The 114,789-nt window shown below is 41.2% G+C and overlaps 3 protein-coding genes across 8 annotated transcripts; all 3 read right to left on the bottom strand.

Annotated features, from left to right (window-relative positions):
- Positions 1 to 5,985: 5,985 nt before the first annotated feature.
- On the bottom strand, positions 5,986 to 36,980 carry LOC310939424 (liprin-alpha-3-like; the record flags this gene model as incomplete). The annotated part of the gene is made up of 30 exons (XM_083904177.1): positions 5,986 to 6,038; positions 7,831 to 7,993; positions 9,229 to 9,297; positions 9,456 to 9,631; positions 9,734 to 9,831; positions 9,929 to 10,104; positions 10,835 to 10,861; positions 11,583 to 11,645; positions 12,081 to 12,281; positions 13,061 to 13,142; positions 13,738 to 13,834; positions 13,927 to 14,075; positions 15,157 to 15,296; positions 15,387 to 15,630; positions 17,452 to 17,645; positions 17,743 to 17,887; positions 18,839 to 18,918; positions 19,418 to 19,480; positions 19,556 to 19,687; positions 20,198 to 20,281; positions 20,710 to 20,844; positions 21,003 to 21,096; positions 25,097 to 25,149; positions 25,434 to 25,526; positions 28,362 to 28,490; positions 28,715 to 28,774; positions 28,884 to 28,958; positions 31,410 to 31,574; positions 31,929 to 32,030; positions 36,648 to 36,980. The coding sequence occupies 30 exons, from the start codon at positions 36,978 to 36,980 to the stop codon at positions 5,986 to 5,988; spliced, it is 3,675 nt and encodes a 1,224-aa protein (XP_083760303.1).
- A 12,781-nt stretch (positions 36,981 to 49,761) lies between these two features.
- Positions 49,762 to 72,940, bottom strand: plekha4 (pleckstrin homology domain containing A4). Of its 6 annotated transcripts, XM_083903585.1 has the most exons (25): positions 72,804 to 72,940; positions 67,555 to 67,624; positions 67,349 to 67,447; positions 67,145 to 67,217; positions 66,946 to 67,046; positions 66,707 to 66,825; positions 66,426 to 66,629; positions 66,041 to 66,341; positions 62,811 to 62,867; positions 61,681 to 61,827; positions 59,974 to 60,033; positions 59,783 to 59,863; positions 59,541 to 59,693; positions 59,318 to 59,416; positions 58,390 to 58,498; positions 57,872 to 57,945; positions 57,134 to 57,229; positions 56,961 to 57,051; positions 56,679 to 56,722; positions 56,140 to 56,265; positions 55,923 to 56,058; positions 55,693 to 55,847; positions 54,800 to 54,921; positions 54,489 to 54,598; positions 49,762 to 53,609 (listed from the first exon to the last, which is right to left on the bottom strand). In XM_083903585.1, the coding sequence occupies exons 1-25, from the start codon at positions 72,842 to 72,844 to the stop codon at positions 52,405 to 52,407; spliced, it is 3,873 nt and encodes a 1,290-aa protein (XP_083759711.1). In that variant the 5' UTR covers positions 72,845 to 72,940; the 3' UTR covers positions 49,762 to 52,404. The 6 variants fall into 6 exon arrangements, with proteins under 6 accessions (XP_083759711.1, XP_083759708.1, XP_083759710.1 ...); XM_083903582.1 differs by having other exon boundaries at positions 55,693 to 56,058; XM_083903584.1 differs by lacking the exon at positions 72,804 to 72,940 and adding an exon at positions 72,179 to 72,290 and having other exon boundaries at positions 55,693 to 56,058.
- Positions 72,941 to 102,140: 29,200 nt separating this feature from the next.
- LOC310939271 (stonustoxin subunit beta-like) lies at positions 102,141 to 108,324 on the bottom strand. Its single transcript, XM_083903978.1, has 5 exons — positions 108,186 to 108,324; positions 105,708 to 105,740; positions 105,550 to 105,612; positions 104,214 to 104,356; positions 102,141 to 102,700 (listed from the first exon to the last, which is right to left on the bottom strand). Exons 1-5 carry the CDS (start codon positions 108,217 to 108,219, stop codon positions 102,239 to 102,241), a joined length of 735 nt encoding a protein of 244 aa, XP_083760104.1. The 5' UTR covers positions 108,220 to 108,324; the 3' UTR covers positions 102,141 to 102,238.
- Positions 108,325 to 114,789: the final 6,465 nt, after the last annotated feature.

Below are 114,789 nucleotides of genomic sequence, written 5' to 3'. Positions count from 1 at the left end.
TGTTCTGGGATCACAGCTCTCTGTTTTGAGCTCCGGTCATCACATGCGAAGAGCCACTGTATGAGTGTGATTGGTGGTCAAAGTCTCCCATGGTGGGCTCTGTTTCCAGCAAAAGGCTGGAGGTGAGGAGAGTGTTGTTCTTTTTTCTCAGATCACTTGTTTGACATTACACTAAAACGTTTTCTGTGGAGTTATTGATCAACGACTCCTCCAAAGCCAAAACACTACATCCGCACTTTTTTGGGAACATATTAAAGGTAAAAACAACATCACTTCACTCTTACAAAACACTTATCCCCATGTTGCTCCAGGTGTGTTACGTTGTATGAATCTGCATGTGAATGGGTGCAAAGGTGGAAAGTAACGGAATACATTTACTCAAGTAACTGTATTGAATACTTTTTTTGGTGTATTTTGTATTTTGTAAGTACAATTTAAAATCAGTATTTTGTATTTTACTTGAGTACGTATTGACTCAAGTATTGTACTTAGTTACTTTATAAATCCTATCCATTACTGAGTAAAAATAACAATTCAGCACAATGAACCAGACGAATGATGATGTGGTTAGCACCATCACTGGTGCATGAACATAGAGGGCGTGCGCCAAAGGAGATGTAATATCCTGTGTTGCGCCCGGGTGCGTGAGCTCCAAATAAGTTTCAGATGACTACTTTTACTTCTACTTGAGTAATATTTCATCAAAGTATTGGTACTTTTTCCACCTCTGAATGGGTGAATGGCAAAACTGTAGTGTAAAGCAGCTTTGAGTGTTCATCAAGACTAGAAAAGCACTAAATAAATACAAACCATTCACCTCAACGTTCAACAACCCAGTTGCCAGAAGACTTGTGGTGAGAGATGTTGTGGTCAAACTGGACACAGAACAAATTTTTCCCGTGGCTATGCCACATTTGCTCGAGCTGGAAAATGTGCCTCATACAATAAAGGCAAACCAACCACTATTGAGATTCTTGGAATGAAGTCACCTGATGTCACAGCCAGACTCAGTCGGGTCAGGACAGGAGAGTGATGTGCTGTGTGAGAGTGAGTACTTGAAAATGACCGCACTGCCACACACACACGTTTGTGTCTCTTTTTAAGATGGCCTTGATTTAGTTTTGCATTCCCAATATAGTCACATAAGTAATTGAAGCTATTTTAATGCTGAGAGTATGAACATAATAACTCTATCATATATTTAAAAGGAAAATTCACCTGTGAGTGTCAGTGTGAGGGTAAACTGTAAAACAACACCTTCGGCAGCATTTTACAGGTATGTTTTTTTTTAGTTTTTTTTTTAATTACAGCTTTTACAATCATTATCATTATTATCATATCATATTCAATTATCATCACTACTCTCCATTAATATGAATTCAAATCACAATTTGTCTTGTTTTTCCTCGAAATATACACATACAAGTATCATATCTTAAATGTCCATAAATTAAAACATTTTTTTTCTCTGTCAAACAGAAATAAAATCATTGTAAACCTTCATAAAACTAAGTATGAAATGAACGTACAGTTTAATACACACACACACACACACACACACACACACACACACACACACACACACACACACACACACACACGCATACATACATACTGTACATACATACAATAGCATTTATCATACAAAAAAAATGATCAAAATAAAACACACACATTTTACAAACTCCTGACCCGAGCTGTTCACATCAGTAGGTGATCGATATCATGATGTTCACTCTAGAATGGATTTTGGCATGCATAATAAAACAAATGCTTCAATCTTTTTTCCCACCACTTTGAACAGGATTTTGTCGTAAAGCACTTTGCTAACTGTCTCATCGTCCGACCTATTCACATTTGTGCATCTCATGTCTGTTATGGCTTGGGAACATACAATAAATTTATCCTTTATACACTTACATCCTCTCCTATGAAAGCTGACTCTCCCTCTTCACAGAATCGTACCGTCACTAGAGTATGTTCTCTTCTCAGTACAAACACCTGTAAGGATGTGTGAGGGTAGAATTCTTTTCTTGATCTGAGCAGGAATGCATTTCCCAGTGTAAAAAACAAACAAACAAACAAAACCCATAAAATTCTCTTGTGTCAATATTGCCATGTCACACTCAGAATCAGAAGATGAATTCACAACAGGCAATGGTCACTTTCTACAGAATCAAACAGCATCATGCCACAACTATGGATCAAAATGGAGAGAGAGAGAGACATGAATTAACAAACATTCACTCATTATCTTATCATCTTTTCACCACTCATTCACTCAAGTGTCTTTGATTCTTCGAGGCTTGAACGTTGTAGTGTCCACTTTTGATTTTGATCCTCACTTTTTTCCCTCTTCCTTCCCCGTGCTTTAAGATAGAGGTGTGGGTCTGGAAAACAATGGAAAACACACATCCTGCACTTTAGGATTACAAAAAGTAAAAAAGTTTTTTTTTTACGAAATCTGGAAACCTTCTTTGTATTTAATAGATAACTTTGACTGAACTAAATTGTGTGGAACCCTTCTGGTGACAAAAATGATTATTGTGTGGGTAACGCTTGGAAGGAGTTACTATGTTGTGGCCGCGCGGTGAGAATGTGTTAAATATGTCGTGACTGTACGTTACTAAGGCGTGAGAATGAGTTATGTCGTGGCTGTGCGTTACTAAGGCGTGAGAATGAGTTATGTCGTGGCCATGCGTTACTAAGGCGTGAGAATGAGTTATGTCGTGGCCATGAGTTACTAAGGCGTGAGAATGAGTTATGTCGTGGCCATGCGTTACTAAGGCGTGAGAATGAGTTATGTTGTGGCCATGCGTTACTAAGGCATGAGAAAAAGTTATGTCGTGGCCAGGCGTTACTAAGGCGTGAGAATGAGTTATGTCGTGGCTGTGCGTTACTAAGGCATGAGAACGAGTTATGTCGTGTCTGTGCGTTACTAAGGCATGAGAACGAGTTATGTCGTGGCTGTGCGTTACTAAGGCGTGAGAATGAGTTATGTCGTGGCCATGCGTTACTAAGGCGTGAGAATGAGTTATGTCATGGCTGCGCCTTACTAAGGCGTGAGAAAGAGTTATCTCGTGGCCATGCGTTACTAAGGCGTGAGAACGAGTTATGTCGTGGCCATGCGTTACTAAGGCGTGAGAACGAGTTATGTTGTAGCCAGGCGTTACTAAGGCGTGAGAACGAATTATGTCGTGGCTGTACTTTACTAAGGCGTGAGAATGAGTTATGTCGTGGCCGTGCGTTACTAAGGCGTGAGAATGAGTTATGTCGTGGCCATGCGTTACTAAGGCGTGAGAATGAGTTATGTCGTGGCCATGAGTTACTAAGGCGTGAGAATGAGTTATGTCGTGGCCATGCGTTACTAAGGCGTGAGAATGAGTTATGTTGTGGCCATGCGTTACTAAGGCGTGAGAACGAGTTATGTCGTGGCCGTGCGTTACTAAGGCGTGAGAATGAGTTATGTCGTGGCCATGCGTTACTAAGGCGTGAGAATGAGTTATGTCGTGGCCATGAGTTACTAAGGCGTGAGAATGAGTTATGTCGTGGCCATGCGTTACTAAGGCGTGAGAATGAGTTATGTTGTGGCCATGCGTTACTAAGGCGTGAGAACGAGTTATGTCGTGGCCATGCGTTACTAAGGCATGAGAAAAAGTTATGTCGTGGCCAGGCGTTACTAAGGCGTGAGAATGAGTTATGTCGTGGCTGTGCGTTACTAAGGCATGAGAACGAGTTATGTCGTGTCTGTGCGTTACTAAGGCATGAGAACGAGTTATGTCGTGGCTGTGCGTTACTAAGGCGTGAGAATGAGTTATGTCGTGGCCATGCGTTACTAAGGCGTGAGAATGAGTTATGTCATGGCTGCGCCTTACTAAGGCGTGAGAAAGAGTTATCTCGTGGCCATGCGTTACTAAGGCGTGAGAACGAGTTATGTCGTGGCCATGCGTTACTAAGGCGTGAGAACGAGTTATGTTGTAGCCAGGCGTTACTAAGGCGTGAGAACGAATTATGTCGTGGCTGTACTTTACTAAGGCGTGAGAATGAGTTAGGTTGTGGCCATGCGTTACTAAGGCGTGAGAATGAGTTATGTCGTGGCCAATGCGTTACTAAGGCGTGAGAATTAGTTATGACGTGGCTGTGCGTTACTAAGGCGTGAGAATGAGTTATGTCGTGGCTGTGCGTTACTAAGGCGTGAGAACGAGTTATGTTGTGGCCATGCGTTACTAAAGCGTGAGAACGAGTTATGTCGTGGCTGCGCGTTACTAAAGCGTGAGAACGAGTTATGTCGTGGCCATGCGTTACTAAGGCGTGAGAACGAGTTATGTCGTGGCTGCGCGTTACTAAGGCGTGAGAACGAGTTATGTCGTGGCTGCGCGTTACTAAAGCGTGAGAACGAGTTATGTCGTGGCCATGCGTTACTAAGGCGTGAGAACGAGTTATGTTGTGGCCATGCGTTACTAAGGCGTGAGAACGAGTTATGTCGTGGCTGCGCGTTACTAAAGCGTGAGAACGAGTTATGTCGTGGCCGCGCCTTACTAAGGCGTGAAAACGAGTTATGTCATGGCCACGCGTTACTAAGGCGTGAGAACGAGTTATGTTGTGGCCCCGCGTAACTAAGGCGTGAGAACGAGTTATGTCGTGGCTGCGCGTTACTAAGGCGTGAGAACGAGTTATGTTGTAGCCGTGCGCAGGGTTCGATTTGTCAAAAAAAATAAATGACGTTATGTTGTCAGTGTCTTCCCCCACAAGGAAAATACAGAATGGACATTCGCAAATGGCGGAAAAAGCCAGAAACTTCACCGTTAGCGTCCCTGGAGCCTGGCAGCAGCAGCAAGAGTACCGGTCCGGAGAGGCAAATTCAAGAAGCAGACAAGTTTTCTTATACTATGCCTCACGTCATCGCCCCTCCCCCCCCCCCTCGGTTTTCAGCCGTCCCCCTTCTGTACTGAGCTGGCGCAGGGACTGCTGCTCAGAAACGTTCAGAAACATATGCGCTGTCTGTCAGTATTGAACAGCCTACTCCAATTGACCCTGTTTGAAGATCGTTAGATTCCAAGTGTTTATGTACCATCAGTTAAGTTGCATGCATTGCTATCAAGGGGGGGGGGGGGGTCCTTGTCCCCAGCAAAGATAACATTAATTTAGCAGAGATTGGATAGGAAAACCAGAGGGGGGGGGATCTCCCCCATCCCCCCCTACAAATCGCACCCTGGTCATGCGTTACTAAGGCGTGAGAACGAGTTACTTATGTATTGTTCTATTTTTATTTCATGTATCCCTTTTTTTTCAATTTAATCCTCATGTGCTTTGCCCTGATCAATCTTTATTTATTAAATAGATTGGCTCTTTTGTGCTACTTATTTCAAATGTGTACATGCAGTAAAGTCAAGTTGCATGCTAACGATGTTATGATGATCTTCATGGATAGTCTAGCTAACAAAGTGAACAGATCCCTGGGACCTAACAAGGTTTAATGTGGCAACTAACAAGACTCCGAATTATGAGAAGTGAGCTATTCATTGTGGTGAAGTGTCAGAGACGGTGGGATAGACGCTCAGATGTAGGTAGTCACAGGCCAGACAAGTCACCTTACTACCAGCTTAAGCAGCCTTAGAATTTTTATTGTGGTAAGATCCCTTAAAGCTATAGGCTCTATCTCTTTAAATGGAGAGTTGGTCCTGGTCAGGGCACATGCAAAGGTGTGTAACCTGGGATTCAATAGTACATATATATATATATATTTGTTTACATTATGTTTTGTACCTTTTTTTGCTGAGACTGTTGAGGGGTGTTTCAGTGTGTTTTCATAGTAATCGATAAATAAAGTGTTGGAAAAAACGGAAAGGAAAACACACGTGACAAACCCCCAATAGCCCTTGCTGAGGTGCATCCTTTACATGTGCTGTTCACACAAGCTATTTTTATCAACAGCTACAGTCAGTCTCGTGTGAAGGAGCTTTTCTCACCTGGTGTGCTTATCTTTTAGCAGGAATATGTTCTCACAGAGCCCGACTCTCCCCTCTGACCAGAGTTCACTGAAAGAGAGAAAATGCGTTAGTAGGTGTGATCTACGAATTTGAAATATTCTGGTAATATCAACTCTATTTCACAACGGTTTCACAGACACACAAAAATGTTTCCCCCTCCATTATGGACTGAGTCTGGCTGCTGGCAAGTAGGTGACATCATGTCATCATTGCATCATTGCGACAGGATCTTAAGCTTGAGATTAAGTGTTTTAAGTGTTTTTTCCTTTACCACAGGCAGCCCATGGCCAAGTGGAAGGGAATAGGTCCGCACCATTGTTGATTTAAATTCTGGAACAGGTCAAAGGCTGGAGTACCCCTGAGCAAGGTACCCAACACCCGTCACTCCCCAGGTGGAGGTAAGTGCTGCTCACCGCTCCTGTGCATTGGTTTGTTCACTACTGGTGTCAAATAGATGACCACTAATTGTAGGTGCAAATAAAACAAACTCTAAAATTGTAAAAATGAAGTTACAAAACATAACTTTTAGCCAAACTGACATTGGTTACAGTGCCATCATGGTTCAATTTAGGACATTAAATTATTATTATTAAGTTATTATCAGAGCTGAAATTATGCACATTTATTATAAGCAGTTAAGGCCTGTACATATGTACATACACTGTACATACTACATTAACCACACCCACTTCAAATTTCTGGTCAATCACACAATAGTTGTCAGACACCATGCAAGAAAAACTGTGGTACTGTCAACATCCCCTTCTCCTGGGAGAGAGAACACATTTCCCTGTTCGGTAACATTTTAGATTAGGGAACACATATTCACCATTAACTGGGTGCTTACTAACATGCATACAAGTAGCATACTAGCCCTTTATTATTACGTATTAACACCTTATGTAGGAAAAATCTTAATTCATGTCGTAATAGAGGTAGAATAAGGTTATGTAGAATAAGCTGTTAATACATGCTTAATGATTACTAATAAAGGGCTAGTATGCTACTTATGTTAGTAAGCACCTAGTTAATGGTGAACATGTGTTCCCTAATCTAAAGTGTTACCCTCTGTTCTTGCAGAGTATATGCACAGGCCATTAGAAAGTGGGAAATATAGTTTAAGAGCATTTTTTTTGACATGTTATTATCCACATCTTACACACATTATGTCTTTAAAGATTGTTTAACAAGTTGGTGATTGAGGACAACGTCCACATTATCACCAAGTATTTTTTGTTAACTTGACTTTATTTCTGACTGACGTGGTTTTAAGACACAAGTCTGCATCAGTCTGTGGTAAATTGAAGTTCTTTTTAAGATTTGATTTTACGACCTGTGTTTGACACGAACACACACACACACACACACACACACTGGGTGAGTGTTATTTTATTCTGAATGACTCATTGAATTTGGCTCGAAACACAACCTGTGTTGCCGGAAGCACCACTTCAAAAAGTTTTTCTGTGAATTTCCTCAGCCTTCTCAACAAATACACTATTACACATAATGGAAAGGTGTATGGGAATGACCAGGCTGTGAGTGAGTCATTAGATACTGCTAAATGCTTAAATACGACAGATACAGCAGATAAAAATGACAGTTGCATGACTCTAAACTCACTGTTTCCTGTTCACGCCATCCAGAATGTTGTTATTCTTCTCTGACTCTTATTTTGCACCACATACATTGTGAGTACATGGCGGAGATATGTGGCGCTTGAGAATCCCCAGAACAATACACACAGTGAAATTTCAACTCAATAACTCAAACACAAAATGTTAAAGGGCTATTTCAGCCATGTGCTGTCATTGTGCTGCGGTGAACTGCATCTCCTCACCTTCACTCTGGACTTTTCTCAGGGTGACAGAGGGAGTCGAGATGGCGGAGGCACGGAAGTTGGCAGGTAATGTTTCTGAGGAGTCAGAGGTCACGCCCCGGAGGTCCTTCTCCCTGAACATCTTCCTCCAGGATGGAGATCGAGTAAATGTTTTTGTGCCATCCTGTGGAGACGTCATTGTTTAAAATGAATGATCTCAATGGGGTGCTTTAATGGGGTTTGATGACATATTTTCTGTGTAAGGTATACAATAAGCACTGGTGTAAACACAGCTGAACCACTTTGGCAGAATAACAATCCACCAAGAAACTTCTATCTACTGCAATATTTTTATATTGGAAAGCACTGCTGATACTGATACTTGAATTGAAAGATTTTTGAAGTGTGGTTATATGAGGTACTGACACATTGTCAGTACTGACAGTGCACACGTCCTGCACTGAGAGCGTGCACAGACACTTGGAACCTCTGTCGACCTCTGTGGTATACACACAGAGAGAGTGAGCGACAGAATTTCTTTATATATTATTTTATTTTATTGCCTTCTGTACCTATATATATTTATATCTTTTTGCATATCTCGTTTTATTTTGTCACTACACGATTTTGTTTAGATTTTTTACACTTGCTTTTGGCAATATAAATGTATGTTTCCCATGCTAATCAAACCCTTTGAAAATGAAAGAAAACAGAGCCATCCACGGTGCTTCGGTAAGTTATGTGTTGTTTAGTTGTCTGGAATCAAGGAAATTCAATATGATACCATCAAGGTAGATTTTTAGCAGTATAATAAAATTCTGAAACTCTTTATGGGAACATCTTGGAGTTTTCAGCCACAGAGATCAAGGCAATGATAAGCTAAACGTGTGTTTGTGATATAAGTACCACTTTGAAATTCCTGCTGAATGTTCAGGTTATTCTTATTTTTACATTACATACATTTTCCATTGGTGTTTCTTGGTGTTTTCACTTTATTCGCACTATGCACCTCTTCCACCTCACCTGCTCAGCTGTGACATACAAAGCACAAACTTTTCCAGTCAAAAATGGTTGTCTAATAGTAAGTTATAACAAATATATTCTTTACTTGTTGTAGATTTAAGCTGATGTAGATTTTTTTTTGGTGAGCCTTTTGTTAAATGGCTAAAAGTGTTTCCCAAGGGCAAGCATCCACATCACAAGCTGGTTCTCATTGCAGGGAGCATGTAGAGTGTAATCATCCCTGACTGTGTCTGTACCTCGTACAACCAGATATCAAAAACCTGAGCTATCCATTTAACAGGTTTGGATCAAAGCCTTTATAGTTAACTTAAATAGTCTTAGCTGGGGTGATTACAAATGACACTCCTTCCTCCTGCAAGAGTAACAGATTTCGACTGATGGTCTGGTTTGTCGTACCTCATCTGGTCTTCGCTCTGTTCCCATGGAGATGAGGGAGTTGTACTCCTTCTCTAGGACCTGCCTTGCCTGTAGTGGACAGATCAGCAGAGATTAAAGAGCAAAATTAAGGTGATTTAAGAAGTAAAGACTCTTTCTGACCACAGCTGAGAGATAAAGGCTCAACAGTGATATTTTTATATTTATTATTCAGCAGGTGACAGTGAAGGTGGTGTACTTTGGAGTACCTGTGTGTTCTGATTGGGTATTTGAAGGAGAAGGGCCAAGTCGGTGTAGTCGAAGGTGTCATCTAGTGCCAGAAGGGCCCCGTGCACCCCACTTTCTAAAAGGTTGTCCGCATACTCTTTCAGACCAATCGACTGAACCCAACACATCACTCGCTCATTGGACCATACCATGACATCTATGCGGGAGGAGACAGAAAGACAGTAACCTACAATTCAATATAGTTGCAGAAATATGCAGAAATGTTGCGCAGGCTAAGGTGATATTACGTCTGACTCACCTTGATTTTGATGCTGACTTTCATCCCTCCTCCTCTCCAGCTCCTTCCTGTCATAGTTCAAGCGTTTTAAGCACATGATACCGTAGTGAAGACTGACCCTGTAAGTGACAGTGACACATCAAGCATCAAATATTTGTTATAAAATATAATATAATTGGATGAATGTCAAGAGTTAACCATGACTCTCTTCCAAACCTGTGGAAACTGTCCACCATTTTCAGTTGACCCCTCAGTTCTTTCTTGGTGAGGTGATCGAGCATGCGGGCGTCCACCAGTGACTCCATGAAGTAGGAGCGGTACTGGGGTAGACCGAGGCTGGGCAGCCACTCATTTCCAACCCACTCGTGGTTCATGTCCCCATAGGCCAGGATCTGTAGGATTGGAGGCAGCATAAAGCTACACTTAGGCTTGGGTCCTCAGAGGTCCATTATGGTACATATGATGTCATCATTTAGCCATTTACTTTCTGTCCAGTAGTCTTTCAAAAATGTTTAGGCATGTCTAAAAATGTGGCTTTATAAGGCACAGGAGCCATGGTTAGCTCAACTCATCCTCAGAGTGTTTCCTACTTTGTGGAACCAAGTTAACGCAGAACGCTAAAAGTAGCCAACAAGTTTAACGAGCCATGTAGACAACACATGAAGATAGCTATTCCAGGTGCGGAAGGATTCATGAGTCTGGAATTGCATGTCGGGCATTCGGAAAATGCTGCCGTAGATGCAACAAAACAGGTCATTTTGAAATAATGTGCAACACTAAAGCTGTGAGGACAGTGGGAATTTCATGATACTGATAGTGATGAGGGCAGTGCATGGTCTGTGGCTGTTACTGAAGACAGAGATCTGGATGAGAACAAATTGTTCAGATCTGCAAATGAATGGTGTCCACTATATATATATACAAATAATAAACAAATTCAGGGAACACATACGTAATCACATCTGTTCCCTGACATCTTGCAAAGCTGAATGTTACATATTGCACCTTTACAACGTGCCCTGTACAAAATCCTCTTAACCTGACACCAGACTGGTCAGGCTTTTCTGTAATATCAGTGATCAGTGGCACTCAGTGTTGACCGACATACTAACAGACACTCACCTGGTCCCAGCTGAACTCCTTCTGCTCCTTGCAGAGAAAAAGTGAAAGAGAGAGGAGGCAGAAAGATGCGGGGGTGGGAGGGAAGTGTGTTTGTGAGTGTGTGTGTTACAGTGAATCAGTGACAGGACAGAATAAGAAGAAATGGACAGGACAGAAGCAGGGACAGTTTTGTTAGTGAATGAGAAGTAGTCGGGGGGAAAAAAACACTACATCAAATCAGACTTTGAGGGAACAGTGAGGGAAAAGTGCCTAATTAGAGACAAAGAAAAAGAAGAAAAAAAAACTCATCAGTGTATGAACTCTGGTAATATTGTCAAGTTAAAAGTGTAACTAAACCCCTAATCCACTTTTTTCAGTGCGTAGTGATATTTATCAATGTTAGTTATTCACTGATGCAGATGAAAATCTCCATTGTTTAGTGTAGAGTACTGAAATTACACATCTTGTGATAATAATTGGCGCATCTACTGCATTCAACGTTTGCCAGTACTGTGAGTGATTGAAAGGCTCAAGTCACTCACACAGCTGCAACACGGAGTCAAATTTCAATTTTATTGAATACTACTACTACTACTACTAATAATAATAATAATATGAAGGATAATAATTGGTTCCTCACACAAATTTGTGCCAGTGTCCATTCCGGCCCCTGCCATTCATGGTTCGGGCTCTAATAAATATCGTCAAATGCCCCCTCAAAAAAATAAAACATAAAAAATCAATGCAACGCGATCATATTTAGTCTTACTGGTTTAGTGGCAGCAGCGAGAGACTCCATCTCAGCATGCGTCATCCAAATGTTACTGGTTGACTGTAATGACAAAAAGCATTGTATACATTAATATGTCTGTCTTCATGCCAGTGTAGAGCTCCAGATGTCAAGTGACTCAGTTTGCTCACAGCGTTACCATGGCAGTTACCACATTGTTTTACAACAATTACACAGTGATTTACATGACGTCACTTGACTGTATTGCAATGATGCTACAGTACAGTACCAAACAAAGTTCATGGATGCAAGGGCATAGGATTGCATATGGATGGTGGGGACATGTCCCCACTAACATTTAGAACATTTCAGAGAGGACATTATTCCAGAGCTGCAGAGGTGAACAGTTTTGTTGCCTGTCAGAGGGCATCACCTCGGTTGCATGACGTCAGCAACAGGACTTGTAAATAAAGTTGTTTGTACATGTATTTTGCATGCTGCATTAGCAACAGCATTGTATTTTATCAAGAGCCTTACAGAGCGAGTGCTTGCTGGTGCTGACGGACTGGTGAGGGAGACCATTTCCTGGATGGCCAGGCGGAGTTTGAGCCTATGCAGAGGGTTGCTGATGCCAATCTCCCTCTGGATCTCTGTGTCCGAGAGGTTAGCCATGATGGCGCCACTCTTCACGTTGGCACGACATGCTGCCACGTACCATGCCGGCATCCCAACCCATAGCTGTGGAAAATAGAAGGAAGATGTTGCAAATATATACCATAATTTACCAGATTTACAAGTAACAATTGTATTTAGGGTACACTGAATGATGACATAAAAAAATAAAAATAAAACAATGTTTAAATGCCCCTTTTGTGTTTGTGGAGCCTTAACCCAGATCTGACTCTGTTCCTAAAATAATTATTATATACTGTTTTTCAAATTTGTGTGTGAAAAAAAGAAATTCAGTTTTTTCGCTGCTTCTGTAACACATACGATAACATTTTAAATGTTATGCATGTTATTTAAAAACACATAAATCATAAAGTAAAAAGTTTGAAAAATTAAGATATCGACTGGAGGGGCTGGCTTTCAAACCTTTACACCCTCTGGTTATAAGACCTCCCTCTCTCTCTATGAATCAACACATTATCATCAAAACTAATAATTTGGTGTTTCTGTAGTTTTTGACTTTAACATGGTTTTTACTTATGTCATAGTTACTTCCACTTAAGCTTTTGCACTTTTACTCTGTTTAACTGCCTGTCAGTGGACTGAGCCATGCATTCTCCAACTAAATTAGATTTTAACCTGCATCCTTTCATGCCGTATCCGGCATTTGTGTCCTACTGACTTATCTTTTTAAATGAAATACATAGTACAGTTCTTTGGACATGCTTAAGGAACATATATAAGAAAACAATGATAGTATTGAAGAATGAGGGCCAGAAATATCATCATTTTGAACTGACTTGATCTTTTGATCTTCCCATTCCACAGCAGTGTGTGTCATGACATACCTCAAGCCATGTAACAACAGTGGGTCCATCCCAGGAGGCAAAGGGCAGACCCTGACGACAGGCCTCCTCTAACAGGTCGTGCCTGGCAAGGAGAGAGGAAATTTGACATTTGACTTAGATTATTTCTTCATATCTCACCTGATCACTGCATCTATTGTTTAATCATCAATTACTATTTAACACATTCATTGCTTTATCAACTTCAACATAGATGTCTCAGGTCTCAGTCGATACTAACACTTATGTGTAATAGCCAGCTTTTTGTGAACTGATATCAGCGCTATAATGAACATTGTCATGTACACAATGTGGAGTTTATGTATAGCCTTTAACTCAGGAGTTCAGGAGTTTAACACTGCGTAAACCCAAGGAATTATTTTGTTTTATTATCTGCAATAATGTTACCATATAAACCTACAGATGTAACTCTTTCCAATTACCAACTTTGTTAATCATCATGACCGCCTAACCTGCACTCAACCCTTCCCAGTACTACTGTCTCTATCTGAACTGTCTGAAGGGTTGATTGACAAGCTTCAAATTTGGTGGGCGACTTACTACAGAAATGTAAGAGAACAGGCACTGCACTCGTCCTCTTATAAACTTTGTATCTTGCACCACCACAATGTCTGACGTATATGCTCTTTAAAAATAAGAAGAGTGTGAGATGATCTCACTTCTTTTTGCAACGGCGGTCCTTTTCCACTGTTCCAGTCCCAAGTTTGGCCAGCCCCAGAGGATCAGCGGAACCCAGGTCATCAGAAGGTGTGGAGGCTGTACAAAAGGTCAGAGGTTGATAACTTTTAACATATGCATCTATCAGCTGAACAACAACAATGGTTTTAGTTTGAAAGTCATTTACTAACCCAGTGAGGTGGACTCGCGCCCTGATGCACCAATTCTTCCCTTTTCCTTTTTGCCAAAGAGACGACCAATTGATGACTTGATGCTCTTCTTTTTGCTGGCTTTGTGGAGGGAATCCTGACTCGCAGTTATGGCACCATCAGCAGACAGACTAGACACACAGTGAGAAGAAAAACAGGATGAACACAACAAAGATGCTCAGACTTTTGTCAGAGAGGCAAAATCCATTTGTAATTTGACCACTTGTCCTGAGTGACAGCGGGTAGTGGTTAAAGACACTTCATCACATAAGCAGATGTGACACGTTTTTGCCAGAGATTCAACATGCCACAGTCAAAAAGAAACAATCCCCCCAAAAGTGCCACCATCAGCTGTTATTACATCGCATGTATGGGCTCTAGGTAGCCTGGGCGAACCCAGCTGAATCTGCCAGTGGTGCAGTTTTTGCAATGTCGTTATTTTGGCCAACTACAGAATCTCTGAATAAAGGGAACCAATTGCCAACAGGGTTTTCCCCCCAGCATGCTGGAAGTGGGATTAACCTGATGACAACAGAGAAATGACATCTAGCAGTTTTTAAATACATCCAACATGCAGGCCACCGAAGAGCAGCTGTCTTTCAATTTGGCTGTTGCTTCCATTTTAAGCAAATTGAGCCACTCTGGGCAAAAGTCGTTAGACGCCATTACTGGATAGATATTGCTGCTAGAAAAACTACAATATGCTACTCACAACATGGTTTGTAGGTCTTCCGAATGCAAACTGAGGCATTTTTATCTACGTTTGTTGGTCACGCCTATTGGAATTTGGAGGTGACTGCACCCTTTCCAGACTAAAACTCAATATTGAGCATGATGCAGTCTGGCGTTAACCAGACTAGGCTCGAGGATTATCTGCAGCTAAGTGGATACATGTTAGAAAATGACTTTAATGCCTAGGAATAGTGGTGGACCAGTAAAAGGGACTGCAAACAAGCAGCGTTAGCAAATCTACACAACATGCTAACAAATGTTAGCTTTATGATGGTAACCTTAGTTTCCTTGGGTTTGGTTAGTCAAGGAAATATCTCATAACCCTACGAGTGAAGTTGACAAATCTGTTTTTGCAGGATCAGTTAGCTGGTATACTTCATCACACTCCCTCCAACTCAAAAATAATTGATGCACAGTACACTTACATGGAGGGAGGAGCTAAGTGGTATGGGTAAGGAGCCAAAATGTCTCTTAGAGTACCTGCGAAATTCTCGGTGGTCATCCAGGCCCGCCCCAGGGTGAGTGTGTGTCATCCGGTCCAATCGTAGAGCTCGAGGAACAGCGGGAGGCGTGGAGTCAACCAGGGCGAGTGCTCTGCACTCTTCGCCATCTTTGCTATTCTGCAGGGTGTAAAACATTCAGTACATTCACGCTGTTTGTGAAACGAACAAACTCATCTCACAGCTTTGACACCTGTGATGACTGCGTACCTGTCTGTCAGTCTCTCTGGCTGGGGAGTGTGGCAGACGTGGGGTGGAATGTCCTGAACTGGGAGGTGAAGGAGATGCCAAAGTGGAGGAGGTGATGGAGGGAGTCATGTAGCCCCGACTAATGCTGTCTCGTCCTCCCAGTGAGGAGGGGGGAAGAGACGGGGCGTCGAGGGCCACGCTGCTGACCCGACTCTCAATCTCCTCTGCCCTCAGCTCTGTGCTCTCCTTTTCCTCTTGAATGAGCCTGAGAGATGAGGAAAAGAAAGTGCTTGCTCAGTGTGTCCCTTTTGGGTTCCTCGATAATAATTGTACGGTCTTTACCTTACCATGAAAAGTGCCTTGAGATAATGTATGTCATGAATTGGCACCAACCAAATAAAATTTAATTAAAAAAACTTTATTGACAAAAAATCAAAAGAAAAAAAAAACGTTTCATGATTTTAATATCTCAGGCTCCTGAGTCTTTTCCACAATTTCCAACAATTTCCAAGACCAACAGTTCCTTAAGTTCTGTGGTTGACAATAGCTTGGTTCGTTTTGACCAGCTCTGCCATGATACACATCTAAAGTAACACTATTGCTGCCATGATCTTATAGCCAATACCTGGCTGGGTGTGCATCTGTGTGATGCTGTGAAATATTTTAAGACCCTATAGATTTCAGAAGACCTCCTGATTCTGAAGACTTTGGGTTAGCCCTGATCTTGCAAGTCTGTTTATTTGCTAACAGACAGTAAGAGGAGTGGAGACAGCCCCCAAACTCCCTCCAACAAGACATTTAACCATTATAGTGACTCCAAAATTGTTATATTGGGGTAATAATCCTGCATAGTTCTGCTTTAAAAAATCATTCACCTGCTTTGGTCTCCACTGTCCTCCACTGAAGCCATTATGTACACATGCACTTTTGTCTGTCAATCGTTTTGATTGTGACATTTTTGCTGTGAGTCCGCTCTTCTTTCTGTTCTTCTACTGTTCTTCATACCCTCAAGCATTTTAAATGACGTGGCAGAGATTTCCTTGGTGGTTTGCATTGAGGAGTCAAATACATCTCAGCTAGCGAGTAATCTAAAGGCAAGTGCAGTAACTTGTGGAGAAGTTAACTATGGCTCCACATTTTTAGATATAGGGTTAGACTAAGAAAATCCTGAACAGAACATAGGAAAGAAATTGCTTGAAGTACATATAATAATGTGGGAAGAGGAGAAGCTGTGCTTTACACTGCCTTCAAAGTGAATTGTACATTTTAACCATTGCAATTTTATGTTTTCCATCCACTGTGATTTTGGAAGTTAGTTCACTGACATAAGCAGGAGCCTAGGTCACCACACAATAATTAGAAGATGCAACTTGATGATGTAAATAGAGGGCTGGGTTGATACACACATACCTCATCTCACCAGCCATTTCCACCATTTCTGCTATTTATCCAAGCACTCAAATATTCACTGAATCTGCTTCCACTGAACTTATTTGCATTTAGTTTTCCACCTCTGTCAGCATTTAAACTTCTGACATTTTTTGACATTTCTTTGTGTTTCTACTGTTTTTTTAAATGCACAAATGAAAAAATTAGAAAAATCTTCAATTGACTAATCTTGCTGACTAAGAAAATCCTTAGACGGGAAAGGCAGCCCTATAGAATAATATAGACAGAATATAATATAACAATATATTCTTAAATAATAAGACATGTGGTTGTATTTATTGCATATATGTATGTATGATCTTCATTGGTGTTTTAATGATAGTTAGCCACGTTATTATTTACTGATTTTTAGATTCATTTATCTGATTTATTTTGCATCATTTATATGTTTTTATTGTGACGTATACATCATTCCAAATCAAAACTAACACTTTTACTTTGAAATTCTGTGAAATATCATCATGAATATCCTTATTGCAATATCATGATGGAATATTGTATTGTACTATTTAGCTCATATTTTTCACCCACTACAGAACACACATTTTTCTCTAGACCGGCCCCCTCTTGATCAGACTATAGACTTGTTTGCCTCCAAGTCATTTGAGTTTGAAACCCTTGCTGTAACAGCACTCACTTGATCTCCTTATTAATGGCCTCCAGTTGTTCCTGTAGCATGATGGCCAAAGTCTGTACGTCTGTCTGTCCGCTGGGAGAGAGAAGCTCCGATCCGAACAGAGTCTCCCTGTCCTCCTCATCATCCGAGCAGCCTCCCTCTACACCGCCATCATACCCGGGAACAATCATAGTCCCACTGTCCCACTCTCCATACTGAAATGAGGGGAAGAGGGCAAAGGGTAAAGGCATGAATACATCCTAAACACAGTTTCATCAACAGTCCAACATTATTTCAGCTTGCGCTCAGCACCTTGTTATTATCATCTCTAGCAGGCCCCCATCGGCCACGGTGTGCCCGCCTGACCACCACCCCACTAGTGGAGCTGCTGTAGCCGGACGGGAGCGAGCCTCCGCCCTGGGGGTACCGCAGCTCTGATGAGCTCCCTGGAAGAGATCTTCGGAAGAGGGTGGAGGGAAGCGAACTCACGCTGCCAGCCCTATGGTTAGATCCAGAATTAATTTGTTAATTCAAGTGCACCACACTTGAACATGATGCAGTCATTTCTCTGGAAAAAAAAATACAAGACTCACGTCCATTTTAGATATACTATTAGTGGAACTCTCTATGTGATTTGGATCAGCTATCTATTGTCTATGTTTCTTGATGCATCACAATTTCCTTTTAAAATATGTGTTCAATGATCCTTAATTGAAAAACCTTATGTATTTACTTCCATTTTGCTGTACTAATACAAATGGAACAACATTTCTGGAAGACAAAGAAAGGAAAGTTTATCAGCAGAGCTTAATATGTGATTAATTCAGTCTGGTAGTTGTAGGGGTGAACACACATGGAACTACACCACCCTGGTGTATTTTTTTTTGTTACAATTTAAGTTTTATTTATTTAAAATAAAATATTTGCTGATATACGTGACTATCCGTGCTGTTCAACTAAAAAATAATATAGACAGAGTGTGAGACCTGCTGCAGCGATCTGCTGATTCCTTTTTCCTCCAGCTGAATAAGATGAAAAAGCATCTATCATCACCACATTGCTAGTTGTGTCCTCAATTGACATGTATTAAACTCTGAGACCATTCCATGGCATTGACACAAACAAGAATAAGTCAGATTTTCACTTATTGATATTGTTTGTATTCAGGCATAATCGCTCAAGACACAATAACAGTGCATCTAAAAATCACATTTGTAGATGCACACAGCAATACATCAGTGGTTATATGATAAGATTTAATTAAGTGTATAAAGACTGAATGGGAAACAGCAAACAAAATGCAGGTAGAAGGAGCAGTGTACTTGTTGTATCCCTTGAGAGATTTAATTTTTATTTTGACATACTTTCCTGCATAAATACATCTTCTTAAATGTTAATTGTGGCTAACCTGGAGTAACCTGTGCCAGTCCTGCCTCTTAGCTGATCCAGCTCCATTTGTATTCGCTCCAACTCAGCAAGCAACTGCTCCTAAGGGATTAGGAAGAAAGGTGATGAAGGAAATGTGCGAGAAGACTTTGAAAATGTTGCAACCCTTCAGATGTGACAAAGACACTTTGGCATGCAGACTTGGGGAGCTGGGGATCAAACCACCTGGTCTTCTAGTCAGAAGACCATCTACTCCCAGCTAGCATGTCCATGAGAGCCCCACAAGGGTAATATTCAGGCTGATAATAATGGGTCCTAAGCAGGTTTTTCTCTGGTTTTTATGGTGTGTGTTTGTCCACTTAGTAACCCTTCTAGTCTGCCTGGGTACTGAGCGGGAACTAAGTGGACCTGGGCTTGAAGTGGGCAAATTATGCAGGTCCTATATGGTTCCAGTAACATAGAAAGCCCATGAGGGGCCTAAGTGGATATGCTGGCTGTGACGCTTGACCAAATGTGTTTCCTGTATTTTTACAGACTTTTACGAATGTCCTTGACTCTTCATACAGAAATACCGAGATTAAATTGTAGAAAGGATGAATACCTTATTGGCACAGAGATCATCTTGGATTTTCTTCATATTGGACAACTCCTCTGAAAGAGCATTCTAACAAAGCAAGAAGAAAACAAATTAGTTTCTGTCCTAAAATAAACTGCTCTAGTGATGAGACCATGTCCTTACCTTCTCCTCTAGTGCTGCCATCCTTTCTTTGAGGTGGAGCTGCAGTCGCTCGTTGGACTCAGACAGAAGCTTGTCCACCGTGTCCGAGAGACGTTTGTTGTGTTCATCATTCATCTTCTCTCTCTGCCTCGCCTAAAAGGGAGCAGGGTCACATGAAAAGTACTCGTGGTTATTAATAATACGAAGATTTAGCAGAGTAGAGCATGGTTTGAATACCTCTTATCTTGTACCAACAAGGTTCGAATTATGGGGGAGTTATGGGGAATTACGGTGGAGCAAAGGGGAACTTTGCTCCCCTGAAAGCCTACTTTGAGACACTGAGCAGGAGCTCAGTCTGAAGACTTTGGTTTTCTCTACAATGAAGTTCATTTGCTAAATTCCTGAACATTTGTCAATGTCGCCACTAATAAACAAAATTCTCTTCCTGCTGTTACCACCCATGCATGGTGGCAACATGACTCAAATTACTTACATTTTAATTTGTAATATCAAAATGTATGTTCCCTCTTGTCATGGTAGTAAGACGATTGGGAAAAGACAAGACAGTGAGTTGACTCAGCACATGAGCGCGCTGCCTCACACTTACATGTTGTGTCACAGTGTAATTCAAACACTGGAGTAGAGCAAGATAAATAGTGATACCCTCTGCAGTTCTTGGTTCTTCTCCTCGAGCTGAGCTTCCATTTGTCGTAGTCTCTCCTCAAAGTTTCCGTGGCGTTCTTCTGCCTGCATTACAAAGAACACAACGATATTTGATACACATTAATTATAAAATATTAATTAATTAAGCATTTATTACCCATTGTTAACCTTTATTAATGCTCCTTCTGACCCTCAACTATTCAATCTTGTACAAAAATGGCAAATTTAAGAGATCTGTCACGGGACACTAGTTGCTGACTTCTATGTCACATCATAGGCTTACCCTGCTCGAGCACTCTTTCCATGCACCCACCCTTTTTTTAATAATCAAACTAAAATACTGAAAATACTACGATGGGACAAACTACAACCAACGTTTGCTCTGTGATGGACTGGTGACCCCTCCCCTATGTCAGCTTTTGTCAGACCCTCATGTGTAGGATTAAATAGTTAATGACCGAAGACTGGCCATAATGTTTTCAATAGCATTCCACACCCTTCACTCAGTGTACCTTGTTGAGAGCAGCAACTCTTTGAGCGAGCTGGGCCTCGATTTCAGGCAGCGTCTCTGCCCTCTGCAGTGTCTGCTGGAGCTTCTGCTTGGCTTCATCCAGACGCTCCTGCAGCTGTCTGTTTTTTTCTTCACTCTGAACACACACATGCGGAAGGACTCAGCACATCAAAATATTTATATATATATAAATATATACATATATATATTTTTTTTCAAATTATACCATTACAGCATCATGCATGTCAAAATCTTGACTGCAGCTGAAAGTTAATTATGTCAGGCATTACTTACCTGTCTGTGCAGGGACTCCTTACTAGCCAACTCATTTTCTAGCTTGTCTTTGATATCATGGAGAGAAGTCGCTTCCCTCTGGGCACTGAGGTACCTGCACAAAACACAAAGCCACCATCAGTTGTCTTCAAATATTCCATCCATCCATTATCTACCGCTTTATCCTCCACAGTAGGGTCGTGGGGGGTGCTGTGCCTATCTCAGCTGACATAGGGTGATAGGCGGGGTACACCCTGGACAGTTCGTCAGTGTCTTCAAATATTATAAATATTAAATAAATAAATAAATAAGGGCTACAGTCTGAGGCAAACTGGAAGAGAAGGGAAATAACATCCAATCTAGTCCAATTCATTTATAACATAGTAATAAGTAGTAAAGATAATTACTTTATAACACAGTAATAAAGCAAACATTTTAAAAACATCAAACAAGAACAGAGCACAACAGATATAACAGGTGAGAGCCAAAAACACTCACAGCACAAACTCTGAGTCGAATGCCAAAGTGAAGAGATGAGTTTTTAAGCAAGACTTAAAGGGACACTGTGTAGTATTTATGGGTTTATATGACCCAAAATCCACTTTTTTATACATATTATGTGCTCCTGCATTGTCTAGTCGCTGTATAATAGTTTTTGTTTCATTTTCGTAGTGTTTCAAAAAGTCATGTAAAATAACATGGTCGCGGGCCGCGGTTGCATAGCCACTGTTAGCAGCGAGACGCCATGTTTCTACTGGAGCCTGTAAGGACAAACGCGAGAGAACAAATCAAGCGTCTCTTTAATTGTAGCGGAAGTCCCGCCTCCGCTCTCTCCGCTTGGTCTGCTACGGCCGCGGTAGCTCACCCTCTCCCTCTTCAGACAACGAGGACGTCATTTGACCAGCTGCGGATACCGTATCGCTCAGGGAAGGGAGGGGGTGAGCAGAGGAGTAGATCTTTGTTGTAAATTTCAGCCTCTCCTCTAGATGGCACTATAAATTACTTACTTCACCTTTAAATGGGAATTGGCAAACCATTCCATAATTTGGGAGCTGCTACGAAGGCCCATTCACCCCTGAGCTTCAGCCTTGTTTGTGGGGACGACCAAGAGCAACTGATCTGATCTTAGGGACCATGAAAGAGTGTAAAGCTGAAGTGGGTCAGTGAGGTAAGGTGGAGCAAGTCCATTAAGACACTTGTACACAAACATTAAAAACTCAAAATGTATCCTGTGGCGTACTGGGAGCCAGTGGATCAAAGCCAAATTTGGACAGGTATGTTGTCTGTGAGTTCTTGTAAAAAGGTGAGCAGCAGTATTGTGACCAAGTTGATGGTGAGTAATGGAAGTCTGGCTAACGCCAACATAAAGAGCGCTACAATAATCCAGTCGCGTAGTTATGAAGGCATGTTTACGTTTTTCGGCAGAATTTATTTAACCTTGCCTCAATTGAAATAACCTTTTTTTTATACCACAGCTAATCTGCTTAAAAAAATAAAAATCAGAGTCCAATATTACCCCCAGGTTTTTAACCATGGGATTGTTGTTGAGGCAAATCGGCAGAGGTTTGACCGAAAAAGGCTTTGTTACCCTTCAGGGGAACATACATTTGATAATTGTCTGCATAAGAATGGAACAGCATTTTCCCCAAAATAGAGCCCAGGGGAAGCAGATACAATGAGAACAGGAGGGCCCCGAGGATTGAACCCTGAGGCACTCCACAGGGGAGGCACCATAGAAGACTTGGAGTCACCAATCTTAACACAACAGTCTTCTATCAGCCAAATAAGAAAGAAACCATTCCAAGGTGGACCCTTTAATGCCCACCCATTGCCCCAGACGAGAGAGGAGGATACTATGATCCACTGCATCGAAAGCAGCGGATGTGGACAGGAACTCTGGCTCAAACTGATCATAGACAGCAGAGCAGGAGACAGATATTGTGGAGGGGGGTGATGAGAGCCCTGGTTGATGCCACATTGTCAACAAAAAAAGCAGAGAGACTGGGGAACACGAAGAAGAGTAATGATTGTGCCAAAAAGGACATCGGGCAAATGACAGTTTGAAGCCAGGTGTAGGTGTGGTTGAGGTGTAGATTTGTGGCCTTGTTCTCAATCGAGCTACGACATTGAGGGTTAATTTGCAGCTGGAATGAAAGTACAAAATCAGTTCCTTTGGCATTTAGCAAAGCAAGTTTATGAGGATTCTCAGTCATCCAGGTCATAGTAATCCATGGACTGTTGTAGGCGAATGGACTTATTTAAACTTAGGGCGCTTTCACACCACTAGTTCGATTATTTGAACCCGCACCAGGCAATACAAATGGTATTTTGTAACATATGACTCCGGTGTGGTCCGCTTTCACACCAGCAAACGAACCAAAATTGGCCCGATTGACGTTTCATCAATGTGTATATATCTTTCCGGTAGAAAAGCGCCAATTTTGACTCACTATGGAGCAACACGTTCGCACATTGCTACTTGCTCTGATCTTTGTTTATTACATTCTCTGTATTGGCCATTTTTGGCAAAATATCCAATTTGAGAATGAGTCGCGGCTGTGTCTGGAGAACAATCTGCTGATGCACTGGAGTCGGCGAAGACGTATAGCGAGTCATTTCAGGCAGAGGAGACGCGCTATTTTCATGAATGTGGTCGTGCTAACTATGAGACGAAGATTGCTCCAAAGACCTACAAGGTAGGCTATGTCCATGGCATTTACTGCAGAATATGATTTGGACCCGAGTTCGCGTTCTCAACAGAGGGACCGCACCAGAGTCTGACATTTGGTGCAGAGACAAGCGGACCAAAAACTCTAGTTAGTTTCGTTGGTGTGAAAGCATCACACTCGGGTCCAAATCAAGCAGACCGAGACCGCCAAAAAGAGGTGGTCTCGGTCTGCTTGATTTGGTGCGGACCCGAGTGTGATGCTTTCACACCAACGAAACGAACTAGAGTTTTTGGTTCGAATGGATCGCTTGGTGCGCATCAACTGCTGTTGGTGTGAAAGTGCCCTAAGTATATTTCACTCTCATCCAAGAGGCTTCTTCAGTTCTGACTAACTGGTGGAAAAACAGGCAAACAATGAAACAAAAGTTTCAGGTTGTTGGTTTCATACCTGAGTCAAGGTGTGAAAGAGGATTGTTACGGTCACCTGAGAGGACAGAGTATGCTATTGTGTGGGTGTTGGACTTCACTATCGTTGTTCTGGGTTTGACTGTTGATCTTTTTAGGAAGAGAAAATGATCAACATTAAGAGCTTGCATTACATCTTTCATCTGAGGCCCTGGAAACAGCAAACAATTTTGTGGAGAGGGCACAGACATTACAACACACCAAAGGAAAGGAAAGAAAGAGACAGACATTTCCAAAATTAAAGTCAAGATGGAACAATCCTCTTACACCAAAGTTCTAACCTGTAGGAAAATGAATAACAACGCAACACAGGCAGAGATGCAGGGAATGGGTGAAGAATTTTGTCGTTCTTTTTATGGCTTGGACCCAAAACCAGAACTTACAGAGAGCCTATGCAGGTGATGCAGACCTGCTCAGGCTTTGACAGAGGTGACATTCACCATGTTATGAGTTGAAGTAGCATCAAAATAATGTTGGAGACATTATGTGAAGGTTTTTTAAAGACTCTTTCTTTCAACCTGCATTGGAAACACGCTGCTTGACAATAGCTAAAACGCAAGACGGAACATTTATAGATGTTACATGTTTTGGTATTGTATGTACTAAATTGGTATTACAGATACTGTATAGTTTGATTCAAACCCCTGTCTTGATTTATGAAAGAAAACACTTAATCAAATAACAGAATTAATGCCAATAGAGGAACAGGCATTGTTTTCCTGTCTTGAGGATTTACTAAGTGATGATTAGTGGGAGATTTTTGATTAAGAGATTGTTATGGGCCTTCATGATTTTTAATGCTTGCTGTTAGTTTTTTTATGTTAATATTACATTTTTATGTATGTATAATGAACTCAGAGCGTGCATATGATTTGTATACATGAATTAAAGACAAGGAAAAAAAGAAACACTCATTCTGATATGTTCCTGGGACTCATGGATTTCGGTATATAAAGATTCCTTAAAAATACTTAAAAAATACCTGCGTTCTAATGTTGTAATCCTTTCCTCCATGTCCTCCCTTTGGCAAAGAGCCTAAAGGAAATGGAACAATATAATATTCAGTTAAATATTTAATTGAATACATGATGCAACTGTACTATGTACATTTTAGATAAGAGAAAAAAACGATGACCTGCATTTATTTAATATTTTCATGCTAAATGTTTTACAATTATACTTCCACATCTTCAACAGCAATACAGAAAATAATATTACAATAATAATACATGTATTTCTACAACATATGCTCATTGGTTTCACATATACACTGCAGCACAGGATCTTGGCAAATAAACACCAGATTGGCACAGACTGACCTCTTTCACTTCCCTTTGGAGCTTTTGATTGGCCTCCTCTGACTTCGTCACCTCCCTCCTGGCGGCCGCAAGCTGTTCCTCTATTTCTCCAACCTGATGTGAAACCATGGAGGAAACAAGATGACAACGATGTAACCTATTTGAGTGTGAATAGTCAAGGGAATAATGGATCACAAGGGACTCAAAAAGAGGTTCAATATCTGTGCCACAAGTGTGTTTGCATAAGTTTAATAATTACTCCAAAAATTATGGCAATCTATCATGATCAAAATCACAATTTAATTTGTGACAAGAGCAAATCTGTGCCTTATAGCGACCACTTTAGAGTAGGTGTCTAAATTAAGAACGTAAGATACTCAGGCAGAGTAAGGGTCATCCTGACATGGGGAGGGAGCTCTTGCAGAGAAAGCTCATGAGTATTTATGCATGTACTGGGTTCAACTGAGAGTTGATGATCCTTGAGGGAACATAATATGGTTCTAAAAGCTCAGTTATGTAGGCTGGTGCTAATCCATTAAAATATTTAAAAACAAAGAATAGAATCTTAAAATGAATCCTAAAACATGCAGGGAGCCAGTGGAGGGGGCCCAGGACAGAGGATATGTGTTCTTTTTAAAAGACGAGCAGCAGCATTTTGAACTAACCACAAAAGATTTGATCCTCGATTAAAGTCACAAATGATAAAAACTAGATTTTTGGGAACACGCAGCAGAGTGGCGGCTAGCAATGCTGTTTGGGACATGTTTGGGAAAAGGAGTGAGTGGAGGAGTCCTTTATTGAAATCTGAAGTCTCATCATTAGTATTAGTAATTCTTACACACTGGAGCCTTACAAAGCTCCACTGAAATGAGTAAAAATATTGACACAGCCAGCACTAAGATCTTGTCTCTTTCATTTCATTGCACAATGCCACATATGCGTCTTATTTGCAGTATACATAATCATGGCTTTTCAAGCAGCTGTAATACTGTGACTGGCCATCAGAGGGAGACAAGTCGACATACTGCTCATTGTCCCCCTCCTTCTTGGAAAACACTGTTGGAAATGCTCCAGGAATAAGTTGGCACTGATCAGTGCATGTAAAATGTGACAGCCAATATTTTATTATAGAAAATAGATTAGAAAACAAAATACACAGATAAAGTACAAATACGCAGCAGTATACTAATGTGGACTTAAACATAATGTAAACAGCTCTATAACCTAAAAGTGACAATTCAGTTTTTTTAGGTGCGCTTTCATAAGACACTGACACATTCAGTGACCACAAAACATAGATGCACACCATTCGTGCCATGGGATCACTTCTGTGCACTTTTTGCGCATTTGCATCAATCGCAAAAGTATACAAATTCCTGTAGCCGTATATATTGGCTTTAAGAGGAGACAGGAAGAGTGTGTTTTTCTTTTCACCACCGACATGGCTCTGTAGATACCTTTTTGTCATACAGCTCCGGGTGTGAACACAGAGAGATGATAAGCTGAATCAAGAGTCTGGCTGGCTGCTGGATACGGACGTGATGCCAGCTAACACATCAGTCAGAGAATCTCAACACTGATCAGTTTTCATGTCACTGACCATGTTTGCATGCACACAAAACCCTGTATACCAGTCAGAGTATGGATGTATTCCAGTAACGCTGAGACTCATGTAAACACATTATCCCTGTTAGCATTACCCGAATATGCCTTTATTCCGGTAATGTGAAACCCAAGTTAGATAGCTAGGTTATGCCAGTATTATCTGATGGGGAATTGGCCAAAGTAATGTCCAAGGGAAGTGGACATTGTCTTCCAGCACATAGGACAATTGTTTGCCATAGCATTTGTTGTTTTAAAATGGCACACACAGAGGATAAAAAGAGCTGCTTCTTCACCTGAAAATAGCAAGGCAAAGCATGCATGAGTAGTTTGGCTGTCATCTATACAGGAATATGATCTGGTATTGCTGATTTACCCCAGTCTGATCATAACCTGGATAGGCTCAACTGTGGGGTATTGTGTGCATGTAAATATGGTCAGGGTATGAGACAAAGTTTAGACCAAACTCGACAAAAATGCAAATGCAGCGCAAAATGTGAGTTGTATTTCTGTGCATTGTCTGTACATTGACATCCATTCAAGCTGACAATATGCATCCCAAGTGGGATTTGGCCACGGTTTCCATGGTGACCCCACTCATATTTGCCCAATATACTGAAGCCACTTAAAGGTGAAGTAAGTAGTTTATAGTGACATCTAGAGGAGAGGCTGAAATTTACAACAACAAACTGCTCCTCTGCTCACCCCCATCCCTTCCCTGAGCGCTACGGTATCCTCAGCCAGTCAAATGTTGTCCTCGTCGTCTTTCTCTGTGGTGCGGGCGTACGGTCAGGTACTGGTGTTCTTATATCCGCTGTAAAATACGTGTGGTCCTCCATTTTAGACGCATAAAAAGATCCGCTCTCAGCCTCGTCTCGGCGCTTGATTTGTTCTCTCAGGTTTTTCTATACAGGCTCCCGTAGAAACATGGCGTCGTGGCAATGCAACAGCGGCCCGTGACTATGTTATTTTACATGACTTTTTGAAACACTACGAAAATGAAACAAAAACTACTATACAGCGACTAGACAATGCAGGAGAACATAATATTTATACAAAAGTGGATTTTGGGTCATATAATCCCATAAATATTCCCTTTAATTTGCCCACTTCAAGCCCATGCCCACTTAGTACCCAGGTAGCCCTGGAAAGGGCAATCAGTGCATGGGCTTGATGGACGCATACACCAGTGGGACCACAATGGAAACCAGACAACCCCACTTGGGACCCCAATTGTCAGCCCAAATGTAACCCCATGGAGCCCACAAGGAAATACTGGCTGGGTCGCATTTAAAAAAAAATTGCTGTCACTCAGAACTTTAAGACCCAATACTGGTATTTACTCACCTGTCGGCACATGAGGGCCAGCCTCTCCCTCAGCTGGGAGAGTTCTGATCTCTGTCGCTCTATCTCGCCCTCTCTCTGTCTGTCTAGCTCACCGTCCTCCAGGCCAGTGGAGGGACCATTGGGTAGTCGCTGGAATGATGGCAACATAGAGAAAAACGAGAGTGACGAAGAAACATAATCATTTAGAATTAGAATCACTCGAGTTTTCTGCTTTACACAAATGAGCTGCAGATGAGATGAAATCACACTGACACATAATGAAAACCCATACATCTAATTTCTACAGACTTTTTGAACGCTAACACAAACACAAAAAAACAACTGGAAACAACATGCACAAAGCCCTCCCTTACATCTTTCCCGCCGTCCACCCCTTGTTGACGTCTTTTAATTTGGTCTTTTAAAGAGATTACCTGGAAAGAGTGAGACAAAATGGGCAATTAGATGATAAAATATATTTTTTTCTTAACTTCTTGATGTTCTTCACACCAAGCTTGAGGCAGAGGCACTGAGAATCATTACCTCTTGAGAAGACGTTGCCAGTTGATCCTCTAACATGGACACCCTCTCAAGGGCCACGCGGAGCCTCTCTCGCACCTGTGTGAGGAAACGGGAGGGAAGATTACTCACCATCACATAATTTGAAAGTAAAAAATAAAGTGTCAGGACTCATTTGCTCCCCACTTCCTGTTCCTGGTCTTTTGCTTCATTTTCCCACCATGTACCTGACCACACCCACTTCCTGTGTGTGTGTTTACCTTTTTTGTTCTTTGACCAAGTTTTGTATATTTTGTTTCCGGTTATTCGCCTTGCCTTTGCCTGATTTGGACTGCTTCGCTGATGATTTTGCTTGCCAATTGGATTGAAGTGTTTGGATTTTGGACTGGACGTTTGTTTTTTTGTCCTGTATATTAAAGCATATGTTAAAATTACTTGACTTTATTTATGTAACCAAGGGCCAATTCCAATTCCTATCTTAACCCTCAATCTTAACCCTCAAGCTCAACCCTTATCTTAACTGGCCCTCAAAACCAAGTGTTGATGGTTATTTTGTCACTTAGAAATGGGACACCCCTTAAATGCAGATACGTCTTCAAACTGCGGGGGGGCAGAATAACGCGAAAGCTGCGTCCAGTCTGTCAACTCCAAAAAAGAAGAAGAACACATTTACGTCACAATTATTTATTTGTTATTTTATTTCAGTCAAGTTATTAGGTTGTCAGTTAGTTATAAGATGATACTCATACAAATACCACAACCACGGACATATTCAGCTGACAGTTATTGAAAAGTAAACGATAGCAAACGATCGCGTGTGCGCACCGGCCGGCTGTTGACAAAAGATCATAAAATAAAAATAAATGTTACGCAACAATGACTTAAGTAATCCATAATATGGGGCTAAATTAAGATAATACAATGGTTTTCATAATTTTTATATCTCTATTAACAAAGAAAAGACTTAATTTGTATCGCACTCGCTTCGCTGCTTTCGACGCCATCTTTCTTATGTGAAAACACGCAATGCATTCTGGGTAGCCCTTGCTCCCAAGGGTGGTCTCAGAAAATCTCAATATTGAGGGCGATACAGCCCTTAAACTTGCCCCTCAACTTAATTTTTCTGAGAATCGGGACAGCACTTGCACTAGCGGGAGTGCGCATTTTTGAGATTGAGGGTTAAGCAAGGAATTGGAATTCACCCTAAATCTCCAGACTTTCCCAATAAGCTTTTTTTGAGTCATGCAGCTCAGCGAAGGCAAGAATTCTTACATCATGGTAGAATTTCTTCACAACAGAAGGCATTTCTGTGCAATGCAGTGACATTCGCTTATTCTGATTTTTTTTTTTCTATCAAAATTCAACAAATGTGATGACCCAAATGTTATTAAACCTCTACAAAGAACTGGGATAGGAATGCTGGATAAAATGGTGAAATGATTTACCCAATACATGTGTTAGATGAGTGTTTCCCAAATATTCTATGCAGGAACCCTCTTTTTGATAATGGCAAATTATCCTGACCCAAATCACAGTGTAAATGAACACTGATCGTCAGAATTTGAATTTGGTAAACAAATCACTTGCATGAAATCTCCTGTCCAGTTGGAGCCCCTTTTGTGCATGTTGTGAATGTTATTTATTTTGTTTACTGTCCCAAAAAATTATTCAGAAATTAAAAGTTTTTAAAAATTAAAGCTCCCATAGAGTGGTCCTGTTGCACACATATGTTAGTTATGGAGGTCTACTTACATACATTAACTTGCTTTTATGGTCAAAAACCTCCTAGTTGCTGTAAACGAGCCGATAGAAATCTGTCTTTTCTGACGCTGTGCTGAGCCTCGATATTTCAGACATAAATCTCACACCCAGAAGAAAGACTGTGTTGTGATTGGCGAGCCAGCGTAGAGTCTTCCCAACTGTCTTGTGATTGGCCAATACCCGGAAGTGACATAATCAGCACACCCGCTCTCAGAAGCGCAGCTCCCCCCTCTGGAACGGTGGATGCACTGCTCCTCATTATCAAAACATTGTTTTAACAGTGTTTAAAAATAGCTTCTTCACGACTCCCCGCCGCAGTCCCTTTTATGACTTTGACCCGGAGTCAGATCCAGAGTCAGAAGACACTGTTGCTTGTGAAACACCTCCACAACGGACGTTATTCTTCTTCTGCGGTTCAATGTACGCAACCGGATGTGCCCGGACTAGTGCCTGGAGCAGGAGGATCTACTGTTCAGGAGAACCGCTGTATACGTAACCGGACCGGGTTTTTTCAGAGATCTCGCTGAGCCCGAGATTACAATAAAACACAGCGTTCTCAGCAGTGGCTGAATTGTTTGTTTCGAAACTTCAGGGCTTTGTAAACAATGACACAGATACACACTAAAAAACAGCGTTAATTGGAACTTCCGGTCTAGGTCCGCTTTAAAAACTCTGAAGCACACTTTTCTTGGTGGAGTTAGCTTCAGAGGAGGGGGTTTAGTTACCCTTTAAGTTTGGTCTCTTTGAGCAGATGTACATGTATATATACTCAGACACTGTTTGACCCACCTTCTCATCCAGGGCCTTGTGGTGCTCAAACAGAGACTTGAGGGCCTTAAGGACCTCCACCTCACTGGAGACTCCTGCTGGGGACTGAGCCTGTCTTTTCACAACTGTCATCCTCAGACTGCGCTCGTGACGAGACACCAGACACTCCAAGTGTTCCAGCAGCAACTACAGGAGGCAGCCAGCAGAAGGAGGAGGTGACAGGTGAATGCAAAGGGATTAAGATAGAGAAACAGAGAAAAGGAAGGGGACAGGTGGAAGATAGAGAGCCAAAATAGGAATGAAGGATTTTCTCAATAAGAAGACATTGTTTGGTTAAAAAAACAATGCTGGGAGAAGGGGTGAGTTGGTGAGATAAGGAAAGGTGATAAGGACAAAAAGTGAGTCACAAAGAGGAAAAGTTGTCGAGAAAAGGGACAAGAAAATGAAAAAGTGTCAAACCCACACAACCACAATGGGTGAGGAAGACAACACAGTGAGTGTTACAGTGTTAATAAGGGAAATGGCCGCTGAACAACTTACGCGTGTGTTGTTTCTCTCTGCCTTGAGCTCGGCAATCTCCTCCTCTCTCTCCAGGAGCTGCTCACGGCAAACATTCAGCTCTTTAGTCAGCACAGCAAACTCCTGTGCACAACACAAGCTGCATTTAGGGGCAAAGGAAACCAACCATCTCACTGTTATAAAAAAAAAAATCCTGGTGGGCCAGGCTGGATTAAGGGCCGCAAGGTCCGGGTTTAAGGCTCTTGTAGACTTCTATGCAGCTGTGCGCTCGCAATATGCATGAGCCCGAGGCATATTTGTGACAAACATACAGTGACAAATAGCTCATGCTGTTCTCTCTCTCGCTCTCGTTCTGTGTGACCTTATCGTCGTCCGAGTGGAAATGCAATGGTTCGGTAATTGAGTTTGCTCCAGGTATGCACTGTGACAACAGTTGGTTAAATGATAAAAGTCAATCTGTAATGTTGCCCAAAGTGTATTGGAAATATCAACAAGCACTAAGATACACTGCCATGAAGCCCCTCAGCAGCAGCAGCGGCCTCTCACCCTGTTTGCTGCTGACAGGGAGAGTGAAGAGGATGATGAGCATCACCACAAAGCACAAGCTATGGGCCCCTAACTCTAGGGTGGACAGGTAGGATTTGAATTAAGCTTTAAAGGTAAAGTTAATAGGAATAAAACTTGACTTGATTAAAATATGATTGGGAAAAAAGCAGTTAAGAACTGTAAGACCTTCCCTTGATAATAATTAAATCCCATGGCAAGTCAAAATTTTGAGATGGTTATAATGAGAAAGTAAATCATGATTATATGACTGATTTAAATTTTATCTAATATTCTTCTAAAAATCAAGTGTGTTTTATAAGGAGTGGAAATGGGCTTTCATACATCTTAGTAACTAATTATAACAATTTTAAAATTGGACAGTGCCAGGTCCATAGTGAGCTCAGTGTATCTGTTGCTGGTGAATACACACATGGCACAGGTGAGCTGTTTACTTGCAACATGCCCAGTATTTCTATACCCACATGCCACAAGTAACCTAGTATGCTTTAAAAACCAGTATCAGCACAGTAGTATTATAATAAAGATTCTACATCCATAATTAAAAGGTCATATGAGGACAAAGATACACAGTATATGCTATAATATAATATAATCTGTATTTTATTTATATATCCTAATTGTTTCAAACGTGTTGAATAGCACATTTGAATTTTGATAAAATACAGCATAATGTTGTCGAGCAGGGGTTTTAAACACACAGCCCCCCCAATCAGTTTCATGTGGCCCATCACCCAATCCAAGTTTAAATGTCTGTTTTGATATTTATAGATTATTTTTATAGAAGATATTTATTTTGAAATTCTGCAAAAAATAGTGTTGTTGCTATATCATGATGGGATATTGTGAAATGATTAAAAGCTAATATAGCCTGCCCTTTCAGAACAGGTTTGTTTTTTATTTCTCACACAATTGGACTTCTTGTATACTTAAAACAACTATAAAAATAAAAACTTAATACTATAAAACTTGAAAAAAAATATTGTGATTGTAGATGAATTGATTTTAAAGAAAGTTAAATTTGCGTTTTTTTAATTTTTTGTCTCAAATGAAAAAGAATTGTGGCAAGAAAAATGAACACATTTTAAGAGATAAAAAAATCATAACTTTCTCTTAATAAGATATTATGTCTTACTTTAAGTATTAATTATCAGTAATTACTCCTTCAGTTTCAAGAGGTTTCTTGCAAAGTCATGCTCGAACCCTAACAAGCTAAAACCATGATTTGAAGAAATCCCAACTGCTCCTGGTTTGTGTGTTTGCTGGTGTGTATTAAATAAACTAATGTTAAATTATCTATCATGGATTGATGTGTGTGCAAATGTTGCTAATGCTAAAACTATTCTAAAGTATCAATTCTCAAAGTCAGCTGAATCAATAATTTCTGAAAATGACAGAAAATATTTGCTTATGATTTAACTTTTTTTCTCTACTTCTTGGCCTTGTTTTGAGGCTGAATGTGGCTGTAGATAGGTTTAATTATTCTAGCCAAGCACATTTTTGCTTACCCCATCAGCCGATTATTTTTCTTAAAACAAGAACATTTTTATAAATTTAGGAATATTTGGCTTATATATATTTATATACATATACATTTAAAAAAAATTGCACTTATCACAAGCAAATAAATTATTTCAGGTAAGAATAATGAATGAATAGAATAATGAGTCTTTCTTTACTTGACTATGAAGATATATATTCTGTTTTCACACATCCTTAATACACACCAGGAATGAACACAAACCAGGAGCTGTTAAAAATAGACAAATGATAGATAGAGAGAGAGATGCAGATGGTGACACAGTGGGTCCATTGGCTCCTGCATGGCCTTATGGGATTGTTTCTTGGTTGGATCAGGGTCAGCTTCTCAATCGTGTCCACTTGTCATTTCTTTTCTATCCCATCTCTATTAGTGATGGTCTCCTTTAGGTTAAACACATTTTCTGAAACTAATCAATAATGTGCTGACTTACACAAATGCCTTTGCCTTCAATTTTATGTCTTTTGATTTCTTTTTACCTGATATGAAAATAGTTTGTGTTGCACTGCTGACTTAATACGTTCCATGCTAAAATTATCCTTTCATTTTTGTGTTCTCTACCACCTACAAAGGTGCAATGTGTCACATGGTTTATTTCATTATTTAAAAACATTAGGTGGGCATTATTCATGAACATATGCACTGTGGCCTGTTGCATGAATCTTAGATAGCGGATTAAGCCGGGCTATGTCAGTTATCCTGGCTGAATTAAGCCTGAAGTCGCTGGCACGACCTGTCTGTCACAGCGGTGTTCCTGTTTTTGGACGGTGTTTTTGATGATGATGAAACCTTCAGACGGGACACTGAGTGTTTCAGACAGTCAGGAAGACTAGTTTTTTTTCCTGATTTTCAAATGAAAATATCTAAAATTCGATGATCTGGCTGGGACATTTTTTTTATTTTCAAAGCTTGATTCCACAAAAAATATTACTTTGTTGAAGTACTTAACGTTTTCAAGATTCAGTTCACCTACATATTACTTTGTCTAAAAACTTCCTTTATTAGGCACGTCATAAAAGACACTGATCACTTTCAACACAGTGATGTACCAGCTAAATACAACATTGGCACCAAGAAGCAAGCACGATCAAAAGTTCACTGCAAAATTGTATAGTTTGCTTATTTGTGTATGGGTTTTGTTGTTGTGTTTTCCTACTTGTGTATCCACAACAGTAACTGCTGTACAATCAGCTGAGTTACGACTGGTTGACACGAGTGTCCATCACAAACAAGAGCCTCATTGTTTTACTTGGCTGTTCCTTAGGCTTGAGCACCAAGTGGTTCAAAGACCCTCTTGTTATTATTGTAGTTTTTCTTCATCTTCCTCTTCTTCCAAATGAATCAAGCTTTCTGGGATTGAACACAAACTAACACAACTTTAGTACATGAAACTATACTTTCAAGCCCTATTGTTCATTCCTTTGCACTATTTTTCATAAATTTTAGTTATATTCATATATTTTTTCATCTATTTATAAATAATAAATAAATTAAAAGATGCAACTGTTTTCTCTGTGAATGTGGTAACCATCCAGCACAATTTTGTCTGTTTCAGTGTGACATATTGGAGTCAAATATTGCATTTTTTAAATCTTTAACCATCTCAAAATGAAGCAAACTACAGGCTGGGCTGTATATTTCTCATTCTCCACCTTGTTTGATTCAGAATGAAGGCCAAAGTGAACTAAGTGGCTGCTTGGGTCCATAATCACCAGGGTGAAAAAAGTAAAACATTTGAACAAATTAAAGAAATGTAGATATATTTAGATACTTTGATAGATCTAAATAGTGTTGATCATAAGTTAATCGATTTTGCACAACCGTTCCTGGTCATTATCTCACCTCTATCTTCTTCTCTCCTTGCCATTCTTTTCGCTCACATGTCCTTCACTAAACACCTTCCCTTCCCCCTCCCCTCTCTCCTGTCTCCTACCCCAACTGGTTGAGACAGAGAATATAGATTTTTTTTAACCCTAACCTGTTTATTACAGATTACAAACAGTAGATATTTTATTTTAACACACATATTTATAGTGTATTGTCTCTCTCCTGTGAGAAACTCTAACATCTCAAAAGAAATATTAACTTATATTGTGAAACACAGTGCTTAACACATTCATTAGACCACCTGTCATAAAAACAAGAAACATGAACATTATTGTTATAACAGTTATAACAAAATGTTACTTTGATTTATTTGGCAAATAACAAACTGTATTCACCTTTTTATAACCAAATGTGTCAGAATCAATCCCGACATTCAACCATTAAAACGTTGTAAATTACTATAATTTGACTTCTTAATCAAGAAACAATAATGTGCTTTACCATTTTTTTCTGTTTTTGTAAAACAGTACATTTGAAAATTCATGGTAACAATAATAATTATATTTTAGCTTTAAAAATATAATTTTGGTTGATCTTGTTAATTACGGCTTTGTCTGGTGGTCTAATACATGCGTTAAACAATGTATAACCATATCGAACAATACCAAAAAAGCATATTGATAATATAATATATTCATATTTTACATCTCACATGTAATCAGAATAAATGGAGACTGGCTCACACAATTTGACACCATGAATATGCAGATGCACAGATTGTAATAACACACATACAAACAGAGCTGTACCTGTGGCAAGGCAATAGACAGCTGCCTCTGAAGTGACTCCTTCTCATGGCCAAGTTCACGGAGGCGGAGATGAGCAGTGCCCAAGCTGTCCTGTGTCTCCCTCAGGTTCTCCAGCAGCCTCTCCCTCTCGGTCAGCATGTTGACCATCAGAGACTCCAGGTTTCCCGTGCTGCCTCCCTCATCTCCACTTCTGATCTCCCTCCCGCTGAAGCTTCCTCCTCCCATCGCACCTCCGGGGCCCCCGACTCCTGTCCCAGCAGGAGAGGCGGGGCCCCCGCCAGTTCCACTTCGCCCATCCTCAGAAATGGTGGGCATCACCTCGCACATCATCATCAGACCGCGGTGTGTTTGTCAAGTTAACAAAAGGAAATTAATTGTGTGTGCAAAATATCGGTCTATGTGATTTTTTTAACGAGTTCCTACCAAAGGTTTGATGAACAAAATATTGAATCTTTACCTCTTCAGGTTTCCATAAATATGTTTTTGGCCATGTCTACACACCTTCCTGTTTTTATGCTACTGATCCATGTCATTGATAACAATCAGACTGCCTCTCTGGTCCTCTGTTATGCAGGAAATATGTACATGGGCGCCTTTGAGTGGATGGCTAGGATTGTCTGGAGGTGAGGAAGGGAAGGGGTGATGGGGCAGGAAGGGCTGAAGGAGGGTTGACGCTCCAACACTGAGTTCACGAGGCAGAGCTCCTCACAACACCGCGGGGAAGAGCTGAAAAAGAAAGCAGGCACTGCATGAGACCCCCCAATGAGCTCCACTGAGATTATAGCAAATGAGAAAATACACTACAAGCAGGAGTTTGAGACAACCCAGACTAATTTTTATAGAAATGTGACAGCAATGCTGATGGATGAGTTGCAATTTGCATTTTTTTTTGGTGCATACAAATGTGAAGCATCATATTTACTAATGCTTCTGGATTTTAACTTACAGTGTGAATGACAAAGTGAATGCTGCATGTAAAAGCTGAACTAGATGGAATTAACTTTTGCGCACAAACTTCAGGACATTACAGCTGATTGTGCATTATAATGCTGACACCATTATGACGACACCATTTTTGTCCAATTAGTCAGAAGTGAAGAAGCGCCTTGGATGAGAGGTGAAACGTCTTAACTTAATTTAGCAAGTCCAGCCTCCTACAGCTAACTAAAGAAGATAAACTGAAAAACACATACTATCATAACATAGGTCCATCCATCCATTATCTACCGCTTTATCCTCCACCAGAGGGTCGCGGGGGTGCTGTGCCTATCTCAGCTGACATTGGGCGATAGGTGGGGTACACCCTGGACAGTATGCCAGTCCATCACAGGGTCACATATAGAGACAAAAAGCCATTCACTCACACCTACGGTCAATTTAGAGTGACCAATTCACCTAATCCCCATATCACATTTTTTTGGACTGTGGGAGAAAGCCAGAGAACCCGGAGAAGACCCACGCACATACGGGGAGAACATGCAAACTCCTTGCAGAAAGACCCTTATTCGGAAGTTGTTCCAAACGGGCCTCGAACCCAGGAACCCGGGTCTTCTTGCTGCAAAGGCAAGAGTGCTAACCACAACACCAACTGTGGGCGTAACAAAGGTGCTGCTCATAAAGTGGATGAGGAGAGAATTGAAAAGAGGAAAAGAGAGAAAAGAGGAATTGTGGTGAAAAATTGGAGGAGGAGCAAAACTTGGGGCACACTTCTATTTGAGGGTGTTTTCTAGGCAAATTAACTTGCTGCACACGCCGAAAATAGACCAGACACTGGGACGGAACCCAGGGGATCACAAGTCGTTGCTCCACGATGTGAAGCTTCAGTGTGGTGCCTGTGGACAGCACGATTGATTAACATGAGCACAGGATGGAAGCAGGCTGTGCTCCTTGGTGCTTTGTGGGCCCAAAACTGTGTAAAAGTAAAAAAGATAGTGGAAAAGTGATGTATACTGAGTGTATGTGTATGGGCAGTGCTCCTTGCTTTAATGTTTCGGAAACATTGGCAAGCGCGCTCCACTATGTTTTCAATTGGGAACGCAGTCACTGATTTAAACGCAAAGGTTGCTGGTGTACATTTTTTACATATACATCATACAAATATTGATAACTAGTACTTTCGATGGAATTATTAAACCTGCTGCTGACCATACCATTATGTGGGATGTGAAAACATCAAACCAACATAGTGAGAAATTGAGAATTCTGCCAATTTTTATAAGTACCTGTCCTGTTACTGCACACCACAATAGAAAACATCTTGACAGTTCAAATAAACGACTAAGACAAAACTTAGCAGTAAAATATTGAAAGACCAGGAAACTGTTCGAAGTCCTACAGTGGAAAGGGAAAGGGGGTACAATGACATCAAAAGATAACATAAAACAAAATTTGAAAACTAGACCTGTGATTATCAACCAGAGCACTCTGCTGAATTGATCATATCTGACAGAGCTACGAGGACGTCAATGGGGCAAGTTAAAGTGGAAATAAACAAAAATAAAAAGACAATTCTCACATCTGTATTTCTATGGAATCAAGGAAGCTAATGGTAAAGTAGAAACTGGATTCATGACAGACATAGAGGTGGAACTGGACCCACACAAAGACATGTTACCTGAACAACAACAAAAAGCTGACCTTACAAAGACTGCAAACAATTGTAAGCTGAAAATATTTTAGATTAAACACTGGGAGTCATAAAATGTCATGCTGCTGCTCAAACCACTGTAAAAGTGTTAAATCACCTGCAATGGCTGGTAAAAAACAGTAACTGAGGGTTAGGGTTATGATCAGTGGTCACTATTGATCCCACCAGATGACCAACAGATGATCCATTCTAGACAAAAGGCCACAACATCATTTCTCTGCGTCTCTTAGCAGAGCTGTTGAAACCCCCCTTCTCTTAACACGTTCATTGGCAACGCAGCGATGGAAAACATATGGGGAAGTACTTCTGAAGCTGGTTGAGCCAACCAGTCGAGGAACTGTGAAAACAATTCACCTGCAGCACAGTCTTGATGACAAATTATTAAGCTCATGATTTATAACAGCAATAAATCAATCAAATGCCACTGAAAAAGTGGCGGAGTTTAAGAAAATTCCAGCTGTCAGAAGTCATCAGTGGAATAGATTAAAACTTTGAAAAAGGCACTCCAAGATTGACATTGAATACACAGGTTTGACAGTGTTAATAGAGAGCAAACCTCCACAAACTCTAACAAAGAAGTGGCTATAGTCTATGCCAGTGACGGTGAAGGAATTCTGTGGCACCAAATATTTCCCAGATATTTCAAACATTACCCAGAGGCAGAGAGAGCATATGAGCAACTCAATCAACTGAAAGATGAGGAACCAAACAGAAAAGAAACCAGGATTGACACCAGATTTATCAGAACATTCATATAGGGTGTAGTCGGAGTAGTCACTTCCGAGTTCTGAAGCTAACAGAGGCTGCAATGTGAAATAATTGGGCTACCTTTGTTAAAATCAACATTGCAAAGAGGAGCATTTGCCTGACCACCTGTATCATCTGTGTCCCAATGCTGAGTTTAAAAAAAGCAGTGTGGGTCAGAAAAAGATCAGATTTGGTCAAGAGAAAGACAAAGAAGAAGAGATACACTGTACACAGCTGAATTCAATTCAAAAGGTGGATTTTGTCGAGTCCTTGGTGCCATTCAATTGGAAAGTTACAGCTACAAGCTGTGGGCACACGGTTGGTGTAGTGGTCAGCACTCTTGCCTTTTGAGCAAGAAGACCCTGGTTCAAGTCCTGGTTGGAACAAGGGCGGTGCACACTGCATGGTGTTTGCATGTTCTCCCCGTGTGTGGGTTTTCTCTGGGTTCTCCAGCTTCCACCCTAAGTCCGAAAAACATACAATATGATTAGGTAAATTTAAATTGGACACTCTGTGCCTTGACCGTGAGAATGAATGGTTGCTTGTCTCTATAGCTGGCCCTGTGATGGACTGGCAAACTGTCCAGGGTGTACCCCGCCGATCGCCCTATATCAGCTGAAATTGGCACAGCAACCCCCCACAGATAAAGTGGTAGAATGGAGGGATGGATATTGAAACTGCACACAAATTGCCAAGATGTGTTGTGTGTTCTTTGTACACAAAACTTTGTTAATGCAATCATTCAGGGAAATATAAAATACATTGAGAACATGAACCTTGACCCTTTGAGACAGGAGTTGTCATCCTGTTCAGGCTTTGGGATTAGATGGACCATGACTATCTTTTTTTGGATTGAGCTGTGGCAAGAATCTTCTTATGGAGCCCCCCTTGGGTCAGGGTGAGACATTAAACATCTGTGCAGATGTTTGGTATGGATTCAGACAATCAACATTATTATAGTATCATGTGCTTCTCTCTTCTTCCTCCAACAGCACTAAAGGGACTGCATTGGCCTTTATATTTTTAAGTGGTTTGGACTAATTTAGTGCCCAATACAGGCTTCATTGCATTAATGAGGCTAGGCAACCTCAGCAACAGCGAAAAAAGTCTCTGCCAGTGGTCTTATAATTATTATAAGGACATTACTGGAGAGTGGAGACCAGATGCAGCTCTGCATTAGCTCTTCATGCTGGTGAGCAGGCCAGAGCACTTGGCATCCACACTGTTTTCTGACAAAAAACAACATACTTCCTGCTCTGCTGATGGATAATCACTGTCATCAACTACATTTACTTTAAGTACAGTTAGCATTTTCTTCTTCTGCATCATACAGATCAGAGTAGTAATATATTTGAATAAGGCTGTATGCAAAATGGGATATCTGAAATTAAATGAGGTGACAGCCTGATATCATAGAGGCAAGAAGGTCAAACAGTCAAATTAAAGACACATGAATAGGGTCATCTAAAGGTCTGCACAATACAAACGCGGCTTCTGGCTTCTGATTGGAAGTGTTGTGAGACACTGGAAAGGGTTATCCCACAGACACTTTCAGTTTCAGTTTCAGTGAGCAAACAGTTTAGATCAGATAGAGCTGTTAGAATTCAAGAAATGCTAAGAATATTTTGATAATTTAACCTTGGTCCACTGGTATCCAAGGTTTGTGTTGCTTTGATAACTACTGACTATGTGCAAAACAAACTTGACCAATCTTAACCAAGTAGATCTGATGGGTTCTTGTATAGTCCAGAGAATTCAAACTAAACTTGTGACTTTGTTGGACCTAGAATAACGCTATTACCAGCAGCTCTTCATTAGTACAGCAGGCATTTCAAAGGCTGTCTAACAGTGAGACCAAGTAGCATTCATATTCTTATGATGTCATGGACTAAAGAAGTTGTAGATTTGAGGTTTTGTTAAATGGTCAAAATAAAATTTCTGAAGCCAGTCCTTAGCTCAGGTGGCACACGGTACAATTAGCTATAGCCCCTTTTCCACTAGAGTGGCACGACTCACCTCCCCTCGACGTGATACAGTTATTTTGGGTTTCCATTAGCAATAGTACCTGGAACCTGGTACTTTTTTTTAGTACCTGCTCTGGCGAGGTTGCAAGTGAGCTGAGGCGAGACTATGCATGCTGTCCACAGACTGCCGATCACTGATTGGTCAGAGGGCCGTCACAGGAAGTCATGAGTGTGACGTTCGACATACGAATCAAGCCGAACAATGCCGAACTATAGATCGGTTAAAAGGACTTAAGAATCCTAAAAACATTGGTTTATCTCCAACAATTACCAAGAAAATGTCTAAAATCTCACAATTTCACAGAGGAGACTGGTGTATTTAGCGACAACACTGCTGAAAGCAGCAATAGTGACTGGTGAACCGCATCACAACCCCTGCCGCTTTCGGTCCAGTGACTGTTACAGACGGCGTCTGTGTTAAGGTCATGGAGGAAATACCGAACAACTCTATTTAATGAACTAATTCTAATGATTCAGTTACACTGAAAACAACTACTTTACAAGTTACCAGTCACAAGTCTGTGTGTGTCCCGTGTAAAACAAAGTCAGGCAGTTTCATGCAGCCGTGCAGTGATGACTCTACCCACATTGAGGAGGTACTATTTTGTTATGGAAACCCAACCAAACCGCATAGAGTCGAGCTGTGCCAAGGCAAGGCAAATCAAGGCGAGCTGGGACCATGCAGTGGAGACACGGCATATGACAACAGTGTATTATTTTATTATATTCAAGCTATGAATATGTGTCACAACCTTAAACGACCACATTTCAACTATGACTTCACAAACTGCAAGAACACTATTTGCATGCAAACATTTTGTATTGATGATATTCTCAGTTTTTATCTCCATCCCTTTCTATCCATATGGGAACATTGGAGCTGAGCAAACATCATGTCAGAGATGTCATATTTGTGGCCCATGACCTCCTCTACCTTGTAAACACAGCACAAGTGACCAAGGCAGCAGACTGACAGCTGACAAATAGAATATAGACATAGAATATAACATTTAGTATGCTTGTTGGCTATTGTCATATAAACTGAGCAATACTTTCCATTAAAGTAATACATTAGCGTATACGAATCACAATTTTAAATTAAAATAATGTTTTAATTGATTAAAAAAATAATGTAAATTGTTTTTGTGTTTTAATTTCAGTTGCCCATATATTAGTTACTTATTTTGTTATTCCATTTCATTTTCCGTTATGAATACTAGTGAAGTGCCCGTGCAAAACCTGTTTTTGTCTGTGCGATGGCAAGATGCTAGTCTGTCTTCCACTTGTTGTCTGTAGCTGGTTGTGCTTTGCATGTGTGGGATTCTGAAACGTCCTTAAATTCGGGACCATTATAGCTCGTTTAAATTTGAGACTTCAGAATTCAGAATTGTCATTTTCTTCAAAGTCTCAAGACTGTCCAAAGTAGGCTGGGCTATTCGAAGTGTCCGTTTATTGCACCTCATGTTTTACATAGTGAATAGCCACTGCATACCTGTGTTTGTTGGCATGTTGCAAAATCCAATGAGTCATTGTAATGCAAGCAAACCGCATTTAGCAAAATGACTGACTAATTTTACACCACACCGCATTCAGGGAGTCTTTATTGTTGAGGTCAGACATAACAATCACCCACACATTTTGTACTTGATTAACTTTTTACCCGCGGATTCAATTCTGCAAAAAGGCACGCTTATCCTCTCAGGTAGTCCATGGTGCTGTGTGAGTTAGAGGGGGAGTAGTAGAGCGGCAAAAGCCAATATGTGCTTCTTTTACCGATATACTTAACAATATCTTTTGCATTACTTATCCAAACAACATCAAACTTGGCACTGCACTCGTGACTGTAGCAAGACACCAAGTTTGAATCGATCTCCGACCATCAGTTCGAGATAATATGAAGATATTTATATATATATATATATTATGTATATATATATATATATATATATACATACATATATACAGTGGTATGCAAAAGTTTGGGCATCCCTGTACATTTTCATGATTTTCCTTTATAAATCATTGGTTGTTTGGATAAGAAATTTCAGCTAAATAAATCATATAGGAGATAAACACAGTGATATTTGAGAATTAAAAGTTTATATGATTTACGGAAAGTGTGCATTGACCACAATCACAAGACAATCGCAAGACTGTTATGAAAGGTCTCGTTGGCTGGCCAATCACAACACAGTCCGTCTTCAGTCATGTATTTAAGTAGACCGCCATATAACTCACATATATGTGCAAAAGGACCACTCTATGTGAGCTTTAAACAAAATTAGGCATGTGCATAAGTTTAGGCACCACAAAAGAGAAAAATTGTGCATCCTCCTTGAAATAACAGCCTCTAAACGCTTCCTTTAGCTTCAAATTAGAGTCTGGATTCTGGCGGTAGGTATTTTGGATCATTCTTCTTTACAACACATCTCCAGTTCAGTCAGGTTTGATGGTTTCCGAGCATGGACAGCCCACTTTATATCACACCACACATTTTCAATAATATTCAGGTCTGGGGACTGAGATGGTCATTCCAGAACGTTGTATTTGTTCCACTGCATGAATGCTAATTTTGTTTAAATAATTCTTGCACACTTTCTGTAATGCTCAAACTTTTGCATACCACTGTATATGAATAGCACACACACACACACACACACACACACACACACAGACAGATAGATGTTCCTGCAATTTATGCTTTTTTACTGTTGTTCTATGTCAGGGGTGTCAAACTCAAATACAGAGTGGGCCAAAATTTTAAACTGAACAAAGCCGCGGGCCAAGGTTGAACAAATTAACCTTTTAATAGGGACCCAAACAAGTTTTGCATTGAATATTGAACAAGCAAGGCTTATATAACTTTATAGTGACATGCAAAATCGAGTTTCAAATAATAATAATAATAATTAAAAAATATCAATGGCATATCAAATAAAATTTAAATAAAAATTGAATGCACCTTAAATACAGGATAAGCGGTAGATAATGGATGGATAAAAATGTAATGCCTCTTTTCTATTTGCAGCCTTCTGAGGTAAATATCAAAATAAACTTTTTCCACAGGCTAATAATAAATTTGAAAATAAAATAACAATAATGAATGAATCAAACATTCAAGCCTTGAAGTAGCAAGAGAAAGTGCATGAATAAAACGTTAATTATTGCTCAGTTTGCTACACTGATTTGCTTTAACACTGAATATGGAACAAGCAACGCTTATATAACTTAATAGTGCAAAATCAACTTTCAAAAAACAAACGAAAAAACATCAATGGCATATTAAATAAAATTTTAATAAAACATTGAATGCCTCTTTTCTATTTACAGCCTTCTGAGGTAAATATCAACATTAACTTTTTCCACAAGCTAATACAATTGAAAATAAAATAACAATGAATACAAAACAACAGCAGAGCATTATGGGATTTGTAGTATTAGTGGTGAATGCGGTGTTACAGCGGCGGTGATGCTGTATAATACCGGCCGGCCAGCTCTAATGTTAATTTGATATTGCCTCAAGGGCCAAATGAAATTCCACGGCGGGCCAAATTTGGCCCGCGGGCCAGAGTTTGACACCCATGTTCTATGTCATCAATAAGAAACTTTTTTTTTTTTTAAACTAATTTACTAATTCTAGTTTTGTGGAATATATTGTTATTGCATTATCATGATGTGATATGCAACACTAAACAGTTGTTTTTATTTATTTAAAAACAGTGACACTTTTTTTTGGACATAATCGACCTCCTCATGAGCAAACTGGACGCTCATTGGCCCTGGGTCATTTGAGTTTGAGACAGTGGCAATATGTCATTTTCTGACCACTTCTAACTAAGGCTGAATTATTTTGAATAACTATCAAATTGTGATTATTTTGACGGGAATTGCGATTGCATTATGATTCGGGATATGCGAGGGAATTATGTTTTTTTTTTTACTCATTTTCATTTGAAAACATATTTAAAAGGATTTCTGTCTGCTATTTGTGCAGATCTGTCAGAAACAAACATGTTATCTTCAGTCTGTAGAGTAAGATTTGTATAGATCAATATGTTAGGTCCAGTTTCCATTTGTCACTTTACATCCTCCCCCTGGACCATTTTTAAAAAACATATTTTTATTTTAAACAGTCATTCACTTTACTGTGTTATTTTCCTTCCCAAGCTGTTCTTACTCCAACTTACTCCTACAAACATGTATGTACACATAGCTGGATAGAGCGATGGAGTCAGTGTTAGAATTATACTGTGACATTTAGGGGAGCCCTATTTTCAAATGGTAACGCTATACTAAACATGTTATATGCACACAAACACACACACGGAAGTGTGTGGCACTATGGTCAGAGTACTACAAAAAAGTGTGTGTGGGTAAGGGTAAGGGTTAGGGTAAGGGTAAGGGGTAGGGTCCTATGTTCCCCGGGTCCTTTTGGGTGAAAGCGGGGAACATAGGACCCTTTTTTAGAGAAAGGGTCCTATGTTCCCCCGCTTTGTATGTGACCGGGGAACATACGACCCGGGAAACATAGGACCCGAGGAACATAGATACGGTCCCATTTGAGTGCAGCACCATCACTCATGGGTGGAAACAGCAGGAATAGCATTAAGTTTGTTTGCGGAGACATTGACAAACATTCAGAAATTGGTACAGACATATGTTGATATCTTTTACTATCATTCTGTAATTTATTTCAGGAACCTCATAGAACAGAAAATCAAATTCTGTCACCTGAGCCACAACAATCGAGCTCCCCTAATGCATGCTTTCAGGGGAGCTTGTTTCACCATGATTCTAACAATGGATATAGTTGTTGTTGTTATTCCTTTTTTTTTTTTTTTTTTTTTTTAAACTGTCTCTTTGTTTGCCTCACTTAAACAGTGAGATATCTGTGGCTCCTCACATCAACATCACAGACAGCAATCTGCTTTAAATTGTGTTCAAAATGGTTGATTTTTGCTCAGACTGCAACAGTCTTTTCGATGCATTGAATGAAATACAATACTGTGCATGCAATAGTTGCAAATGTTGCAAAGTATACATGGGTTTGGTGGAGGATCCTGGTATTTAACAAAGTTAAAAACATGGGTCTGCCAAGAGTGAACTTCTACTGTTAATAAAATGGGCAAATAAAGAATATTGTGTGTGAGAGAGAGAGAGAGAGAGAGAGAGAGAGAGAGAGAGAGAGAGAGAGAGAGGCTGGGTTTCGCAGGTTCCCACATTGTGAACACAAAAGTCTGTGGCGTCAATTTTTTTTATTAAGCTACCCGCGATATCACGGTCTCAACGAAACACAGCGGGCACGCGGACTGCCTTCACGCCATCTGAATAAAAATCATAGCATACAGCGACGAATCATGAGCGCCCCTTCTTGTACTGCCCCCCCCCCTTGGGAAAGAAACACATCATTGGAATCGATCGGCTGCGGCTGGTTAGAACCGAAGCCTCCTCACACTGCATGTACCGAGAAAACGCTGAGGGGATACGAGTCGACTGGTGGTCTGCACGGGCTCGCTCACCACCTCCATTTCTGCTGCAAGCGCGGAGGAAAAGATCAACCCATGCCAGTGCCAGACGCGCGCGTGCGCACGCGCATATCTACATTCTTATAGTAACAAAAAAAAACTGGGATAGTAGTGGTGTATTGGGATGATCTCTGTAATGAGTGACCAATGGAGAGAAAAACAAGAGGGAGGGCATATCATTATGCTCCCCCGTCCTGACACTGTGGAGCGAGCATCAAGTCAGGAGGATGCGTACCACTTAAATAAACAAATAGAAAAATAAATAATCCACATTCTCAGTAACGGGGGCCTCCCTCCCTCCAGACGGCTCTAATAAGTCCACCACTACAGGCCCGGAAGCAGCAGAACCCTGGAGAGCAGGAGGTTTGACAACAGCTCCCTGCGGCAAAATAAAAGAGGGGACTCACAGCTTCAGCCATGACTGAATACAGAGGCAACGCTACAGAACAGGCTAATGCACACTTACATCTTATCACACACACACACACACACACACACACACACACACACACACACACACACACACACACACACACGCCCGCCGCGCGCGCACTCTCTCGTAAATCATATATCATATCTGTGGGCTTTCGCAAACGCGGGAGCGAGCGAGCGAGCGAGCAAGCGCCCTAGATAAATCGTGCTGTGTGCGCTGCTGCTGCTGCCAACACACCTGTCAGTGCACGAGAACACACACACACACACGCCCTCGTTATCACACGCGTACATGCACGTGCGTGTGCAATTAGCCTGTATTTACACCAGTGCATGCACGTAATGCATGTAACCCCCCCCTCCCCAGACACACACACACACACACACACACACACACATACACACACCCCGCAACAATACACATCCGTTCACACAGTTTCCTGTGTAAAACAAAAACATCAACAACAGCAACAACAACGAACAAAACACTGGGTTGCGATGGGCGGCGTGTGTTGATGCTCACCACAGTCATCGCAGCCGCGAGCCCCGGAGTGTCCGTGTTCAGATGTGAAATATTCCTCTCTGCTCCATCATCTCTGCGCCTCTTGCATCCGCGTCCATGGTTTCCTCATCCGAAAGCAAATTGAAGCCCAGTGTGTGTGTGTGCGTGTGCGCACGCGCGCGCGTGCTGGATTCCTCTCTTCTTTTTTGCACATGTAAACTGTGATGAGGAGGAGGAGGAGGAGAAGGAGGAGAAGAGAGAGACGCTACGCAACCTTACCACCACCACCACCACTGACTCCCCCCCTCTGTCGGATTGGAAGGTAATGAGTCTTAAAGAAACATTCTCTCGGCATTCTCCGCATCTCTGTGATCCTTCATACACACTCACCCAATGGCTCGTCAAACACCTGATGTATATCTAGATATATCAGATGATATCAGAGTGCAAACCGAGTGACACTGCACATACACGCACACCCATATACACATATATATATATATATATGTATATATATATATATATATATAGGGAAAAAGGGATCATGCTCTGCAGGCCCAACTACTTCACACAATCACAAGACATGGGAGTCAATGGTATTCTGTTGCTGTTTTCAACGTTTAATTGTTACATTAAAGAAGCATAAAGTACACCCATACACATGTGATGATCACCTTCCGTCTCCCACACCCATTAAATATGTCTGACTTCAAAAGGAACCCCTGCTCTAATTTAAAGTAAAACATAAAGAAATAGCAGTTTATAATAACTATTTGTGCTATTCTTACATAAACTGTCACATAGTTATTTTAATACTAACTTTCCCTATGTCGATGAAAATGACCACATGCACAGATGCATACAATGTTAATTCAACAGTCCATTCGCAGAATACAACGTTATGGAGGCTGTTATCATATTTTAACATGGCATTGTAAACAGATCAAGTGTGTGTGTGTGTGTGCGTGCGTGTGTGTAGCTTAGCAAACATAAGGTGGTGCTGTCTTTAAGAGAGAGGAAGAGAGAGAGCGCATAGAAAGGGGTGATGTAATGTGTTCTCAGACAATGATGTCATCGACTGAAGGATTTAAAGTGACAAAGGCATTTTCAGTGGCTCCATGGAATTCTGCATCAGGTCGACTCAGAGAGCAGCATCCGAGCCTGTGTGTGTTGGGGGTTCATTGAGTAAAAACAGGGATGTATGAAATGAAATGAGAGGACAATGTCGCACACAAAATGCTCATGATCGTTTATTTGAAATAAAAAAAACACATGTTAAGTTACACGGACAGTAGCAGGGTTATGTTGTTGTCAGTGGCGTGCACAGGGGGACGGGGACGGGAGGGGCAATCGCCCTAATGGACAAAAACGCTGCGCGCTAAAGTGCCCTCTTGAGCGACAAGATGCATGGAAAAGTACCTCTTAGAGTGGTAACAACACATGAGGAAATGCCCTCCTGGATGCCATTCGTATGTGGCCTCTAAAGCAAAATATACATAAAAAAAAAAGGAGTGCCTTACTAGTGGAGAAAAGTGATAGTGTCCAATAAGATGCCCTGCAACAACCCAGGTTGCACCTTGGACATACTGTACCCTTTAAAGTGCCCTTTAAATTGTTCACACCCTGTCCTTCCAAATGTCTGTGCATGTCACTGACAAGCAGCCAGATCGTTTCTGTGTTGCATTCGAGTATTAATTCAGAGATGATATACAAAGTTTGATTTCATCAATGTGTATATATCTTCCGGTAGAAAAGCGCCAATTTTGACTCACTATGGAGCAACACGTTCGCACATTGCTACTTGCTCTGATCTTCGTTTATTACATTCTCTGTATTGGCCATTTTTGGCAAAATATCCAATTTGAGTCTGGAGAACAATCTGCTGATGCACTGAATTCGGCGAAGACGTATAGCACGTCATTTCAGGCAGAGGAGACGCGCTATTTTCATGAATGTGGTCGTGCTAACGATGAGACGAAGATTGCTCCAAAGACCTACAAGGTAGGCTATGTCCATGGCATTTACTGCAGAATCTAATCTGTTGGGCCAATAGGCTACAGGGTAATTTCCCACTGATAGCAAATGAGTCTATGTAAAATAACTGAATTAATAGTCTAGCCTGTTTGGACCCGAGTTCGCGTTCTCACCAGAGGGACCGCACCAGAGACTGACATTTGGTGCGGAGTCAAGCGGACCGAGACCACCTCTTTTTAGCGGTCTTGGTCCGCTTGATTTGGTGCGGACCCGAGTGCGATTGATGCTTTCACACCAACGAAAACGAAACGAACTAGAGTTTTTGGTTCGAATGGATCGTTTGGTGCGCACCAACTGCTGTTGGTGTGGAAGCGCCCTTAAGTTGTTTTTTAACTGATCTACATTTCGGCATTGTTCGGCTTGATTCTTATGTTGGATGGCAGTCTGGCGATGTCACACTGTATCGCCTCAGCCAGAGTAGCTGCCAAAAAAGTACCTGGTACCAGGTACTATGCTAGTGGAAACGACATAAAACCCGTGGCGAGGCGAGTCACAGAAGCTTGCTGCCACTGAAGAGGAAACAAGGAAACATTAAGCTACTTAAAAAAGGGTCACCTAATAAATGTTAAAATAAAATCATAAGAACATGTCTGACTGCTCACTCTCCTGCACCAAACTCCATATAGAACCTATTATTTTGATTTTATGAACGATTCTGCACATTCAGCTCTCAACCCAGTCTCTGAGAATGACTTCAGATGATTTAGCATAATATGCTCCAGACTCAAATATTATGTTATATAATATTCTATAAAGGTATATTACGTTTCCCAACAAGGGGCCCCTATAAACTCCACAGGGAGTTGTGAAGCCTACTTGATTTTAAGGGTATCATGTTTGTATTAAAAACATGGATGACCGAGAATTGTATTTATCTTTGTGAGAGAAAGCAACTATACCATGCTGGAAATTGCATTAGATTTGAGATGATAATATCATAATATTACATCCAAAATAAAAACATATTGCCATACCATTAAAATGTTGTGATTCTAATGTTAAGTGTGAAATTGAGATTTTAAGTAAATAATAAAATAAATGTTTCTTTTCTGATAGAGAATGTAATCTGTTCTAAACTCTATTCAAAATGATGACTTTTAGCTGCAGGTGAGAAAAAGTACAAAGTTGAAATAAATAAAATACTGTACAAGCAAAATAAAGCACACATGGCTATAATGCCTTTTGTGACTGCTCACTTTAGTAGCTGCTGTGCTGGTCTACTGCTGATTCATTTGGTAAGTGTGTGTCACTGGTAAATCTGACGATTTCAAAATCCGATTTTCTTGATAGAGTTTGGTGCTGGAGAGTGAGCGAATCAAAAAGTGACACAAAAGGCTATCAGGGGGATAAAGTGGGTTCATTTCCTCAACATGCCATACATTAAACCAGTGTCCCTAAATGCTGTGTCCTTGCTGGAGGCCATGTTTTCAAAGAGAGCAACCATCCACTTCTCAAGCTGGCTTTCGGCTCAGGGGCACAGTGCAATAAGCTACATCATTTAATCATTTTTCATTTCATTTTATTCAAGCGATGGCTATGTGTCAAAACCTTATACAACCACATTCAAGAAGTGCAAGAACACTGTTTGCATATCAACGTTTTGTATTGACGATATTCTCTGTTTTATCTACATCCATTTCTAACCATCTGGAAATGTTTAAGTTTAGCAAGCATTATGTCATTTTCTGACACTCTTTGTTCCCGTTTGACCGCTTCTACCTCTAGGTTAGGTCTAGTTTCACCTCAGTCACTTCACGTCCTCCCATTGAGCATTTTTCTTGACAATTAATCACCTCACTATGTTCTTGTCTCTCCTAAGCTTGTCAAACAGTTCCTGTTCATACTCCTACAAACTTGTCCTTATGACTGTTACTCGAGCCTTCCCAAAAGAAGCACTGCGGATTATACCTTTGCCTTTGTACACAGAGCTGGATGGAGTGATGCAGCTGTTGTTGTTGCCTTGTTCTTGAACCGTCTCTTTGTTCTCCTCACTTAAACAAAGGGATTTTTTTTGCTCCTCACACCTCTCTTGGTCCATCTTCACATCTTCTGACTCCTTATCGAAACCCTGTTCTTTTCCCTTGACATAGTCATCTGGGGTCTGCTCAGAATCAACATCAGCTAAAGCGCCGACATCACTCTGTTCAACTTGAGTCAAGTGGCTCTCTTGCCTCATGGCATCTTCACATTCTTTCTTTTGGATCTTTCCAAGGACACGTGTCTCTTTTGCTGGACTGCTGTTGAATGCTGCTTTGCTCTGGATTTCCACTGTTGAACTCTGGAATTTGTCATCTGTTGAGAGACTGCTTTCATCAACATCTGATGGCAAACACAAGCTGCTCTCATGGTCAGGCAGTATCTCCGCATCAGATTCAGTTATCAACAGTTCTTCCTCCTCTGGCCCACATGGCAACTGGACATTGGTATTCCCATCATTCTTTGTTATATCTGTATCTGAGATACTGATGTCACATGCGATCTTATAGAAGAGGGAATGGTTCTCTTTCATTTTTTCTAAACTTTCACACACTGTGGATGACATTTCACCGGAATCAGTCGCATCATCAGAGCATGCTGGCTGTTGTTCCCTGTCAGTCATCGCTTCACTGCACAGGGAATCTATGCCATGTATCTGTAAAGGTACGAAGCCCTGCCAATGATTGGTGGAGAGGAACCACTTGGCCCTCAGATCAGAAGATGTGGAATGAGCTTCACTATCATCAGTAGAAGGTTCTTCAAGGTTTTTCTCCTCATCAACCTTGCAACTTACAAATCCTTTGCCTCCATCTTTCTGGTAGACAGTCATAGATGAGATATGATAGGGTGACAATGGACGTTTGACTCTATCTTTGGCAAAACCTGTTTTTCCACTGCAATCCTTCTGGTGTTTTGTTTTGTCCCCAAACTTGCACTGACTCTGATATTTTTTCACAGGTCCATCTCTGTCATCTTCATCCTGAGATGTTCCACTAGAAAGCTGAAGCGGTGCAGGCCCTCTTGTGTTGTCCTCACAGTTTTCATAGCCACCAATAGATGGTTGCTTCTTAGGATCTGAAACATGAGCAGAACCTTCCTGAGCAATAAGGAACTGCAAAAATAACAACTTCCTCTTAAAATCAAAAGTTGTCTCATTGGCCCCATGCAGACCTGTTATTAACATCAGTTCTCAGTGATCTGTGCGGGGAGAGTAAAGTACAGCTGTTTACACACTAGAATGAAAATGTGTTCTACATGCGACATCTGGCTTCAACCACTTTCTATTCACTCACAGACATCATGTCTGTTCAGGAGAGAGATTTAAAAACTTAGAAAAAAATAAATCATGTGTTGATCGGTGATTGTACTGGCTACAAATTCACTGAGGGCCTTTCTGTGTGCGTTTTGCATGTTCTTCCCTTCTGCTTGGTCCTCCGGTTTTCTCCCACAGTCCAAAAACAAGCATAGGTTAATTTTGACACTCTAAATGGTGTTCGAGTATCAACTCTGTGTGTTTGCCCCGTGATGGATTTGTGATCTGTACAGAATGCAAGTTGCATTTGTCAGTTGGGATCTTCTCCAGTGTCCAGTGCTTCATCCTACCATCATATGGTAGGATGAAGCAGTAGAAAATGAATGAGTGGCAGTTGCAAATAAATCAAAGCATAAGTGGAATATCACAGTGAAACTGCAGTGGGTTGTACTGTATATATGTCAGCTGAGGAGACGGTCTCTGGTGTACCCTGTGGTCAAATTGCGTTCATGCAATTCAGGAAAGTGGACAAACGTGTCCTCAAACCACTTCTAAATGCTTCTGTGATTGGATCTGAGGACATATTCAGGAGGGATTGGGAGCATTCAGACCTTTACTTAGATTATGGATTACTCAGGACAGATGTTAACACCAGGTCTGAACAGAGTCCTTGATTGTGGGTTGGGAAATATCACACTTACCTGATTTTATCCTTTGTTTTCTTACTTTGTCAGGGGGCTTCTGGTGAACTTCCTGCCCCTCCTCCCCTGTTGCCACTTGACTGCATGTAGTTACACTCTCTCTGACTGCACTGATAGATAGATAGATAGATAGATAGATAGATAGATAGATAGATAGATAGATAGATAGATAGATAGATAGATAGATAGATAGATAGATAGATAGATAGATAGATAGAACTATTTTGTGAGAGTATACATACTTTATGGTAAATATAGTAAATAATAAAGTGGGTGGACACTTTACATATTAAATGAAATAAATATCCCACCTTTGTATGACCCTCTCTCTTATTCGTTTCACACGTCGGAGTTTGGCATCTCTCTGCTCTGGGGTCAGACAGAGGTCCAGGTCCATGTCAGATGTCAGTGGGGCAGAGGGTTGTTCCGCCGCCTATTTAAGCAGTTTCACATGAGAATACTCACTACCCCATGAGAAACAATGCCATTTTTAATTTCAAATAAATGAACCAACCATGGGTGGCAACAGCATTAGGTTTTATTGGTGGAAACATTGACAAATATTCGGAAAGTGGTATGTAAGTGAATCAACATGTATTGATATGTTTTACTATGATTAGGTCTTAATTGTCCAGAAAATAAAGTCTGTGACACAACATCTAATGATATTTCAGAGCTCCCCGTAATTCCAACCATGGGTAAAACTATGCATGTATACTTTACCACACTGGTTCTCAAAGTGCAGCCCGGGGGCCAATGGCGGCCCGCAGAAACATTTCTGGCGGCCTACAATGAATTACAGTTTAATCCAGGAACCCTACTAATCTTGTTAAATGTTTATTGGACATTACTGGATACAGACCAATAAGTGTAAACTGTAGAACTGCAATCTGGTCATTAAAATTATTTTAGCTTTTTTCCCCCTTTGGTGGCCCTCAGTCCAACATTGGGTTCCTAAATTGGCCCTCAGGTATCAAAACTTTGAGAACCCCTGCTTTACCAGGATTCAACCTCATGTTTATTCCCTTAAAAAAATAAAAAAGTGGTTATGATAACGTACACATTGAAACTGTGGTTCAGGTCTGGATTTCACTATTGTATCTGCAAAGATGTAGATTGAAAGCAAGAAGTTTCACCTTTCATTGTTTGGTACTGTACTTTCACTGTGTTTTGTACTAACAATATAATTTTACTTTATGCTTACCATAACGTCTCTGCTTATTCTTCCATTCTCTATACGTGCATATCTTGGGGACTCCACTCTCCTCACGTCTGGCCTTGACTTCTTCTTGGGAGACCTCAGTGCTGCCGGATACTGCTGTCTGCTCGTCTTTTTAAACGGCTGATCCTGGTGCGTTTCTGCAGCAGAGGACTGGCTATTATCAGGACGCTCCAGCAGTAGACGCCGAGGCAGCGTATTTAAAATTGTTTTACTCTGCTCTGGTGGGATCTGCTCAGGCAGGGAATTATCAAGCTCAGCCGGAGGATCCTCAACAGAAACACGCCGGGCCACAAGAGAGGATGGCAGCACTGCTGTTACAACACGAGTCACCCTTAAAGGAAAGGGAGTCTAGGGAAGATAGAGGAGTAATTAAGTATGTACAATAAGTGCATTACATATGATATAGTGCAGTGATTAATGATGACAAACCTCTCGTGGTTCTAAATCTTGACTCTGAGCACTGACAGTAGGTATGGGAGGTTTCTTGTGATGACTCAACCGCTCTTGATTTCTCCTCATCCTTTCAATCTGCTCTTCTTCACTCATCCTTATGTTCTAGAATCAATAGGTTGATTAGAATATGAATCATTATGAGCTGTGGATGTAAAAGAAACAGCTAAAAACAAAGAGGTCGTGATTAGGACTGTGTGTTTGTACGGTGTCTATCTGAGCAGAGATGTATGTGTGCATGAGCCTGTGCTGACATCATTATGTTAGTATGCATGTGTGCAGTGGAAAAGGGGGGTTGGTGTGGCAGAAGTGAGATAGACTGAGCTATTGCAAGGAGAAATAAGCATCTGCCGCCCCCACTTGCCTAGTAAAGGTACTGCAACATGGCCCAATTGCATGACAAAATTGACAATCAAAGAACTGAAATTTGGCTGTGATTGAAATGAGGAAAACCCTGCTTTGACTGCTTCTATATTTGGAGATCTAATTATAGTTAACTACATTTCGAGGACTCAAACCTTGGTTGTGTCTGGTTGGTTCCAGTTGGTGTCAGGCTGAGATTCTAAAATGACATGAAAATAAAGGTAAGAGGAGGATTGAGGATGGGTGGGAGGAGATGGTGACAGGGAGAAAAGAAATAGGAAAAAATGAGCAGAGAAGGCAAAGCCACTGGAGAATGACAGCATGATCGAGCAGTTAAAGTAAAAAAAATATTAGATAAGTAAGATAATATGAATCAACTGGCCATTGCAATTATATGACTGCTATCATGTATCCTACTGTAATTAGTATGTACCAACCGGATGCATCTCTCTGTGCTTTCAAAATCAGGATGTCAGCCTGGCTTCTCCCTCTTCTTTGTGCAGCCTCAACAGAGGGGCTGTAGAATCCCTACATTACAAGCATTGAAAAAAGTACATATAAATATGTTCAAACTTAATAATGTCTGACATGAATATTGAAAATGTTCTACCTCATATGGTGACTCAGTATAGCCATGGCCTTGGTCCTGGCTCTGCAGTAGTTCACGGGGTAATGCTGGACGAACTGGTGGCTCCTGTTCCACATCCTGTTGGGATCACAGGCACAAGGAATGTTAGAAACCTGTGAAGCCACAATGGGAGATCCAATAACATCGAACCAGACTGATATGCGGGCCCACGGTTGGTATAGTGGTTAGCACTTTTGCCTTTGCAGCAAGAAGACCCAGGTTCCTGGGTTTGAACCCCGTTTGGAACAACTTCGGAACAAGGGCCTGTGAGAGTGTGAGTGAATGGTTGTTTGTCTCTATATGTGGCCCTGTGATGGACTGGCAAACTGTCTAGGGTGTACCCCGCCTATCGCCCAATGCCACCCTCCGGTGGAGGATAAAGCGGTAGATAATGGATGTACAGACTGATATGATACCGCAGGTCTCATGTTTGAAATAAATAATAATGAATTTAAACAAAAGTAATATCTTTTAGAAACCGGCAAGAATGATACCATCAGTAAACCTAAAGACCACACACCAATAAGCCAATCATCTTGGAGAGATCAATGACCCAGATTTTTTACAGTCATATGTATCAATGCAGCAAAACATGTCTGCACACAACACAATACTGGTCACATGTTTTTTCAGTAAATTATTTTATATCTATCATAAGTGAATTGGATTTTATTTGAACAGTCATCAGATGGTCACTGACAAAGGGACATTGGACAGTACCATTGTCAGGTCACTGTGTTGCCTCTCTGCGGGAGAGCCAGGAGATGCAGAATGTGGCACTGTTGACTGGAACACTGGGTGAGAGAAAAAGGTCACACAGTGTTGACAATGTTCATCTATTGTCAGGTTTTAGGTGCATGATCACAGAGTAAACAATTGTGCACATTAGTGGCAGCAGTGAACAATTACATAAGACTGGTATACTGTACATTATTCACTGTGACAGAGGGAAACACAATTCATTTATTATTACGTGGACGAGATGAAGCGCACAGTAATTGATTTAGCCAGCCGTGAAATTATAATTTTCTCTTGTTTTGCAATTTGCAGCTGTAAGGCTATAAAAAAGAACCTTATTTAAAAGTTATTATACACTTATAACTATTGGTAGTATGTTTCTGATTGATTTCTGCCAATAAACCCTGATAAATATTACACCTCCTGGCGTGGCAATAAATTACATGATGACAACACTGTGGACAGTATGAAACATGATGACAGGAGCAGCAGATTCTTACTGTTGTGTCTCTGTAGTCCCAGCAAAAATCGGAAATGATCCCTGTTGACCTTCAGTCCAGCCAAGATGTCCTCCATCATCCACAGTTCTCTCTGAGACTGAGATTGCTCCTGAAATGAAGAAAGCATTCCACTCATGAAATGTTAAAACTTTCAGGGTAAATGGTGAAACACACACAGACGGAGATGCCCTTTGTTGGTTGCCCTCAAAGAAAGTCTCATATACTTTAAACACAAGCATTTACAAAGCACCAAGGCAGCCAAATTTCACATGTGGGGGATCCACTTTTTAAAGCTTTTGTAAAATATTTGCATTCCCTCACAATAACTTTTACATTCTCTTGCAATATGTTTGAGTTCCCTCGCAATAACGTTTGTGTTCTTGCTCCGTGAGCCTCAGGTGCCCCTGCCCGGCCGTGCATGACATGTGCTGCCCAAAAGACTTTCACGAGAGCTCCACAGTCTCTTGACCTGCTCCACAATCCTACCTCAGCTGGAGCTCTGTGGCTCCAATAAATGGAGCAAAAAATAAGCGACTTCAATATACAGAGCCCAAGCTATTACATTGTGAGGGAACTGGGCTCTTTATATTGTAGCTGTGCATGGAACAAGTTCCAATACAAAGTTATAATGAAGGAATGCAAATGTTTGGTCTAAAAAATGTAAGATGGCCAACTGTGATGACCCAAATCACAATATAATCAAGTAAAAAAATTGTGCACAATGTATCGGCTAATTTACTGTCATATAACACCTAATATTTAGATTTTGGTCAATTAATAATTTCCAAGGAAATTGATTATAACTTTCCCGTGTTCATGTTAATTATAATATATACATATAACTCTTAAATTAAAGATTTTGGAATTTGGACCCACCCACTGATGGGTCGTGGGTGGAAAACATTTATTTATTTGATGTAGATATTACCTGAGGCATTCCAAAGTTACATATATGCTGAAGGTGTGAGCGTATAACAGAAAGCTCACTCTCCATTCTCTCATATTGACTCCACACTCTCTCCATTTCCTGAATACAATACAAAATACAGGGACACACGTAAACAATAAATAACCAGTTATCAAAAAAAAATGTTTGAGAGATTGAATGGAATCGTTTCATCTCAGTTGCCACCCAGTTTTTTTACACACACCAAAGACACGTCACACATTCTGGCTCGGATTGTGACCAGGTCTTCCTGGAGCAAAGCCTTGTGGGTCAGAGCTTCATCCAGGGCCTGTGGCCCCTGGCTCTGCCACTCGTCCAGCTGCAGTCTGGACACCTCTAACGCACACTGAACACTATCCTGTAAAAGAAATGTTGTGTTAAAAATAATTATAATAATAACAATGTTGAGTATTAACTGGGTGCACCTGTAAGCATTCAGTTGCTGACCTTATCCATCTGTAACTGGGCCAGTTCCACAGACAGTGACTGTAGCAGCTTGTCACACCCACATAACCTTGTCAACACGGTCTGAAAAGGGAAAATCTGAATATAACTGACCTCTCAATAGAAATAGACATATAATATAAATGATAAATGACAGCATATAATAATGACTGGAAAGACCCATTAATGCTCACATCTGCATCACTTTCAAGAGGTCTGATTGGTGGTGTTTCCCTTGAGTCAGGCTTTGGGGCCTGAAAAAAACATGTACATCATCATTTTGTGAAATAGTCTTGAAGGAAAACGTGTACATATATGTAGAAAGGGTGCAAATTGTAGGGGGGATGGGGGGATTTCCCCCCCTCTTGTTTTCCTATCCCTATCTCTACTAAATTCATTTTATCTCTGGTTAAGACAAGGACTTACCCCCTTGATAGCGATGGATGCAACTTAACTGATGGTACATAAACTCTTAGAATCTAACGATCTTCAAACAGGGTCAATGAGAGTAGACTATTCAATACTGACAGGCAGTGGCCAGCGCACGCCTGTCGTCTGCTTAGAGTCCATCCAAGATCAGTTTGGAACACCAATAAAACGGTTACAACAAGATGTGAGTACACGGAACAGCACCTATTAAATGCTGGAAAGTCTCTTTGCATAAAAGCGAAACTTGGCTGCATACAGCTTTACTTGAAGAGGAAGTCCCACCTCCACTGACGGAGCAGATGCGATATACAAAAGAACCACTTCATGTACATCTGAATAAACATTAGAACCTCATCTGCTGACACGGAGAAAGACGACGAGGACGACATTTGACCAGCTGAGGATACCGTAGCGCTCAGGGAAAGGAGGGGGTGAGCAGAGGAGCAGTTCGTTGTTGTAAATTTCAGCCTCTCCTCTAGATGTCACTATAAACTACTTACTTCACCTTTAACACCAGTCATTCACCACACTAAGATCTAATCGGATCCTCTGCACTTCATGACTGTACTCGATCCTCCTCATAAAGATCATTATTTAGATGTGGGGATAAAGCCAGAGAAATGATCCAGGCTGCGTTGGATACAGAGAGCCTGCTTGGAGATGGAGGAGCACAGAGCACACAGTGAACGGCGCAGGGGCAGTTGCAGGAAAAAAAGGCCCGTCTGTCTGCACCAGATGAGGGTGTGCACCTTCTAAAAAAAATCCTAGCTAAAAGCCTGGTACAGAGGGGTGGGGGAGCGGGGATGACGTGAGGCATAGTATAAGAAAACTTGTGCAGTGGCAACCACTGTACTTCTGCTGCTGCCGCTGCCAGGCTTCAGGGACACTAACTGCGTAGTTTCTGGCTTTTTCAGCCATTTGCAAATGCCCATTCTGAATGAAAATATAGCTGGCAGTTTGCGCTTGAAAATCTGTGTGCTTTTTTCCCTTGCGCCGGGAAGACGCACTTACAACATAACGTAATTGTTAAAATCATTTTGCATCACAGGTTGGGCCATAGGACCTGCATTACTTGCCCACTTCAAGCCCATGTCCACTTAGTATCCACTTTGTGCCCAGTTATCCAGGACTGACCTCACACAACCAGATTTTTAAAAAACTTAAAAATTTTGCATGTCCATGTGGGCCACATAAGGGTTATGAAACCATATGGACTCGTATCTTTGCGCACTTCAAGCCCATGCCCTCTTAGTACCGAGGAACTAATGACCACAGACAAACCCACTTGGGAACCAAATTGGCAGCCCAAATATAACCCATATGGGGCCCACAAGGACATGAGGGCTAGGACATTAGTGACAAAGGCAACAGAACACCGATATTAAAACAACAACATTAAGACACTGACAGCTTGGAAGCCGCTCCACACAAGATGCCATTAGAACACAACTGCACTGCAGAACGGGCTGTACCATTGCAGGCGGTAGCACACAGACAGATACATGGCTGCGGTGATGGTGATGGTGGTGGTGGTGGTGTGGTGGGTGTGGAGCATGCGCAGCCCTCGATAAGGGAGGCAAAGGGGGCAGTAAGTCTGCTTGTGCTCCTGCAGAGCAGCGCTAAAAATTTGAGAGATTGAGAGAAGCGATGAGAACATGGCATTAAAAATACAGGAGTCCATGTCCAACTCACTTCAATCATGTGGTAAGAGCACATGAATTGACATTGTTTTAACTTATATTTATTAATGCTATACAAATTAACAAAATATCATATATGTTTGAGGGTTCATAAAGCTCACATCAGTAATGATAAAGCTCTTAAGCTCTCTTAATATTTACAAGGTTTCTGTGTTGGTAAAGATAAAAAAAAAAAAATCCTTAAAGTGACACTTCGTTTATGTATAATAGCAGTAAATAATCATTACTTAGCTATAATTAATCATCACTTGTTGTCACATGTTCCTTGTGACATGTAAAACATGCATCCCTTAAGTATGACTTGATAAATGTGGCTTACAGAGAAAGGATAATGTATTTATAATTCAGCATTTATTAACCATCATTACTATTTATTAATGTTTCTTGTGGGAGTGGGAACCATAATGGAGCATTAATAAAGATTAACATTATATTAAACCATAATGTTAATCTTAATTAATAAACCTCACATGAGCATGGTAAACCATGCTCATGTGAGGTTTATTTATGTATTTGTGAAGTATCTGTTGAGCGATACATTACCCACTTCACAATAAAGGTCACAAGAAGCATTAATAATGGAAAACAATGGTTAATAAATGCTTAATTATACTTCAGTGATGTTTATTCAGTACACCCACAGACAGTTACTTCTGTGTTCACTGATGTTACCAGTAGTTTTTTTTTTTTAAACCCTTGAATGATGAATTAAATAATATCTTCAATATCATCATAAGAATGCTTATTACAGCCTCTACTCATATTTATTAATGTACCCTTGTTGTAAAGTTACCTGTTAAGCTTTTGTCTTTAATCAGTTGTGCACACTCAAAATTATTTTTTTCTGTTAGTGTATTGTTCATCAAACATTCACTTTACACAGTCTTGTACTGTATCGTCACCTTTGCTAGTCTTCTTCCACTGGGGGGATGATGAACTGAACCATATGTGGGTGTGGCCTAAAACGACAATGAAAAGAGTGACAGATGAATACATGAAAGGGTCAACTCCAGTACTGAAATACAGCTTTACAATATTACAGACTGATAAATAAAAAAAAAAAATTAAAAACAGAAACAAAAGGCTGAAGATTTCCTGTTTTTATAGGGTCAAAACATTCGATCTCATACTACACAGCATGTCCTTGGTGGTCCTGTGAGATATATTTGGGCTGCCAATTTGGGTCCCAAGCAGGTTTGTCTGTGGTTTCCTTGGTGGCCCATTTGGCATTTGCCTACTGGGCTTGAAGTGGGCAAATCAGGCAGATCCCATAAGATTTCAGTAAAATGGGACGCCCATGTTGTCAGCCTGAATATATCCATTATGGGGTCCAGATGGACTGGCTGGGATATTTCCATCATTTGATTTTCAAGGTCCACTGTGTAACATTGTTTACATAGTTTATTAGCAAAAATTACTCATAAATGTTCTGTATATTTGTATTAAGGCTGTTACCATGTTCTTAAATATATAATTTGTAATAGATAAGTCACCTCACTGGTAAATATACACAGACTTTTGCCATGTAGGTTCTGATATATTACTATGTAATACTTGGTAATTTACTCAGTAAGTAAAGTAAAACTGTACTTAGATAGCTTTGCTTGTTTCCATGCTATTACTATGTTCTTACTAAATATGTTATAATAGATTATACCCTTTTCCATGCAACGAAAACACACTTGAAACTTAAAAGTTTAATAACATTACTAAGTAAAACATGTCAAATTACCCAATGAGTAAGATGCAACTGTACCACCCAAAAATTAATGTTTAATACCAAGATATAAGTAGATACCAAAGTTACCATGAACATTATTCAGTAATACTTATTTCTGTATATGTGTGGTTGAAAGAGGGTAACCCTTTGGCTACCTTAAAGGGATATTTCACTGTTGAAAAGATGAATGTCAAAATTAAAACTAGGTCATCTATGTAATAGAATTGTGCAATAATATTTGAAGCAAGTGCCTTCTTAAAAAAAAAAATTCCGCTCACGAACGACAACAACAAGAGTCTTGCTGTCCCCATTGTCACTCCTTACCTAGTAAAGCAGACACATCCAAGGCAAAAGCCTGTCGTAACTGTTAGCAAAGATGGCGGACACCATTTACACAGTTTCCATTCTGGGAATGAACTCTCGTCCCTGTATGGGTTACTCTAAAAAGTGCAGAACTTGTGTTGTAGTTCAAATCTTGAATTAATGTTTGGCCACCGATGATGTCAAATGATGCAAAACACTACCATTTGACATCAGCGGTAGCAAACGCGAATAATATTTTTTTGGAATTCAGAGACATAGTTACTCCTGCCATTTACCCGCACTTCATGGAATTTCTTCACTTTGACATTCAGAGCACTGTGAAGAAATTTCATCGTATCAACACCCGCCACGGGCCTTCGCAATGCTTTGTTTTAATTAAACATTCGGGTTCCCCTGGTCTGCTCCAGTTCTAAGTCAGCTGCTAAGCGCTCCCCCAGCCACGGCTCAAGGCGAGCCCAGCCCTGTTCGGGTTGTTCACCTTGGAGACCTGCTGCATATGGGTATGGCCTGTACACCCTCTCCCCCGAATTTTCAAGGACCAGCGTGAGCTCACTGGATGCCGCCATAGCGCAAGGTTTTCCAGGGCGCCGGTGCCTCTCTCTTTTTTTTCTCAAATCCCTATAGAGCACAGCCTTTTTTTTTTTTTTTTGCTAAAACTACAGTTTTTCTCCGAGTCTGTCTTTGCCTACTTTACAGTCTGCTTGTGTATGGCAGCATACTTTATTTCAGATTTTAAACATTTTGAAGAGTTCTGTATTTGTTTAAGTGTTGTCTTTGAACCCCACATCTGCAGTAATAAGTATTACGTAATAATGTTCATGGTAACTTTGGTGCATTTTGTTACTTTCCACTGTGCCTTTGTTATATCTTAGTATTAAACATTCATTTTTGTGTGGTACAGTTGTGTCTTACTCACTGGGTAATTTGACATGTTTTACTTAGTAATGTTGTGGAACTTTTAAGGTTCAAGTTTGTGTTCTTTGCACGGAAAAGGGCATAATCTATTAGAAAGGATTTAGTAAGAACATAGTAATAGCATGGAAACAAACAATGCTTTGTTTTACAGTACAGTTTTACTTTACTTACTGAGTAAATTACCATGAGAGTAAGAGTAATATATCTGAACCTACATGGTACAAGTTTGTGCTTATTCAATGGCAAACGGGAGGTATCTACATCTGAATTTACCATAGCAGAGAAATTCTTACCTGCTTATTGGTAATTTTCCAATAACACAATTATATTATTGTATTATTTTATTATTATATAATTTACCAGATGAATAGTATTTCCGCTGTAGATTTGCTGTATTTACTCATTTATCACCAGTAGTTATTACCAATAATGCTTTATTGAGTAATTACTCAGTATTTTGGCCATGGTTTCATTGTTCTTACCTTCTTATTACCAGCAGTAATTACCCAATAACACACGATAATATACAATAGCTACCAGGTCAATGCCCAGTATTTTGGCCATAGTTTCATTATATTTACTTTCTTATTACCATTGGTAATTACCTAGTAACACTTTTTTGTTACCATGAATTTACCAGGTAAATACCTGGTAATTAGGGGACTGTAAAAGAAAGGGTAACTATACGTATATGTATATATATATATATATATATATATATATATATATTTATACACATATATATTGCTTGCAACTATATTTCCCCCTACTCTGGAACATAATTGACAGAATTGATGTGTTCTATTGAAGAAGACCTAAAACTAGTGACTGAGACCAATTACTACTAAATAATGTTGATACTGATACTGATATCAGAAAACAATCTTGGAGGAATATACAAATTTTCTTTTCTGTATATATATATATATATATATTTGTATGTCCTGTTTGGCTCCAGAAGGGACCTGGATCCAGTACAGACTATATGTCAATGTTTTATTTCTCTCATGGTCCATGGTGCTTCCATGTTTCTACAGGAGGCCAAACAAACATGCATCTTGGAGGTGAACACACACAATGAAAAACTGCTCAGTAATAGCAATAGTAAGTAAGTAGTAGTAGGTATTAAGTCGAAATGAATTAAGATATGAAAAATAAACCAAACTTGCTGACCTTTGGGTTTTGCCACCTTTCTGAGACTGGAGTAGTAGGGGTGGATTTGAACTCCAGCTTAGGTGAGGAGGGTGTGTAGTACAGAGTCTGTGGCATCAAGACCAGGTCATCGTGAGGTCGAATGTCAACCCTTCCCACTGGTGTATGAGGTCGTGACCCCAGATGACCTCGGGAGGTAAGTGAACCCATTCCCATCATGTCCATATGTGTGGGTGGTATGTCAGGGAGACAATCCTCATCTAGATTTGGACCATAAGCTCTTCTGCTAAATTCAGGAGGACTGGGTGTTCTGTCTGAAGGGCTATGAAGAGAAAACAACAGTAAGTAATAGTAAACTAATGGAGTTTCAATATGACCCACTCATACACTGAGGTGAGTTGACAACCTGCTGTTCCTCTGACACGCTCTCCGCCTTCCCCTTTGCGACTCCCCCATCCTTCCACCAGAGAGCTGACTGGGTTCACTCAGAATCCTGCTGACGTGCCTGTGTTTCTGGGTGGAACCCTCTCCATCAGAGGGAGCTTTGGGGAAGTCCACTGATTCACTGCTGCCACCTATTTGTGTGAAATCCTGATAACTGATGCAGCGCCTGAAAGGAGCAATGGCATCTGTCAGTGCCAAACTTTGCCTAACAAGTCACACCATCGGGGAATAGCAGTGTTGTACCTGTTCATGGAGCTGTCTGCGTCCATTGCAGCAGACTGGCAAAGGGCTCGGACCCAACCCAGCATATCCTCCTGAGTGTCAGCACTGAAGAAATAGGAGCGCATTCCCTGGTGTACCACCTATATTTTTTCAGAGGTAATTCACTATAGGGGTCAATAGCAGTTTTAACAGGATTGGTCAGATGGTACCGATATAACAGTTATTATCTTTGTTATATAAAATAATATTAAAAAAGATACCTTGAAGGTAAACTTTCTGTTCTTGCATTCTCGTGGTGAGCAGAGCAGGATTTTGTAGCTTGGGAGTGGAATGCTGCCGAGCACAGACTCCTCTCTGCTGTCTGATGGAGGAGGAGAAGAAGTGAGAAGAGAAGATTATGCCTTGTGGTTCACAGATAGCATGAAAGAAAGTGCAAGATAAACAATGTGTGATCCTTACCTTTATAGTAAAACAGACAATAGTTGGAGAGGACAAACCACCTTCTCTTCCAAAGCTTTAAACCAGAACTATCCTGCAGTAAGAGCATTCATTCAGCACAACTCTTGAATAAACTCCGTCACCTAGTTCTCTACATGCAGTCATTACATATAGAATATATAGAATATTATATAGAATGTACCAGTAGAAGTTTAAAAAAGATACCTTTTTGTTTAGCCATCCTCTGATGACTACAGGGCAGTTTGGGTCTCTCTTGACAGCATGGCATCTTTTTCCAAATGCTTGCACCTTTCCAATACTGTCCTATCACATTTAGAGGAAAACAGTCCATTGATGCACATCCACAGTGTCACGTGTGCCTCCACGTGTGCAAATCACAACACTACAGTCATGTGGACTGGAAAACTCACCTTCCTGACTGGAAAGTAGGAAATTGTGGCCACACTGGAAGCTTGGCTCACTCTCTCCGGATCCTCCATTCTGCAGAGCAAAAGAGAACTAATGTACTAATGGCTGGGAAATGATTGAAAGGGTTAATTGTGCACAGGGGGTATTATTTTCTGGCACATGGAGCATGTTGAATATCCACGATATATCTTTTCATATTCATTTTCTTTGATAAATTGCATAAACTTAAATGGACTTCAATGGACTTTATGCACGTGACACAGTTCAGGGCCAACTGAGTGGCTTTATAGTGGTGCTAGTTAATAATGAGAAGAGGGTGAGCGTGAGAAGATGATGTATTGAAGGAAAATAAAATTATAAAGTCCCAAACATAGATGTCACAGCTGGATGACAATGTCATGCAGAGACATTCATATTAATATTGATCAACAGCTCTACTGTGAACTTAGTTCACTGTAGTGGTAAATTGAAGAAATTTCACATTGAAACAAATATTAAACACAAAAAGAGGAAGATGATGATGAAGAAAATAGGCAACAGCAAATGCAAGCGCAAGAGAGAGGTGGGATTATGACATTGTCATTTTGTCAAAGTAGTGTGTTGGTTGTCTTCATGAAAACACAATGGTTTCTAGTCTTGATGACCACTCAAAGCTGCTTAACACTAGTTTTGCCATTCTCCCTTTCACTCAGACATTCATACAATGCATCTATGCTCATCATTTTTCATACCCATTCACACACTGCCACACAGCTGTCAGGAGCTATGTGGGGTTAAGCATCTTGCCCAAGGACACATCAGCATGTAGATTAGCAGAGCCGGGAATCAAACCCACAACCTTCCATTCGAAAGATGACTTGCTCTACCATTGAGCCTTTGTTGCACAGGTTATCCCATTGAGACATGGGGTCTCATTTTCAAGACCTTTCGAGACCCGTTGAGGACAATCACAGGGTTGCAGACGGAACATAACAATAAAGGAAATGTGCAAAATGTCAAGTGAATAAACAGATTAAAACTTAAAACTTGGAGGTGGAGCAAGTTTCCAAAGAGGTCCTCTCAAGTCACTCGAAAATAATTATCAAATCTGCTAAGGGAACCAAGCTCGACAGCTCAATCTTTTTCAAGGTTTGGGGTGCAAAGTAAAGGAAAATGTATTTTTGCCAAGCTCTGTGTGGACAGAGGGGACAGAAAAAGTGATGAAGTCCTGGGAACGTAAGCTATATGACTGACCTGAGTAGCATGTAGGTGGATAAATGTTGGCAACAGGCCGAGGATAGATTTATAAATGAAATTATTCCAATGCAAGAGTCTGCACACAGACAACAATGACCAGCTGACCAGAGAGTAAGGTGCACTGGTGTGTGAGGGGCCCACAGCCTGTAATGAATCTTAGCGCCCCATGACGGCATCCAACAAGAGGAGAGATCGAGCAGAGGCATTCATATAAGCGATATCTCCATAACCAGGAGGGGCAAGAAGGTGGCAGCAACACGCTGTTTTCAATAGCATTAAAAGATAAACAGGATACATAGCACACAAGGCCTTACCAGTTCAAAATGATCCAGAGTCTCCTCCTTTTAAAAACGGCCAGTCACTCCCATGAGCGGCACCCAGAAATCCTAGGTGCGCACATATGCTACATTCACGACTGTTGAGAATTTACTTCACCCCAGTCAACTATAGTCATTCCCTTTGAGACCTGGAATTGATTGCGTTCTCTCCCACTCCCAGGAAAACACCCCCACTATTCTATTCTCAGCCATAACAGGCCAGTGCATCCCTACCATGAAATTGACAGGTGACAGCTGCATCACCGTGGTAGCAGGGAGGGGCAAGGGATAGTGTGAAAACCAATCTGGCAGCAGGGACTGGCTGCTATGAAATTTGGAACGTGTCCCAAGCTGCAGAAGTGTATTGAGGACTGACGAAGACTGAAACTAAAATAAAAGTGTATGGTTTTGGGGAAAGTTAGAAACAAAGGCTTACTTGTATCTTAAAACCTAAGAAAACGTCGTAATTAAATGCCAAAAATGCTCTCAACTGACTATATTTCTCCATTACTAACTCAATAATAATGTGCATAATTACAATTTCATCTTTTTTGAGCCTATAAAGTCGCACTGCCAACATCCTGGCTTTTTTATCATTGTGTGCTCGAGGTTTGCATTATGTGGAGAGAGAAATTTGCAAAACATTGCAAACTGGCAGAAGAAAATGTCATTGTAAAGCACCATGAGACAAAGCATTACACCTTCAAAGAAAAGCTGATTTTTAGAATCATCTGCCGGGCAAGATATTAATGCTGGTTGGCCACTTTTGGCCACTATGGAATCCACAGATGGACAAATTTATCAGTCCAAATATAAACCTTGTGAGAACCTGCTGACTGGGCTAACAACCATTTATTGTTTTATTTTTCAAATGTCAATTGTAATGTGATTTTTTTTTTCTTGTCCTCACTGGTTACAGAACGAAATCTGTTACACTGTTATAATTGTTTTGTTGTCTTTTTCTGCAAAAAAAATGAATAAAGAAATTAAGAATGAACTCAAGTCAAGAAAGTCAAGTGATCGGTGATTAGATCAGGACTTCTCTGATGTGCATTTTTTTAATAGCTTTGCCTTTTACTAATTTGAAATACGTGCATTAAAATCACATAATATTAACGACAAGGTTTTTACAACCTCTATCGGTCAATCAATGGTCGCTTACCTTTTTATTATTATTATTATTATTATTATTATTATTATTATTATTATTATTAATATTTTTCTTGTTGTTGTTTTTTTTTTTTTTATCTATTTCTGCACCATATAATAATAATTATAAAAAATAATAATGATTATAGCTAATTAAATTTTATCTGTCTTAGTTTTAATATTAGTGCTGTAAATCTACTACTTATGAAGTCTTTATTTAATGGTTTACAATGGAATTCTTCTAGAAAAATATGATCTTACCTTAAAATGTCTATTTTATTCCTAATATATTGTCTTAACTACACTTGCAAGGGTTTATGAATTATGTTTCACAATACAATTTTTGCATTTAGAAAAGTCACCCGTACTCCTGGAACAGCTCTTTCATCTTATGTTCCGTTCACCTGCTATAGTTTCCTCGTCAAAGCTTCATTTCATTGCTGATGTGAATGTATTTAAAACCAAGTTCAAACATTTCTTCTCTCATATGTTTACGACTGAGCTCATTTAAAGCACTCTACATTTGAATCTGTTGCTGCATGTACACTGCATTTGTTCAATAATTCTAAAGTGATTGTTTTATGCTGCACCCGTATTTTATTCTATGCTCCTTCTTTGTCTCCGTCTTTTCTTTTATTACATTTTTGACATCATAATTACAGATTAGAAAGTTTCCCACTTTCATCTATGTTTCATCTACGTTATCTATCTATCTAAACCAGGGGTGTCAAACTCATTTTCACTGAGGGCCACATCAGCATAATGATTAACCTCAAAGGACCAGAAAACTGTCATACAGAATAAATGTAACCAAATATAATGTAAACTAAAGGTAACTACTCGGTAACATATTTCTAAATAATCTGTATTTATTACTTGTTCAAGTTACAAATATGATGCATTATAGATGTAACCTGGTCCGTGATGGTGGTTCTTAACAAACGAACAGTTTTAAAAGTCTGTATTTGGTCTGGGCAGACCTGCTCACACACCTTCAGCATGCACTGCTTCAAAAACACACCCTCAGAAAAAGACTTTGAAGCACGGGTGATTTCTTCAGCCCCATAGCGAGCTTTCACTGCCTCATCGTATTTGGTGGCATTTCTGAACACATTCTGCTGCAATCACAGTCTCAATCTCAATCTCAATCTCACTCTTCGCGCGATATACATATACAATGATACACTGCGATCTAGTCAATGCCGTCACTTTGCAGGTAACGCAATCGCCGTGCATTATGGGAAATGTAGTTTATGGTCAATGCACGCCTTTAAGCAGCATAGACCTATTTTAACACAGATTTTTAAGACCAATTAATCACTCATGGACCACATAAAATGGCGTGGCGGGCCACATCTGGCCCCCGGACCTTGAGTTTGACACATGTGATCTAAACTGTTCAATAGCGAAGAAGAGCTTGGAGATAAAAAAAAAAAGAAAAAAAAAACATTCTGGAAAACCATCTCACATGGGGTCTCCAAAAACAGTTGTGGGTGTTCCATCCAGACAGAGTTCAGCATTCACACTCAGCATCATCTTCTGATGAAGACACTGAGAGTAAGTTCAAGTAAACAATGCAGTCTTTGTGAACGAGGAGAACAGAGACTAACAGGCGCACAGCCACAGAGGTTCAGTGGGTGTCGTGAAATATTTGTGAAATCTCCTCCATCAGTGTGGGTCACTTGCTCTGGGAGGAGAAGACTTAAAATTCTAAGGAGGGATGGAGAGGAGGACAATCGGTGGGTTTGTGCAGCACAGAGTCTGCTTTGTAACTCCCAAAGAGTGCTCATGTGAAGCTGGGAACAGATCAACAGTGGACGCGTCGTCCGTGCTCCATCAACAAAAACATTTGCATACCTCCTACATTGTCTTTTAATATTAACAACATGGTGAAACAATATGACAAGTGACATTTGTTACAAACCAGCCTCTGTCTCGTCTGGCAGAGATTTCATTATGGAGACACAAGGTCAACTTGGTTTGGTTGGTTGTTCTATGCCCAGGAGATTGATGCAGCCAGTGGTCATCGTTTAGCTTGTTTGCTATTTCCCCCCTCATCTGATAAAACACAATACTTTATTTTTAATGTATTAACTATTAAAGTAATGTATGCCATGGCATCAAATAAACTAATAAAGCAGTTATTGAACAACACTTACAGTCTGTCTCTTAAATCTACATTTTGTATGTACAGACTAAACCAACAATTTGTCATCACAAACAAAATGTTTAATCTTTAATAACATTTGGATTAATGCTTTAACAGACTGAGCTTTATTATGTTTAATGGCAGGTACATTTCCTGAGACGAAAAATGTGGAAATAAGATTAATTAAAGGCTATGCTGTTATTATTATTATTATTATTATTATTATTATCACGTCAGCCAGAGCAATAAACAGTACTATTAACCAATAAAGGTAGTTTGTAGTGTATAATTAATATAATAATGCTGAAATACACTTCACTGAAACTAAAATGTGTTATTTGTGATTTCCAATAGTCACTCGTGAAAAATCCTAACAAATATGCCATATTGCCTCACTCACCTGAATAACTGCGCCTGCCTGCTGGTCACTTCGAGCTCCATTACTTGGCATGTGTCCTCACAGCGTTATCTCAGGCTCAGCTGCTCTCTTCTTGGCCCCACAGGCTCCTGTTGCTCAAAACAGTTGCAACACTCTTTACCACGCTTTACTGGGTGTCTCTCCTTTTTACATGTGAATCTTCGTCTCTCTTTCTCACCATGTCTCTGGGCTGGTGGTGAAGCAGTGGCGTTATTCAGGCAGTCTACCTACGCTGACTGTTAACACTCAGTGTGCTCCTCTGTCCTCTAACAGTGTAGCCTCTGTCAGTCCCTCTCCCCCTCCCATCTTCTTCTTCTGCTTCTACTCTTTCTTACACATTGATTTACACTTTGTGTTCAGGTTTGTGACTTAGGGATTTAAACTAATGAAAGGAAAAACAAACAGCTGTTCATTCATCATTATTTATCTTCTACAAATGTAATTAATTAACCCTCTTTGTGGAGGATATACATAAGGATGACATCATAACAAAGCTCAATTCATTGTGCAAATAACTGTTTGTGGAAGTATTTATTTTAAGGGTTGAATGTTTGGATTAAAGTGGCAATGCATAACTTTATACATTGGCAACCTGGTAGCATAATTATATAGCTTTATCTAACATGTGGTTAGTCTCCCAATGGGACATTACATTGTCTGTCCATTACAGTTTTTCTCGATTGTTTACACACATTTTTTGAAAGCATGCCTCATGCTCTCAGAACTCTACACACAAAATCCAAAAACACACACGCAATGGGCAAAACCCCACAATTCTCCTGCAAAATGAAACTTTACATTCAAAACAATGTTATTTTATTCTCAAAATGGTATTTTGTTTTCAAATGACACACACAAACCATCATATGAATAAACATTTATAAGAACCAGTTGAACACTGATGTGCTCAATGTAAAACACTATGATGAATGGAAAACACTTCTCCATTGATCATAATGACTTAGGCCTTTTTTAGTGTTTAGTGTTACACTTACACAGACAGTACATACATAAGTGTGTAAAATATTTTAGAATATTGTTTTTATAGGCCCTGTGATGGACTGGTGAACTGTCCAGGGTGTGACCGCGCCACTCGCCCTATGTCACCCCGCGACAGGGTGTGTGACAGGTGTTTTCCCATGTGATTAGTCAGTTTGCATAGTAGGGAAATTAACTTTAGAATTTTGAATGACAGTGTGTTCCTTGTGAAAACAAGAGATTTTCTTCATGAAAATTGTGCCAAATGCAGAGAATTGTGTGTAGTGTTTTGAAAAATGTGTGTTTTAGAACTGCAATTTGAGTGTAAAGCAGGAATTGTGCTTGTAGTTTAGCAGAGTTGGTTCAGGGGGTTGGTGCATGAGTTACCTGTTGTGGTCATTGTGTCTCAAGTACCAGTATTTGTGTGTAAACAATTGAGAAAAACTGTAATAAACGTGTCACAGTATTTACATTGTGCATGATGTCCACACGAGGTGTACGACAGTTCTCCATCCCCTTCCTGTCTATCTGCATGAAGATGCCACTAGATTTTTCAAAACATGTATGGTGTGAACTAGTGAGAAATAAAACAGACCAATTTTGTCGTAACCTAGGCATCTGTTAATGTGCTGGTGTTGGCTTCAGTAAGTAAAGGTCAGTTTTCAGATATGATGTAACCATGTATCACCAGTAGGTTTTGTGGCGAGTGTAAGGAGGGAACCAAACAAAGTAACGTAATATTGCTAAAGCTAAAGTTATTAGGACTAACAAGGTCCTGTTCGTAGCCTACTAGAGACTGACAACGCCACCTTGGGACTTTCACCCAAAGATTTACCCCAATAAAGGACACGCAAGTAAATTCTACTCAGGATGCAAGAGACGTGGCTCAGAAATGTAAGAAAAATACAATTTATTGTTTAAATCCTCTTTTTTAAAAAACACAATTTAACCATTCACACCAGAAAAAGGAACATGTTCTAAACTGAGGCTTGGGGTGAAATGGGGCTAGTGAGGGGAGGAGTCCAAATTAAATTTAACTCAATCACCCAGATATATGACAGACACACATGCACACACACACACAGTGAATACCCAAATCCCAAGGGACCACAGCACACAGGGAAAACGAACACCGCCACCCAGGTCACCAGCACCACCACCATCGGCCTCGGCAACTAAAACAAGATAAAGAAATTAATCACACAGAAAACAAACTCAAGATTCTCACAAAGACTGGGCAAATTATACAAAATATAAATTGCACAGAAATAAGAACAAATCAAACAAATAACTCAAGCGATATAAAGAAAATTAATAAACAAATTAAACAAAATAATTACAATAACGACTGGGCAAATTATACCAACTTAACTACATAAGATTGCCCAAATTAATTAAACAATAATTAAAGAAAAGAAATAACCAATATAATACCTAAATCTTAAACATATGACCTAAACAAATATCTGTAACAAAAAAATAAGAAATAAATCAGATCAATCCAACCAAAATAAATATTGGGAATCAAAACAAAAGGACAAGTGAACAAACAAAACCAAGTTAACAAAATAAAGAAATAAACCTAAACTAAGGCATCAAACTAAAACAAGCCGACACACGACAGTCCCATGCAGTACATGGAAACGGCAGTGAACGAAAATAGGGAGCAGGAGTCACGCTGAGACGCGGAAGAATTTCATGGAGAGACAAAACAGCAGCGGACAGCTGATCAACAGCTGATTGTGACGTCATCCAGATCCATCCATCCATCCATCCATTTTCCACCGCTTATCCGGGGCCGGGTCGCGGGGGCAGCAGTCTGAGAAGGGACGCCCAGACCTCCCTCTCGCAGGACACTTCCTCCAGCTCTTCCGGGGGGACCCCAAGGCGTTCCCAGGCCAGCCGGGTGACGTAGTCACTCCAGCGTGTCCTGGGTCTTCCTCTGGGTCTCCTCCCGGTGGGACATGCCCGGAACACCTCCCGAGGGAGGCGTCCAGGGGGCATCCGATACAGATGCCCGAGCCACCTCAGCTGGCTCCTCTCGATGTGGAGGAGCAGCGGCTCTACTCCGAGCTCCTCCCGGGTGACAGAGCTCCTCACCCTATCTCTAAGGGAGCGCTCCGCCACCCTGCGGAGAAAACTCATTTCAGCCGCTTGTATCCGGGAACTTGTTCTTTCGGTCATAACCCAAAGCTCATGACCATAGGTGAGGGTGGGAACGTAGATTGACCAGTAAATCGAGAGCTTTGCCTTTCGGCTCAGCTCCTTCTTCACCACAACGGACCGATACAACGACCGCATTACTGCGGCCGCAGCACCGATCCGCCTGTCAATCTCATGCTCCATCCTTCCCTCACTCGTGAACAAGACCCCAAGATACTTAAACTCCTCCACCTGGGGCAGGATCTCTCCACTGACCCGGAGGGAGCAAGCCACCTTTTTCTGGTCGAGAACCATGGCCTCGGACTTAGAGGTGCTAATTCTCATCCCCGCCGCTTCACACTCGGCTGCAAACCGCCCCAGCGCATTCTGGAGTTCCTGGTTCGTAGGAGCCATCAAGACCACATCATCTGCAAAGAGCAGAGATGGAATCCAACCGCTCCCGAACTGGACCCCTTCCGGCCCCCGGCTGTGCCTAGAAATTCTGTCCATAAAAATAATGAACAGAACCGGTGACAAAGGGCAGCCCTGCCGGAGTCCGACATGCACTGGGAACAAGTCTGACTTACTGCCGGCGATGCGAACCAAGCTCCTGCTCCGGTCGTACAGGGACCGCACGGCCCCTAGCAAAGGGCCCCCGACCCCATACTCCCGGAGCACCCCCCACAGAATGCCACAAGGGACACGGTCGAAAGCCTTCTCCAAGTCCACAAAACACATGTGGACTGGTTGAGCAAACTCCCATGAACCCTCGAGCACCCTGCAAAGGGTATAGAGCTGGTCCAGTGTTCCACGGCCAGGACGAAAGCCACATTGTTCCTCTTGAATCCGAGGTTCGACTATCGGCCGAACTCTCCTCTCCAGTACCCTGGAATAGACTTTCCCCGGGAGGCTGAGGAGTGTGATCCCCCGATAGTTGGAACACACCCTCCGATCCCCCTTTTTAAAAAGAGGGACCACCACCCCGGTCTGCCATTCCAGAGGCACTGTCCCCAACCGCCACGCAATGCTGCAGAGACGTGTCAACCAGGACAGCCCTACAGCATCCAGAGACTTAAGGTACTCAGGTCGGATCTCATCTACTCCCGGTGCCTTGCCACTGGGCAGCTTCCTAACCACCTCAGTGACTTCAGCTTGGGTAATGAATGAGTCGACCCCTGAGTCCCCAGCCTCTGCTTCCTCTGGGGAATGCGTGTCAGTGGGATTGAGGAGATCCTCGAAGTATTCCTTCCACTGCCCAACGATGTCCCCAGTCGAGGTCAACAGCTCCCCACCCCCACTGTAGACAGTGTTGGCGGAGTGCTGCTTCCCCCTCCTGAGGCGCCGGACAGTTTGCCAGAATCTCTTCGAGGCCGACCGGTAGTCCTCCTCCATGGCCTCCCCGAACTTTTCCCAGACCCGAGTTTTTGCTTCTGCGACTGCTCGGGCCGCCGTCCGCTTGGTCTGTCGGTACCTGTCAGCTGCCTCAGGAGTCCCTCGAACCAACCAGGCTCGATAGGACTCCTTCTTCAGCTTGACAGCATCCCTTACTTCCGGCGTCCACCACCGGGTTCGGGGATTGCCGCCACGACAGGCACCGGAGACCTTACGGCCGCAGCTTCGAACAGCCGCGTCCACAATGGAAGTGGAGAACATGGTCCACTCTGACTCAATATCTCCAGCTTCCCTCGGGATCTGGTCAAAGCTCTCCCGGAGGTGGGAGTTGAAGACCTCCCTGACAGGTGATTCCGCCAGGCGTTCCCAACAGACCCTCACAACACGCTTGGGCCTGCCAAGTCTGTCCAGCTTCCTCCCCCGCCAGCGGATCCAACTCACCACCAGGTGGTGATCGGTTGACAGCTCAGCCCCTCTCTTCACCCGAGTGTCCAAGACATGCGGTCGGAGGCCAGATGACACGACCACAAAGTTGATCATTGACCTCCGGCCTAGGGTGTCCTGGTGCCACGTGCACTGATGGACACCCTTATGCTTGAACATGGTGTTCGTTATGGACAAACCATGACTAGCACAGAAGTCCAATAACAAAACACCACTCGGGTTCAGATCGGGGAGGCCATTCCTCCCAATCACGCCCCTCCAGGTCACACTGTCATTACCCACGTGAGCATTGAAGTCTCCCAACAGAACTACGGAGTCCCCGGTTGGAGCACTTTCCAGTACGCCTTCCAGGGAGTCCAAAAAGGCCGGGTACTCCGCACTGCTGTTCGGCCCGTAAGCCGAAACAACAGTGAGAGACCTACCCCCCACCCGAAGGCGGAGGGACGCGACCCTTTCGCTCTGCGGGGAGCCCCGGACAACGTAGCTCCTGGGATCATACGGATACTCAAACCCCTCCACCACGATAAGGTGCCAGTTCAAGGTGTTGTGAACGAAAATAGGGAGCAGGAGTCACGCTGAGACGCGGCAGAATTTCATGGAGAGACAAAACAGCAGCGGACAGCTGATCAACAGCTGATTGTGACGTCATCCAGATCACATTTCCTTTTTTTAAGCCAGGTTGCCAACATTTATCTAAAAAAATACAAAATTAACACTTATTATTAAGCTAAAATAATATTTTTAAACGCCGCAATAAAAACAAATCACAAACCTTGTTGCAGAGTATGATGCCCGCACAACAAATCGGGGGAAGAGAGAAAGAGAGAGAGTCGCGCTGCTACCGGCATTCACCTGCAACCACCTCAGCGTTAGCCGTGAGGCACCAGGCAGAATGATGCGGAGAGAGAAAAGGACACTTACCACCGCAAGCGGAACAAACAGCGCACCTTGAGCAAGGCGTGCAAACCCAGTTGCTCTGCAGTACACAAAAGAAACTCCATAAGCATACAGGTAGATGAACGGGAGAAACGCGGAGCAGCACACAATCCTACTCACCAAGAGCCAAACACTCCGACCGGAAGTGACGCGTCGGGAGGAGTGCAAAGAGTGAAACCGGGGGCGATCTACCATATTTATACGTAAATTCAAATTGACTATAATGCATGCGATGAAACTCATTCATGCTGCTACATTCGCACTAAAGCACCATTCTGGTGCATCACACACATATTTATTTGAACTGAGATACTACTTTGCCCGATATGGCTTTTCCACAGATAGTACAAACTTCACATTAAAATGACCCTTACTAAAAAGATATTAGGTAGGTGTAAGCACTGGAATTGGTGTGTATGCAATTGAATGCATAATATTAATAATTTAAATGGTAAAAAAAAAAAATATAGTGCATAAAATGTTAATATGGTAGCCCTCCATATTATTATTTACCCTTCAGGTAGCTCTCGGTCTCAAAGAGGTTGGTGACCCCTGGTCTAGATGATGTTCAACTGTCCCCCAAGCAGCAAACTCTCAAGACACTGTTTTGACACTTCAATATCAGACATTTTCTCGTGTCATATAATTATTTAGTCTTAGTTGTGTTCTTTTTCAAAATGTTGCAAGAAAGTAACACACTAATGCACTTGTTGGGATACATTAGAAAGGTGGCGCACAACTGGTGGTGAACATGTGTTTTTAGGTGAGAGGCGTCATTATGACAACAAACATCTGGTCAGAGAGAGGAAAAGTGAAAGTGAAAGTCAACAACATGGCCACTCCACTTCCACTTGTGTTGAACAAGAGGAAGATATCAAAGGTATGTTAAGTGCTGGGAGCTAAGAGGAGAAAGGTTTAGTCTAAATTTATCCATGTAGAATAACAGCATGGCACACACTCAGTTCTGTGTCAGAAATTCCTTCATCCCAGATAACACAGTGCACAAATTATCATTGCTCAGCACTTAAAGCATGCAATTGTATAATTAGTTTGTCACATGTCCAGGTCATTTGGTTTTGACCACTAAGGTCAGGACCTCAGATTCCCAGGACGACCAGTTCTCACAGGAGACACATCGGTCCACCTCTAAATATTTATGACCCGGTCCATTTAGCATACTTCAAAATCAACCTGGTGACTGACAGCTGCTGCATGGCTTCTTCTTATCTCTTGTAACACAGGAAAACAATAGGGCACGGGGCAGTGTGGAAAAACCCGTTCTCATCACGCAACCAATATTTTTCCAGAACAGCGGATCCTTCTGGTCCGGGCACTAGTCTGGTTGCGTACATTTTACCGCAGAAGAAGAAGAATGTTTGTTGTGGAGGTGTCTTAGTTGCGACAGTGTCTTTTGAATCTGGGTCTGACTCCGGGTCAAAGTCTGCAAAAAAAAAAGGGACTGCGTCAGGGAGTCGTGACCAAGCCATTTTTAAACATTGTTAAAACGTAATGTTTTGATAATGAGTAGCAGTGCATCCACCGTTCCAGAGGGGGAGCTACGCTTCTGAGAGCAAGTGTGCTGATTAAGTCACTTCCAGGTATTGGCCAATCACAAGACAGTTGGGAAAGCTCTCGTTGGCTGAAAATATTGCGGCTGATGAGAGCTTCAGTGAGGAGAGATGTCTATCGGTTCATTTCCAGCAACTAGGAGGTTTTTGACCATAAAAACTAATTGTAGTAAGTAGACCTCCATAACTCACGTATAATGTGCGATAGGACCTCTCTATTGGAGCTTTAAGCCATTCGGTACTGCTGCTACCGGAGGAGCTGAGGCCTCTGTGACTCAGAGACAGAAACAGCCTCTGCTGTACCCAAAATGTAGATCTTTAACAAAATGGGTTTTGTAGGTTTTCTAACCAAGTTCCACCGGAGCGTATGGCTGACGCGTGTTGTCCAAAACAGAGAAGAAAGTGCGTCCTCCACAAAGATTGGTTTTACAGGTTTATTCACCAAAGTACAAAAGTAAAAAGCATAACATTCCACTGTAACTCACAATACCTGTCCTCTCACACTTTTAACTCGGCTTTTAACAACGGTCAGAAAAACCGTGTGCTCCTCAGGCTCTCGATTTATCCACACCGGCTCACTTCCCTAAACACCACACTCCTGCCCTCTTCTTAAAGAGACAGAGGCCCATTTTTTACCCATTCCACCAAAATGATTAACAACATCAAAATATGAGTTATCAGAGTTTGTGCAAATAATAATTAAATAATAATGATAATTTCAATTACTTATCTCTTTTAAATGCAAATAAATTATTAAACTACTACAAAATACAAAGTATATACAACATAGTGAACTGAAATTACTATGAACTACTTTATCAGTCACATGGCACCTACAGGTTTCAAATTGGCCTTCACTGACTCTTGAACTATCTTATCGCCCACATCAACCTCATAATAGTCAGCAATCTTAACCAACTGCTTTTTGGTGCACTGATCCAAAAACCTTTCAGAAGGTGTGTCCACAAACACCTTCACAACTTCCCCCATATTCGCACAACAAAAGGACTGCAACGTGTTAAAACTCACCAGTGCACACCAGAGGAATAAGCGGCCTCCCAAATGGAGCTTCCCCGCTGCCTAACCAAAAGCTAGCTAAGTAACTCCCCCCAGTCTTCATGAGGTCTAGCTGTGGGTATTTGCACACTTAAAGCCCGCTGGGCGGAAAAAAGGCGACCAGAAACTGGCAACCTCGAACCTTTTTCCTTTTTTTTTTTTGTTGTTCAGGGATCCTGTGAATAACTCCCCCTTGCGAGTTATTCCCACTAATACCTGCAGTAGAGGAAGTGGCGATTGGGCATACTCCTATCACTGTCAAACAGCTGTCCCTGTCGTCCCTTCTGTGTTAAACTGCAGGGCCGCCCGCACAACTTTTGATGATTTGTATATGTTTATCTGTGCCTTTCTTTTGCTCTGCTTCGTGCGGAACGCGACCACCCGGCCAAATAGAAGATATCACTTGATCTGTAACACTACAGAATAACTGGACAAACTCCAGCTAAGCTGTGTGATCGAGGGGAATCTCTATTTCCCGTGTGCCTTCTCTCTATCTCTGTATGGTCCTCACTTCCCTTTTTTATTCTCCCTCATCACCACTATATCCACATATCCAATTATTACTTTAGATTCCAACAAGGGGAACCACTCCTGCAATTAAAGCACACACATGTGGATTAACACCAAGTTACCTTCGACCACACAGCCAGAAAACTGCGCTGCAAACATGCCTACACTCAAGGCTTCAAAGTACATCTCCCAGAGCTCAACAAACACAATATAAGGCTACTTATCATCAGAACCACCTGGGGAATCCCCCATATGTCGCATCACTTTTACAGGAGGGCAAAACATCACAGTCAATACTTCATACACAAAGCTGTGTCTTTCACACATTATTCAAGCACATCAACATTTTAAAACAACAATACTGAGCTAGACAGCCCAAGACATAAGCAAACTAAGCAGCTGCTTGGGGCCCCCCTGGTGATCGGGTATGGGAGGACAGATATTTTTTTCTGTCATCATAGATACATTCATATCTGAATAGTGTAAATCATATTTTTTTTTTTCAAATCAAGTCCAGTATCACCACACACAGTGTTTCACTTTGAAAATGAAAGTGCAAATAACAAATAGGCCATGTGATTTTACTCCCCCTTAATACAAAAAACAACAACAAAAAAAACAAGAATGACACTAGTTTGGATTAAATACCACAGCTGTAATATAGTTAATGCAATTAATTGAGGTATAAAATCAAATTCAGCTTTGGGTGCCATAAATGTTTGGGCCGGCCCTGGGGCCAGGTTAATAACAATGCAGCCACATAACTGAAACGTTCTGAAACGCACAGTGGATTATTAAAAGACAACATATTTTAACATGTTTTAATCCCAGTATGTGACTTCGAATGAACTCTAAAATAACGTAGATTAAAGATGTTAATGAAAACTCACCCAATAAGAAGATAGAAGTTAAAAAGAGGGTCTGGGTGCTGGCATCATGTCATCTGAAGTAACAACTGCATCTGTTCCTTAGGGTGTCCAGTTATTCTCATGTCCTGCTCTCTTTCGGCCGCTATATAATCCATGTGTTCTGTCTGCTAACGTTTATGCTAACATGTTAGCAAAGTCCGTTAGCTTAAATGCTAACACATTTAAGTGTGGAGCAGCTGATTGGCTGAAAAAACAGAAGCACAGGAATGGGATATCACCACACCCTGACTCAGAATTGATTCACAGCTCTACCCCGGTGGTGGAAACAAAGTGTGGGTTGGGTGCTGTATGGTGGTTCACCCACCACACTGCTCCGTTCTAATTGTCCATCGCAGCCTTGGAAAGCTTGATCGCAGCCCCCCAGCTTCCATGTTGTGCACCTGTCTCGCGTAAGCCCTCTTCCACTTCGGATCCCTCTCAAGGCGCTTCTCCGAGAAAGCCACCTTGACAGCTTCGCGGTTGTTAGGCAGGGTAGCAGGGTTCTCCTTCCAGGGGTACCTGATGTCCCATTGGGGCTTGTCACTGTGGTCATCGCTTAACTTGAAGGTCAGTCCTCTCCTCCTTTCACCTTCCCCCCAGGGGCACACTTTCCACAACGACATCCACCGCACATGGGGTCACAGGCACCACTGCTGTCCCACTGCAGTCACTTGATCTAAGCATTGCACGCAGTGGGTTGACATTGCTGGCTGCGTCGCACCAGTAAAAAAAGCCACCTTTCCTTAATACTGTCCGGCAGCTTACTCTCCAGTCTGCCATTCTGACCTTTTTTACTCTTTCGATACTCTTTGTTTTGATGACATACTCCCGGTCCCCGCCTGCACCAAGATGGCGACAATACAACTTCTGTTAGATTTCGCTTATTTTTGATCAGCTTATCATATACCGTCACGCTACACAAGTCACAACTAAAGTCACTCAAGCACAGTCACATACCAAGCGATAACTGTTGAGGGCTTGATTTGATTCCGAAGCATTGTTGATCGGCCGGGGACGCTCCTCCCGATTTCACACTAGCCACCTGTAGCATTGTTGCTGTTGTTGACACTGTCCAATCTCCGCTTCTCTGTCACTAAGCAGTGTTGATTACTGTACGGTTTTATCAAATCAACTGCTTTAATCCAATAACTCCCACCGTATAGGGTGTTCTTGACTGATGAAACAGTGTCACACTCAAGCTCGGCCATCCAACATCCAACCGTATTTCATGTGTTTCATGAAATTACATAGGCAAACAAAATCACAACATGAATGACACGGACATATAATCCACTGTTATCCACATACATGAACATATTTATGGTATTTAAGTTGTAATCACTTTATAGACATATCGCTAACTCACCAGCTCAGCTTCACCAGTCAAATAATGACAATCATATAGTGTGTCGGTCATGAATGATTCGTTCGAAAGAACTGGGATCACTTCATGAACTGATTCGTTCCTTTCTTAGTTCAGCAGCGAGCGAGCGGCCAGGAGTGGAACTGCTGCGTTCTGTGAATTACTCGTGAAGTCGTTCGCCGACGCCGTCACTCACTTGTGAATCTTCGGCAAATGACGCCAGCCAACGTGCGCCGAGCGGGGAGGGAATGTCTATTAAGAAGAACCGTGTCTGCCGTGCTGCTGTGATTCGTTCGTGCTGTCAGTCACTGACTCACTCATGATTTGCGAACGAACTGACACACAGAGAACTGGAGAACTGTGGCTGAGGACATGAATCTCGTTCGCGCTGTCACTCACTCAATGACCCGTGGCACGAACGTACTGCACTGAGGGAGTCGTGAGTCATGTAGCAGGGCACTAGGCTCCTGTTTAGCACTGAACGATTCGGTGAACAAATCTTTTGAACAAATCATTTTAATGAACGGATTCTAGTGATTCAGTACACTCAACTGCCGATCCCATCACTACAATCATACAGAAGAAGATCATCAAATAAACTTATTAGTATTATTAAATATGGGAGAACTTCACACAGAGCCCTTTGACATCCATGACAGTAAAGCCCACATTATACTTCTACAACTGCGTAATGCGTTATCCAACTGCGTAACCACGGAGAACCCTCGAGCCCTCATAGTTCTCCGTCGTGGTGCCGGATAGGCAATGCAATTTCCTGCCTGATCAGTAGAGGTCCTCTACGCAAGGTTGTTGTGCTTCTGGCTACAGTGAGCAATGATGTCAGAGAGATAAAGACTGTTGTTGTTGTTGCAACTAAATAACATTGAAACACAGACACTTTTGATACAAAAAAGTGAAAGTCTGGTATGTGCGTCCACTAAATGTACTGAGACTGATGGCAGGCAAATTTAACAGTCTTATTGGACCGATGAGGGACATGGACGAAGAAACCCACGTCAGGTCGGCTGGCAAATTTTATGAACTTCTACGCCGTGTACTACCTCATATTAATCATTAATCATCAACCAGCATGCCCGTTGATTCCGCCCAGAGACTGGCTGAGGACCAATGGCAGCCGTTGCTGTCTCCGTTGTCCCTTGACAGAGTGACTGACACTTAAAAAATATTTCATGCCGTTTCATGCGGGGGGGGGTACACACATACAAGAGCTCAGTTAAGGCGACAAGAGGTGCAGAAATGTGCAAGGGCATAATAAGTAAAAAGAAAGACAATGTAAAGATAAGAGTAAAAATATGATAAAAATAAATTACAATATGGTAAAAAAAAATCACACTCTAAATATAAGTAAGACTCTAATAAAATAAAATACAATAATGTAAAAATTACGCTCTAATATAAGTAAGTAAAATTAAATAAAATGTAAGATAAGAGTAAAAATAGAATAAAATAAAATACAATATGGTAAAAAATTAAATTACACTCTAATCTAGAGTAAGTAATAAAGTAGTGATAAGAATAAAAATAAGATAAGAATGCACAATATCCAAGTAGTACACACAGTATAGAAAGGGAGTAAACCGAGATGCACTCAGTACAGAAGAGAAATCCTGAATAAAGAAACTGAATTTTACACCATAAGCAGAGGTAAGTAGGTCAATGACAGGCGGACATTTACCTGGGTCTCATTCACATGTAAATGACCAGGCACAAAAACGGGCATTCTGAAAAGGGCTGTTTTGGCAGAGTTATTGAACTGCTATTGTGCTTCATCCTTATGATATTTTGACTAAAGCTTGACACGGACATGTTCATTAGGGCATCATGAACTAGTTTAACTTGGGGTAATAGGGTATAATATGGACTCTTTAAATATCCGAACAGCAGTGGGGATGAAGGACTTTCGGTAGCGCTCTGTCTTACACTGAGGGTGCTGGAGCCTGCCACTGAAGGAGCTGCTGAGCCCCTCCATAGTCAGGTACAGTGGGTGGAGTGTGTTATCCATGATGGAGGACAGTCTGGATAATGTCCTCCTCTGTCCCACCTCCTCCACCGAGACCAGCGAGCGGCCCAGGACAGAGCCGGCCCTCCTGGATGGCAGAGGCCACCACAGAGTCATACAAATCCGTAGTAGAGGTTAGTTAAGGATATGATTGCACATTTCCCAGTGAAGACAAAGATAGGACACTGGAGACACTGCAATAAAGGCTACTTCAATATGCTCTGCAGCAGGTGTGTATCTGCTTTTCAGAGGAAAGGAACTGCTTTTTTGGATGACCACTGTGCATGAACACTGGACACTGTTTCTCACTTGTCTGGGTTCTTCTAGCTTATACTAGTCCCGCCCTGAGGTTTTCATTCAGTTTGTTATTAGCCTAATAAATTATGATTCATAAAAATATGACTGTTGTGTGATTATTATTCATGATATTTACTGTTTTAGTGCTTTGTAAGGAATCCATACTGCAATGTATATTTGTCCTGACAGTGTGAGTGCACATACAGATATTCTATATTATTGATATTGATATTATGATATTGCAGATTTATGAGATTACATTTTTAAATATATCAACTCACAACCAGAATTGTTTTGAAACATATGTGTTTTAAACATATGTTGGGCCTCTGGGTGAAGAAATAAAGTCAATGAATCAGTTAAAAACTGTTTATTTCTTCACATGGAGCCGACATTAAAACTATTTTGGTTTCGGACATTTCTGTCAGTCTTAGTAAGAAGGCAGGTTATCCAGCCGCTTTCACTCGGCTTGGGAGCTGCAGAGTAAAAGCCAAAACAAATACATAAAATAAAGTTAAAAAAATAAAGTGGGGAAAAGAAGAAAATGCTAAAAGTTAACTGGAAACGAATAATTATACATTGTTCAGCGACTCTCTCGGTAAGCATAGAGAGAACATTTTCCATTTTGCACCACTGAAGACATGGTTACAGCTATACAACAAGTATCGGCCAAGTATGGAAAAGTATGGATATTGAGAAACAGCCTATTTTGTTTAAAGCTAGGTTAATGGTAGTGTGCCGGGCGTGCAACAAATATTGTGTCATATCCTGTATCGGGCCGGGCGCATCAACTCCAACAAAAGGTGTTGCGGCGCTTGTTTGTGCACCTTTGAATTTGTGTAACTTTGTCGGCTGCAGCACGTGTCAACTCTTCATTTTCAATGGAAGATTGGCCGAGCAGGTCCACTTGTACAAGCAATTGTATGATTTTTCTTCTCCGTGAGCACAGAGACAGTCAAATGGCCTTAAATTCATGGAAGGAGATTGCTACCACATTACAAAAAGACGATGGTTTTTGACGTAGGACATGAAAAACCTGAGGGATCGCTTTGTGAAGGCCAAACGACGAACCCGTGGAAAGAGTGGTTACACAGGGGGAAAAGCTTCCCGGTGATTCTGGTGGAGCTGGGATGGCTGTCCCAATGTACGTAAAACACAGAGAGATTGACAGCAATTTTTGAGACCAAAGTAAGCGATTATTATGAGTTAAATCTATGAAATACATTTTTGAAATGATATTTGAAAAATGCATAATTTAAATGCAGTGTAAGCTGATTCTACTCCCAGATTTTCACTCAAGGAAGAGAGAAGAGGAAAACTGTGTTTCAATTCTTCTCTTAGATTTAGATTTACAAGCTAACTGTTTGTGCACAAGAGCTTGTGCATTTATATCAGTATGTCATTTTGTGTGGATTTCTGTTTGGATGTTAATTTATGTGTTGTTTATGTGTTGCGCTTATTTCTGGATATATTTTGTTTTGCTTTTTTTCTGGTCTTTCATGATAAAAACCTCAAATATTTGGTAAAATTCCTTTAAAACTCTTTGCTCTATTCTACTGCCTTGCTAGATTACTGTAATCAGTAATGTCATCAGTTCTGTATGAGCCCTGCCAAAAGACGCTTGTGGTTAATGAGGTTATATGGCATAATGACATGTTTTCAAAGGTAAATTTCAGCTACAATAGGAATATATGTAATTTACTTGTTTCAGGTCACAGCAGAAAAGTAACAGTAACATCTATAGATTATTATAGATTGCAAATGAGAAATGTATTTGACAAACAGTCTTATTACGTTAATGATACAAATAACATGATGTGGTTCATTTATTGTACAGACAGCTAAATACCAGGAGGTGGCACCGTTTCATAATTTTCGTCATCTCATGCAGCTTGTTCCATTGTTGTGATTTACAGTAAATGATCTATCTATCTATCTATCTATCTATCTATCTATCTATCTATCTATCTATCTATCTATCTATCTATCTATCTATCTATCTATCTATCACATATGTGGATAGTGCATAAGTGCAAGCAGATGTGTGTGTGCTTGTATTTGATACCTTTTTAGGACCTTTTCTGGCATAAACACTGACCTTGTCAGGATCAGTAGTCCTCATGGTTGGGGTCCTGAGGCAGGACCTCATCTGCGATGAGCCGATTAAGTTTATGGCTAAGATTTTAATTGTGGTTATGTTATGTAACACTGTTACGATATAAAGGTGAGGCAGAAACAGGTATTCCAGTTGTGCAATGTTTATTAAACAATTATTTAAATCAAGATAACATTCAATAAAAACACATTTCATTATAATGAAGTACAGTTAGAATAACACATAGCAGCCATGCAGGGTACCAGCTGTCCTGTAGAATCAACTGGAGACAAAGTAATTAGTAATTAATTAAAATTAGTGTGGGCCAATGAGGGGGGTTACCTGGTACAGTGGGGGAGAGGAGTTCACCACAGCAACCACTCCAAGTGCTTAAATAACTAAAATGGCAAAAACACACAGGCATCCACAGCAAACTATAAAACAGTGAAACGTGCTCATTAACATTACGCCTAGTCTCAACTCATGCAGTGTAGAAGAAATAACCCAAATCCCCCAGTAAACCAGCACCACATTCACTGGCCACTGTTTGGGGAAAAGAGGGAGACATTAACAATTAATTTTCGGGCCAACTCCCCAAGGTAACGGAACAGCCAGTACCCAGGAGGTAAGATTAACCACCAGTCAAAAACCTAGCTACACAGGCAACATTGCCAAATCAAGCACCTTACTGACACCAGCTTAAGAAATCAGAGATGTACAATAAGGCAGGACAACACAATCAACTTAATAAAATAAATAGAAAAACTAAATAATAATAAATGTTTAGGCAAAACAGCAATGGCAGACTGCTGCAAATATACACACAATTAGCATCACATAAACCATGATAAACACATAATTTATGCCATTTGCTGTACCATTACTATACGTTAATGCCATATACCTGCAGTATGGCGCACATGCAGTCACATCAGAAATCTACAACCAAGTCAGTGTTAAGATAAAGCATTCAACACGAATCAGTGAAATAATAATAGCCATAATCAATGCTCGTGCTGCATGTCCATACTGCGATCAAAACGCCGGAAAGGAGATACCTGGCGCCATATATAAGAATGTGGTCAAAAACGGTTACTACACACAAATTAAAAATACAGAGGTCTTTTAGGCTTTGTTTTCTCCGCCATTGTAGCTCAGATGTAACTGCCAACCCGTGGTTGCTCGGCAGCTGAGACTCTACTGACTACAATGATTGGTAGAGGCTTAGGTGTTAGAGGGTTAAAATTAAAACAGTTTGTAAGTAATTAAAATATAAGATAGAAGTTATTAAAAACAGGTAGTACCACAGACCCTTACGGAGCCCCTAAAGGGACATGAAAAAAAAAAAAAAAAAAAAGTTTAGGGTGCTCACCTGATACTTTCAGGTGCTCACCTGATACCTTCAGGTGAGCACCTGATACTGTTAGAGGCTAAGTTCAGCTAACCAACTATGTGTGTGCGTGCGTGTGACGTCAGTGGGTGAAACAGGAACTGTGTGTGCGCAGTGTTGCTGTTTATGTTGGAGAGCCGCAGCGAGAGACTGTCACGCTTCATACTGTTGCTTGGTTATGTTCTCCCCTTTACCAGAGAGTCTCATTGTACCCAGAGAGGCTGTGCATCACCCTGCTGTAATGAAATAAAGTGCTGTGTTCAACGCAGACGGAGTCCCACAGTTGTTGTGTTGTTGCTGAACGAGCTTACCCAAGCTAAGGAGTTAGCGGTCCCTTTACTACGGTTCAGGGAACTGCCGGATTGGCGTTGTTAACAATACTTTCTTGTGCTCATCAGAAAGTAATTGCATGCGGGCATGATGTCCGTGATATCATCCACTGCAGTCATTTCGGTTTGTGTTTCTGTGTGAAAATGACAGTGTTTCGCTCACTGACGTCACACGCACGCACACACATAGTTGGTTAGCTTAGCTTAGCCTCTAACAGTATCAGGTGAGCACCTGATCGTATCAGGTGAGCACCTGATCGTATCAGTTGAGCACCTGAAAGTATCAGGTGAGCACTTGAAAGTATCAGGTGAGCACCTGATCGTATAAGGTGAGCACTTGAAAGTATCAGGTGAGCACTTGAAAGTATCAGGTGAGCACCTGAAAAGTATCAAGTAAAAATTTGTTTTTTTTTTCATGTCCCTTTAGGGGCTCCGTAGACCCTGGAATGTTTACTGTTAAAAATAATATATAAACATGACGTCACGCTGGTCTTTTTCTGGTCAGTCTTCATGGGAACGCGCCATGCGAGGCTAAGATTAGAGGAAACAAAATTTGTTTGTTCATTTAATGTAAATCAATATAATGTCCTATGAAGTTACTGATACCGGACTGTGTGTGTGTGTGTGTGTGTGTGTGTGTGTCGAGTGCTTGTTTGCATGTGCGTGTGTGTAAAAGCAGAGATCTCCGAGAACACAGTGTTAGACTGTAGACGGTTTAAACATGGACCAGTAGCTGCGTGACTGTAAATCTTCAGGGACTATTAGTGTCAGAACAAATGAGTGCTGCATAGCGTCATCATCATTGATAGTGTGGTGTTTGAGCAGATGGGAATAATAATATCACAGGAGCTCACTGAGCAGAGATGTCATTCAGAACCAGCTGTTACATGCATATCATCGAGCTGCTGCTGCTGTTGCACAAGTGTTCACATGGAGGTCATAAATCACTCTTGAAGTGAGGACATTGACATCAGGCCGGTGACATGTGGGCAACACAGAAAACTGACTTCTAGACGAATGACGAAATCACATGCATATAACACTTGTTACTTTGTTTATGGACCAAGACAATGTTTGTCCATCATGGCAGAATTATGTTCCCCTCCTTTTTATGGAGTTTATTTTGTGTCAAGCAGTGAAATGTAGAGTGTCCCCTATGTCCAATGTAACACTATATATACCACTTACTCTTTATAGCCTATATCACATTGCCCATGAAAGGCGTAGCGTTACCACACACTCAAATGCCTTGCATAAGCTCACACATACATACACAGACTTGGGGGTCACTGGTGCTCAGAGTGTGATTATTCTTGGATCATGGTCTCCAGTTTTGTTTGACGTGGTTCGTGATGGATATTTGTACTTGTCAAAAAGGTCTATCTGCTGACTGTAAATTCTCACTTACACTCATCACAGGAAACCACAACATACAATATATCATGCTTGGATGTCGTCTGAACACAGGTGTATTTCAGCTGTTATATATACATACTGTATAACTGTAATGTTTGTTGGATAAAGGCTTTTGTACATGTACGTTAGAGTGCATCACAAAACACAATTCTTGAATTTTGATATGGCTGGGTGCGGAAAGTGTTCCAATATATGTAGAAACAACACATGCAAAATATTTTTCCAATACATGATGATTAGGGGTCCCAACGCACAGCTGTTTTTGTTGGATAAAGTGGTTAATAGTGCTCAATAGCCGCCATGGAGATCTGAGGTAAACAAGACTGCAGCTCAAGAAAACTGAGGTGATCTTTCTGTTTTAGTGTTGGGTATGTATTATTACATATTACTATCATATCTGTAGTTGTGTCTTTGTATACTTAAGTCAAATGTATAGGTATTTGGTGCTCATTACATCTAGGTAACATTAGTTTACAACATTATCTATGTTAGCTATAGTATTAAGCTTAACAGCAACAGTATTCTAGAGTGGACAATGTCATATTCAGAGTATTGATGTGTCATGTTTATGGAGAGTAGCATTGTAGTTGTAACAGTAAATCAACATTATAAATATAAGTATATATTTGAGCACAGGGTGGCCTACTCTGGTAGTACTGTAACGGTAAGTTATGATGAAGTTAGACTACAGCTAAAATTTGAGGCTTATGCAAGCATGGTTTATCACAATTCAGTGATCATTATGTATGCTAAGATATGATTTTAAACTCTATCCTTGTCCTTGTATTAAATCAACATTTTAAACATAGGTTTACACATTTGCGAGCACAGCTAAATCCTCTGGTAATGATGTAACAGTAAGTCATCATTCTAATGATGAAGTTGGACGATGTACAGCTAAAATTTGACTGGTTTATGCAAGCATGGTTAATCGTAATTAAGTGATATTAAGTATGCTTAAGATATGATTTTAAACACTATCCTTGAGCACTTCACAACACAACCAGCTCTCCGAAGATGCTGCCCTCACCAACTGGTCCCTGCCAGACTTACAGTCGCAGCCTGGTCTTTGGTCTGTGCTCCAGCATCACCAGTGAGGATGGCATCATCACCGGTGCAGTGGTCAGGAAGGCACAGACTGAGCTATTAAGTTTGAAGTTTAGTTAGTGTCAGCTCTTAGCATTAGGCCCCTTTAGCTGCCAGTGAGTTAGCCACTAGAGAGGGTTTTTCTTTTAAGTGTGTCAGTATCGCCCCTTGTGTTTAACAATAAAGTAAATTAAACTTTATATGTGTCTGACATCCATCACTGCTGCACAAAACTCAGGGAAAGGCCACGTGAACATGTCTGTTCAACATTGTCTACAGGACAAACGAATGGAGACTCTTGAAAGTTGAATTCTGAGAAATGCCCAAGTGGCCCAAAGGGCAAACAAACAACTTTTATTTTTATAACCCTATAGAACATGATAATGTATAGAAGTTCACTGTACTCAACATTTCCAGGTCATCAAAAGTAATTTTTATGTGAATTGGAACAAAATGCATTGCCAGCCAAATTGATACTTTGGAATTAAAATTTCCCATTCAAATTTGATGCACCCAAATGTATGTGTCTGTCTGTTTACATTCAAGGTGCAGGAATCACACAAGCCAATGTGCCTAGTGTGACTACTTATAATCACCATCTGCCATAAGACACCTCAGAAAAACCTGAAAAAGTTTCCCGTACACACACACAGAACCCCCCAAAATGACTAGCACATATGCCAGACCTGTGTGTGGGGCTGTAACTCTATACAGAAAATGGAGAAGAAGACATCATACATGTGAAAGATATAATAAATCATAATATCATAAAGCAAACAGACCTAACACCAGTGTCGACAAATTGGTCCCTTTGCTGCTATATTTAGTGACTTATTTTCTTCAAAAAGGCAACTAGCGACAAATCTAGCAATTTGCGAATGTCCAGGTCTGCTACACGAATGAGCTTCATCTTGCTTTATTTACTGAGAGTTGTCGACACAGACAAGAACGAGCTGTGGATGTGCAGTGCACGTGACTGTGTGTGGAATCAATCATTCATCTTTATTGTTCATTCCAGTAAACGTGTCTGTGGAAATAGATTTTGTTCATTGTTTTGTTGAGTTTTACTGTTAATCTTGGACACTTTTTTTCTTCTTCACCCCATGAAGTTGCCAGGACTTGTTCTTGTGATATCTAGGATCTTCCAGCATCATTAACAGCAGTTGTCAACACTGCCAAAACAATCTCCACACACAAGAGAATGATGACAATCCACAATCAACAATGACAAAGATAGAGACAATGTGGAACATCAACGCTTTCCTAAATTAGTGTATTCGCTGCCTACACAAAAACACAAGGTGGGCGTTTTATGATTATTCCACGCTGTGACAAGTTTTCTACTGTTAATATCAACCAAGACTATCCTGGATAATTATCCTAACCCCAATCTTAGTGCTTGTCTTTAATGGGAAGATGAGAATGGATTGGACACCTCCCCAAAGAGAGAAGTTGGGTCAAATATGACTCAAATCTAAATATAGTGCTTTATACAACCAAGTATCCAAGATCACATGTTGCCACTGCACCTTTCACAAACCACAGATAATTGTAAGCTCATATTTCTGAACCAAAATAACTCACTTACATGGCTACAGATGCTTGTAATGCTTTGGATCACTGCACCCACTAACTCACACGCTCATTTTCTACCTCTTTATCCTCTACATGAGGGTCGAGTGGGGGCTGGAGCCACTTCCAGCTGACGTGAGGGCAAAAGGCAGGGTACACCCTGGATAGGTCTCCAGTCCATCACAGAATAAGACAATAATTCACTCTCACACTCATGCCTATGGGCAGTTTAGTGTGCCCAAGTAACCTCTACAGGTTTTTGGACTGGGGGAGGAAGCTGGAGTACCCGGTAGAAGACCTACACACACAGGCTACCTGGGTACTAAGTGGGCATGGGCTTGCAAATTATGCGGGTCCCATATGGTTTCAGTAGAAATGGGCCCCATGGGAAGCTCATGTGAGCAAACACAGGTAGGGCCACAACTACAGACAAACCCACTTGGAACTCATATTATTAGCCCGAATATAACTCTGGTGGTTATGGGGCACACCATAACCACCAGAGTTATGGGCTGGCTGGTTAGCATGTCCATGGCATGATGCAGTGGGCCTCCACCAGTGTGAAGGCTTAGTCTTTGTCATAGTGCCCCACTTTTAGCTCCTGTTAAGCTCATGCATTACGCGTGAAGGCGGCAGGAGCAGGGGCCCTGCTGTCAGTGCAGGAAAGTGATCTTCATGCTGCAACCTCTCACGTATGCAAGTGAACCCCTTTCACCCACCGGGGAGTAATTCTCACTCTCCATCATCTAAATCCAGAGAGGATGAATGTTGTGCATGAGCACTTATATTTGAGAAGCAGCAGTAAATGTTGTCATGCACCATTTGTGTTCACAGTGGTTGTCAGAAGAACATCTGAGGGAACAAGTACAAATTGGTTGCTGCTAGCCTTGTTGAGCAAAACCCGAGAGTGTTTATGGCCCTGTGAACTCCCTTCAAGATCTCTCATGCAAATCAAGGAACTGGACACCACTTGGAAAAGGTGACCTTTCAGACCTCTTGACAGTGAACTCTGGAGCAACATGTCACTGGTCCGAACTCTACCTGGAACTTTCACAGAAACTGTAGCATGTATGGCTCCAGCCGAGGTGCTGATGGACAGAAAGAACTGAGAACGGCCTCTCCATTCTCCGTATCTGGTATAAGGAAAATTCAGTGTTTGATTTTAAGCGTTACCAGGAACTCTAGAAGGACGGGGCTGTGTGTTGAAGAATGCTGATTGGTGGAACACATTAAATGTGTTCCACCAATCAGCATTCCCAGGAGGAGGAACCCAGGAGTTCTGCCCCCTGTTGACAGTCTTCCCGTCCTGGCCCCACCTGGACTGACCATGGACAAGCAGATGTATCTTTTTGAAAAAATCAGGCCTTTCTGTTCTGATGAGGTAAAATACTTCACATGCCCAGAACCAAAGGTTACGGCACAGAAGAGTAAGCAGAAGAGGGTGAGTTTGTGATGTCACCATTTAGCCGCATATCAACTGTGATGGACAGAGTGGGTACAGCCACATTGTGGGGGAGGAACTGGTATTGAAGATGATAATATAGTCCATGGTCTGGAAAATATTCCTTCACACACTTAGATATATTTGATTTGATATTTGAAGTATGTATCTATCTTTCACCTTTCTTGTTTCTCATTTTTATTCAAGTGCTTTTTGTAACCGAAGAATTTCCCTCTGCGGATCAATAAAGTAAATTCTGATTCTTATCAGTCCACTGAAGTACTTACAGCAAATAACACTACATTGACATGAACTACATCCATTCCATTTTTTTTCAAACTGCTACACTGTTTCTGTCCTGTGGGCTAACAGACATCAGCTAGAATGGGTGGGGGGTTGTGACCTTGTTAATGTGATGCAAATGAGCAGCTATTGGCCTGGCTCCTCAAGAAGGTCAAAATCTTTCAGGCTGAATTTCTCCCTAAAGCAGTTTGAGGAGTGCCTACATTCAAATGGCCACATCGTCTTCAAAAATGATCAGATGGGCATGTGTTTGAAATTGTTGGAAAGCTTAGAAATCACACTTTCGAATCTGTAGATGTCCCGAAGTAGACTTGTGAACGCTTTTGCCATGGCTGGACACATTTTAGGACTGTTTCAATGTTGCCCACTCAGTGACTTCATTATATTGCGTGAGTATTCAGACCCTCTAGTGACAAGTTTCAAAAACTGAAAGCATGTATCATTCTAAAGGTCTTTGCACACTGTGCATAATCTGGATGCGAATTAGGAGCCACCCTCCCATGCACATCAAGTGTGATGCGAATAAACAAATTCATTATGAGGACAAAGGGAAAATTCCCATCACTGTTGCAGAGAAGAGTGAACGTCATGTAATCGTTTAATAGTTTTTACCTGCTTATTAAAAGGAAAAGATTTGAGAAACAAACGCAATCAAATCTTTTGATTGTATGTCATCAGCAACACTAATTGGGTGACAATAATAAACAACAACACAAAGATCTTTGAGAAATGCAAACCACACAGATTACCAGGAATTATTTCCAGTAAGAAGCCAATCAGAGCCTGGTGTAACTCAAAACATAAATAAAGATGGAGCCAGAGAGAGTTCAAGTTTTCCCGATTCTATGCGACCATCATTGCATGTCGCATTATGCGTGGAAGTATACAAGGACCAAGGACCGTAAGGCTGTGTACATTCCTTTTTTTCCCTTCCAACATCTGGGATGTCCCAACTCTTCCTTGTCCACAGCTAGACTAGTACATTTTACAGGGCTGTATACTGGTGGTATTGTTGCCCTACAGCCCTGTGAAAGCATTGCCCATTGCAGTGAGTGGCTTTGCAGTGATGATGTTGGCACCTAGCTTCCCTGTAGGGTATTGCTCATCATCAAAGTGGTAAGGAGAATACTGCCAATGGTCTGTGATGTAGAAATTGCACCAGATGTGTCTGCGTGTCTAACCAATAACTGGTTGGAATTTCTGTGCATTATAGTGCATCTGATGTTTTGGGAATGTACCAACTAAAAAAATTCCACAATGTATCTAACACTCATCAGGTACACAGTCGTGGAATGAATTTTTACCCGTGGGTTTTGAAGCAAGAAAATATATACTGTACAAAAAAAATGTTCTCAATTTTTCTTGTTGAAATATGATCAAATATGATCAACAATCAAGCATTGACAATAGGGCAGCAACAACTAATCGATTAATACATTAATTAATGGGCAACTATTTTGATAATCGATTAATAATTTTTAGTGTGTTTTTTTATTAATAAAAACTAATTCTGTGATATTTTTACTTTTTCTGGCTTCTTTGCTCCATAGAACAAAGACATCATTGAAACTAATTCATTTTGGTTTGCGGACAACATTTATTTTGAGAACATCATCATTTCCTTGTTTGGGAAACACAAAAAAATGTATGGACCATACAACTATTTGATTAATCAAAATTTTTTTTTGCAAATTAATTGATTAAGTTAGTTCCATTCCTAACTGACAAATGAGTTCCCATGTTTCTCACTATAGCTTTTAGATCTCATTGAAATTATTTATTTTATATCAAGACAAATGGAGGCAAGTATAGGGTAACATTCTTAGTGTTCTTTTGGAATTGAGTTGACTCAGAGCTTAATCTATAATCAATTAAATATTTGTACTTGTATAACACTTTTCAGGTCTTGATGACCACTCAAAGCTGTTTTTCATCACAGTTTTGACCATTCATGTTAAGTGCCTTGCTCAAGGACACGTGGACTAACAGAGCCAGGGATCAAACCCACAATCTTCCAGTTGAAAGGCAACTTACTCTTCCACCCATGCCGTGGCAATCAGTGGCGCGCAAATTAATGCCACTCACTGGAAGCAACCATGTTCTCTTAACAGATCTTGGACTTAGTTCTTTTTGGGTGTTACATGCATAGTGCAGCCCAGTATATTAGTATATGCACATAGGTGTATATGGATATATCAACAGTCCAACTTTATTAAGCAAATTAATGCACTTAAATGGCTGGTGTAGCACTGTAAAATCCTTGAAATGTTTTTAGTTATTATTATTATTTTTTAATTATTCTTTAAAAAAGAATGTGTTGGATTTCTCATGCATCTCATCACATTTCCTATGTCTTAACTTTACTAACTACAATGAAATCAATCAGGCCTGTAGTTGTCATAGTTTTCGATGTCTGGGTATAACTTCATTTTTGTATTCCTTGTACATTTCAAATACAAACACAATCTTCTTAAATACTTAAATCTTATTTAAATCCCATTAAATTTTACAAATGTCATTACAGTTCAGAAATATCCAGTATTACTGAACCAAGTGCACAATATACAATAATGCATATGAAAAACGTCAAGAAAAATAGAACGAGTACAAGTGCAAGTGCAAAAAATGGTTTTCTTTCACAACTGACAACAGCTTATTTCAGGTATTAAATAATAGTTGTTTTCAAATACAACTTTCATTTCAGCAAAAGCAGTTCACTCTGCTTTCGGCAGTAACGTGCAGGACGACTGAATTCCCACCCAAAACCCTGGAAGAATTTTCTTTTCAATAGTGGCCTTAATTTTATGCAACAGCTTGACCTCCTTCTCTGATCCCTCACCAGTTACAATATAAAAATTTATAATCCCTGCCGGCTGATCAATGTAAACTCCAATAGTGGCGCAATATGGGACATTGTCTATGTCTTTGTTTACACCATTGAACCAGATCTGGTAACAGGATCCTGACCAGCACATTCCCCAAGACTCCTCATTTTCTCCAAGGCCACTTGGTCCAGAATGTGCCCTTCTTCCGGCTCCTTCATAGGTGGCTCCAATTACCACCCAGCCTGAGTATTCTACCTCCCAGTATGCTCTCATGTTCCACAGACCCTCTTTGCACACAACCTTGGGAGAGAAAAAAAGAAGAAAAAAACATTTTAAAATGGGAAATGTTTTCACCAGGTTTCAGCTGTACCTGCTTCATTTCCTGACTTACCTGTGGAGAGTACTCATATCTCTCTGGTCGATCCAGAACAGGACAAACCTCTTCAGTTCTGCGAGAAACCTTAGACCCATTGTCAGAAATCCACAACATCTTGTTGGCAGTTTTATCATCCAATGACAAATTCATCCAGTCTATGGATGACAATTAAGCAATAATATGAGTTAATCCTCAAAAAAAATATACATATTCAAGTTGTTTATTTAAATAAATAAATAAATAAAATCTGCTCATACGCTTCATAAGCTCAGCTCTTCTTGTTGGCTCTGGAATACCCAGCACATAAATGGAAGCATTTGCTGCAAGAATGATAAAAAGAGTGAACCCAGAGAAAAGAAATAAAAAACAACCAATGCTGGTATATACTACACTTATGATATACATTACCTGCACTTGTCTTTTTGTGGGATTTCACTTTATCTGTATCTACATTTAAAGAGCAAAGTTAAAGTTAAAGAATCTTATGTATTTAAAGTTTTTAACATTAATCATGAATAAATCAATACAGATCACAATAGAAAATAATGTCAAGGGATATCAACACATCTTCTGTTGAGAAAAAGTGACCTTTTTTATTCCATATTTTCAATGCTGTAAATACATATAGAGTTTAAATTGGTGTTAACACACATATACTATGAGAGCAAGGTTAAGACAAGAAAAAATAATCTAGATAAGTGTCAAGCAAACATAAAGAGCAAAACTTGAACTGCCAGAAGAGGAAGAGTTATTTGCAGAATCTATGGAACAGTAACATACATTTTATGTTCCTTGCAAAGGCAAATTTATAATTTTTGATGATTAATATATTGATTTTACTTTCCATTATAGATCAATGGTTGTACCTTGTTTGCTTGTCTCAGAGAGGATTACTGCAGAATTAGATCTGGATGGCATCTTGAGGTTGTAAGCCTGTAATCCCTGTCCAGGTGCTTTGGAAATCTTTGAAAATGTAAAAGAGTGAAGTCCTGGTCTTTCACTTGTCTTTTATACCCTGTGAGAAGATGAGGCGGGGGCCTATGACCCTGAGAGAAGATGAGGCCGAGCCCCTAACCCTGAAGGAGTTGGCCGAGATACATGACACCACTGGAACCCAGTCTGTTCAAAACAATTTTAAGCAGTTTATTGCAAATATGACACAGTGTAAGTGAGAAAGTGGCCTTGTCACTTGTGTCAGCATGAGTGTGGGATCTATGGAACAGACACTGCAGTCAAACTCAAAGAAGATGTGTAAGTGCAGGACACATGAGTATGGGTGGCTCACATACCAAGTGCATCAAAGAAATCAGTGACTGGAGACAGTTGAAGATATACCGCAGCCAGCATACCAGCCCCATAATGGTTATGTTTGGGCAGACAATATGGGTTTGTTTGTGGTTTGCCCACTTCAAGCTGGTTTAGTACCCTCCCCAGTCTGCCTGGGTACTAAGTGGGCATGGGCTTACCATGTGGGCAAACACAGGTGGGGCCACCATGGAAACCTAATTTGGACCCATATTGTCAGTCTGAATGTAACCCTTATGGGGCCCACGTGAACATTCTGGCTGGGTATGAAGGAATAGCATGTGTAAAAGAAACAGTTTTTCATTTTGTCAGTTTTCTTGTTTGATTCAATATGGGTATTCAATTTGTTCATGTAGCACTACCCTGTACAGGTGCAATTAAGTATAAGATAACCAATCTTGCATTAAGGGCAGCTAAATGATATTTCAATGACAATAAGTTATTTTTACTACATTGGGTATCAAGTTAAAAACAAGTTAAATGAGAACTGTTTCTGGTGAGTGCATAACATTGAGGCTTAATGTATTTGTGGTCCAAATGTCAGATTATGTAAAACAACCTCAATTGATGGAAAGGAATTCAGTGTAAATTGTATCAACAAACTAGCACAAAAACAGGTATGTATTTATGAATTTATTCAAACTATTGCATATTTTACATTTTTACATACACATATTATCACTCAACTAGATGACACTCCATATTATTAGCAAACAATAACCCTAAAGTGATAGAAAAATATAATATATTATAATATAAACCTTGTTCTGTAGAGAGGGAGGTTAAAGGTTCATCTGTAACTACCTTTACTAAATATGTGCTAAACATTTTGGAAACACTTTAGATTAAGGAACACATATTCACCATTGACTAGCCCTTTATTACTAATCATTGAGCATAATATTAACACAACCTTATTCTACCTCTAGTACAACGTGAATTAAGATTGTTCCTACATAAGGTGTTAATACGTGCTTAATATTTACTAATAAAGGGATAGTATGCTACTTATATGCATGTTAGCACCCAGTTAATGATGAATATGTGTTCCCTAATCTAAAGTGTTGACCATGATTTTACAGTAAATCTGTCACAGAATGAGAATGAGAAGATATCTAATCTGTGTTGGTTTATTTGTAATGTCCCCTCACAGCGACAAGGTCACTGGTTTAACTTTCAGTTCGGCTCCCGGTTCGACTATGGGCCTCTCTGTTTGGAGTTTGCATGTTCTATCGTGTCTGTGTGCGCGTTCTCTCTGCGCTCGCCGGCTTCCTCCGACAGACCAAACACACACGAGGGTGAAGGTTTGGATGCTTAATCTCTAAATCAGTGCCCTTCTCCTTGTGTGGATTTTCTCTGGGTACCCCGGTTTTCTCCCATAGTCCAAAAACATGCAGTAGTTAAGTGGACACTCTAAATTGGCCTTAGGTGAGAATGTGAGAGTGGATGGTTTGTCTTTGTATCTTGACCCTACGATGCCTTAGTGACCTGTACCATGCCTTTCACATTATGTCAGCTGGGATTAGCTCTAGCCCTCATCAAACCCCCACCACCCACAAAAGCGATAGAAAATGAATGAAGGAACAAAATTTAGTTAGATTGAATGAACTGAATTGAAATTGAAAATGTCTTGAAATTAACTGAACTGAATTCATGTTCTTCATCTCATGAGCTCTGACCTTCACACACTTCTGATGTTCTAGTATCCTGTTCCTGCTTCTGTACGATGGAACACTCAGAGTGTGTCGCCATCCAGAAACCTGGTATCATCCTCTCTGTAAAGGAGCTCCTTACTTGGTGCAAAATTTTAACCTCCTTTTCTCCTGCACGCTCCTCCACCTCTTCCACAGCATAGTAATTGAGGACACCAGCAGGCTGGTCGAGGTATGTGCCTATGATAGAACACTTAGGAATGTCCTTGATCTCTTGGAAGGAGCCTTTGTGCCAGACATGATAACTGGTACCACACCAGCCAATTCCCCAGGACTCTTCATTCTCTCCCAGACCACAGGATCCATGGGTGTTCCTCCTTCCAGCTTTTTCGTACGCAACACCGACTACGACCCACCCTACAAACTCCACCTCCCAGTAGCCTCGGAAGCCCTTGATGCCTTCCTTACAAAGGACCTTGTGGAGCATGTATGAGAAAAAGAGCACAATTAAGGGATGATCTGAGTAGGTCCATAGCTGTCCAATTATAACTACATTTTAAAATGTTTGTGATCAGGATGAACCCTTAAACAGACATAAAACAAAACAAGAGAATATTGGAAAAAAGTAGATAGCAAAGATGATCAGTTTATTAAACAAATGATGACACCGAATGGATACTAAAAGCTAACAGAACACAAAAAAGAAACCATAACAAAATATTGATCAGATCTTCTTAATGATTACTTAAATGTATGTGGGAAAAATGTTTAAGGCAATGAGGAAAAGTTAATGAACATGATACCAGCGAAATGAATGTGAAATCAACACTAATTACTAATTACACTAAATAAAGCTCCCATAGAGTGGTCCTATCGCACATATTTGTGAGTTATGGAGTTTTACTTACATACGTTAACTTGTTATTATGGTCAAAAACCTCCCGGTTGCTGTAAATTAGCCAATAGAAATCTCTCCTCACTGAAGCTCTCGTCAGTCGCTCTGTTTCAGACTGAAATCTCACCCCCAGAAGACAGACTGTGTTGTGACTGGCCAGCCAGCAAGAGCATTCCCAACTGTCTTATGATTGGCCAATACCTGGAAGTGACGTAATTAGCACACCCACTCTCAGAAGTGCAGCTCCCCCCTCTGGAACGGTGGATGCACTTCTACTCATTATCAAAACATTGTTTTAACAATGTTTAAAAATAGCTTTGTCACGACTCCCCACCGCAGTCCCTTTTATGACTTTGACCTTTGAGTCAGACCCAGAGTCAGAAGACACTGTCGCTCGTGAAACACCTCCATAACGGACGTTATTCTTCTTCTGCGGTTCAATGTACGCAACCGGATGTGCCCGGACTAGTGTCTGGAGCAGGAGGATCTGCTGTTCAGGAGAAATGATGTTTACGTAACCAGAACATTTTTTTTAGGAGTTTTCGCTGAACCCGAGATTACAAAACACAGCGTTCTCAGCAGTGGTTGAACTGTTTGTTTCGAACCTTCAGGGCTTCATAAACGAGGTAATGGCGCAGATACACACCAAAAAAATCAGCATTAATTGGTACTTCCTATCTATTGGAGCTTTAAGGTATACACCCAAGCTGTTTGGTCCCATGTGGGTTTGTCCATGGTTTCCATGATGGCCACACCCATGCTTGCCCGCTTCAAGCCCATTTCACTGAAACCATAATAAAATTATGGTTTATGTAATTATGGTAAAATTATGGAAATATAATTTTCCCATTTCAAGCCCATAGCCACTTAGCAAGAAGGTGAAATGGGCCCCACATGGAAAGCTCATATGGCTAAACACAGGTAGGGGCATCATGGAAACCACAATTAAACCTGAATATAACCCTTATGGCACCCACATAAGGTTTCCCTTTACAAGCACAATATTGCTGCTGCCTTTGTCTGACATAAAATGAATCGAAACACTGAGAGACATGTGGAGCTGATAAATGTAACCATCCCTTTTTTAGCATACCTGTGGAGAGTACTCATATCTCTCTGGTCTGTCCAATACGGGACAATTGAGATCATCACTCATACGAGCCACTTTCGTCCCTCTCTCTGAGACCCACAGCGTCCTATTGGCTGTCTTGTCATCCAGGGAAAGGTTGATCCAGTCTGTGGGTGGAATTTAGAGTCAGATTTGGACCAAATTGTAAAGACTGGTGAACGAGCTCCCAGCCAGCATGTCCAGGCAGTGACGTGCGGTGAGCTCTAGGGTAGGCAGGCAGTCACAGACCAAGAAGTAGACACACTAAATTAGTATTGCCCAATATATTTATTTATAGTAATATTTTATGCACCCCAAGCTTATTAATGCTTTATACAGTATGCTTTATATATTATTAATGCTTAATATTCATAATGCTTTACACGATAATAATATTAATATGGTAAATAATATAGATATCGTGGAATCTGGATTCGATCCGACGACCTTCCAGATAAATCCAACTACTTAATCACTAGACTACCACTTTTATTGTGTTAAAATGAATGTCAGAAGAACTTCAACAGATTAGGTTATAACCTTGGTTGTTAGATATATTCAGAACCGTTTTTAATTGTGATGTGTACTTCAGTGTGAGTAATCGGAGGTGTGGAGTGAGAGCATGAGAAGTCAATCAAATGCGTGTCTCACGGCCAGTTGGCAGCTATGCAAACAGCGGCGAGGCGGTAAAAAAAAGTGAAAAGTGCGTATAATTTTCTGTCCCTTCCTTTGGAGAAGGTCCGGTAGCTCAGATGTGGGTCTCCCCTCTAATAAAAGCTGCCGTTTTTCATCAAATGCCAGCCTTAAGAAATCTTTAAGCCTCTCTTGTAGAGCCTTCATTACACCTCCCGCTAAATTGCTGGACACAAAACAGCGAGAGGGTGTGACAGTGTGTTGACAATACAGTTAATACAGTACAGTTAAGTCAATAGGCACTGCACTGCCTGCACTGCCTACCCTGCCTAACCTGACTGCACGTCACTGTGTCCAGGTGGGTTATGGTTATATTTTGGATGACAGTATGGATCTCAAATGGGTTTGTCCGTGGGTTACATGGTGGCTCTACCTGGAATTTGGTGGGGCCAATGCTACTTAAAACCATAATGGGACCTGCATCCTTTGCCCACTTCAAGCCCATGCCCACCTAATATCCATGTTATATCCAGGTACTAAGTAGGCCTGGTCTTGAAGTGGGCAAATGTGGTGGGGCCACCATGGAAATCCCAGAGAAACCTGCTTATGACTCATATTGTCAACCTGAGTGTAACACTTTTGAGGCCCACATGGTAATGCTGGCTGGGAGGAAAAACGCAAATCTTACGTTTGATTAGATCAGCTCTGCATTTGGGTTCAGGGATGTTTGGCTCGTATGTTGGAGTCCTCTCTGTGGAGTGAGTGACAGAATGACAGGTCAGTGTTTAAGTCACTACAACAAACTGTATTCAAAAAGCAAACACTATGTTCAGATCACTGTCATACCTATGGGTGAGTTTTCCACTTTGACCTTTTTTGCTGAAAGAAACAAAAAAAAATGGAGAAACTGAGCTGGAAATAGCTGTTATATAAATGCTGCAGGTTACAGTTTCCGTCAGGTTTGTCTCAACAGGCGACGAGCGTCTTATAATGTGTATATTTAGAAAACTATCTGCCTCAGTCAAGTCCTCATATCACCTCACATATCATAAGACACTTCACACACATGCTTCGGTCAGAATCCAGCTCAGTGTGAAACCTGTTGATCTGCTGCCTTTAATCACATGATAAAAATGTGTTTAAGATGTATTCAAGTCAATACATCTTAAAAACTGACAATGGCATTGAAATCGGTTTTGTCTGATAGGAAATGGCAAACATTTTAATTACAAGCAGATGTTTTGTGGTCTAACTTTCCTTAACTCTTCCATCAATTTTCAAATTTTGGTTTGAACTTTGGCAGCTCTGCAAGCTGCTGTAAAGCCCTTTGTACCTTCTACACCCACTATATTTGCAGTATATCCACTTGAAGTTACTGTGTGTATAGCTGCAGTTAAAACTATGTCTTATATACTACATTTTGCAGGGTTGGCTATGACATCTTTTTATAGCAAATTGTTTGTTACAACAGTTCATCTTATGCTATTACCATCATTATATTTTCACGTCTAAGAACTTCATACAATCTCCAGTATAACTAATAATTGATAAATACACCTATGGTACTTTCACTTTTATTTTCTCACGCCTTCTTCCTCTCTAGGGGTCGCCACAGTGGACGATTGCCACATTTAATTTGGCAGAGAAAATCTAAAAATGCAGTATCGTAATGAAAGGGGCCGCAAAAGCCTGTGAAATTATAATGACGTCATTTATTGTGGGAAATTTAGAATTGTACCTTGTAAAAACCTGGAAATGATCCAGCACATGGATATATTATATGAACTGGATATTGCGTGGCCCCTTCGCTTCCGTTCATTCCTATGAAGCTGCTCACCCAGTGCATATGCCAAAAAAGTTTTTTGACTTCCGCGTTTATTTCCGGGTTATGGGGCCCATAGAGCATGCGCAGTAGTGTCACTACCATATAAAGATCTATAAAAGCCTTTGTTCATGTCTCGAGGTGTCCTGTGGACACTTTTACAGGCGTCTCTTTTACTATTGCGGTCAATGAGAAAATTGCTTTTTGGGCTTTTGGGCTTTTATGGGGTGTTCTGTTGCAGTACCCACAGTGGTCACCGTGTAAAAATTGTCTTCAAGGCAGATAGGGCAGTGCTCTATCCAGTTCATATAATACATCCTTGATCCAGCTGCAGTATCCATTACAGGACCAGAGGTGACCCCGTTTATGAAATGCTCTCTTGTTACATTTGCAATCCATTGATTCCTGACATACTTTTTATGAACAACTTAAAACGTTTTTATTCCAACAGGGCTTGTGTTAACCTTTCTGAATATCTGGTTTATGTCCCTGATTCATGTGTTGACTACACTTTCATTTTAATTCTTATACATGATATTGGCCTTCTACTTTAATTTATGAAAAGTTGCTTTTAATTTGACAGACAGACAGACAGACAACTTTATTAATCCCTTTGGGAACCTCAAACTCAACTTACCACTGACTTACTTGCTCACTCATAGTAGTAAATTATTGTTGTATAACAGGCTTTGGTATAATGCAAATGTTTCATAACTAATACTCTCAAGAGGAAGGATTAAGAGAAAGCGTCATTTAATCCTCACAGATTTGAGTCTAAACCAACAAACATAAATAATGTGTTGTGTTTATATCAACACTCACAAAGCTTTTAAATCTACCTGTCATCATTATCTACACATTTCAAACTTAACAGTTATTTTTACTCCCTGGAGAATGTTTGTCATGTCCAAATGAGCTGGCATTTATCTCTGATGACTGTTGGTCCAGAGAGACTAAGTGAGAATGTTAAGCCACTTGTCTGGATATAGAACTTTGCTTTGACTGGCCTCATTACAACTGAAACTGACCCACTGTGGTTTGTTAAATCTAAGAATTGACTGACTTGTTTTAACATGTGCAACATTTTCATTTAAACATGAATGGAAATTAAATACATTTTAAAATGACTTTTAAAATGCAATACTACAATACACACAATACAGGAAAGTAACAGCAAATGCAAGCTTGTTGTAAGACCAGTCTACACTTCAACTTTTTCATATTCCCTTTAGAGGTCACTGCAGCAGATCATCTGCTTCCATCTCGCCCTGTCCCATATGTCTTTTTTACTTTGTTGTCATAAACTGTATATATCATAACCATCATTTCATTTTCAAAACTAGCACTGTACATGCAGCATTTTAAATCTTCAAATCAGGAAATAAAAAAAAACATCCTCTCCGTAAACACAGAGTGTGTTTTTTAAATCAGCAAATCTAAATAACTCTTTAAGTTTTCAATAAGTGGTGAAACTGTATGAGATCCAGAAAATGTAAATTCACCTTTATCTGAAATCAGTCTGGTTGTCGTCGGCATCTTGATTCCAGCTTGAGGTTGGACTCAACTGAAAAGCCTCAGAATGATGTCACAGAGTGAGTCTCTCTTAGTTCCAGTGCATGACAGCTTAATGCCATGCTTATATACCTTTAATGCAGCACAGAGGCAGAGGAATTACAGCTGGTGGCATGGACATAAGTGCTGCCAGTAGGAAGGGGAGGAGACATGAGTCGTGTAACGGGAGCTGTGAGTTTGTTTTTTCCTTAAAAAGGTTGGACGTGTCCTTAGCATACCCCAGTTATCAAGTAAACCCCGCCTTCTCACACATCGGCACCTTGGATCTCCACACATTGCTTAGTTATGGCACTAAAGCATGTGTGTTGGACAGGATATGACGATATACACGCACATGCGCAATAAAAAACCTGCGTGTGACTAATCCTGATGTTGGATATCAAACAGGTGCTTGTGCATCAACAACCATAAAGTTATTAATAGTGTGAAAGTGGAACAAGTGTAGGCTTTACATCACTGGCATGAACATCATTGGACCGTATCTATGTTCCCGGGGTCCTATGTTCCCCGCTTTGTATGTGACATAGGACCCTTTCTCTAAAAATCCTGGGTCCTTTCACCCAAAAGGACCTGGGAACATAGGACCCTAACCCTACCCTACCCTAACCCATTACCCTGGAGCTCCACACCCAGGCTTCCACAAAGTGGGGAACAAAGGACCTTTTTTTGGGAAAAACAGGGAACATAGGACCCGCGGAACATAGGTACGACCCCATGATCATTATGTAAAGATGTTTTCATCATTCACGTTTTCTTATGATCTCATTCTCAAACATTAAAAACGTTTAACATTACAACAAATTTTCTTTTTGTTGCTGTTGTTTATGATATTTTCTTCATCTGTTAATCTTGCATCACATTCATGATAGTATTTCAATATCTTATCTTTAATTGGCTCAACTATATTTTAAAAGCTTTCCATAGTGCATTTATCTGTTTTGTGTTTTTTTTTTTTTAAAAACTGTTACTTTTTAACTTAGCAATCACTTTAAATACAATATTTGTTCACACATGTAGCAGTTGTAAATTTTATGCACACACGCACACACACACACACACACACACGATGAAAACACATGTAGAACACTGATATTGTGGCGGGCACTGAGGGGTGTGTCTTCTCACCCAGTGGGTTGTGGGAGTCAGGAAGTGTTATCCCTGTTTTTAGGTGCACGTGCTGTGAGAGTTCTGGCAATAAATCTGGTTAAACTCACCTGCGTCTCTTCGTTACTCGTCTTGCCACATTGGTGACCCCGTTTTGAACATGGAAGAAGAGGAGGAAATTGTCTCCACCAGGTCGGTGACTGTTTGTTTCAATGGACGCAGTTTTGAATGTGACTTTGTGATAGCCTTCATTACAGTTCCCATTATCAGGCAGATTTTCTGTGTACTAATGGTTTGCTGGTGGATGCTGCTAGTCGTTTGATTGATGCTGTGTCTTTTGCTACTTTCCCATGTCAGACGGGGGGCTCTGGGCCGTTAACTCATGCTAACTTCTCAGAGTCTGGGGATGTGTTTCAGCGCCAGTGTTTGCTGGCAGATTTCCCGTTGCTGACGACGCCTGCGTTTTAAGGTAAACTAATTAAGGTAAATGGGGCCAAACTCTATCTACTCCGTTAAAAACGGCATAAGACCCAATTAATTAAGTAAAACCGTTGATTTCTATGAGCGATACAGGTTGCCTCCTGTGGACACAGTTTCTACTGCCGGCAAAGCAGTTCCGGCTGCAGGCAAAGCAGCAGCGTTCCTGTACTGTGGAGGACAGTGCAGGGTGAGGAAGAGCGCAGCGCGAGGAAGAGCGCAGCGAATGGGAGTGTGCCTGGAGCTGCCAGAGCGCCAAACCAGGCCTGCTGTTCCTAGGTCAACATGAAGGAACCGTGTTAAAGATATACATTTCAACGGTTAAACAAAATATGAAAAAGGCACAGTCTACATACCAATCTCGGTGCGATTATATTCACCGAAGCGCATGGGGAGTGAACCCTCTGTGCGCGCGTAGCCACTATCCGAGGCACCCTATAATTAAACACCCATTCATAAATTGCGCATCATGTGATTACGTTCCAAAAGATGACAAAAGACCTACCAAGCGCGATCTGTAAAAGATCCACGTCTAAAAGTGGGGGACCTGCTTTTAGGCAACCTGAATAAAATAGCGATCGTTATTTACTGCATGGATGAACACGCACCGACAAACATTTCACACCGCTCATACCTGCGACGCGGAAGCGGGACGGACAGGAAGCAGGGCGTGCATTCGGCATCAGGGAAAAACCAAGAGACAGCCACCCATATATAGACTACGATCAGATGTGACTGGTCGACAAGTGAGTGGAGCAATTAAAGGAACACACTGGACATCAATTAGGACATCTTAATTCTGCCACACAAGCATGGCGTGGAACACTTCATTCCTACCATGGGTCCGCCCGTTTGTGCGCGTGAGCGGCGCCTCAACACGGTTAAGTTAGCTACAGCTAAAGAGGAGCTCACTACCATGGAGCGTTTGGGGATCGTGAGCCGTTCAAACAGCCTGTGGGCCTCGCCGCTGCATATGGTGCCCAAGTCGGACGGGTCTTGGCGGCCATGTGGTGACTTCGCCGCCTGAATAATATTACTATTATTATTATTTTCGGTTTGCCCCGCTGGTATGACGATTTTCTCTAAGATGGATCTGCTGCGTGGTTATCATCAGGTGCGCGCAGACAATGTGGCCAAGACCGCGGTGATTACGCCATTCGGGCTTTTTGAGTTCCTGCGTATGCCATTCAGCCTGAAGGGTGCGGCGCAAACATTTCAGTGGCTGATGGACCCGGTGCTACGTGATCTTGCGTTTGTCTTTGTCTATTTGGACGACATTTTGGTGGCCAGCCCGTCGGCTGGTGAGCACCTGTTGCACCTTAGGCAGGTTTTCCGGCGCCTCGACGAGCACGGCTTGATTGTCAACACTGGGTTGCCGGTGATCGATTTCTTAGGCCATTGCATTTCGTTGCAGTGCGCAGTTCCTTTGCCGTCTAAGGTGCAGGCGGTGGCGAACTTTCCCTGTCCGGTCTCCTGCAGGAGTTTTTGGGCATGGTGAACTTCTACAACGGTTTCCTGTTTCGTGCGGCCCATCTCATGCAGCCACTATACGGGGCCCTGAGGCTGAAGAAGGCCAACGACCAGGTCGACTGGACCACCGAACAAATCCAGGCTTTTGACGGGGCTAAGTCTTCCCTGGCCAAAGCAGCACTCCTAGTGCATCCCGTGTCTCGGGCATCCATTGCTCTCACGACCGATGCGTCGGACGTGGCCGCAGGGTCGGTGGTCGAGCAGCATGTGGGGGGTGCGTGGCAGCCCCTCGCATTTTTTAGCTGTAGTTTGCGAGACAACAAATACAGCGTTTTTGACCGGGAGTTGCTTGCGTTGTACCTAGCTACGCGACATTTCCGTTTCCTGCTGGAGGGCCGCTCTTTCACAGCCTATGTCGACCACAAACTGTTAACGTTTGCTATGGCAAAGGTGACAGAGCCGGCAGCGCCACCTGGCAGCCATTTCAGAATTCACGACGGACATTCAGCATGTGGCGGGAAAGCAAAAATCGTGTATGTCGTCTAAGTTTGTCTGGCCTGGCTTGCGCAAAGAGGTCAGGGAGTGGGCGGCCACACACTAGGGCACCCTTTTTCGATTCCAGCCAGGCGTTTTGACAATGTGCATGTGGACCTGGTGGGACCTCTGCCTCCCTCCCAGGGTTTAACACACCTGCTCACAATGGTGGAACGGACCACCAGGTGGCCAGAGGCGATTCCTCTGTCCTCCACGACATCTGCAGATGTGGCGCTTGTGTTTCTTTCTGCTTGGGTCGCGCGTTTCGGTTCCCCGTCGGACATCACCTCTGACAGAGGCTCTCAATTCGTTTCAGAACTCTGGTCAGCACTGGCAAGGTCTCTGGGCACACAGGTTCACCGTACTACTGCGTACCATCCTCAGGCTAACGGCTTGTGTGTTTTCACCAGTCACTTAAGGGGTCGTTGCGTGCTGCGCTCTCGGATGCTTAATCCGTTTTTCGTCCGAGGTCGCTTTTGCTCCGGCAACCGTGCACCACTTTTCTCCTCGGTCATTCATGTCGGCTCGTTTGGTTTTTGTGCGCCATGACGCTCACCGTTCGCACCTCCAGCCCCCTTATGATGGCCCGTTTAGGGTGCTGGAGGCGGTCTCTAAAAGTTTTGTGCTGGATATGGGGGGGCGTAGGGAGCTAGATAGGCTCAAGCCGGCTCATTCAATGGCCGGGGGAAGAGGGTTTACCGGCCCAGGTTCCCCGTCGGGGTCGTCCCCTTTCAGTGGCCCCTCATCTTGTCTTCTCTGGTTGCATGTCCTGATTTAGAGTCTGCTGTGGACGGTGTCTCTCCTGCCTGTCGCCCCCCTACGGTTTCAGACGTGGGGTGGTGTAATCGTTTTGACAGGCTGGTTAAGCCTCCTAGGAGGTACTGACTCTTGCCATGGGATTTCCCTCTGGGTGTTCAGGGGGAAACCCCGTGGCAAGTATTGAAAAAGTGAGGAGTTAGGATTGAGCCACGGTGGCTAAGGGGAAGGGAACGTTGTCCTTCAACTGGAAGGTTGTGGGTTCAATTGTCTATTGCTAGTCTATATGTGTCCTTGAGCAAGACACAAACTCATATTGTAGTGTGTGAAGGGGTATGAAAGACTGGTGAAAACTGTAGTGTTAAAGTCGATCATCAAGATTAGAAAAACACAAAATAAATATAAATAGACCAAAATACCAACTCTTCTTCTTCTGATTGTATTTGGTAGTAACAAGTAACAAAGATAGATATAGGAAATATAGATATAGTGGAGTAAAAGTAAAAGTAAAAAATAACTGATAATAAGTTATTACACTTTTAAGAGCGAAATTAAATTAAATAATTGTTAAGGAAATGTGGTACACAGCCTCCCAGAAAGAAAACACTAAAGCCACTTTAATATCATTATTACTATTATTAGCGGTGGGCTATTCCCTCGTTATGTCATCTTCAATTAAGCAGGTAAAAGTTCTGGAGTTGATGACATTAGCATTTGGAATCTGTTGCTGTTAACTCAATATGAGATCAAAGGAGCAGTCACTGTCAGTGAAGCAAGCCATCATCAGGCTGAAAAATCAAAACAAACACATCAGAGAAATAGCAAAAACATTAATTGTGGGCACTGTTTGGAACATTATTAAAAATAAATAATGCCCCGGTGAGCTCAGCAACACCAAAAGACCTGGAAGACCACGGAAAACCACTGTGGTGGACAACAGAAGAATTATTTCCCTGGTGAAGAAAAAGCCCTTCACAACAGTTGGCCAGATCAAAAACACTCTCCAGGAGGTAGGTGTTTGTGTTTCACAGTCAACAATCAAAAAAAGACTTCACCAAAGTGAATACAGAGGGTTCACCACAAGATGTAAACCATTGGTGAGCCTCAAAAACAGGAAGACAAGATTAATTCTGGAAGAGCATTCTATGGACAGATGAGACCAAGATCAACTTGTACCACAGTGATGAGAAGAGAAAAGTGTGGAGAAGGAAAGGAACTGCTCATGATCCACAACATACCACCTCATCAGTGAAGCATGGTGGTGGTAGTGTCATGGCGTGGGCATGTATGGCTGCCAATGGAACTGGTTCCCTTGTATTTATTGATGATGTAACTGCTGACAAAAGCAGCAGGATGAATTCTGAAGTGTTTCAAGCAATATTATCTGCTCATATTCAGCCAAATGCTTCAGAACTCACTGGACCCAAAGCATTCTGCAAAAGCAACCAAATATTTTTTAAGGCAAAGAAGTGGAATGTTATGCAAGACCAAAGACCAAACTGAAGGGAAAATGCCCCAAGAACAAGCCCCAAGACCGTTGCAGTACAGGCCTGGCAGAGCATCACCAGAGATGAAACCCAGCGTCTGGTGATGTCTATGCCTTCCAGACTTCAGGTTATAATTGACTGCAAAGGATTTGCAACCCAGTATTAAACAATGAAAGTTTGATTTGTGATTGTTTGGTTGTCCCATTAATTTTGGTCCCTTAAAAAGTGGGAGGCACATATAGAAAGTGTTGTAATCCTGTCCAGGGGCAGAGATTAGGGATTGGTGGGGGTTGGTACATGGTGTTTTTATGGTCATGTTTATGGTGTGTATGAAGAGGAAGCAAAACACAATCTTTGCCTGTACGTAAATCTAACCACACAAGCACAAAAATATGAATTGATTGTAGCTGACTGATTTCTTTCAAGCATTTTACTGAAACCAAATGGGACCTGCATTATATTTTCCTATTCAAGCCCTTGTCCTTTTAATACCAGATAGCCTGGAGAGGGCACTAAGTAGGAATGGGTTTGAACTGGACAAACACTGCTGGGGCCACCATGGAAACCATGGACAGGCTCGCTTGTGACCAATATTGTCAGCCTGAATATAACCCTAATGGGGCACCACATGGATATGCAGGCTGGGTTTCTTGCTTTTACTTGAGTGGAGTCATCATACCAGGCTCAGCTAAGCTCTTGAACTGTG

This window comes from Microchirus variegatus, assembly GCF_963457635.1.
Source record: "Microchirus variegatus genome assembly, chromosome: 17".
Taxonomy (NCBI): domain Eukaryota; kingdom Metazoa; phylum Chordata; class Actinopteri; order Pleuronectiformes; family Soleidae; genus Microchirus; species Microchirus variegatus.
Note: the sequence above shows the minus strand (reverse complement) of the source record. Positions and strands in the feature narration are given on the sequence as shown.

Bases quoted from the DNA above. Each gene is read 5' to 3' on its own strand.
- plekha4 (XM_083903582.1), bottom strand. From the start codon at position 72,844: ATGGAGCTCGAAGTGACCAGCAGGCAGGCGCAGTTATTCAG. The intron at 58,499-59,317 runs GTAATATCTACA...TCTTCATTTCAG, and splicing joins GTAACTTTGGAATGCCTCAG to GAGCAATCTCAGTCTCAGAG. The intron at 57,946-58,389 runs GTAAGAATCTGC...TCTCTCACCCAG, and splicing joins GGGACTACAGAGACACAACA to TGTTCCAGTCAACAGTGCCA.
- LOC310939271 (XM_083903978.1), bottom strand. From the start codon at position 108,219: ATGCCGACGACAACCAGACTGATTTCAGATAAAG. The intron at 105,613-105,707 runs GTATGACAGTGA...CTCACTCCACAG, and splicing joins AGTGGAAAACTCACCCATAG to AGAGGACTCCAACATACGAG. The intron at 104,357-105,549 runs GTAAGATTTGCG...TTCCACCCACAG, and splicing joins CAGAGCTGATCTAATCAAAC to ACTGGATCAACCTTTCCCTG.